Raw genomic sequence first — 144,179 nt, 5'->3', positions numbered from 1 at the left:
AATCGTAAGGAGAAGTAAAAGAAGAGTTCATTTCAGAAAGATAAATGTTTAGCATAAGATATGGATTCTAGCTGATTTGGTCAGCTAGATTTTCAGACCACACTTCACACTCAAAAAGAAAGTAAAAGAGATATGACAAATGTCACTTAGAATTCTAAAAAAATTCTTATCTTTTTCTTCTCCTTTCATTTCTTCCATCTTCCCTTCTCCCTCCCCCTTTTAAATGTTTATTTATTTATTTTGAGAGACAGCTTATGCACAGAGGGGAGGCACACAGAGGGAAGAGAGAGAGAATCCCAAGCAGGCTCCATGCTGTCAGTGTGGAGGCTGAGGTGGGGCTTGATCTTAAGAACTGTGAAATAATGACCTGAGCTGAAGTCAAGAATTGGATGTTTAACCAACTGACCCACTCAGGTGCCCCTTGTTTTTCCATTTTTTCTGGTCTGATTCCACTCTGAGAACACTTGCCCTAGTTGGGGTTAAGTTTTCTTTGGGTTACATTTGAGTGACTCACAGTTCTGGAAATTGATGAAAATTCACAAAATTTCTGAGCAGGCTTTTAAACTTCTCCTTCAACCTTTGAAAAGGATTACTCCTCTGGGAGAAAATGAGCAGATGGTGCCTAAAGCAGTTGGCCAAATTCTATAACAATGCTATTACTTGACTCTGTGTCATCCGCTGGAGCATCTGTCAGAAAAAAGAGTTATGCTTCTGTGCTTCTCTCCTTTGACAATTAATCACACCTCTCCTCCATTTCTCACTGTTCAGCATATTGTCTTTTTCAAAATCTGGTGCCAGAAGGTTTCAGTGACTCCCTGACATAATTCAAAAAAGATACTACAACAATAGCATTATTGGGAGTCCTGTGAGACAAAGAAGGACTTCACTAGGAAGGAGGCTGACACTTTTTCAGTTATTTGTGACAAGAAGACTATTTAGAGTCAGTCACTTAATCTCAAGGGAATTATGATCTATGATGACATCTTAGTAAAGAAAAAAAAAAACCCTAATATGCTATGCAAACTCCACAAGCTTCTGCTCCTCCATCATTCTGACTTATTTCTAGTCAACCTATGTTCAAATATGTACATGGTGAAGAAAATCTATCATTTATTCTTGCCATGTGTCATTATTACCACATGAGATGCCCATGTCAGAGATCATATGTCCAAATGCAACAGTTATTTGTAATATTGCCTGCATCAATTAAGACAGTGACTGTAAATGCCCATGACTATGCCTTGGCCAAAGTTAGAGAAGAAGGAGCAGGAGACATGTACTAAATTGGAGCAGTCATAGTCGTAACACCAAAACCATTGGTCATAAATATGCATATATTCTGTTCAATTAGAATATTATGAGTCTTTAAGGATAGAGTGAATAACTCTATTTCATAGGTAAAAAACCAGGTTATGTTTTATATCCTAGGCATCCAACAGTTACTATGGATTTCCAGATACAATCTTAATGGCTTTAAGCTCTTTAGCCAAAGTCATAAAATTTTTAATGTTTCTCTTCAGCACTGGTCCAGTCCAACTGAGGCTAAGCCAATGGACTCCCCCTCCTACATCAGAATTAGAAACTCATGTGCTGGCCCAGGGGATGGAACAAGGCAGAGGATGACTGAGTTTTCTTTTTCTTCTTCTCTTTGCCAAATACTGATTTTTGTTTTTGTTTTTGTCCTGTTTTTGTTCTTGTTGTTTTATTTGTTGTTTTGTTGTTGTTGTTGTTTTTGAGAGGGATTTGATGTTCTTGAGTTTATTTTTGAACAGAGAGGATATTTATAGGAAAAAGGAAACAAGAACGGGGACTGCCCATGGAAAACTAGTCTAGCATGGTCTGCTAGAAAGCCAATATACCTGTCTGTTATTTCTTTGTTCCTTGGAGACTTTATCATACTGATATGGAACTGTATCCTCTCCTGCACAAACAGTGGAGGCTTAAGATTTCTGTATAAAATGGCTGAAGGTCACAAACAGGTTGGACTTATCAGAAGTCAGAGACTAGAGAACTTTATTTGAAGCTGTGTTTGTTCACTGTGATTAACTTAGATTATTTATTACAGACAAATATAACAAACATTCTTAGAGCTTTTAAGATTCAAGATTAAGAACATATCAATTTTTATATCAGATTATATTATTAATGATATTATAACTATAATCATTGTTTTTATTTAAAATACTTTCAGGGATAAAGAATCTAGCACTGCTAAAGCTTCCTCAATTTACCTTTTGGTTCTGTGTTCATGAGATCTTCCATGTTGTTCATTCTTCTACCCCCACAGATGTCACCTGCTTCTCTGTCCTTCCACTGTACTTTCTGTAGTTTTCTGTTGTAGCTCTTATCATATGGTGTTGTAATTATTTGTTCCTGTTTTCCATTAGATCATTTGTTCTATGATATTGCTGTATTTATTTTTATTTCCATGGCACATAGCATTGATTAACATCAATGCTGATGAATCAGAGGTTCAATCTCTTGGATGACAGTGCACAAAGCTCTCCTTACCCGTTCTTTAGTGAAATTGATGACAAACAAAAACAAAAACAAAAACAAAACAAAACAAAAGAAAAAAGGAAAGAGAAAAGAAAACTCAATCACGTAAAGCTTTCAGAAATAGCCCTTAGGACAAATGTCAAGCAAAGAAACATCTCTTCAAGGAAATCTATAAAAGGTAGTAAGAAAGGTGAGACTTTGAGAAAGGTGATATTTGAACCAGGACTGCTTCCTCCTTTCCTTTTTCCCAGCTCAGCAAGATGGAAAAACTACTCCAGAACACTGCAGCCAAGAAGATAGGACCCCTTCTTACCTAGCCCCTTGTCAGAGGGCTTTTTTCTCTGGGGAAGGAGGTCTTTAGTGCTTCACATCTTGGCCCCAGCTACCTCTTGCTGAAGCTAAGTTCCAGGTGATTCCTGATGAGAGTTGGTACTCCCTTCTTCCATCTAGCCCTCACTTACAGAATAGAGGCTCTACTTTGGGTATGGAGTCCTGAGAATACTGTGGCACTGATTTACTTGCCCTCACCATTAGGTAGTGGTTCCACACCAGGAGAGATAAGCTAAGAGAGCCTCAGTGGTTGCCCCCCTACACTGAGTGTTCAGCTTCCAGAGGGAGTAGCCACACTGAGAGAGGCTTGCCATTTACCCCACCCTCAATTCTAGGGTCCTTCTTCACAGATTTTTGCCTAAAAGGAGAAGCAGACTGTAAAACAGGTAACTCTTTACCATTTCTCAAAGGAATTGACTTCATTTGCAATGGAGCATGGAGAAATTCAAATCTAAGGCTCTCTCAGGAACAGTGGAGGTTGTGGTGAAAGACAATTAAGAGACTAGTAGATTTTATGAAGATATAGCTTAGACTGTAAGCTACATTGTCACCACCTTCAGCTCTACAGCCCTGGCTAAAAGAGTTTTTCTGGAGGGAGAATCAGGCCATAAAACAGATAGCTCCAAATCTTTTCTCAAAGGAACTGACTTCATTTGCAGCAGTTTAATGAAGTTTAAGCCTAAGCGCACTCAAAAGAACTGTGGAAATTGGTAAAAGGCATTTGGAAAGAAATTCTTGAATGTAATGAAGACATAGCCTAGACGGTTGGCTGCCAAGTTTGTAGGAGATAACTAGAGAATAAGATAGCTGGGAGAAGCTTTCCTGCCATTTAAACAAATCCCAGACACTGATCACAGAATCTATTTCCTCTAAGGAGCCACCATTTGATTGGATTAGTTTGTATGTGTCTAGGGGCATTGCTGAAACAGTAGAGCATTGGGGCGCCTGGGTGGCTTAGCAGGTTAAGCGACTCTTGAATTTGGTTCAGGTCTTGATCTCAAGGTTTGTGAGTTCATGCCCTCAGTTGGGCTCTGTGCTGACAGTGCAGAACCTGCTTGAGATTCTCTGTCTTCTCACCTTCTGCCCCTCAACCACTTGTGTTCTCTCTCTTTCTCTCTCTCTCAAAAATAAATAAACTTAAAAAAACTCCACATATTGGGGTGCCTGGGTGGCTCAGTTGGTTAAGCATCCAATTTCGGATCAGGTCATGATCTCATGGTTTGTGAGTTCCAGCCCCGCGTTGGGCTCTGTGCTGACAGCTCAGAGCCTGGAGCCTGCTTCTGATACTGTGTCTCCCTGTCTCTCTTCCCCTCCCTCACTCACACTTGATCTCTCTCTCTTTCAAAAATAAATAAACATTAAACATTTTTTTAAACCAACCCCCCCCCCAAACTCTCTACATCTTTATTTATAAAAAAAGAAAAGTAGAGCAATCAGCTGGAAATTCATGGAGTTTAACAGCTGAATGTGTTCATTGTAAGAAAGGAAGAGAGCCTTATAAATACTACCCTTCTAGGGTTGCTGTGCCTTTCTGAAGAGCAACAAAAAACAGAGGCTTTGATTATGTGTGGAGGGGTGTGCATGGGGAATAGACTATGTTAAAATAATCCAGCCATTCACTAAACAAATTTTTTAAAATGGCAATAACATTCCCTTGAAGGGGAAAAACCAGTACCCAGAGTTTCTATAATATCATCTAACATTTTCAGTTTCCCCCAAATTATAAGATGTGCAAAGAAACCAGAAAAACAAACAAACAGTACAAAGTGTCTGTGACAGTGACCAGATATCAGATTTAACATAAACTTTTCAGCTCCAGAATTTCCATTTGGTTCTTTTTTTTCTTTTTCTTTCTTTCTTTTCTTTTCTTTTCTTTTTTTTTTTTTGGTCTCCTTATTGACAGTCTTTATTTGATGGAACATTGTCATTATACCTTCCTTAACTTCTTTAATCATGCTTTCCTATAGTTTTTTTTAACATATTTGAAATGGCTGCTTTGAAGCATTTTATGTGAAATCTGATCTCTCTGATGCATGCGTTAGGCATTCTTCTCAGAATACAGAGCCAAGAGGAGGAAGGTGACCAGAACTCATAGGCAAGCTGGTATTGTTGCAGGATTTTTTACCTCAATACCCAGGGTTCCTTGTTTCACTGCTTTGAGGAATGAACAGGTGAACACAGAATAAAATGAGCAGCAGGTAAAAGTTTACTAGATTATGAGATCAGAAAGTAAGAATAGTATGAAAGCTCTCTTTACAGAGAAGGGGCATTTGAAAGCGAATGTCCCCGACTATGGGTAAAGGACTTTGTTTTATAGGGTTTTGGTCCGCTCCCCCTTTTCTTCCCCCTTGTTCCTTCTCAGGTTCTACCCTTATTGGCTAGGTAACCCTAAATGCCTGGTCATTTCTTTTTGATTAGCTCGTTTCCATTGTATGAGGGCGTTGTCTATGGCCAGACTGTTGCTTGTGGGTCATGCGTTTTATGGTCTACTTATTTTTAGTCAGGTCTTTTGTTTGTCAAATTCCTGAAGAAACCTGAAGTGGCGTAGGTGGTGTTGGTCACATTCTCAAGAGGAACTTCATGCCTGAGGGAGTTTGCTTGAGGTCAGATGTTCCCAGAAGAAATGTTTTAACATTTGTGTTTTTCCCCATCCAGAGACCTCAGGTCCTAACCTTCCCCTTCTTCTTACTTGAATTCTATCTTTTCCTACTATAGTATTCTGTTACTTTTTAACTATGACCCTACTTTATGATCCAGTTTTTTTCCTCTAGGGAGCTAAAGACTACAATTCTATTACAATTCCTAAGGCCAAATTCACTGAAAACTATTTTTATATTGTCATATTGTTGAGGCTTTTCTGCCAACCTGTCTTCTTGGCCACCTCATAGGCTATGGAATTCTGAATTTTCTCACCACATGAACTAAATATGAGATTTCACTGAATATATTTTTAAAAGTGACAAAACATGATTTTTTTTCAGACATATTAGATGTCATCCCTCCAGGAAACCCAGGTCTAATTGCTCCAAATGAAATACAGGTGGAGATTTCTATAGAGTATCTTTAAAGATGAGATTTATTTTACTATGAGATATCGGGCGGTAATACTAAAGTTAGAACTAAATAGATTTATTAAGACACTTTTGAGTAGATGATGATATTTTTAGATTTAAGAGAAATATACAATTTACATATGTATGTTTATATATCAGAATGTTCTTCTGCCTAATAAAATACTTGATTTCTCACATTTAATAGTAAAATAATTTTTACATATATATGAAAGAGAGTATTCAGTTATGAAAAAAACAACATACTTTGTTACTTGATTTGAATAGATTACCAGGATCTTCTATTATTCTATTTCCCAGGTTATATTTGGACTATTCATTATTTAAAAAAAATCATCTCTATCAAATTAGTGTCTTTGAGCCTCTTAAATACATTTTTATTCAAAAGTATCAATGCACAGTTTTAAAATATGGTAGCACAGAGAAATCGAAGTTACAATTTGTCTGTTAACGGAGATTTTAACAAAACCTGCCAGAATTCTTCAGGGCTTTTTCATGGGCAATTTTTCTGAGTCAGGTTAATTGAATATTAAAATATTTAATATTAAGAAAATAAAACTTGACAAGCAGACAATGACATGAACAGCAAAAGTCAGCATTTCTAGGTGTCTATTCAATGACTTCTAACAAATGTCCCTAATCATATAACCACTACTAAAAACAAGATGTGTGGTACTTTAATCTCTCCAAAAGATTTACTAGTGCCCCTTTGCATTTAGTCCTTTTACCTCTCTCCCAGCTCCTGGCAACTACTGATCCAATTTCTGTTTCCATAGTTTTTCTTTTGAAAGAATATTATATGAATGGAAGCATACTGGATGTAGGCTTTTGTGTCTGGGTTCTCTCTCTAGCTTCTTTCACTTTTAAGTTTCATCTGTGTTGTTGCATGTAGGAGTGGTTCATCCACCAGTGGCCAGGTTGTTTTCAGTTTTGGTAAATGTAAACAAAGCTGCTGTGAAATGTATATACTGACCTTTGTGTGGACATATGTTTTCATTTATCTTGTTTAAATGGAAAGATACGAGGTTGCTGGATGGTGATATAAAGAACTATCACAACTAAACACCAAGAAAACAAACAACCTAATAAACATTGGGCAAAAAATTTGAATAGACACTTCAGCAAAAAAGATATAAATTAGTCAAATAAGCACATTAAAAAATGCTCAACATCATTAGTCATTAAAGAAAAGCACACTGAAATTACGGTGAGATATACCGTACAGCCACTAGAGTGACTGAAAAGAGTAGCCAGGTGCTAACAATACAGAACAACCGGAACTTTCATATATTGTTGGAGGGAATGCAAAATGGTATGGTTATTATGGAAAAACATTTTGGCAGTTTCATATAAAATTAAGCCTATACTTTCCTAATTTTCCTACGAACAGTTTAAGCAAATGGCTCCACCTAGTGCAAATATGGAAAGAAACACTTATAAAATCTACATTGGATTTGAAAGAATTGCAGCATGCCAATTTTTATCCTATTTTTTATTTAGACATTATTATTTTATTCTGAATCTTATTTCTGTGTGGTAGTTTATGAACTCAAGGTAAGAAAATTCTGAAAAATAATTAAATGTATAAAATGAAATATTTTGGCATACTATTTTCTTCTTTAAAATATATTACACAGATAAATTTTCTATTGTAAAAGACACATAACATGAAATTTACCATTTTAGCTATTTGTAAGTATACAGTTCAGCTGCATCAAGTACAGTCATCCTTTTGTGCAATTATCATCACTGTCCATCTCCAGAACTTTTCTTCATTCCTTAACTGATACCTGTACCCATTAAATATTAACTCCTCACCTCCTCCTCTCCCCAACCCCTGGTTACCTCTATTCCACTTTCTATTTCTATAAATTTGAAGAGTGATATTTTCTTCTTCTCCCAGATTTATTGAGATGTACCAATGTATAATATTGTGTAAGTTTAAGGTATGCAATGTGTTGATTTGATAGATTCATGTATTATGAAATGATGACTATATTAGCATTAGCCAACATCTCGATCATGTCTATAGTTCCTTTTTTGTGCCACATAGTATTAAAAGAAGAAAGAGGAGGGGAAAACGTGCTATATAATCATGGGTAAATTCCAGACACTACATAATAAAAAACCATTGTTTTCTCAAAGGTAAAGTGATAAGTTAGACTAGAATACTGAGAAAGCAAGAAACTCTTATGCTTCAAAATACAAACTTTTGTTTTCATTTTCAATGTTAGTAGTATTATAAATATATAAAATGAATATATGGGGAAATGGTTATGTAGGTCTCTGATTGCTTGTTTATTTATTTATCCTTTGAATTTTGATTCAGCAGTTAACACATGCCAGACACAATAAGAAGCCCAACAGTTGCAAAGATGAATATGAGGCATAGCTCCTATCTTCCAGGAGTTCACATATATTGTGGGAATGATGGTAACAGTATATAAAAATAAAAACAACAAATAAAAAGCATGAAAGAAGAAATGGCATTGTACAAATAATGGTTTATTTGTAGATATATTTGTTCTCCCAAATTAATAACCTGAAAATAATTTATTTACATAAAATTTGTATTTCATCTCAAATGTGTAATTGCAGGAGAGCCCTATGTAAATTTAGAAAAGGGACAAAGTTTTCCTTTGCACATTATAAGAAAGATTCTTAAAATACTTTGAAAACTCAGTATTTTCCATTAATTTAGTAGAACCAGTTTGAATATGAACATTTACCATAGCATGCAAGGCACTACATACTTTTAGTACTTACCAAAAGAAGCTGAATGTAATTTGAGGGTAAAAAGTATGTTTTTAAAAAATTGTAAAAAAAAAGGGGGCTTTAAGGTATTCTAAACTAGCAATGTTAAGAGCTAGAAATATAGTTTATATCAATGTACTTCTTTGACTCAATTAACAAAAGCTCTTTGATACAATGTACAGAGAATGTATATTTTTAATTTTTTTTAATGTTTATTGTTGAGGGAGTGGACACAGAGACAGGGAGACACAGAGTCTGAAGCAGGTTCCAGGCTCTGAGCTCTCAGCACAGAGTCTGATGTGGGGCTCAAACTCACAAACTCACGAGATCATGACCTGAGCCAAAGTTGGACGCTTAACCAACTGAGCCACCCAGGCACCCTGAGAATATTTTTTTAATGGACACATACACTCAATTACACATATAAGACAGAAATATTTAAGTGTAGAAAAGATCAAGGAATTTGTTCATTTGGAACCATGTCATAGTTTTTCTACCAGGAGCTATGAAAAATACATTTTAGAGAGTATCTTTGAAGAATGAAAGCATTTGTTATTCTCCACTCTATACCAGAAGCTCTTTTAACTATTTGATGGGTTTTATAAATTAGATTAAACACTTTCCAAGGGGAAGACACACAAAATTCTTTCGTATACTGAACTTGAGAGAGAAAACCGTTAACTTAATTAAGTCTTTGGAAAGCCATTCCTGGGTCTGGACATACTCTTATCAGTGGCCAGCTGTTGTTTTTCTAAGACTGGCTGCAACCAGGAACTGTTTTTATTCTTAATTGAGAATGGTCATCCCAAATGGTTGGCAAACTTTAGGTTTCTCCTGTCTCCTAGCAGCATGGGTCCCTAAAGAGCAGTAGGAGCCAAGATCATGATGTCATTCCCACTGTGGCCTTGAGTATTCAAGAGCTAAATTGTTTCTCATCTTGTTTAAAAATATCTTGTTTCAACTATTGAATATATTGCCTGTGCTTAATTGTATAGACTGATGTCAAACATATAGAGCATATTAAGAAATTTAATATTATGGGGTGCCTGGGTGGCTCACTTGGTTAAGCATCTGACTTTGGCTCAGGTCATGATCTCACCGTTCATGAGTTTGAACCCTTCATTGGGCTCTGTGCTGACACCTCAGAGCCTGGAGACTGCTTCAGATTCTGTGTCTCCCTCTCTCTCTCTGCCCCTCCCCTGCTTGTGCTCTGTCTCTCTCTCTTTCAAAAATAAATAAACATTTAAAAAAAATTAAAAAATAGAAACTTAATATTATTAATTTTTAGAATATTTCTTTCCTATACACTACATCAATTTACATAATAAATTACTTAGTACAGTTTTGATTCAACTCAAAATTGCTAAATATAAAGATGCAATTTTAAGCTTTTTCAGAGAATAATTACTATAGAACAAAATTTCCATTAAGCATATATTAAGCATAGTATCTACAAATTATAGGAGATTTTAGTCATAAACCTTTACCCTATTTATATAATAAACTCGTGTCTATTTTGTGGTAAAAATTCTGTATAAAAACAAGAAATGGCTACTAATAGGCTATAGATGTATGCTTTCTGTGTGACTACCTTGGTGGTCTCTGCTCTTAGAAACTGTGGCTTAGTCACAACTATATCCCGTTTCAGCTCTTCTGGTGGAAAGGGGTTGTAACCTAAAGAATTTATGTTTTACAAATTTCTTCACTGAAAGGAAGTCAATGTACATTTCATTGCAGCATCCTTACAACATTCTGATGATGTAAGAGGCAAAACTTGCTTTCCACAGCTTAAAAATTAGGAAACTGATGTATGTTGAAGTTAAGTGGTTTAACGAAAGTCATTCAGAGGTTCAGGTCTGACTCTCTTATCTCCACTTCCTTTAACTCACTCAAACCATGTTCTCCACACAGTATAGATCCATAGTGATCCCTATTTTGCTTCCTTAGCCCCAGAGTTTGTGGTTATTTAAATTCTACAAGTCAGTGTGCAATAAAGATGATGCCGCTGAAGGGATTTTTTCTGCACATATTTTATAGTGCAGTGTTTTAGATGTAATCAGCATGTTCTTAAAGCTTTATGTTTAAATTTATCTTGCTAAATATGACTTTTCCTTTTATTTGTACCTGCTTGGTCATCAGAATCATCATCTGCTTTTCCTGCCAGTGACAGAGGAGGGGCATCAGGCTCAATGGGTTGAGTAGGATAATTTTTATCTAAAGAAAAGTTCTTAATTCTACAGATTTGTGTAACAGTGACAGAAACAGATAAAGAAATTCGTGGACAATTGGTAAACTCTCTGTGGTTTGAGCAAATAACCTAAACTCTGACTGGTTGCTGACAGACTGGAATTTCTCCGTATTGATAGGAAGAAAATGACTCAGGAAATGGCATGATGTAGTTTTGATTCTCCAGAAGAGGGCACCATGTTTCAAAGACAGAACAAAAGATAAAAAGAACTTGGATGTATACCAAGAGCAGGGCAAAGTCAGTTCTCTAACCTTTCATAACTGAAGCCTTTTTTTTTTGAGGAAAGAAAGATTGGACATTAATACCAAGTTCTAAATTATACAGCTATAATTTACTTCAAATTTATTAAAATGATATGTTATAAAATTTAAGATATTAAGATTTCTTGGTATAAATATCGCTTTCTTGTTCTTTCCAAAAGTCACACATGGAAGTGCTGAAAAACATTAAGAAAGTGTAAACCAGGCAGACTAGGTAATAAGGGTATGCAGCACTTTCTCAAGCACTAGCTGGGTGTAAGCTCATCATGAATGGAACTGTTTCACCAGCAATTCCTATTAGACATGACACATATGTACTCATTTTATAGAGGCTCCTAGTCTAGTTACTGAAAATGCCCTTTCATAATTTGTCTCTCATTCTCAAAGTGATTAAGAATGAGATAATTAAGATAATTAAGTGCTTACTATTTTGAAACTATTTAAATATTATAAATATGGCACTACAATTAAGTTTGGTCTATTATATTATGCAACTTAAAATAATTTTGATGTTTTTTCTTCACTAATATTTGGAATTGATCTTGTTACTGTTTGATGAAACATGAAGTCTTTGTGCCAATATTCAATGAGCATTTACAGGGAACCAACCATTTTAGCCATTGTCCTAAGAGCATGGGTGAAGTGCTAAGATTATAAAACAGTTTGAACAACTTTATCCAGATACATGTTGTTCTGATTTGATTATTTTTAACTAAAATTGTCTGTCAGTTCAGCTGAACAAGCAATTAGTTCAACCTTACAATTGGGAAATCTTTCTTTTAAAAGTAAATTAACCAGGGGCTCCTGGGTGGCTCAGTCGGTTAAGCATCTGACTTTAACTCAGGTCATGATCTTGAGGTTTGTGGGTTCAAGTCCCGTGTTGGGCTCTGTGCTGACAGCTCAGAGCCTGGAGCCTGCTTCAGATTCTGTCTCTCTCTCTCTCTGCTCCCCCCCCCCACCCCTGCTTGCGCTCTGTCTCTCTCTCAAAATAATAAATAAACATTAAAAAATAAAATAAAAATAAATTAAACATTTGATTGAATTGGCCAGTTATTTTCAGGAAAGTAGCTAACTTGTGTCTTGTATGTAAGCACAACCTCAACTGTCAAAACTCTGCTTCTTATTCATTCAATTGAATCAGATATATAGAGCCAGACAGTTTTTTCTTTACCTTTATGTTATCTCTTTCTATCACCTATTGTTTTTCTTTTCTGCAGGGATTGTGCATTTAGTTTTCCAGTGGTCCAGCAACTATTATCTGTGCAAAGAATGTAGGTTCTAGGTGGTAAGTGCCATACTAATAAATACTTTGATAAATGGAAGATATGGAAGTTATATTATATTATAATTTCAGAAACATCTAGGTGAAATTCTCCATGTTGAATTTCAATTTAAGGGGTATTAAAAGTATATGAATTTCAATTTAAGGGGTATTAAATGTATACATTTGTTGTGGTTTTATTTTTACTTTCTTTTGTGGTATTCTAGGTAGTCTTCCCTGTTTTTTATTCTTAGTTCATGATCCATGATGCCTATTTCAGCTTTATCTCTTCTCTTTATTGCAGTTAGGCCAGATATGTCAATGAGTTCATAAGGTTTCATCTGTGTATCTCACTTAACCTCCTACAAGTATTTTTTAAAAATTTTTTTAAATGTTTATTTATTTTTGAGACAGAGAGAGACAGAGCATGAATGGGGGAGGATCAGAGAGAGCAGGAGACACAGAATCTGAAGAAGACTCCAGGCTCTGAGCTGTCAGCACAGAGCCCGACGTGAGGCTCGAACTCACGGACAGTGAGATCATGACCTGAGCCGAAGTCGGACGCTTGACCGACTGAGCCACCCAGGTGCCCCTCCTACAAGTGTTCTTAATTCCTGTTCTGCAGACTTGTGCTTTGAAAACATAAAACAGTAAAAACATAAGCAAAAACAGCCTCATCAAAGTTATTCCCTGGGCTCCTGGGTGGCTCAGTTGGTTAAGTGTCTGACTCTTGATTTTGGTTCAGGTCATGATCTCACAGTTTGCAAGACTGAGCCCTGAGTTGGGCTCTGCGCTGACAGCATGGAGCCTGCATGGAACCTGACTGGAATTATCTCTCTTTCTCTCTTTCTCTCTTTCTGCCCCTCCCCTGTTCTCTCTCTCTCTCTCTCTAAATAAATAAATAAACAAACCTAAAAAAAAAAAAAAAAAAAAAGAACAGGTTATTCCCCTGAGGCACAATTTGCAGTATAATGAAAATTCTGAAACATAAGAGGACTTGGTAAAATCTCGTATTATTCTTTTCTCAGTCCTAATGAGGAACATTAAGCATGCCATAAATTTACTTCGCTTGCACCGGCATTCCTGTGGCAGGCTAAATAAGAGCTATGTTAATCTTTAGGTTCCACAGTTTGCCCAAATAATTTGTTATAAGGTACAATATTATTTGGATTAGGGCATAGTATGTAGACTACTTAAAACAGTGCATACTGGACATTCCGTAAACATTCTTAATGATCTTGTTTTGAAAATAAGAGCTGGGCAGCCCCTGTTGGCCTGTTGTTTTCCTTGCCCAGGAGATACAACCTGGCAGACTCTGTGCATTTAATCAGGAGTTGTGCTTAGCCCTTTGTCCTTTCTTCTGGGAGATAATTCACACCCCATCTCTCCACAACACTTACTCATGCAGTAAGGCATACCAACTACAATCAGGTAGGGAGGTTTAACTGTGTCAGATCTGATTGTGAACATTTGTTCCCCCCAGAAAGCTCAGGAGGGGCAACCAGCCAGCAACTCTCTTTTCATCCTTCCTCAGATTGGGCTTTAGGGAGCTTAAATCCTCCACTGCCAATGACATAGACCCACTGCTTCCCACTTCCTCTTCCCTGCTTGGTGTGATGTAGTCCTGCCCAACCTGGTTTAAGGATTCCATGGAGATGAAAAGACCCAGATAAAAGACTGGAAGTTCTACTTGGAAGGAGATAAGTAGAAGAAGAAAGTTTTCAAGAATTTGGTATTTGTTCTACATCGTGAAGATCTGGGTAGGAAAACGTGGACAAAATCTAATGACAGAGAAGTTGTAACAGAAGATTCAGTACAACAAAAACAAATAGTAAGATAGCAACTGGTTACTCTAAACAGAACAACATAGTGCACACTAGGGACAAAATTAAGAACAATAGCAAACTAGTTAAACATTAAGGATAATATATATTTTTTCTTATAATTTACAGTAGTGTTGCAGCAGGATTCTCGCACAGAGAGTTGTGACGCCGAGGCTTTTTAATTTCCAGGACCACTCAGTTGGGTTTGTACCCAAAGAACTGAGCACCAAACATCACGTGGCATAGTTTTTTATACATTTTCTATTTCTTTGTCTCCCATATATGGTAACACACATAAACATGCAGTCTGATTAAGTAGTCTCGGTTTACAAGGTCATGAGGGATGCTGTCACGTAGGCACATAGCCAGGTTACCTTGAAGTTTTCTCTCCCTTTTTTTCTCTCTCCTTAGGGAGGGGACCCTACCACAGTATGGATATAAAACTTTTCCAGCTTAGTTACTCCACACTGTTAGTAGCACATGAATTCTAAAAATATTCAAATGTAAAAAAGTGGAATCTACAGACGGAACTCAAATATAATTAAGGACTTTGCTAGAGAATTTGGTATCTATACTGTGTTTAAGGATAGAAAGCTGTATTAGTCATGAATCACTAAGTTGTAAATGATAAAAGCACAAATCAAACTCCTTAAAGAAAGCAAAAACAAAAAGATTCATTGGCACACATTACTGGGGTTGGAGGGACATGCTTCAGATATAAGAGATTTCAATAATCGTATCAGAATTCTTTCTTTCTGTCTCCATTCCTGTTTCACCTGTGAGTTGGTTTTATTCCAGAAATAGGCTTTTCCATTATGGCAGGGAAGAAGATTGTTGCCAGCTCAAATTCACATCCAGCCAGGTAGAGTTTCAGTGGGAAAAGTCTTAATATCTCTAGATCCACTTCAGAGAAGACTTACTGCTCCTGCTTGAGTCCTGTGAAATGCCATGGGCAAGCTTTGATAATAGGGCCACCCTGAAGCAAGGAAGGAGTGCTGTGGAACGGTCCAAATCAGGACACATGGGAGAAAATTCCATGCTGTTATCACAAAAGGGAGCAGAAATACTAGGCAGGTAAACCAACAAAATTCCTTGCCATAGTGATATTTTTAATTGGGTGTGGTGGAAAAGATCATTTATGAATATTTTTTTTTAATTTAAAAAGTTTTAAAATTAAAACAAATTTTTTTACATTTATTTACTTTTGAGAGACAGAGAGACAGAGCACAAGTGGGGGACGGGCAGAGAGAGAAGGAGACACAGAATCCGAAACAGGTTCCAGGCTCTGAGCTGTCAGCACAGAGCTGGGGTGGGGCTTGAACCCACAGACCCACAAACAGCGATATCATGACCTGAGCCGAAGTCGGACGCTCAACTGACTGAGCCACCCAGGCGCCCCAATTAAAAAAAAAAATCAAATGCTATTTATTTTCAGAGAGAGAGGTAGTATGCAAGCTTGCTCTTGTGCAAGTGGGGGAGGGGCAAAGAGAGAGGGAGAGAATCCCAGGCAGGCTCCCCCCTTTTTTTTAAATGAAGTGAAGTCACTTTACTGGCAAAACACCATAGAAAATGTGTTTTATAATTACATGTAAAATGGAAAGAGGGTATAGCCTACATGTTAATGATCTTCATGTTCCATCTTCTTTAGGAATTTTAAGTAGTCAAAAAACAAGAACTACCTGAATGTGACTAATTACTTTTGCAAATTTTAGAGGCAAATGGTATTGAAGGAGAAGTATGCTAATTTCAATTAGCTGAGTTGAGTGGTAGAAACGTATAAATTGTCATAATAGAAGGTTAATGATTCTGGTTGTGGCTACAGTATACTCCTGTTCAACATACAAAACAATATGCTGCCATGAAACTGATGATAGCAGTCAGAGTGCTTGAAATGAAGGTAACGCCTCAGAAGAGCAATTCTCCTTTAAAATTTGCAGGGGCCCCTGGGGTGGCTCAGTTGGTTGAGTATTGGACTTAGGCTTAGGTTATGATCTTAGATTCCTTCCCTGACCCACATCCAGCTCTGTGCTCAGTGCAGACCCTGCTTAGTATTCTCACTATCTCCTCTCTCTCTGCCCCTCCCCAGCTAGCACTTTTTCCTCTCTCAAAATAAATAAACTTTAAAATTTGCATCTGGCTCACTTAATAATTATTAAAAACAGATTTTTAAAGCCTGTGCTTCTATATGTATATAGATAGATCTGAAATATCTTTGAAGCATAGATGGCCTTACCTTTAATTATGTAATATTTAAGAAAAAAAATGATTAAACCTTTTCAGAGAAGATTTTATACCTAGGTCATATACAACATATTGTGTTACCAGTTCATGTTCTTAAGATTCTCAGTAGCTGTTACCAATCCTCAACTATTCAAAAAAGTGATTTCTAGCAATGTTATCTAGACATTAATAATTATAATAAATTCAGGGCCATCTTTGCACAAAGTTTGCTAATATTAATTTAAAAGATATATACATTAGTGAACTGGAGGGATATAAATACTAAGATTCACCAGAAAATTTTTAAATTATAGTAAAAAATGTAACTTATTCTGAAAGTCTGGGAAGAACATTCTTCCTCCTTTGGATAACTAATTCTAATTTGAAAATTAATTTGTGAGTTAAGAGAAAAAGTGAAGTATAGTTACCACCTGTCACCTTATAAAATTATTACAGGCATTGCGTAGTATACAGAATTGTTGAATTGCTGTGTTGTACATCTGAAACTAATATAACTCTGTGTGTCAACTAAAGTTCAATTAAAAAAAAGAGAGAAAGTGACAGAAAGGAAAGCTTGCTTCCTTTTTACTCTCCTCAGCCCATGAAAAAAAAAATTAAAAAATGAAAAATTGACAGCTGTATAACTTCATATTTTGTTTCTCTTTTGATGTAGATTTTTAAAGCCATCTAGAATTTCCCATTTTTAATAAGTACTAGTTCTATTACAGTATATTTATTTCCTAATGAAGAAATTCTTAACTGTGCTTTTGTAGTCATATGAGCGTTGAAAATTATTTTATTTTGGTGATGTTTCTAGATCCAAATAACTTAATATTGTAAACATATCTCTTAAATATTCATGATTAATCTAATGAACTAGAAATTATTTTTTCCAAATAACTTCATGAGATCTTATCAAATTACTCTGGTTCCTTTGTAGCTACAAAAAAAGAAAAGGAAAAATTTTAAAAATGTATATCCCATATACTTTTCAATGTTAACATTGCTAATATAGCTGAGTTCTAAAAACTATTTTAAGATTGTATAAAATATATATAATTAGATTGTCAACTCATTACAGTAAGTCTTTCTAATCAGTAAGTTATTAAGTTACATGAATATTGTATTTGCTCAACAAATATTTATTGGGCACCTATGTGTGGTAGGTGCTGTTGATGTTCTAGGATTATAGTCATGAAAGTCTGTTGTGATCTTTTCCAGATGACAGATAAATGAATAAGAAACTTTCAAATGATGATAAATGCTATCTAGACAATAAAATTGAGTAATGGCATAATATGTGCTCATGTTTGAACCTCAAATCCTAGGTTTAGGAAATGGGATACTTTGGATAGGATAGTCAGGAAAGGCCTTTCTGAAGCATTAACACCATCAGGAATCACTTAATTTACATCTTCCATTAATATTTTGGAAAGTACAATATCTATATCCAAAGAGGAGATCAGAAGTGTAATTAAAGACTTACCATTGAAAAATCAGCAGGCTTAAACTTCATGGTTATAAGGCTCAATTCTGTTTACAGTGAAAAATTACCCTACTGATAGCTAGTTGGTGATAGTGGAACTGAGCATTGAAACAGAAACCACAACTTCTGAAAGGTTACTGCACAATGCCTTGCAAAACAGATAAGTTTTGCTTATGAGTGAAATCATACTGTCCATTATAGATATAGCACCAGTTTATTCAGACCCATATGTTACAAAGTAAGACCATAGACAAACTGAGCCAAGAGTAACTCCTCTGGGATTCTCGAAAGAGGAGACCATTGTCTGCTCTAGTAATTCCCTAGTTTTCAGCTTGATCAATCCTGCTTACTCCATCCTATTTCTGATGCCAGTCTCCCAAACCCTATAAAATTCTTTCCTAGCTCCCTACTTTTGATATACCCATTTCCCCATGGTGTGCAGTCTTCCTTGCTTTTAGTGACAAATCTACCTGTGCTGAGTATAGGTGTTTTCTAGGTGATCTTTGACGATAAGAATTGACAAAATGTACTTCTACCATTATTTGAACTATACCAGATCATATACAATCTTTCTTTTGAAATTAGAAATTAAATAGGTTGATACAGGAAACCATCAAAATCCTAGAGGACAACACCGGCAGCAACCTTTTGACCTTAGCTGTAGCAACTTCTTACTAGACACGTTGCTGGAGGCAAGGGAAACAAAAGCAAACCTGAACTGTTAGGACTTCATCAAGATAAAAAGCCTCTGCACAGCAAAGTAAACAAGGAACAAAACTAAAAGGCAGCCAATGGAATGGAGAAGATATTTGCAAACTACATATTTGATAAAGGGTTAGTATCCAAAATCTATAAAGAACTTCTCAAACTCAATACCCAAAAAACAAATAATCCAGTAACAAAATGGGCAGAAGGCATGAGTAGACATATTTACAAAGAAGACATCCAGATGGCTAATAAACAAATAAAAAGATGCTCAACATCCCTCATCATCAGGGAAACACAAATCAGAACCACATTGAGATACCACCTCACACCTGTCAGAATGGCTAAAATTAACAACACAAGAAACAAGTATTGGCAGGGATGTGGAGAAAGGGGAACCCTCTTGCACCATCATGGGAATGCAAACTGGTGCAGCCACTCTAGAAAACAGCATGGAGTTTGCTCAAAAAGTTAAAAATAGAACTACCCTATAATCCAGCAGTTGCATTACTAGGTATCTACCCAAAGGATACAAAAATACAGATTTGATGTGGTACATGTATCCTGATGTTTACAGCAGCATTATCAACAATAACCAAATTATGAAAACAGCCCAATATCCATCGACTGATTAATGGATAAAAAAGATGTGGTATATACATACAATGGAATATTAGCCATCAAAAGGAATGAAATATTGTCATTTTCAGTGATGTGGATGGAGCTGGAGCATATTATGTTAAGTGAAATAAGTCAGGAAGAGAAAGAGAAATACCATATGATTTCTCTCATATGTGGAATTTAAGAAACAAAACAGAATAACATATGGGAGGGAGAAAAAAAGAGAAAGGGAAACAAACCATAAGAGAATATTTATGGTAGAGAACAAAGTGAGGGATGATGGAGGGAGGGTGTGGGGGACAGGCTAAATGGGGGGTAGGTATTAAAGAGAGTACTTGTGTTGAGCACTGGGTGTTATATGTAAGTGATGAGTCACTGCATTTACTCCTGAAAGCAATATTACACTATATATTAACTAACTAGAATTTAAATAAAATTTTGAAGAAAAAAGAAATGCCTTAATAAGAATAATAAATAAATTAGTTTGAAATCAGTTAGAGTATCCAAAAGAACTTCCATTTATTAACTAGCTCCCTGAAGGAATTAGAAAGAATATACTTTTTCATTTCAGTTTTCTGAAACAATAAACAAATACATATGTTAACAGAAATACTGACTTACCATCATGTATTTGAAATGTTCCAAGATTCTGCAGAAATGACATTTAAACTTGAGTAATTATACCATGAATATCTTCTACCACAGGGCTACTATTTTTCAAATTAACAACTCTTGGAATCAATTAACATGCTTTAGATAATTATAGAGACGTAAAAATTTCACTTTTTAGAACATATCCCTTTGCTTTGTGAAATCCAGGTATTTGAAACTAAGTATCTCCTCTTTATCATGACCTTTGTATTTAGGAGACTTATTGCTAGTATCCAATTTATTCTGAGGAATACCAGTTGACTTTCTTGTGGCGTTTTAAATTGGTACAATGCTTGTTTGGTGAGCAAAGAAAACTTGGAAGCAATTCTAGCTCATGAGTTAAGCGGAGAACATCTCTGTGAAGCCCCTCTGGGGCCAATGCCAAGATACTAGCAAGTATATTGCACAGAACGGCAAAGAGGGCAGGGACGCTGCAGAGTGTATAGCTCCTGAAATCTACTCTGAGAGTAAGGCTGAGTCATTCAAGAATGTTACTTTTCATAGGGAAGCAAAGCCATACAAAGGTATGTGAAATGTATATTTCTTATAACATGCTTTAGGAGGATGGTTCTCAACCTTGAATGCACAGTAGCCATATCTGGGGGCTTTAAAAATTCCTGAAGCCCAGGTCACACCCCATGCCAATTGAATCACAATCTCCAAGGACGGGACCCAGGCGTTTATTAAAGTTCCCTACAGAATTACAGTATGTGGTCATAGTCGAGAACTACTGCTTTAGGAATAAACTAAATTGCGTGCAGTAGTATGCCATTTAGAAAAACAGTAGAATATTCCAGAATGGGCAGACCTACAAATACAACATTCCCTACCAACAGTGATCCAGTATCTTACAGCTTTTTACTAAAAAAGGGTATTTCTGTGTAGCGGTGTTAACAGTTACATGAACACATTTGAAACCATCCTATTAGTTAAGATTATGTTTAATGCCCCACCAGTTCCACATTTGCCCCGATTTCTCTGCCACAAACACTTGGTTTATTCTGAGCTTGAAATTTTGTGAAATTTCTAACATATGAAACATCTACATTGATTAAGCATGTTGAATAGTCAGTATTTATTTTTAATTTTTTAATTTGAGTATAACTGACATACTATGTTACATCAATTTCAGGTGTACAACTTAGTGATTTGACAATTTGTACATTAAGCCCTGTTCATCACAATATAGCTACCATCTGTCCTGTTACATTGCTATTTTAATATCCTTGACTACATTGCTTATGCTGTGCTTTTTATTCCTGTGACTTATTCAGTCCATAATTGGAAGCCTTTTCCCCCTCTACCCATATTCCTTTCTCCCATTTGGCCAAACCTCCAACAGCCCTGTCCTCTGGAAACCATGTTTATTCTCTGTATTTATAGGTCCAATTCTGCTCTTTCTTTCTTTCTTTCTTTCTTTCTTTCTTTCTTTCTTTCTTCTTTCTTTTTTAGATTCCACCTCTGAGTGAAATTATATGGTATTTTTCTTTCTCAGTCTGACTTGTTTCACTTAGTATAATAACTTCTAGGTGCATGCATGTTGTCTCAAATGGCATGATCCCATTCGTTTTTATGGCTGCATAATATTCCATTGTGCGTATGTATGTGTGTATGTGTGTGTGTGTATCACATTTTGCTACCCATTCATCTATAGACAGACACTTAGATTGCCCATATCTTGGCTGTTGTAAATAATGTTGCAATAAATGTATTGTGCAAAACACTTTTTGAATTAGTGTTTTCTTTTTCTTTGGGTAAATACCCACTAGTGGACTTATTGGATCATCTGATATTACTGTTTTTAATTTTTGAAGAACCTCAGTACTATTTTTTAGAGTGGCTATAGCAGTTTATATTTCTACCAAAAGGAACTCTCATGTGTTCCTTTTTCTCCACATAATAATATGTATTTATTAAAGAACAGAATTTCTGATTAATTTGACAGGATTTTCAGCTTATATCATTAGAATGCTCTTCTTGTGGTTATCACTGCGTTATATTTCATTAGAACTTGTATTAAGTTTTTAACCAGCTAGTAATTTAGTGATATTTAGAAGTATCCATTTGGTTAATAGCCTGGGTTTTGTGTTAGACCTGTTTGAATTCTAGCTAGCTAAACTGTGTGTTCTTAGTAAATTAGGTACTTTTTGCCTCCTTTTCTTTATATCTCTAAAGTTGGGATTTGTGTGCCTAATTCACACAGTATAGGATCAAATGACAAAGGACATGAAAAGTGCCTGACATATAATTAGTACAGGTAATAGCTATTATTATTTAATGTTAGTAATATGCACAGTGCTATAATCAGGAGTAACTAAAGCCTCTCATTTCTAGACAACAAAGAAAGGACTGAATATTTATTATATATTTTGAGTAACTAGAATATACCACACTTTGTGCTAGGAGGCTTATATAGATTTCTGATTTAATCCTCTTTGTGTGAAGTAGATCTTATCATCCCAGCTTTATAAATGGAACACTGATGGCAAGGGAGATTAATAATGCATAGTAATTTTATTCCAGTGAGCACTTTTTAATTTATTTTATTTTATTATATTTATTTATTTATTTATTTATTTATTTATTTATTTATTTTTGAGGGAGAGAGAGAGCACAAGTGGTGGGGTAGGGGTTGGGGAAAGAGAGAGAGAGAATCTTAAGCAAGCTCCATGGACAGTATGGAGCCCAACACAGGACTTAATCTCACAACTATGACGTCATGACCTGAGCTGAAATCAAGAGTCAGAAACTCAAGCAGCTGGGCCACCCAGGAGCCCCTTCCAGTGAGCACTTTTGTTGATAGTAGCAACCACCTTAATAATGAATCTCCAGAAACCCTAGCCTTCACAATAATTTAAACAGTAGAAAATATTCAATATTGCATCGTGTGGAAGATTTCTTCCCCCTTCAGAAGACAGAGGAGAAAGTGATGTGGAGATGTTCAGAATTCAGAAAGGGGGTCCCAAACATGCAATAGACCTGAAGTAAGTAATGCTGTGTTGGCCAGAATCACCTAATCAGAGAAATAGTAACTAGAAAGAAATAGATTTCTAACTGTAGTTACTAAGTTTAGTAAACTTTTTCCCTAAGAAAAGTAATTCAAATAGATCAACTGTGTCTTAAATGAGTAAAGAGAAACAACAGTCCCTTTGTCCCTGACTCCATTTCCCTCTTTCTACTCTGTCTGCCTTAGTGGAGATGCATCTCAAGCAGACTTATTTTAATTAACAGGATCTGGGAAACTGAATACATACAGAGGAAGCACAAGAGTCTAGACTGTGAGTCTAGAGGTGGTGGAGCAGGTACAGATAACATTTGCTTGATCTAATTATGCTTTGAGGCCCTACTTGTATGCCAGTAGAGTATTTCCTGTAAAAACAAAATAAAGCAGTAATGTGGAAGTGTGGTGGAGACTGGATTTTGCCTAAGAGGCCCATAAACATGGTATTCATCTCTATCCCATCTATCCTGAGTAAGAATATCCAAATGGTGAAATTCATTCTCCTGTGACTAGAACTGTGAGTACTTTCTGCCAATTATGTCTTTTTGTTTTGTCTACAACACCTAAAATAATAAGGCCCTTTTTTTTTTTTAAAATTAGTGCCTGATATTAAGAGTTCTTAATTTAGTTGAAACTTGATCTCCGATAATTCTTCAGTTAATCCACCTTTTAATCTGAGATCTTCTAAAAGCATAGTCTTAATAAAAGATCTGTGGGCCAGTGGTTATTTGGGAAGCAGACAGGATAGCAGTGAGGGGGAAGATCAAACAGGGAGGCAGGAGAAACCAAGACCAAAAGAAGTTACTGAGATGGTCACTGCTGTAGGTGACAAGAGCTCCATCCTTCAGGGGAAGGTGTAGAATATCTCAAAACTGTCTACCTGAGGGTGCACACGACAGAGCATTTGCCTTTCACTCTCATTCTGCACTGATTAAAGGTTATCTGGTGTCATTACTCCTGATCTGCACTTGTGTGCGTGCTGAATGGAATCCTGCAGGACTCTCAGGGCACCAATTTGGAAGGCCCTGGGGCAGTTGCTTGAGGCAAGATGTTGTCAACACTGAATAAGTTAAAGCAAACCCTTCACAGATATGATTCCAGAGCCAAGGCTGGAATCAATGGGACGCCTGAGGAAAGTGAGCATGGGCATCTGGGTTAAGTAAACATTTTTAGGACAGTTCAACCTGTATTTGAATCTGGACTCCATAACTTGCTTTGTGAGTCATTTTGGACCCAATATTTATCATTATTATGTCTCAATTGACACATCGTAAAATGGAAATAATATGTGCTTCATAGTAAGGATCCAATTGTTAGTACCACTATAGGAAGTGCCTGATGAATATTGCCCGGAAGATCCTAAGTCATATAGAAGAGGTAGTTTGCAATCACATCACGTATCTTTAAAAAGGCTGATCAACATTATTTCTGTTGAACCACACAGCAATCTTTGCTTTGAGTAGGGCAAACATTATGTTTATTTCATGAGGACCTTGAGACACAGATAGATTATATGATTTTAACTAAAGTCTCTTATAAGGGATAATGCTGGTTTTCTGCCTGTTCTTCTAAGTGTTTAATTTTTTTTAATTTTTAGTAAATATTAAAACTGTTAAGCTGGTCTGCAATTTGTAGGTTATAATTTACTCACAAATACAAGTTATGGATCAAGACTTAATTGCAATGAACTAATATCTGTTTACTTACTAAACTTGGTGAATAGCTCATTCCCTGCCATTGATTTTACTGTTGAGAACTGGGCAGGGCTGGGCTAAGTCACCTTCCCATGTCAGAGTTCGCTGTGGTAGAACCGGTGTAATTACCTCCACTGACTTCTACCTCTTAATTGAATTAGCGATTCCTGTAGTCTGCCTTAAATTAAGTTCTTAGGAAGCAATTTAGTTGTCAAGTGATTCAGATTAAGTGTGCACATTTGGATGTTAATTTTTTGAATACCTCAGTAACTGAAAAAAGTATACAAAATAGCTTATAATTACAAGAGTCAGACACAGATTTATATAGACTTCATTAATCTAAAATTCACCATTTAACGAAAATGTTAGTGACCACATTAATTCTATGAAGATTATTCTTTGCATTTATTTATTTAATAAAATGTATATTGCAGTTCTATACCACGGCTTAAAAAGTAGCATCATATTCTTTTTAAACATTTGTGTGATATTTATTATATGTCCAGCCCTGCTCTGAGCCTCTTACATATACCAACCTATTTAATCTTTGTAATAGCCTTATGAGATAGGAACAATTATTATACCATTTTATAAAAGAGGAAACTGAGGCACAAAGAGGTTAAGTGACTTAGTGAAGGTCACATAGCTAGTAAGTGGCAAAGCATTCTGGTAGGGCTTTAAAGTCTCTGCCCTTAATCACCTTGCCTATCTCCTCATGTGATTCCTGAAAGAAAAAACAAAAAACAAAAAACAAAACAGAGTTTTTAGTGAGTTCATGAAACATAGGTGATTCTATTTAGGGATGGGGATTTTTGACAGTTGGAATCTCTCAAGACCCTTTTAAGTAAAAATATATAAGAACTTTTTATTGAAATGTTTACCAAGATACATGAAATGGATATAATATGCAGAGATGCCTGTGCTTACTTTATTTTGTCTATTTGGTTATCCTGATCAAAATTTGCATACTCTAGATTATCTCTGTTGTCTTTGGGTTGCTAGGATCAGAAGTTCAATTAAATTGATTTAACAAGAAAATGAAATGTATTGGCAAGTATAACTGATAATCCAGATGGTTATTGCTAGTTTAGGACTTGATTCTATGCAGCATACCTTTTCCTTTTTCTTTTTCTTTCTCTATCTCTTGGCTCTTCTCTTCTGTATTTTCCCTTCAGGCAGGCTTTCTACATGTGGTGTCAATGTTGTCCCTGGAGAGACAAGAGTTATATAAACAGAAGGAGAGCTCCCATCATCTAGAGTTCATATTAATTGCCAGAGAAGAGTTGATCGGCTCTGTTTAGGTCAAGTGTCTGCTTCTGGAATAATAATTAATTTTGGAGGCATGTGATGCTCGACTGGCCAATCTGGGTGGATGGACACATTGTTAGAATCATATCAAATAGGTGAATGTGCAATTCCCTGAAGAAAAAGAGTATTGAACTATCAGAGAAAGAAAGGTAATCTGTGTCACCGATTAGTCACAGTTTCTTGAGATTCCAAAATCTTCAGGTCCTTTCAAGATATTTTGTGACAATGGCAATGGTAATAGACAATGCTGGACCCTGTTTTCCTATTTCCCCAGAAAGGAAGGTGGTGCTTATTATTTCTCGTTTTCATTAAAGGAACAGAATGAAAACCTTTTTTTTTTTATTATTTATGATGGGTCTTAAATTGCTTCAGGTGATCAATAAAAGTAAGCTATTTAATTTAAAGTTAAAATACTATAAATTTTTGCCACATATATAACACCATATATAAAACATGCCTAAAGATATGTGAGCTCACCCCTTCTTCTCCATGCTCACTTTTTCACCATTTCTTTAGACTCACTTTCATTCTAGCCTTGAAAAAGTATTGGAATTTCCCCAAAGGTGCTCTCATTTTATGCATTGGCATGCATTTATGTGCTGCTCTCTCTTACTGCAACGTCAGTTCTTGCCTGCCAAACATACTCTTAATTCCAAGGAAATCTACTTGGTCCACAGCCCTTACAGCCTTGCATTGACCTAACTCTTATTCTTATTCCCTTCCCCACTGCTCCAGCAATAGCTTCTTAGACTGGTGTGAATGCATGTCTCAAATCAGCAACCTCTCTAGGAGAGAGGTAGTACCGTTATCCTTATTTGAGGAAACCAAGGCCCTGAAACAATACATAGAGCTGGTAAATGACAGAGTCAAGATACAAATTCAGGTAGATTAATGTCCAAACCCATGTTTTTAATCACTATATTCTCTCTCGTTCAAGAATGCTTATTGAATGAATGGATTAATGCTTATTGAAAACCAGCCCTAATACTATGCCATGACTGACTAGAAAAAATAAGAGTTAAAATTTTTAAAAAAGGAAGAAAAATAAAACTGCTATTAGGGTTACTTAAAAAGGAGACAGAGAAACCAACCCTTCCACATTTTGTGAATGCAATGTTGACTGATCAGACAGAGCTTTTAGAGTAATGTGAGGTATTTTTGTAGAGTAAGATATGTTTCTTTTAGAACCAAAGCATTTGATTTAACACACACACACACACACACACACAACCACCTTTCTAGTATGACCTATAAATTCAATATATACATTTAATATTTAATTTTTTCTTTGAGGCAAGAGTTGGGCTTGTGGTAACATACATGCATTTATTTTTTTTCTTTCACAGAATGTCACTTAATGGTTGTCTTTTGACATTTCAAGAGCAAGGCCCTCTGATAGTGCTGCTGAATCAGTGACTGCTTTGGTTGGAAATTCAGCTGTGTTTAGTGAGGTGTGGTACATAGCTAACTGCTGAAAATTGGCAGTATGTGGGTACTTTTGCCTGAACAACACTGACTTCCAAAGCAAACACTTTAAATGGATTGGATAATAATAAGACAGGGAATGGAAGTAAAGAAGAGCTGATGGATTCATGCAAAATAAAACAAAATCTACAAAATTAAACAATTCTTAAAAACAACCATACGGTCTCTGCAGGAGCAGAATTTATTGCCAAAAAGTTATTGTTCTTGACACCAAATAGCAGACTGGTCACCATATTCCATTACCAGGAGAACTTTCTCAGGAGCCTTAATCTCCTTATTTATTTTAAAAAAATTGTTTTAATGTTCATTTATTTTTGAGAGGGACAGAAACAGAGCATGAGTGGGGGAGGGGCAGAGAGAGAGGGAGACACAGAATCCAAAGCAGGCTCCAGGTTCTGAGCCATCAGCACAGAGCCCGACACGGGGCTCAAACCCACGAGCTGTGAGATCATGACCTGAGCTGAAGTTGGACACTTAACCAACTGAGCCACCCAGGCGCCCCTCTCCTTATTTAAAAGATCATTATTCATTCTAATTTATTGGTCTTTTCCCTAGAAAATACTAAATGTTCCTATTTTTATCTGAATTCTGCCGATTACCTGATGAATCTTTGTCAATTTGATTCTATTATTCACTACCAAGAACCTAATTCCTTTCCTTTATTCTTCAAATAAATTTGGGGATAAATTGCAAATAAGTAGTCACAGAAAACTAATCTAACTTCATCTTAAAATTAGGTACTTTTTTGGGGCTCCTGGGTAGCTCAGTTGGTTAAGCATCTGACTCTTGATTTCGGCTCAAGTCATGATCTCTTGGTTCGTGGGATGGAGCTCTGCATTGAGCTCCATGCTGACAGTGTGGAGCCTGCTTGGGATTCTTTATCTCCCTCTCTCTCTTGCCCCTAACCCCAACCATGCTCTCTCTCTCTCTGTCTCTCTCAAAATAAATAAATAAACTTTAATTTTTTTTAAATGAGGTATGTTTTTCCATCATCTTCATGGATGGACTTAACATCAGGTCTTTAGAATTATGCTTCTAAATCCTTAACATGTTAAAACTTCTCCACATTTCACATCAGATACGCAGTAATGAGAAAGACCCATGGATCTTTGTCTCCCAACCCTTGGGGCTCTTTTCTTCAATGAACCCCCTATTATCTTGGCTAATTCACCCCACTGAAAAGATAAACCAGTACTGGCTGTCTCCTGTGTACTCATACACATATTTCTACTTCAGTGGACTTTTGCTCCTTTCTCTGTAACAACATACATTTGTCTGGGAGACCTAGCAACAGGTGATAATTACAAGGATCCTGTTAAGGGTTCAATTTTATGTCCTCAAAATTTATATGTTGAAATGTTAATTCTTGGTGCCTCAGAAACTTAGAGGTAACAGAGTCATGTGGACGTAATTAGTTCAGATGAGGTCATATTGAAGTAGGGTGCCCTTAATCTAATATGACTGGAGCCCTTATAAAAACGGGAAATTTAGATACAGACATGGACAAAAGAACAATGCCATGTGAAAATGAAGGCAGAGATTGGGTTGAGGCATCTACAAGCCACAAAAGGCCAAAGATTACCAGCAAACCATCAGAAGTTAGCAGGGAGTGATGGGATAGATTCTTTGCCACAATCTTTAGAAGCAACCAAGTCTGCTGGTATGTTGATCTTGGATTTGTAGTCTCCAGAACTGTGAGACAATAAATCTCTGTTGCTTAAGACACCCAGTTTGTGGTCCTTTGTTACACCAGTCCTAAAAAACTGACTAAAATCCACACAGACTTTTGGATGACCTGATCCTAACGAGCACTGACACATGGTGGGAATCTTAAAGTCCTTCTCCAACCTGAGCTCATTTCAATCCTCTCTGAGTCACAGTTGTAACTCAGGGTGAATTCCCCAAATTCAGCAGAGCCTGTACCTAGAACCCAATAGCCAGATTGGAAAATCACTATTTCAAATGGAACTTTTAATGCTAGGATTTTAGGGCTTAAGCAGTTCTTCAGACCTGAACTCTTAATATCAGTGATAGGCCTCTCCTGAACTCCCAACAAATTTTCCTTTGCTCTCAGCTCTTATAAAACTCAGTTTGTCACAATTCTGCCCATCACCTTCCTTTCCTGGCTTTTATTTCCTGGACTAACTAAACCTTGCCTTAATCATACCATCATTTCTATCTTTGTAGTGAGAGATGTAGCCTGGTTCTGGTGATCTGCACATGAACAAGAATACACATCGTAGAGAATTGACAAGGAGGGAGAGTGGAACTACTTTTTTTCCTGTCATAAAAGAACAATGATGACCTACACATGGGTTCATGTGTGATGTAGGCTACACGTCCAATTTAAATAACTTGAACAAGAACTAATCTGCCTCTGGAATAATGGCACCTTATGTATACTGAGTTCCAACTTTTTGTGTTATATATTGCATGAGGTGCTTTCCCTATGAATTTCACATTGATCCTAATAATGACGATCATTTTCATCATTTGCCGAGTACCTACAGTATGTTTGCACTGTAGTAGGTTTTAATACACTTAATTTTAATTCATACCCAGTACAGAATTAGGCATTGTTCTCCACATTTTACAGATAGGGAAATTGAGATTCAGACATGTTAAATATTTACATTGGCAGGGCAGGAATTTTGACTGACAAGATTAATGCTGTAACAATCTAGGACAAAACAAAAGAAATTCAATAAATAGAAGTTTCTATTTACATTGTCTGTAGTCAAAGAAATTTATTGCCCTATTAGACACGTTAGAGCCTAACAGCATCTCAAATCTGAAATATGGAGTGTGATTCTTTCTATATGTAACGCACTAAACTTTTAACAACATTTCCCCACTTCAGGCTCAGAATGTTTCTCTTTTCCACCTTCCCTCTCTCCCTCCCTCTATCCAAGCATGGGCATGGCCTGAAACACCATGACAAGAACAGGCAGAATGTACAAGAAATACCTCCTGCTTTGCGGATCACACTATTGCTGTACATTTTCCCCCCATTATTTCAAACAAGTGGGTCTTTACTGGAACTCTAACCGAGAACTGATTACTAACAAAATTTTGCAATAGCATGTTGAATTACTATTGAAATACAGTTGACTGTGGCTAAATCTACTATCCTCTAGACTATAGACAATGGAGTTTCCTGAAGCTCAAGGTTAATATTACTTGCAGTAAGATTTCCCCAGAGGTGCTGTTTTGCTATGGAAATACTCTAGATTTATGGCATGGTATCAGGCAAGATTCTGGTTTCTTTCTATCAACACCCTCTTAAAAATTCATGAATCAAAACACAGATTCAGAAATTAATGGAAGCTTGAAGCTAAAGACCACAATTCCAAAAGCCAGCTTGTCTTTTACTGTCATGCAGAAAAAAAATACTCTCAATGGGAACTTAGTTTAATTAACTACTCAAATATTCTAGTCTAGGGATTATTGACACTTTAAATGGATTCTTTCTGGAGTAGCTGATAAAAAAATTTTGTTGGGAGGTTGTTAAGAAAAAGTAATAAATTAGAGCTGATGAAATGTAAGTAAAATGGTTATTCCTTACTTGAGGGAAATAAATGGCAAAGAGCTGTGTGAAAAAGAGAAAAAAAAAAAAAACTTCCAAGATCTGCAATAACATTGATTCAGAGATTCATATCTCCCAAAGACACTAATTGCAACTTTTTAAAATTTCTGCTCTTGAGATAGTAGGACAAATGAGATTTTAGAGCAAGACCTGGAAAAGAGAAATGCTGATTTATGTTTGTGTTTTCCTTCCTGACTGCTTCTTCCTGCCAGGAAGATTTTAGCAAGCAGATAAACTGTAGGATCTAAAAATTATTACCAAGTGGTAATGCTAGATAAACAGAAAATTAAAACAAATCACATAATTCTTCTATTGGTTATAAGTTTCTAGGAATTAAATAAATAAAGTACATGGTAGTAGACATTTAGATCAAATAATCTTTGAGATCATAAGTAATTTCCTTTTTTCTCATTTAACATGTATTTTTCCTTCCTTATTGTTTTTTCTGCTGTGGGACTTCAGAACAAAATGGTGTGTGTATGTTTTTTATTTGAATTTACAGTATGTATGAGAGATATACAGGATAGTGCCTAAGAATGTGGGCTTTAGAGACAACTTGGATATGAATTCTGGTTGTGCCGGTCGGTAAGTTTGTAACATTGGACAAGTAATATTACATTACATGTCTTTGTCCAAATATTCACCTGTACAAGATGGGTTAATAAGAGCAGCTACTTCATGGTGTTGTGCTAAGGATAAAATGAGTTAGTATGGTGGCCTCCACCTGGTACATGAACACTTTAAAGAGTTGGGACAACTTTAAGGGAATCCCTTTCTAGATCCTGAACTCTACATGCATTCTACCTGAGAACTTGTGGCTGGAGGAGGGATTATTCCAGAGACGTCACGCCTCTTTGCCTCTCTCTCTTCACACCTGCTCTTTCCCACCTCTTACCCATGAATACCCTTAACTCTGCTGCTTACACTTAATGTAGAAATTCTCCAGGGCCAAGTAAAGTGACTATCTGAAATAGGGTTGTTGGTGTTGAGATGGTGAATAACACCAATGAGTAAAATTATGTGTTTTTTTTTTTTTTTTGCAGGTTTGGTGATTTCTAATTCTCTACTTTCAACAAAATTCAAGGAGGACTTGCTTGAATTCTTAGCTGATAGATCATGAGAATAATTAAGGATGATAAGAACAGAGGATTCTACCATTCCTTTCTACCTCTGTGTGTGAACAGGCTTCTTAGCATGTTATGTGTCCCTGGTCACCATTTAAAAATTATTTTGAATATGGGGCACCTGGGTGGCTCGGTTGGTCAAGCATCAGACTTCAACTCAGGTCACAATCTCATGGTTCATGAATATGAACCCCATGTCAGGCTCTGTGCTGACAGTGCAGAGCCTGCTTGGGATTCTCCATCTACCTCTCTATCTGCCCTTCCTCCTCCCCCATTCTTTCTCAAAATAAATAAATAAGCTTAAAAATTATTTTGTATATATATATATATATATATATATATGGTATATATGTATATTTGTTGTTTGATTTTGTTTTTGTGTTGGGGATGATACATGTCAAACTACTTTATGACCTAGCCTCAGAAGGCAGAAGGCATTACTCTGGCTGTACTCATAGGCCCACTCATAATCAAGGGGAAGACATCGATCCCACTTCCTGGTGGAGAGCTGCCAATTTCACACTGATAGAGTTTGTTGAATGGGATATATTATTGCAATAATTGTTGAAAAATATAAAATACTACATATTATGAGAAGGGAAAATCCTACAATTTTAAATTTGCAAGCAGTTTTGCTTCTATAAATGGGGAAGCTTGAATTTACCTTTGAAATCAGCTATTTCTTTAGTTTTAGGGAAAAAACCTAATGAGTTTAGTGGGAATTTTCCTATGGTAAGCCAATATTCCATTCTGAAATGAAGGGATATAGTATAGTGAGGAGTGAAATTACTCTGCATTATAAATAAAAACTTTTCCTACTAAGAAATGGATCCATACCTCTGAAGTTTGTTTCCTTTCAGAATGAAAACCTCTCCACTTTCACATTTTCTGGAGTCCTTGAGGGAGTCCTGGTCCTGAATTCTGAGCAGGACCGTCATGCTGAAGAACACTAGCACGTGTAGGAGCTCCATATAACATGGTGGGATACTGGGAACTAAGGGGCAGAGATGTTCACAAGCAGTTATGTTGGAATGGTTTGGCCAGGGGATTCTTGGGGTGGTTTTATGTAATGTCCAGTTTTGAGGGTTTGTCTTTCTTTCTTTCTTTCTTTCTTTCTTTCTTTCTTTCTTTCTTTCTTTCTTCTTTTGCTAGGATGACCAATTTGTCCTGGTTTGCCCAGAATTTTCTGGTTCTAGTTCTAAAGGTCCCACGTCCCTGGAAATCTTTTAGACTCAGATGAAACTGGATGGTTGGTCACTGAGCGAAACTGGATGCTTGGTCACTGACTCAACAATGGAGGTTAACTTGCTGGGAGAGAAGAATAGCAGCTTGGGGAAAGGTGACTTCAGGTCAGTTAGTGGCAACCTTCAGAAGAGATGAGCCATGTCCTGTTGAATCAGGAAGTAGTTCAGCTTTCAAGCAAATGTTAAGAAAAGCTATCGAAATCTTAGAAATAGGCAAAGAGATTACTGGGCCTCCTTTCAGTGTTATGCTAAGTATTGAAGTTCACAGAAATATTATCCAGTTCCCTAAAGGTGAGTTCTTTTGCTTGACTTGCTATTTTAGTAATGATTATGATATCTTATATCTCTGTAATGGTTGTCATTCACTTGTAGAAGCAGATGCACATGATTATTTTCTGATAGCAATACAAGTGAATTTTGTTCAAGAGATGAAACGATTTATGTCCTATAAAAAGAGATGAACCCCAGAGGTCACAGTTTGAGCATCCTGCAGAATATTAACTAGTTTTGTATTTTAATTAGTATTCTTATTCTACTCTCCTTTCTTTAAGCCACTATAAATACTTTGATTTTTGCAACTATTTTTTGAACCAGACTCACCATCTTGCCAGTTCCCTCATTAATGAGGTAAATAAATATTTGATACTGCTGACTTTTTTTGGGTGAGTAATATTTTCATCTTGTTGAAAATCATGTTTTGATGTTAGAGATTTGCTGGAATGTGCTAATAGTCCTCAGAAACATCCTAGAAATTCATGGAGGGAGCGAACCTGGTACAAGTCTGGGTGTCTTACATCGCTCTCTCCCAGGGCTGGGGAGATAATGAACATGAGGCTATAAATAAGAGATTAGGTATTCCTATCTCTCCTTCATCCCCACTGCCAGTCCCTGCAGGCCTTTATCCTTCTCCTCACCTGCAAGTTTCCACTCTTAGAGGATTCCATCAGTGATGTTATGGTGGGGTCCAGGGTGGGGCAGGTTCTTCAGAACCTCTTCTTAAAGGTGGATATGGACCTCTTCTTAAAGCTTAATTGTGCTACATAATGATCCTAAAAAAGTCTGTGTTGCTTTCCTCAGTCTTGCCAAAGATGCTTTTCTAAGAAAGAGTTGGAGATGGAATCAGAATCAGAATAAAACTAGATGTACACATATAAGTATATGTGTGTATTGCATATATTGTCAGGGTCCTAAGAGTAAAGCAGAAGCCAGAGACAACTCCATATGTTGTTTTTGTTTTTGTTTTTGTTTTTTAAAGAAGGTATTACCTGGAATTGGTTAAATAGGTAACAGAAAAACGGAAAAATCATGTAGGGGACGGTGAGGCATTCCAGAAATTAGCAAGAGCAGGAAGCTGCTCCATTCCTCCTGCTGGAGGGATAGAGAAACAGAAAGCAGTATCCGTGAAGCTCACTGGCTGGTGCTGAATAGCAGAAATAGGATCCATGGGGAAGATTCAGCTGTTGGCAGAGAAACTGCTACGGGCAGAAAGAGGGGAGAGAAGCACCCTGGTTTCTTCCTTCTTTCTAGCTTCCCACTGCCAAATCTAACAGGGAGCAGTTGATTACAAAGCCTGGGAACTGCAGCCTGCATGGCCAGCCCCTTTGAGAGGAGAAAAGAACAGCAGAAATGGGGAGAAGGGGATTAAGAGGTGTGCTGAGCATACCTGCATTATTTACTGGGACGCATGATAGATCAATAAAAGGTAAATTCCCCTTTCTTCCACTGTTCAATTTCATTGGCCATTTAAATTTTTTCTTTGATTACTAGGGATGTAAAGAAAAGTGCTTTTATCATATCCCTCAGGACCTTGAATCAGGTCAAAACTTGCTAAGAATACAAAGGGCTGTCCTCCTCTGAATGTCTTGAAACTACCCCTCTTTGAAGATAGTCAACTTGGTCGCGCTAAACAGTCACTCTCTCAGCTCCAGCATTAACTTCAATACTTTTTTAGTATCTCTCTCTTTTGCTTGGCCTCCCAAAGGTCTTCTTTCTCTGTTTATGATGCATCCCTAAATCCCACAAAAAAAGAGACCTTTCACTGTTTATTTTACTTCCTCTAATTCACTTGCTGTCCTGTTTCACACATACACATGCAAAATACTGGGTTTCGTGGTGATACTAATTATACTCTCTTTTTGCCTTTGAGTTCTGAATACATTAAAAAAGTAGATACAGAAGTGAGGTGAGAGCGAAGTATCAGCTGTACTCCTGCAAAAGCTAGATGAAAGAGCACAGCTGGGACTTGCAGAAACGTTCTTTTCCTCCCACGAATCCAACGTACCCAGTACCACGTTGCCACAGGTAAAGAGGACAGATAGCTTGCAGGCCCAGCTCCTGCATGCTCAGTCCTGACCCACTCTCACCAGTTGGACAAATCAATCCTTCTTTCTGGATTATGCAAATAATGAGGTAGAGGGGGTGACCGGAAATTATCCCCACCGCTCCTTTCTGGGTAGTTTAGGAGAAGGCCTCTCTCCCTGCAGAGATGAGAGAAGGATAATAGCTGTTCCCCTGAGTCAAACTACAGCCTACATAAAATGTCAATCAATCTGTTAAAACCTAACTATGGCCCAGTTTACCCCCACAGGTTATCAATTTGTATGTAATCAACCCCTGCCTCAAGAATTTGCAAATCAGGCATTCCTGATTCCTAATTAAGAGAATTTTAAAACCCGATTCAAAGCTTAAAATTTTTATTTAAAACTTCTGTGTTGAAACTTGTTTTGTAAGTATTGTAAGCTCTGTTATAAAAGCACAGTATAAGTAAAAATAAACTATCACACACCCAGTGTAGTCAGTAACTACGACTCTCAGAGTACTGGAAGTATGATTAAGAAAATGAAGTACTTCTGTAGGTGAGAATAACTAAAAATATTTTCCTGAAAGAAAATGTAAGTTACAAATGTAGCAGCACGTGAACTCTATTTTAAATGTCTCAATCCATTTCTTTTAGATTTAATATAAAAATGAAAGTATATGACCACTAGATGGCAGCAAATTAAATCTTTTAAAACCATGTATCTGATTAACTAGACATGAAGGAAACAGGGGCCCGTCATTAAGTTGTGGCAGAGGGGAATTAGGAATTCAGACAGAAACCATAACAAGCAAAATACACTGGCAAATTAAACTATCATCCAAATTGTGATTACAGACTTTCTATATTGGCCTCCTAAAGTCAAAATCTTTCAACAGCAATTCCTTTGGACCCATATGTTCTAAGACAAAACTGATTCAACAGCAACTCCCCACAGTCTGATGAGTTCTGAAAATATAATCATTGACTGTACAGAGACCGGTCTAACTTGCAAATTCTGACCAATCTTTGCCAAGACCTACCTGTGACTAAGTCTAGCACCAAACCCTCTCGGTACCCTTCCCTGACTCCCTCCTTTGGTTGTGACCTTTAATACATCAATGAAACATGCTATTTTCAAGCTTATTGAGGGATTATCTTCAAAATGGCCTATAATATTAAAGTAGATTTATTTTAGGTAATGTAAGTCGAACGTCAGCCACAGTGCAGAAGCAAAGCATCAAATATCCTGACAGACCTTCTCCTTGACCAAATTTTAGATACACTCCCCTAGGCCTTCTTTTCAAAATCAGTTTTAGCAAAGAATCCTGCTAAGACATCATCCCCCTACCCTTGATATCTGATCACGCTTGTTATCTGATCAAGTTCCTTGTCCCCGTCTTTGATATAGGAGTCTTTGGCCTGCTCTTAGCAAGAGTCCTGTTAGCAAGAATCCTCTTGTGCTTGATGTCTCCTCTTAGTAGTTTTCTATCTACTGAGCCCCTCAGCCTACTCTTTAGCTATAAATCCCCACTTGCTTTGCTGTATTGGGAGTCGAGCACAATTTCTCACCCTTATTGCAGAGTCTTGAATAGAGTCATCCTTTTCAGGTTAACAAGCGTCAGAATAATTTCTCTTCATTTTTTAGTGTCTTACTTGTTTTCAAAATTTTAACATGTAATCTAGCAATCATTTTGAATGGCTTTACATCTGAAATTATTTATTAAAATGTATAATCGATAACAGGAGAGAATTTCCAACGCTCTTCTTTTTTATGTGTCTTATTCAGCTGCGTATTACTTCACCTATTGACCTCCTGGGTAATCTTTTACTGTCTCCAACTTCAATCTACTCAACCATTTTGCAACTGAATTCCTAGGCTTCGCTAGCTAATGAGTAAAAATTACTTTATGTTTATTTCAACATCACAAATTCTTAACTGCAGAACCCCAGCTCTCCCAGATACTTCTGAATGTCCCCTATTTCCACAGAGATGTCAGTCAGGGAGTCATACCTGGGAATCTACGCATTATCCTTCTTCTTCTTCTTCTTCTTCTTCTTCTCCTTCTCGTTCTTCTTCTTCTTCTTCCTTTTCTTTCCAGCTTATTCCCTTTCAGAGTCATTTGTTGTCCGTAAAGCTGCTTCAGGAAGCCTTAAAACTCTTTGTTATAGCTTTTAACTTTATTTCTACGTGTCTGAAGTCTTATCTCTAATGTACCTCACAGTAAACATTGATTTTGGCTATTATGTTTCTTGCAAACCATTACTTTTTCACATTCTATCAGTTAATTAAGGATGAAAAGCCCGTCAGTAAAGTCAACTTCTATCCATTGACTGAGGGTCTCACTTAGTAGGTAGTAGAGGGCTACACATAATAGGTACTTTTTAATATAAAAGTTTATGCTTGAAATAATTTTATAAATAATTATCTTTGTTTAAGTATCTACTGTATGCCAGGAACTGTGTGAGACACTCTGAGCATATTGCTTCAGGCCCTCACAATAATTTTTAAATGAGTTGCCATTATTTTAATTTTATAAATGAAGAATTAAAGGTAAGAATATTTAAAAGAATTCCCCCAAATCACATAATAACCAAGAAGAGTTGGACCCAAAGTCTAGGTTGAATTCTCCATACATGATTCTTCCTTCATGGTTGCCACGTTTGTTTTCCTATGAGTTTAAAAATTACTTAGCATTTCATTTATCCAGCAGTTAGACTTTTATTCTCAATAAACATAAGCAACTCATGGGAAGCCAATACAAAATAAATAAAGCAAAATACCTGTAATGGCTGAGAGCACCAATTTACTTAATGTTTTTAACAATACTTTGCAGTCACTTTCAGCCTACAACCTGTAGGTCTTATAGTTGATATAGAATATGTAGCAAATTTGACTACATAGTTATGGGAGGCAACATCGTAGAAACTGTTGCAAAAAATAACTACACTCTTATCAGTGAAGAATCAAGAACCATACACCTCGGCAGCTAAGCAATCCAGGGCCATTTACTAACCGCACAGATAGTTCTATACCTCTTCTTTTTTTTTTTTTTAACGTTTTTTATTTATTTTTGGGACAGAGAGAGACAGAGCATGAACGGGGGAGGGGCAGAGAGAGAGGGAGACACAGAATCGGAAATAGGCTCCAGGCTCCGAGCCATCAGCCCAGAGCCTGATGCGGGGCTCGAACTCATGGACCGCGAGATCGTGACCTGGCTGAAGTCGGACGCTTAACCGACTGTGCCACCCAGGTGCCCCAGTTCTATACCTCTTCTTAATAGTGAAGTCATTCCTTGTTAAATAAACTACATTACAGTAATTTGTAACATCATGTCATTTTTCTGTTTTATTGACTCATTTGCCGAAAAGAGCTATATAAAATAGCCTCCCTAGGTTACTTTAGTGAGTTTTTCTTCCTACATACATGTTTAGAGGTTTTAGCTGAAATAGATACTATATGGAGGATATTTAACAGCACCTCATAAACACACATTGTTTAATTCAAACTGGTCTCTTGAAATATCTTAAGCTCTTGAATTGCTTAATTTCTCAGAGACTGATTTAGTTGGTAGCTATATTTCAAAGCCTATATTGAAATTTAATGCAACAGTCATTTGTTAACTTGTAGAAAATATGCAAAATTATTTTAATATCCATGTTTACAGATTCAAAGACAGTTTTTTGCTTTTTCTACATTTAATATTTCCAAAATTGGGGTATGTTTTACAACTTTATTTACATTTTCTATGAAAAGTTGTTTTGAAAAAACTTTTAATGCTTATTTTATTTTTTGACAGAGAGACAGGGCACAAGTTGGGGAGGAGCGGAGAGAGAGGGAAACACAGAATCCGAATCAGGCTCTAGGCTCTGAGCTGTGATCACAGAGCCCCATGCGGTGCTAGAACTCACAAGCCGTGAGATTATGACCTGAGCTGAAGTCCAACACTTAAACGACTGAGCCACCCAGGAGCCTCTGAAAAGTAGTTTTAAATTCATGATAAAATCTTTCAGGAAAATACATATGAAGATGTCCATTTTAGTATTATGGAAACAAAAATTGTAAACAAGCCATACCATCAATATGGGAGTGGTTACATTATAGTAAATTCATACAATAGGATTCTATACAAAAACTGTGCCATCATATAAAGATAGCCAACATGGATTGTTAAATGTGATGTCTAGTAAGGTTAAAATGTGCAAGGCAAATAGAGGTCTGTTATTTCTTATTAAATACTTAGGCTACAATCCTTGCAGCTGGATGGCACTGCCGTCTATTATGTAACAAAAGCCTGTGATTAGACATTTTTTCCCTTGAATAAATGCTACTATTAAAAAAGACACAACTAAATCATTTAGCTGGCGAAAAAACCAATTATACAAATGGAAAAACATCAACTTATTATAAAATATGATAAAGGAATTGCTATTAATTCTGTGATTTAAATAAATCTTGGCCCCCCAAAAACTTATAAACTTAACTTTTTAGAATAGAAAAGGAACCTCTATAATCACACTCCCCATCAGGGTAACCACCAGCTCTATATGGCTCTTGAGCATTTGAAATGTGGCCAGTCCAAACTGAGGTGTCCTGTAGGTATAAAATACAAACTGAAGACTTAGTGGAAATAAAAAATATATATATAAAATATTTCATTAATAATTAATGATTTCAAAAATATTAATTATATGTTGAAATAATATTTAGAACATATTAGGTTAAATAAAATATATTACTCAAATTAATTTTGCCTGTTTATTTTTACTTTTTTGCAGTGGGACTAGAAAATTTTAAATTACATATATGCTGACATTTTATTTCTATTTTACAGTATGGCTCTATAACCTAGGTTTCTTAGAGACTCAAAAACTTCAAAAGTCTCTTTTCTGGTAAAACTGAGAAGAAATGGGGCGCCTGGGTGGCTCAATTGGTTAAGCGTCCGACTTCGGCTCAGGTCACGATCTCATGGTCCGTGAGTTTGAGTCCCGTGTCGGAGTCTGTGCTGACAGCTCAGAGCCTGGAGCCTGCTTCAGATTCTGTGTCTCCCTCTCTCTCTCTGCTCCTCCCCCGTTCATGCTCTGTCTCTCTCTGTCTCAAAAATAAATAAACATTTAAAAAAAAAACTGAGAAGAAATTAGTGAGGCACCACTTATTATTTCTTTTTCACACTCCTTTGGACTTAAAAAAAAATTGTGATCAGAACAACAGCCACAAAAAATCCAAATTTACATGAGCAAATCTTCCTCTGGGAGCTCATCTTTCTATCATCATGCAGTTATGTTAGTAAACAGCAATACAGGTGTGGTTTCCCTGACTTTCTAGCTCATACTCCCTGTTACAGTGAAAAGGACCTATCTTTTTATGACTGTCACCTGCTGCTTCCAGTGGTGAATTCCTGACTTAACTTTCCTAAAGGGCCACATCATTTTTTTCTCCATGGGTATTTTAAACAACATTGGGTATTGAAAATATGACTACACTTTCACACAGTTGTTTCTTGCATAAAGGTTTACTCAGATAACCCTGGAAGCAAGTCAAAGGGCAGTAGGTATGATACCATTTATTAGTTTGGGGCACTTCCCTTCTATTCTTAATTTCTTGTGTGTTTTTATCACAAAAGGGTGATGAATATTTTCAAATGCTTATTCTGCATCTATTAAAATGATCAGGTAGACTTTGTCTTTTGTGAATCTGGTGTATTATATTAAAAGATCTTCAAATGTTAAAACAACCTTGCATTCCTATAATAAATTCCATTTGATCATGGAATATAATTCTTTTTATATGTTGTTGGATTTGACTTGCTAACATTTTGAGAATTTTTTTTTTTTTTTTACAATTCCTGACATCTTTTTGAAAGATACTTTTATGGATAAAGAATTCCTAGTTGGAAATTTTTCTTTCATATTTTAAAGATATAGTTTTATTATATTCTGGCTTGCATAGTTTCTGATAGTATAATTTTCTTTTCTTTATTTATTTACTTTTTAAAATGTCCATTTATTCATTTATGTATTTATTGTATAATATACTTTTGTTTCTCTATAAATTATGTTTGTCTTTGCTTCTTTCAAACTTCTCTAATTAGGCTTGATTTTTAGCCTATGCCTATGATATGTCTAAATGTGTTTTTTTTTTTTTTTTTGTATTTATCTTGCCTGGCATTTTCTGAGATTATTGCTTATGTGGTTCTACATCTCTTATTAATTTTGTAAAATCTATGACCATTATATCTGCAAATAATCTTCCAGCTCATTGTCTCTCCCAGGTACCTCAGTTATACATATGCTAGACCATTTAATACTAATTTTCAGACACTGTATATGAATGTATATTGCAGACCAATCTATTTACACCTGGAAGTGATGATACTTCTGATTGTTAGTCTAGTTTTGTCAATGTTGACAGGGGTAGAGTTGGATTTGGGTTTTGTTTTTGCTCCATTTATCTTTTGTGAACCATGTGCTTAAAATTCTAATGGGAATTAAAGGCTCGTGTGCTTTGTCTGAAACCTGGGGTGCTTGAGAGTCTTTTGACAGTATTACTACTCTACTCTCAGCTTTCATGGGGTCCAGTATGCCTGTACCACAGATGGGGCTTCCTTCTACTCTCCTGACCCACCTATATTGGTGCAGTGTCATTGCTTTTTTTATTCATGCAAAGCTCATACTGGAAGCAGGTTCCTCTGGACCAGTCCCAGTCCTAGGCCCTGAGTGCCTGAGCCTCAAAGGTTGGACTTTGCCTTGTTTTGGTGGCAGGTCTTGGGAAGGGATGATGTTCCTGCCACTCTGTCTTTGTCAGATGGCTTGTATTTCTACCCTTCCCTCTGGTTGCTGCCAACCTTTGGGTTGATCATAGAACAGGATGTTTTCCTGCCTCTCTTTCAATGGCAAATGGTTTTTGCTCTGCTCCTCTTGCTTTGCAAGTGATTAGGGGGCAAGAGAGTTTCCTGCCTCAATTCCAGAGGCTGAGTTGCTTCTGCTTTGCTTGTTAAAAGGCTCAGGAGCACAGCACTTTGGAGTAGGAAGATCAGGAAGAGTCCTTGTTTCTTCCTCATTGTCAGCCTATCACTACCAAATGCATTCTTCATTAAGGAGGTTAAGCATCCAACTTTGGCTCAGGTCATAATCTTGCGGTTCATTAGTTCAAGCCCTGCATCAGGCTCTGTACTGAGAGCTCAGAGCCTGGAGCCTGCTTTGGATTCTGTGTCTCCCTGTCTCTACCCCTCGCCCACTCACACTCTGTCTCTTTCTCTCTCTCAAAAATAAATAATCATTAAAAACTTAAAAAAAAAAAAAAAGGAGGACTCTCCTGCTCTCTCAGATGGCAAATATCTAATAAGAGGGTGTGGATTCCTCTTGACTCTGAGGTTCCTAGGGTTTCTAAACCATTATCTAGTCCTTATAGTCCTCACTTGTCCTTTAAAAGTTAATTTAAATTTTCAATATGCTTTTAAGTTTTCTTTTATGGTTGCTACCTCCTCCTTCTGTGTTCTGCCAAAGCTGAAAGAGTCTGTGTGTCCCATTCTTCTTCCTAGGGGTTTGTTACCCTTTGGAAGCAATTCACCCCATTGCTTTGCAAATGTAGCCCTCCAGTGGGTTTAAAAAAGTGATAATTTTTTATATAATCCAGATTTTTTTTCTTGGTTGTTATGTTGTTATTGTCTTGGTTATTATGTTGTTGTTTTTCTTGGTTATTATTGTTATTAGAGTCAGGTAACATTCTGTTTGGCTCTGTATATTCTGGGTAGAAGCAAAAGTCTTAGAATCATTTCTTTTGATCAAAGCCATCTTTTTCCCTCTGCTCTCAGGCAGTGCCCAGTCAGGTACTAAAGCACGAGAATAAGAGTCCCCTGGCTTTCCACCCTCCAAGGCATGTTGTTTCCTTTATGTTATTAATGTTATGAAGCAATGTGAGGGTGAACCCTAGTTGAATATGATGAATATGGAAAGACTAAGGTATTTTTTTCTACTTATGTAGTGACCACATGTTTGACAAAGTAGGTCTCCTCATAAGGGCAAAATAACATTTCCACTTACTGATGGGCATATAGTGAGGCAAGATGAGGACTCAGGTTGGAGGCGGGGTCTGTGGTACCCTCCTCCCCAGCACTTCTCAGTGTTTTTTCTCCTGGTCTACCAGCCCAAGCACTTACTAGCAGCACAAAATTTTTTTGAAGATCTGTATTGTTTTTGGTGACACAATGTCTAATCCATTGGAGGGAAGCTAGTTTCATTTTTCCTATAAAGTCATCCCACCCATATATATGGCCTGAATAATTAATATTTGTGCCTGAGAAAAGGAAGACAACAAGAAGATGAATTTTCACCATAAAAACATACAAGTTTCACATTCTGCTACTATTCTCCTCTATTCTTTCTTTTCAGTAAAATTGTTGTACCTAAGAAGGTGAATGACACGGGGTCCCATCCCACTATTTAGGGAGGAAAATAATAATCCTTTCTGTTCTTGGCTAAGGATAGTTTCTAGGACAATAATTTCTCTACGTAAAACACTTAGGCACATTCACTGGAATATTGTTTTATGATCTTTGCTGGTTTCTCCAAATATGATAGAAGTGTCTTTTTTCATGTCTCTGATTTCTCCTGGTCCTTCAACACTTTGCAAGCTGTTTCTAGTGAGACCATCCAGTTCAAAAAACATTACAGTAAGGTAAGTCTGGGGGAATGTGGGGGACAGTTCTGATATCGCATCACTGCACATTTCTCTTTCCTTGCTTCCTAATAAAAAGTACTAAATCCACTAGAGTTACTCTGGCGCCCCCTGTTTGTGCTGGCAATGATCGGAATCTAGTCATAGTAGCTTCCTCCCCACCCCCTACCCCTTCCCCACGTGGAAGCAGAGAAGGAAACAGCCTTGGAAGTTCTCTCTGGGCAACTGTCACCCTTACAGGGACGTTTGCCTTCTGCTCAAGGAGAAACGTTCCCTCTGGAGGCCTGGGCTGCAGGTGCCTCCGGTGACCCCCAGTTCGCTCACGTCGGGCCCGCCGGCGTTTTGGTGGAGCAGGTGGAGCAGGCCGTGCCTGGAAACCGCAGGGCACACCTCCTCTAGCCCGGCGCCGCCCTCTGTGAACCAAGACCCCGGCCTCCGCAGGCCACAGTCCGGCCATGCAGGACGCCCTAGTAGACATGGGGCCCAAGGCTTCCCCGGCCCAGATTTCTGAGGACAACTTGGCCGAGGAGGCCGGGAACGCCACGAAAAGAACCCTGCAATTGGGGACGGTTTCCTCTAGCCTGATCAAGTTCCACGCTTTCCCACAACAGGGGAACGATCAGGCTGTGGCCAGGCCCGCCCTTAGGAAGAAAACACGAGAAGGGAAAGAAAGTTTGGAAAGGCCTTGTGGCTTGGGCTGTATAGTTATTTCCAGCTGTCAGCGTTTCAACAACATCCAGTGCTTCCTGGTTTTCTTCTGCATCCTGGTCGCCTCTCAAGGTGAGCCTGAGCGAGGGTGGCGGTCGTTGTGGTGAGGGCTGTGGCGGGGTGCCTCAGGGTTGCTGAGGTGGGGGAGGTGGGGGACAAGCTGTGAGTGGGGGAGAGGACTCTGTGTGGTGACCAGCTTGAGGCAGCTGTACTCTCACGTTTTCAAGGTACGTCTGAAATAAAAACAGGTGAAAGGGCCCATTACTTGGGGTTTGTACGCCTGTCATTGCTTCACCTCTGCAGGCACCTGATGACGCAGTCTGCCTAACACAGTGTGTGTGACAGGGTCACGGCCTCCAGCTAGCCGCTGGAGGGAGGGTAGTGCTGAGCCATTTGATGTTTGGTCACCAACTCTGAGAAGTTCAAGGCTGAATTACTTGAGGGATTAAAGTAAAACTGAAAACTGTGGCCACTGGTGGGTTCCTGCTTGTGCTCACAATTTTGAGACACGCACTGGCCGAGCAGCTCCCCGCCTGGAGTTTGTTTCCTCATGTGTGAATTGAGGAGGTGAAGTGGGACCTCAAATAATCTATATCAGAGAACCCAAACTGGAAGGTGTTTATCTTGGAGGGAACAGTTTAACAAAGAATGTGAATTTGAATGCCTTTTGCGGGGGGGGGGGGGGGGGGGTATGCATTCTTACTTGGCCACAGCTATCACCCCGCCCATTATTTAGATTCATAGCCTGTTTCCACTGACGGCATTGAACTTTGCCAAAAATGATCCCCTTTTGCTCTAAAATGTTATGTCTAAGTAAGTGCAATAAAAAGGCTGTATATGATAAGAATCACAAGAAGCACACATAAATAGTGATCAGTTTGTCTTGATTTTATTAAAGTAGTTTCTTGGGAAGAGGCATTTGAATTGTGCCTTGATAAAAGAGTACAGTTCTGATAGCTGGGATGTAGTTAAGGAGTATTTATTGTAAAAGGAAATCAATGAATGAATTTTTTGAAAAATAAACACTCAGATATAGAAAAGCCTTGTTCTAGAATGTTGAGTGACAAGTTTGGTTTGGATGATGGTTTCACCTAAGCACCAAAAGGAGTAATTATATTTATTTTATTCATTGTGTCTCCCCAGGACTTAATTATAGTGACTAAGTTAGAAAATACACTCAATAAATATGTATTGAATGCATAAATCAATAAAAAAAAAAAGATGGAAAAGACAGATTGTCACCACATTAAGGTCTTTAAATACCAGACCGAGAATTTTGAAAGGATACTAAAAGGTGTTTGTTTATTATTTATTTATTTATTTATTTATTTAAATGTTTATTTTGAGAGAGAGAGAGAGACAGACCACAAAGGGGGGGGGAGGGGAGTGGCAGAGAGAGAGGAAGACACAGAATCCGAAGCAGATTCCAGGCTGTCAGCACAGAGCCCGACGTGGGGCTTGAACTCACGAACTGTGAGATCATGACCTGAGCTGAAGTCAGACGCTTAACCGACTGAGCCACCCAGGCACCCCAAAAGGTGTTTATTTTTTATTAATGTGCTAGGTGATGAGTAAGAAGCTTTACAGGTATTAACTCACTAAACAGAATCTTCTTATTAGGCTAGTAATGAAGAGCCATTGGAGGTTTTTGAGCACCTGGTTTACAGTGAATGTTTTTAGCTCCACTACTTATTAATGACTTCATACAGGTTATTAGCTCAGTTGGGTATAACGTTGAGTTTTCCATTCATAAAAATGATATATCTCTGCATGTATATTTATCAGTTGATCTATTTCTTATTTATTGTTACATTTTAAACAATTTTGAAATAATTTGAAACATGCAGAAAAGGTGCAAAGTGATACAAAGAATTCCTATGGCTCATACACCCAGATTTTCTAGTTGTTTACGTTTTACCACATTTGTTGCTTCACTTTTTCTCTGTACCTACAGACTTTTTTCAGACATGGTACCCCATTACTGCTAAATACTTCAGTGTAAATTTTCCCGAAGTGAGGACACTTTTCTATATAAACAGTATACACCCTTTTCAGTCAGGAATATCAGTGCAACACTATCATCAAATTAGGAATTGGTGGTGCCACTCAGATAACGCCAACTGCCTCAATATGCCTCAACTGCCACGAACATTTTTAGACATTAATCTGCAGCAATTACTCATTTTTTCCCTGTTTCTTATGTCCACACAAGTCTTAAAGTATATGGATCTTTCATTCTGTATGTTGAACTTCAACCTGGTTATGTTTGATGTCTCCTTATAACCAGACTCAGGCCATGCCTGCTGATTGGATCCAGGCTGTTATGAAATTGGTATCAGGTGTAGTCCCAGAAGATTTACCCATAAAGATGGGATTTTTAGGACTGGTTTTATTATTCCTTTCGTCTTGAGGGAAGTTCTGAGCTGTTTGACAGTGGAAGATAGGTAGTCATTTTTGGTATGTGATGGCATCATAATGAATCAAGCTATCACTTGTGTTTGATTGGGATGAAGTACGAGTTGAAGTATGTTATCTTAAAAGCCCAAGTGTCTCTACACTTTACTTTGTGGAAGTGATAATGACCATAAGGATTCTGGTGTAGGATGGACTCTTGAGTGCCCTTAAAAAGTGCTCTTATGAAGGGAAAATGACAAACTCATTTCTGATAACTCTCAGCTCAAGTCCTGGTCTGAGAATTCTAGAGCTCCCATCACATCCCTAAAATAAGTCCTCATTTCTTTGAACTGCAGAGCTTGTATTTTTGGAAATCAAATACAGAATTTAAGTGTATGGGCCTATGAGTTATAATGCCAGTGTAATGCACAATCTTGTCAAGTTTGTCCTGCATCTTCTCCTCTGTTACATTTCCAAGAAGAGTTGTTAATTTTTTAGTCTGTTCAGTTTATTGCCTGTTAGGACAGAGTGGTGACTTCCAAGCTCCTTACATGTAGAACTGTTGCAGTATGAATTGTAATTGAACCAGGACTTATAAGTTTTTGTGTGGACATAGATTTTCATTTCTGTGGCTTTTATGCCTGGAAGTGAAATTGATGTATCCTATGATAACTCTTTGATTCACTTTTTAAGTATGCTATAGGTTTTTCACATATGTGCTTTATTGGTTTGACGAAGTTGCTTTCTATTCCTAGTTCATTGAGTATTTTTATTATGAAAGTGTTTTGGATTTTGCTATATGCTTTTTTTTTGATGTTTGTGTGGGTTTTCTCCTTTATTATATTAATCTAGTGAATCACATTGATTCATTTTCATATATTGGAATGAAATTAAGAAACTATGATTTTGCACATTTAAATTGGGTGAAACATTCAAAATAATTGTACACAGAGACAATTTACTTGAGGAGTTTTGTCTTGTAAAGTATTAGTAAATAATTATCTGAATGGAGTATTTTGACTAAAATGTTTCAGTACAAAAAAAAAAGAACTTCGAACATTATTTAGTAGTGTTTTCTTTAGATAGTTATGCACCTGTAGAGAGTGTTTTCTCAAAATATGATCTACAGTGAACAGTCTTTTGGAGCTTTATATTAAGTAACAATTATTTTTGAGGTCTCTAAGACCTCATTCAGGCTGAATGATTCACTAGAAAGATGTGGACTCAGAGAAAGATGTTATCCTCATGGTTATGACTTATCCTCATGGTTACAATAAAAGGATACAGATTAAAATCAGTAGAGAAAAGACACATGGGACAAAATCCATAAGAGACCAGGCCCAAGCTTCCATGTGTCCTTTCCCAGTGGAATTGCATGGCCATGCTTAATTTTTCCAGCAACGATGTATGATGACACATGCAAAGAGTTGTCAAAAAAGGAAGCTTATGTGAGCCTTAGTGTCCAAGTTTTTGGGAAGTATTACTCATGTAAGCATACAGCATCAGTGTGACTGACCTGAACTACTCAGACTCCATTACCCCACTCCTACACACACAACAAAACATGCGTTCGCCAGAAATTATATTGTTAGCATAAATTATCTGATCAAACTGATACAGCATGGCCCAAGGCCTCAGGCATACAACAACAGATGTTCACCTTAAATTACCTTATTAATATAAACTTTTTTACTGGTTCTGTGTGGCCCCAGGCCTTGGGTGTAATAAAGCACTCTTAACAGGCAGCATATTACAAGCGTTCAGGAGCCAATCAAAGGCCAGTTTTGAAGACAGGCATTTTTTTGAGCAACCACGGCCTGCTGAGTTAACCCTGTACTACAAAACTGTACAAAGCAACTTGAATGAATGGCTGCTAATTTCATGAGAACAGTTAAACAAAAGATCATATTAAAAATATATTCTCCAAAAAATATGAATAACATTTTATTAGAGACAAGTATGGCTAAGAAGTTAAAGTATGTGAGTGCATATCAAGAGTCATATTCTTTTATTTCGTAAAAGTTATGATATATAATATAAAGTTTTGAAAAGTTTTAAAATAAACTTTTAGCTTTACCAATGTAATAAAACTAATTTGTCCATAAATTACAATGTGAATTGTAATTGAACCAGGAAAAAAAAAAAAAAAAAACTATGAGAGCAGGAGGGTGGTGCAGTGAGAGAGGGGGGAGAGAGAATCTCAAGCAGGCTCCATGCTGTCAGTGCAGAGCCTGATGGGGCTGGGGGTGGGGGAGAGGGGGAGCTTCATCTTAGGAACTGTGAGATCATGACCTGAGCTGAAATCAAGAGTTGGACACTTAACCAACAGAGCCATCCAGGCACCTCTAGAACTTTTGACTACAAAGATTCTAGGGTTGACTGATCGCTTCTGATTGTTCTAGAAAGTTTACAGAAAGAAAAGGAGAAGTTTAGGGCATGATTAGGGAAATGTATCAGCTTCTCTGATGGTTCTATGAGAATCTCATCACTTATAGTGACACACTGCATATTTTGATCATTTCCAACCCCGAATTACAACGTAAGTTCAATTCACAGATTTATCAGATCACTTTTGTCAGAGTTAAGACATTGATTGTGGAAAAACAGAACCCTAAGATTTGGGATCAAGGCATTTGGGGAATTGAATGAGTCTGAGGACCATAAATCCCCAAATCCTGAACTTCCTTTCCCAGTAGGAACAAATATTTCTCCTATGTCTGAACAAAATCAATTATTTGCTTGAAAATATTAACCTTACCTCACCCAAGTGAAGGGAGTGCTGGTTGCCCTTATGATCTACCCCACCACCCCTTACTGTTGCCTGAACCATAACTAGAATTAGATCCCAGCCTTCATAGAATGACTAACATAAAATCAAACCTGGGAGATAATATACACCAAAAATTTCCCTGCCAGTTCAGTGACGTGTCTAGGGAATGATTGGTTTGGAGTGTGAGGGCTACCTCTTCTAAAGTGAAGCAAAGTTTCTTCACTTGTTCTACTCACCATTAAGAAACATAATCTTTAGTGAACCTATGGTTTTTTGAAGGTGGAAATATGTTATGGTAGATAGTCACACTGTAGCTCCACTCAGGGGCGGCCCTAAAAAAAGTAGAGGAAAAAGGAAATATTCCCAGTGGGCAGAACATTAAGAAGCATATCTGGTTATCTATATTGCCTAGAATGGCATGCTGCCATTGCCTAATTGTTTCACCATTTGGTAACTAGAGGAGAACTGGGAAAGTGTTATGTCTATTTAAATGGGCATAGTTCTCCTTTGTGGATGTTCACCAAAGAAATCATTACAGAGAAAGCGTTCAACAATGAGATAGATAACCATACTGTGAAATTAGCCAGCCGCTTTCCCCAGTCACTGCATGTCTTGTTCAGTGGGCTCATATTTATAGTGGCAACTGCATCAAGAATGGAGGTTATGAAAGAACTGGATGCATAATTCATCTTGACCAGCATTGATATGGCTATTGCACTTATTGAATGCCTTATATACTGTCATGATCACTTATTATCACGTTGCTTTAAATGAAGGAACTCATTTTATAGGAGAAGAAATGTATCAGGATGTTCATGTTCATGGAATTCACTGATCTTACTACATATCTCCATAACCCAAAATTCTTGGCCTTATAGATGATCATAATGTCCTATAGAGGACTCAGGTAAGGTCCAGCTAGGAGATAACAATAAAAAAATGGGGATGCTGTCCTGTAGGGTGAGGCATATGCTTTGAGATAGCAGCCTACACATGTCATACATGATCAAGAAGTACAAGAGGGGGTGAATAGTGGAAGAAGGGGGTTATAAATATCAACTGTGTTTGCATAACTATTTAGAGAAATAAAAACAACAATGATGCATTTTTCTCTCATTTGTTTTATGTGTACACAAACACAAACATATATACATTTGTGTGTGTGTGTGTGTGTGTATTCCAATATTTTTCTTTTTTCCTTTTTATTTGATCAAAGAGTATTATGGGAGATAATGTTGCAAATTTATCTCTAGGTTACAGAATATCCCTGAGAAGGAAAATTAATATCCCAACACCAGAGCTGGACATAGTTACTGACAGGACATTTCTTGCTTTGGCCATTATTCCCCTTGGCCACATCTAAAATGAGAGTTGAGGAAAATTCTTCTCTTTGATGCAGCAACATTTTTATACCTTGTTTCCTCCTGGTCTTGCTCTGTTAAACTGTTGTTGCTCTAAGTTTGACTTATGGTTTCTTTTTCAATGTAATTCCCTTGCAAATTTAGTTAAGTCTATGATGTCTTTGATTAGTTATTTGTACCTTTTATACCATTTATACCTTTGCAATTTACTTTTTGTATTGAGAAAATCCATTCAGGTTTGTGATTGAACTAGAAGATGGATTCACATTACCTTGAGATATATATGATGACTGGTTGGACTGTGTGTCTCTGCTTTTGAGAGAAAGAGTGAGAACATGTTTGTAAGAATGATAATTGCAAAATGTTAGGCAGAAACATGATGGTGTCCCTGTTAATTTGGTATGTTAGTTTAAATAGAAGAAGGGTGAAAATATGTCCTGAGTAGTCTAAAGGGTGAGCTCTCAAGTTACTTGTCTGTTGGCCATAAACTTCATCATTCACAGTCTGGACTCATTCCTCTATTTACAAAGGGGACTGGGAGCTTGTAAACTACAATTCCCAGCCTTTCTTTCTCTCTGGCTTCCACTTAGGTGGTGCCAGTGAGAGGCTATGGCAGTAGATTTGCAAAACGGGCAAAGGAAGGCCTCTTTTTTGTTTTTTCCTCTCTGTCTGTGGTGTTGTTTTTGGCAAGAGCAGCAATGCTTGGTGAGGAAAAGCCCTTGGATTTATGCTCAGGAATCACTTCAGCTTCATCAGCAGCAACAGTGCTTATGGTTGTAAGTCTGCAACTGCAAGAGCAGCAGAAGCAGTGGGTGGCTGTGAGTTGGCTCTCAAAGCATCATGTGGGTCCTGGCTTCCTGCAAAAGAGGTGGTGACGGCAATTCCAGCTGGAGCAGCAGCAGTGGCCCATGCTCCCGCAACCTCCCTTGTCGTAGGGATCCTGAGTTTTGATAAGTAACTCTTTTCCCTTTTCATTCCAAAAAATGTATTATTTTGGTAACCAATGTCTATATTAATTTATTTTTCTTTCAAATATTTAGCATATTTTTTCCTAGTTGGATACTGAGGGATAGAAAAGCACCCGTAGGATACCATTTATTTAATGTTCAGGAACATGACAAACAATTCCTGTATTATTCAAGGATATACACATTGTCAAAAAAAAAGTGTTTAAAAGGGTCAGAAATGATAAACTTCAAATCTAGGATGTGCATTATGGAGAGAGAGAGAGGAATGTGTTTGGGGAGTACATATTGGGCTTCAAATATTTTGATAATGTTTTATTTCTTGTTCTGGGTAGTAGATAAACATAATTATTAGATTGTTATTTATTCATATTCTATGATTGAAATGAATACATTAAAATAAATATCAGTTGGCACAAAAACAGACACTCAGATCAATGGAACAGAATAGAGAACCCAGAAATGGACCCACAAATGTATGGCCAACTCATCTTTGACAGAGCAGGAAAGAATATCCAGTGGAATAAAGACAGTCTCTTCAGCAAGTGGAAAACTGGACAGCGACATGCAGAAGAATGAACCTGGACCACTTTCTTACACCATACACAAAAATAAACTCAAAATGGCTGAAAGACCTAAATGTAAGGCAGGAAGCCATCAAAATCCTCAAGAAGAAAGCAGGCAAAAACCTCTTTGATCTTGGCCACAGCAACTTCTTACTCAACACATCTTCAGAGGCAAGGGAAACAAAAGCAAAAATGAACTACTGGGACCTCATCAATATAAAAGTTTCGCACAGCGAAAGAAACAATCAGCAAAACTAAAAGGCAGTCGGCAGAATGGGAGAAGATATTTGCAAATGACATACCAGATAAAGGATTAGTATCCAAAATCTGTAAAGAACTGATCAAACTCAACACCCAAAAAACAAATAATCAAGTGAAGAAATGGGCAAAAGACATGAATAGACACTTCTCCAAAGAAGACATCCAGATGGCCAACCAACACATGAAAAAATGCTCAACATCACTCATCATCAGGGAAATACAAATCAAAACCACAATGAGATACCACCTTACACGTGTCAGAATGGCTAACACTAACAACTCAGGCAACAACAGATGTTGGCGAAGGTACAGAGAAAGAGGATCTCTTTTGCATTGTTGGTGGGAAAGCAAGTTGGTGCAGCCACTCTGGAAAACAGTATGAAAGTTCCTCAAAAAATTAAAAATAGGGGTGCCAGAATGGCTCAGTCGGTTAAGCGTCCGACTTCAGCTCAGGTCATGATCTCACAGCTTGTGAGTTTGAGCCCCACGTCGGGCTCTGGGCTGACAGCTCAGGCCCTGGAGCCTGCTTCAGATTCTGTGTCTCCCTCTGTCTGCCCCTCCGCTGCTTGCACTCTGTCTCTAGCATTGTCTGAAAAATAAATAAACATTAAAAAAATTAAAAAAAAATTAAATATAGAACTACCCTACGACCCAGCAATTGCACTACTACGTATTTATCCAAGGGATACAGGTGCGCTGTTTCGAAGGGACAGATGCACCGTAATGTTTATAGCAGCACTATCAACAATAGCCAATGTATGGAAAGAGCACAAATGTCTATAGATGGATGAATGGATAAAGAAGATGTGGTATATATATACAATGGAGTATTACTCGGCAATCCAAAAGAATGAAATCTTGCCATTTGCAACTATGTGGATGGAACTGGAGGGTATTATGCTAAGTGAAATGAGTCAGAGAAAGAGAAATGTCATGTGACTTCACTCATATGAGGACTTTAAGAGACAAAACAGATGAGCATAAGGGAAGGGAAACAAAAATAATATAAAAACAGGGAGGGGGACAAAACATAAGAGACTCTTAAATATGGAGAACAAACAGACGGTTATGGAGGGGTTGTGGGGGGGGATGGGCTAAATGGGTAAGGGGCATTAAGGGCAATGTTGAAATCATTGTTGTGCTATATGGTAACTAATTTGGGTGTAAATTAAAAAAATTAAAACCACTCTAAAAAAAAGGAAAAAAATTCAAAAATAAATACAATAAATATCAGTAAAAAATCACTATTCTTCAGTAAATAGGTACAAAAATTCAGTTATTGAGTATTTCTTAGAGGTTAAGGTCTGTTAGCATTTTAGAAAATGGATCGTGTGCTTATAGGGTTAAACAATCAGAATAATGTAAAATAAATTTAATGTAAATTGTTTTGCTTTGTAATGATTATAATGGTGTTCTTTTTTGTCTCTTAAATGCATACTATGGCTTTCTTTTTTTTTCTTTTTACATTTTAGGTATTGTGTTTGGTCTTGTAGATCTAAGCATTGACACTTTTCAGAAGGAGAATCATCTGGGGATCAGTGAAAATTTAGTGTTATCTTTGACTTATGATATTTCATCTTGCCTGATAGTACTATTTATATCATACTATGGAGGGAGAGGAAACATACCAAGATGGATTGCATTTTCTTCCTTTTTAGTAGGAGTTGGCTCACTTTTCTTTGCTTTTCCATACATTAGTGATGGACGTTATCAATTGAGTGCAGACCCTGAAGGTAAGATTATAAAAGATACAACAAATTACTATTCATTTAAACCATTTCCTCTAGAAATTTAAAATAGACTGTGATATTTGTGTGTACATCCATCCATCTGTATCTATTTATATTACCAAGTTTATTAAGCTAATTAATTATAGCTCCATACTAACATTTATGGGCCTGTCTCTCACCTTCTCATGATCAGATACCCTTTCATTTAAGAGATAGGGATAGGAAGAAGAAAGAATATTTTGGGATAATTGTCTATCTTTTGTCAGTTTTCATATATATTACAAATCTCTTGAGAACTTTGGTAATTCCTTATGTCTTCCACAGTATGCTTTAATTAATCCCTTTATTTTGACCTCAACACACATACACACAAGCAGAAATAAGTACATAAATAAACAGAAAAAGAAAGCTTACACCCTTTTGAAGGTACTCCTACCATTTCAAAATGGGAGCTGCCCTTCTGCATAGTACTTGGAATCTGAAGAGATTAGTGACTTCTTTGCTTTGTTCATTTTTTAATAAGTTTATTCCACAATCTTTTTGCTGTTCCCAGTAGAAGAAGTCTATTTTGAGGTTTCATAGTGCTATTTCTGGCACTGTTGTGTTGGGTACTTTATTGTTGTGTATAGTTCTATAAAAATGTTAAAATGAATTTACCCATTTTGACAACTTTAAACTGGACTTTAGTGGAAAAAGCCATGAGGATGTGTCCATGTGTGTATGTATGTGTATATACATGCTTATGATATTTAAAGGTATGCTTATGATGTGTGCTTATACTTTAAATAAATAATATTAAATATAGTTTAATATATACTATATAATTTGTATATTAAATATGTTGATATATCATCAGTATGTGAACTATATAACATTCACATATATTTATTATGTATTTATTACATTTGTACAATGTGAATATGTAGGCTAAATGTATTAATTTGTAGAATATATTTGTAGTATAATTAAGATATATATTTTTTTCCTGGGGACAAAAGTCAGGGGTACCTACCAGATGCCATGTTTAAGAGGAACATGTGTGTATGTGTGTTTTGTATGTGTGTGTGTGTGTGTGTATGTGTGTATGTATATATTTACACATAAATGTGTATATACATGTAATTGTGCCTACGCATTTATATGTGGTTTATAATATTTGTATCTTTCCCAATATTCCCACAAATATCCTTTTATAATTGTGTTTTTCAGAGAATATGCTGATTGACTGTAGAATGGCTACATTCAGTGTAAATTAAATGTTAACTAAAAAAAGCATACTGGTGGAAATAGCTTTGTAAAAGGTGAAATATTTCATGAGAGATACTGCATATTTGTTGTTTGTGTAACTTTTGACTGATTTAATAAAAAAAATTATCTTTTCAAAAGATACTTGCCAAGAAATGAAGATCATCAAGACTTGCAGGAAAGCCTCACCATCATTCCAAGCAAAATACATAGCTTCCTTCATCCTGGGGCAGATTGTGCAGGGAATAGCAGGCATGCCTCTTTATATCCTTGGAACAATCTTTATTGACAACAGTGTTGCCACACACTCAGCTGGCATTTATCTAGGCAAGTTGTTTTCCCTCTCTAATATGATTGACCCGTTTTGAATTTTTATTGAGCTTTTATATCTTGGTGTACATGTTGAAGCTGATATGGAAGCGCTAATTATTGGCTCTTATAATAATATTATAATAAATAATAACAGGTATGTTTGACCTCAAAATCACATTGAGTTGCCTAATTCTGAGGAGTTGCCTGAGATTTGGAATTGTAGACAAGTCATCTGAAAGTCATCAAACAGATAAAGAAAAATTGGAAAAATACACACTGTCTTAAGTAATAAAATCTATACTCTATGTGTGTGTCTAATATATATATAATACATATAACATTTATATGTTTTATATATATATGTGTGTATATATATATATATATATATATATATATATATATATATAGTTTGTAATATCAAACTTTATAGGCTGCGTTTCATTTCTCCAGGGAAAAAAAAACTCAAATTATTATATTGAATTGCTTGCATAGTTGTATATTTAAGCTTTGGGGACATAGGTGGGAAGCTGCTGCCATCACGTTCGTAAGGAGATAGAAATATTGTTTCATACCTCCTCAGCGCTAGATTCAGTGTTGAAATCGTCATCACCATTGTGCTAAGCCTTTTGCATATGTTAACTTACTTCATCTGTTTTGGGGAGCTCAGATATTTTGAAGTTAATGAAAATATAATCTTGTTCATCCCATCAAGAAGAGAAGTGATGTGCTATTTAATTGACTACAATGTAGTACTCTGTTTCCAGTGTTTTATGTCATGGTATCCTGACAATAAATAACCCAGGGGTATATCTCAGAATAATCTGTATTTCCTTATGTTTTAATAGCTCCTGGCCCTGGTAGATCATCTGTCTGGACAGGGTTGTCTACCTATCATATTTTTTTTTAGAAATTAGAAATTTAACAAAATATATATTGTGAAGGTGACTTAAGAGAAAATAGCATTTTGCACCAAAATAGTGCTTTTTCCACTAGAAGTAAGGAAAATTATGTCAATAGATTAAAATAGTTGACTTTCATATGTATATTTGCTTTTAGAAAAAAATTTGCAGTGATTTATTAGTGTTGGCTGAGGGTGGCAACAAATCTGTTTGTTTTACTTTTGGTTCTAATTGAGATGTACACATACACACTGTATCTCCACCTCCTGCCACCATAGCTGCCAGGGTGAAGGATACAAGCTATCACAAATTAAAGTGAAATCAGGTATATCAAATTTATATTTATATTAAATATAAATATATTTATATCACACTAAATATATAGACTAAATAAGATACAGTGAACTATATAATTAACTTGCCTAAGTTTCTTTATTTATGCATTGGATGAAATACAGGATGGCTAATTTTATGTGTCTATTTCACTAGATTACGGCAACCATTTATTTGTTTCAACACCAGTAGAGATATTTATGCTATATTTTTTAAATAGACTAACACAGTCAGTAGACTCTGAGTAAAGCAGATTACCCTCCATTATGTTGGTTAGCCTTATCCAATCGGTTGAAGGCTTTCAGAGGAAAGACTTGGGTTTCCCAAAAAAGAAGCAATTCTTTCACCAGACTGCTAGATAGAAACTCTGCTTGAGTTTTTCCAGCCTTCTGGTCTATCTTATGGATTTCAGGCTTAATTATGGACTCACTACTGTAACTTTAACTCTTACCTGGATTTCCAGCCTGCCAGCCTACTCTACAAATTTGGACTTGCTAGGCCTTACAGTTGCATGAGCCAATTATTTATAATCTCTCTCTCAATATCCTATTGGTTCTGCTTCTCAGTTCTGCTTCTCATAACTAATAAAGTTAGTTATGAAACTTTCAGAAGTAATCTATTTCAACCATGTAATTTTTATCATGACAGAACTGGCTTATGTAGTTGTTTGATGTTCAGTATTCATTTCATAGGCTTAATGGACGCTTCATTAATACTTGGATATTCTTTGGCTTATGTGATAGGAGCACCCCTTATGAAGGGGACTGAAAACAGTACTTTTCTTATTAGGTAAGTCATTTTGTTTCACTTTTTGTTGTTGTTTATGTGATGTGAAATATTTATTGGATATATATAGCCTATAAACATATATTTTTAATTTGTTATACCATATTTTTAAGAAAAACGTGAATGTGACTGATACGTGTATTTATGTACATATAAATACACTTTTATCTTTATTGTTTGAAATGCAGTATATTGTTTGAAAACATTATAAAGACAACCTTATTACTAATTCTGCACATGGTTTTTTTGAAAAATTGTGGAGAAAACAAATGACATAAAATTTATCATTGTAGCCTTTTTTTAAAAAATTTTTTAACGTTTATTTATTTTTGAGACAGAGAGAGACAGAGCATGAATGGGGGAGGGTCAGAGAGAGAGGGAGACACAGAATCTGAAATAGGCTCCAGGCTCTGAGTTGTCAGCATAGAGCCCGACACGGGGCTCGAACTCATGGACTGAGAGATCATGACCTGAGCCGAAGTTGGACACCCAACTGACTGAGCCACCCAGGCGCCCCTGTAGTCTTTTTTAAGTGTATAGTTAGTACAGTAGTGTTAACCATGTGCACACTGTTATGCACCAGTTCACCAGAAATTTTGCATCTTGCAAAACTAAAATTCTATATCCATTGCACAGTAACTTCCATTTATCCCCTTCTCTCCAGCCCCTGAAAATCACCATTTTACTTTCTAAGATTTTGGCTACTTCATATGCCTTATATAAGTGGAATCATGCAGTGTTTGTCTCTTTGTGACTGGCTTATTTCACTTAGCACAATGACCTCAAGGTTATTGAACATATGCCATAGCACATGCCAGTAAAAATACTTTCTTTTTAAAGCTAAAAAAATAGTCAATTGCATGTATATACCACAATATTGCATCTGACAAGGGAGCATATGATAAGACAAAAAATCTGTAGTATGACAACTACAGATTTCACTGGTCTTACTCTGTGCCCTTATCCAGAAATAACTGACTTGATAGAATGGAGTCATGTCTTGGCATTGTCCACACTTTTTGGTGGAGTATTTAGGTTTTCTCTATTACTATCATGTCATCTTCAGAGATAGTTTTACTCATTCCTTTCTGATTTGAATGCCTTTATTTCTTTTTCTTCCCTAATTGATCTGGCTAGTACTTCCAGTGCAATGTTGATTAAAGTGAGGAGATTGGGTATCCTTATGTTACTCCTGATCTTATGGGTTCGTCATGATGACCTTTATCATGTTGATGCATTTTCCCTTTTACTCAATTTCTTGAGAGTTTTTATTATGAATGAATGCTGAATTTTGTCAAATGATTTTTCCACCTCAATTGACCTGATCATATGATTTGTGTCTTTCATTTTGTTCCTGTGGTGTATCACATTGATTAATTTGCAGATATTGAACCATTCTTGCATCCCTGGAATAAATCCCACTGATTGTGGTGTATGATCCTTTTAATGACTTGTTAAATTTGGTTTCCTAATATTTTGTTGAGAATTTTTGAATCTGTGCTCATCAGGGATATTGGCTTGTAATTTCCTTTTCTTGTAGTGTACTTGTGTGGTTTTAGTTCCACATTAAATGTAATATCCAATTTCAGTTTGTTTTTTTTTATATAATATGGGAAATGGGTAAAGCTTCTATTTTTCCCCTCAAAGGGATATCCCATTGTATTGATGACATTTATGGATCATTCTGTGTTTTTTTTAAATCAATTTATTTTTTACTGATATTATACACCATCTATATCATAAATTAAATTTCTTGCATACATAGGTTTCCTTCTTATCTGTTGTCTCTCTAATCCGTTGTCTGATCTCTCTCTCTATTTTCATGCCAGTACTACAATGTTTTAATAACTACAACTTTATATGTGATTTGCTATTTGGTTGGGTAAGTCCTTCCTCAATATTATTCACCAAAAAGCAGGGGCTATTTCTGCAAAATTACTCTTTTAGATAAACTTAATAGTCTCAGGTTACAGTGAAAACATTTTGATTTGAGATACTTGAATTTACTTATCAAATTGGGAATAAATGTCATTTTTCTATGCAAGAATATGGTATATATTTCTCTATTTTCTCTGCCCTTCCTTTGTGCCATTCAATAAAGTCTTAGGAATTTTGTTATTGAAAATATTCCATTAAGCTTATTCCTAGTAATTTATTTTGTTAGTAATGCGCTTGGAATCTTTATGTTATTACTTCTTAATCAATTATTTCTAGTAAGAGGAAAATCTGTTAATATATATGGCACCTATTAAATTCTTTGCTTACATTTTCTGACTATTTTCCTCAGTCTTCTTGGTTATCAATTATTTACAGATAGGTAATAATCATATATAGCATAATGCATATGGTTACAGTACATAGCTAGATTCAAAAGTAAAAAGAGAAAAAAAATTCTAAATATTTTAATCAGTGAGGAAACACATAATCTTAGTGAAAATGTAGAGTTGAAACTTTCTATGTATACCGTGTCCAGATATATATACCTCTCTGATAATGGAACTCAAGATTGCAACCTAATAGTATTGCAAGTCGGAACTTGTATCCCTTAATAATATAACAATGGATAAGGAGTTAGCCCATTAATAAATAAAACTGGGAATATTCTCCACTTTCTGTGAAAGGCAGGGCCTATATGCAAGCTCCTCACCAGGTCACTGTTGACAAATAGAATTACCTGCGAGAAACCAGCACCTTCACAACTGTGGTTCTTAACTATGTGGGTTTTGTCCCACAATGGATGGTCAGACAAGGTCTTATGCGTCTGTGGAATTGAAGACAGTGGTAGCTGTATGGTAATGAACGTCTCCAAATCTTCTCCCTAAATGATACAAAATAACTTTATAACTATGAAAATTTTCTGCAAGATCATGGCCTTAGCATGACTGAAGACAAATAGTGCTGAAATTGCAAAATGAACAGTGAGTAAAAGAGAAAATCAACACAGGATCCTTCACATTCCCATCCTGCCCTGCTTACTGCAAAGTCTGCCAAGGCAGACCAAGAAAAAGCTGCAGGGAAAATGGAAGATAAAGGCTAACAAAGAGTACTATGGGTGATTAGGTATGATCACCAGGAGAGTGATAAACACTCAATCTGAGTTGATTCAGAGAAGGGATTGTAAGAAAGGCATTTCCAAGTGTATGTAATGTAAAGGGTTAGATATCAGATAAAAGGTTAGTTGCTCACCTTAAAGGCCAGGCTTGCCCTAAAGGTTGTGCATGATTTAAATGGGCAGGAATGATATTTAAGGATAGGTAAGAGTTAAAGGGGTAATCTTCCAAAAGCATAGCTTCTGTTGACGAAAAAAGTTAAAAAGGAACAAAGAATTACTTGTGCCACCTGAGTGGATATGGGAAAAGAAAGAAAAGAGAAAAAAATTAGAATCTTGTAGGATAAAAGAAACCTGCATAACTGGAGAGTCACAATCAGCAAAACAAACAATAGGGACAAATTAACAGAAGATGTTCCTCCCTTCCTCCTTCCCTGTCCCTCTCTCTTTCTCTCTGTTTGATTATGGCTTTGTAATGAAATACACAAAGTTGAAATTTTTAATTTTTCTCTGTTAAAGTGTTGAAGACATTGATGATCATCACAAGTGGCTGAGGAGTTGGTGGATTTATTTTGGTTTTGTCTCACTTACTGCATGGATAACATTAATACCATTGTCATGCTTCCCACACAGTGTACGAGGTGACTGTAAAAATGTAATTCATTAAGTTAAAATACAGTAGGTTCCTTGTCCCACCCCCATTTCCCGTTCTCAGAATATGGCTGAACTACTTTTCTTTTTGTCATGGAGATATGACATATGCTAGTGTTATTTGAACACATGAAACTTCATGTTGCCAAATACTATTTTATTTATGTGCCAAACTTTCATTAGTATATATTTTTGTTTCTTGTCATTTTTTAAAAAAGGTAGAGTTCATAAGTTTTCTTTAAAAAGAAATATATTTAAATGTATTTACCTAGCATTATTTAATACATGTACCACCTGAAAGAACTATTGTAAGATAAAGTAATAACTATTAAAATTCTTTTGGAAACACTAAAAAATACATGTAACATTAGAGAAATCAAATACTCTCCTAATGGTAGTACATTTTATTGGCACAAAATATTTTTAGTAATGTCAAAGATGACTCTTTTATATTTTAGGGCTGTGTTGTCAAAAACTATAGTCACTTTCCATGTGTGGCTATTTAAATTTCAAAGTAAATTAAGATTACTCAGTCATAGGAGCTATATTTCAAGTATTTAATAGCTACATAGAGCTCGTGGCTACAGTATTGGACAGTACGGCTACGACAAGTTTTCATTATCATAGAATGTTCTTTATGACAGCACTGTTTTAGAAGAATGTGCTTTTTACTTAGATTGACTTTAGCTTGTTCAAAAATAGCTCACTTGCCATTTCAAGAAAAACTATTAAGATGTGTGCGTATGTTTGTATGTATGTTTTAATTATTTGAATGTGTCATAAGATTCTTTTACTTGTTAACCTATAGGTACAGCAAAGATAAAAGCTGAGAAACGTAAACAGCTTCATCCGTTTGACAACAAGTTTAAAGATAAGGAACTTGGAACTAGTATCAAGGATTTATTTGCTAATACTTGGGTAAAGTAAAATATTTTATATGAACAAGCCAATTAAGTTGACCTGTATATTTTCTAACAGTGGATTTAAAAGAATAACCATAAAGTGTTCAACTTAAATCTGAGGGGGACTTAAGCCCTTAATTAACTTACTCATTTTACAGATAATGGCAAATAGGACCCGCCTTACCTAAGTGACGTTTCCGGGAACATGGCTAGTGTCAGAGGATGGTACTAGTTTTTTTCCTTCTACCTTTTCCTTTAATTTTACTTTTGTATTATTTTGTGTTTGTTCTTTTCCTGAAGAAATACGTAAGACTTATAGGTATTAACATCTTTTTATTATGTTTAAATGACTTAGAAGAGAATTCTAGAAGTTAACAAATATTCATGAAAACATCGTATTTTATGGAAATTATTTCATCTCAGTTTCAAATGGAGAAAAATTCTTTGCTTCTCTAGGTGAGAAACAAGGCCTACAATACAGACATAGTGGGTTTAATAAAAACAAACAAACAAACTTCTAAGTAGTGATTCTACATTCAATTTGCTTTCTCTTCTCCTTTTCATAAGTATCCTTTATTTTGTGGGTAGAATTATATTGAGGATATATGGAAACTAACACCTATGCCTTTATGGAGCTTATATTCTTGTGTAGGTTTCAGACTTTAAAAAATACAGAGATTAGAGGTAGCTCAGTGTGTTAAGCGTCCAACTCTGGATTTTGGCTCAGGTCATGATCTCATGGTTCATGAGTTCTAGCCCCATGTTGGGCTTTGTGCTGACAGTGCGAAGCCTGCTTGGGATTCTCTCTCTCTCCCTCTCTCTGCCCCTCCCCTGCTTGCACTCTCTTTCTCTTTCATAATAAATAAACATTAAAAAATACGGAGATTAAAAACAACTGATTAACAATTGTGTAGGGAAAATTCTACATAAAATGTACTTTAGTTATGGGGTAATAATGTAGGTCTCACTGAATGGGGAGCATTTAAATGGAATACCCTAAAACAAGAGAAGAAGTTATCCATGTGAAGAATGGTCATTAATAAAATTCCAGGCATAAAAGACACATGTGGAAACATCTTGGAGCAGCAAAGTTTTAAGAATGTTCAGTTCAGAGAAGCCTTGAGTATTTGGAGCATAGTTGCTTGGTGGGGAGAATGAACGAATAACAGGTTAGAGAGTAAGCAGAGGCTAGGTCACAAAGGTCCTTGTGGGGCATGGTAAGAACTTTAGATTTTGGTTTTAATGCAAAACTCATATAGGTAAGGAAATAGTGTTTTAAGAACTTTAAAACATGACTTTGGGTAAAAAAATGGATTACAGTGGGGTAAGAGTTGAAAAGGCAGTATGACTCGGGTGTTATAGGTTTTCTCTGAGTATTATAAATAGTAATTTTTTTATTCATATGAGACCCAACTGTAAGAACCAATTGAAGAATTGTTTGGCATTTATAAAATACAGGACTACTGACAATGAATTGTGTATGAAGAAGAAAAAACCTTCCACATGTCAACATGATTTGAGCTTCTGGGGCCTTAAAGAAAAGAAATTAAAGAGTGGCTCAGCTGATTAAGCATCTGACTTTGTTGGCTCAGGTCATGATCTCACAGTTTGTGGTTTTGAGTCCTGTGTTGGGCTCTGTGCTGACAGCTCGGAGCCTGGAGCCTGCTTCCAATTCTTTGTCTCCCCCTCTCTCTGCCCCTCCCCTGCTTGCAGTCTGCCTTCCTCTCTCTTAAAAATAAATATGCATTAATTTGTTTTTTTATAAAGAAAAAAAATTAAAGCCTAAAATATGGGGAAACAGATGTTCTAACAGATGTTCTAAAGCCTACATATGGACATGTAATATTAGGATCCAACAGAAAGCTTATGTATCTTATGCTCTTTCCTTTAACAATGTACCAGGCTGAGTTTCAGAAAGAAAACAGGGATAATGCGCCATACTTTAGGAAGCCTAGTAGATTAGAAAAAATCCCGCTGTTTGCCTTATTTCATGGGGTAGCACCTGCCAAAGCTCCGTTTCTTAGTAAAATGTAGCTACGGAGCAAGCCATGTTGGTGAAATTAAAGTAGGGCATGTCTTCCCTGATAATAATGGAGTCAGGCAGTGTTTTCTGCTAGGTTGGTGGTTAATTATGAGTCATTTAAGTAAGCAATGCAGCTTATTAAAGAATTCATGCAAGGAAGAGTGGAGTTGAGCAGTGAGTAATGGCTATAACCCCTTATCAGGCAGGGGCTAGAGATGCTATGACTTTCTGGAAATGAGTAGAAAGTGGAACTAAAGGTGAGTTTATGCTTGCCTGTTGTAGATCTTTTAGGCCGAGAGATTTTCTTCAGTAGGGTCTGTTACTTTTCATCTAAGCCCAAAAGTCAGATGAGATGCTAGAGATGCTGACCACTGAGGAGTAGCATCCTATTCTCCTTTGGTAAAAAGTTTTAGAGAGAGCAAGCTCTATCCTTCTCTTTGTGCTCTATTGGTTATCCAAGAGGTAAAAGGCTAATGATACATCAGATCTCTCCTCATCCATAGGTTCTTATCTGTTAGTAGGCCTGACCACTAGTAGGACTACCCAGCAGGGATATTATATAGCACGCACTAATAGTGAGACCTAATGTAAGTGTCCATATTTCTTTGATTCTAAGACACACTTTTTTCCTTTACATTTTAGCATATTTAAAATTGGGTTGGTATTAAATTGATGGAGTCTTGAAATAACTGTAAAGCAGCATGTGATTGTGACATAGTAGGTATTGGCTAAGTATGGGTAAAATGGTCATGGCCATTCATATTATCATTACCTTAAGTTATATACTTTAGTGGGACTGTCCATAGTAGGCAAAACTGCTGGGTTAACTCTTCAAAAAGATGATGCAGTATTTAAGCATTGAGTTATGAAGTCATTATATATCTAGAAAGAAACAACAACAGAATATAATTTTGATATTAGTAAAGCAAACATTTGATGTTGAACGAATGACTGCTAGTTCACATTTTCTTGCAAATAACATCCAAGTGTTTTATGAAACTTAAGTAAAGGAGTCCCATAAGTAGAGATAGCATTATTGTTCTCTTATTAAGAAAGCTGCTAAAGGAGATAGCATTATTGTTCTTTTATTAAGATACCTGATAAAGGACTGCCTACCACGTGCCGAACTGTGCAACTGAGTCAGGAAAAATTGGCAAGTCCTTCTTAGTAGATCTAATATATTTCAAAAGCTGGTGAAACTAATATCTGCATAGTATAGGACTTTCCTTAAAGCATTGTATTGTTATGTCATTGGCAGTAATTTTTTTTTCTTGGTGGTACATAAAATAATGGTGTTTCTTACTGTTGATAGCATCTGAGAGTCCATGAAATGTGGTATTTTAACCTTTCCGAGCCTCTAAAAAACTGGTGCAATAATGGTACCTTCTTCATAGGAATGTAAGATGTATAGATTACTGCATAGCCCATAATAAAAACTCAATAAATATGAATGCCTTCTTGAGATATTTCTGATTTTAGTTTAGGGAAGGAAAGTACACCAAAAATACAGGGGAAAACTTCATAAGATTTTCTTTTTATCTTGATAAGAGTGGGTTATCAACTAGAAAATAAATTTAAAAGACTAATTGAAAAATTTGATGGAATAAATATCTATTGTCTTCCTGCATTACTAATCCTATAGTTCAATACTTTCTGGTTCATGAGACTCAATTGGTACTATTTGCTTGAAGTTCAATGTCTGTTTACAAGCTCCTAATATAAGAAATGACATAAAATAATTCCAGCAAGCAAATTATTCCAATCAGTGAAATGTATCACCATCATCATAAGACTACTAACAGCTAGTTAAAAAACACATCTCCTGATTTTCTAGACATAGAATTTTTAAACAAGTCTTTTTATCATAAATTTTAATTAAAAGCCAGAGAAGTGGCTATTTTTAGAATGAATTCTCTTTACTGTTACCATATTTCTTGCTGTTCCTTATTTATATATTTTAGAAAAGTCATTAGTTAAGGAAACACAATAGTTTTATTCAAATGTTAGTAAAGATAATTTTAATTTAAAAATAGAAAAAATGGGCCTGAATAAAAGATAACAAGCTAAAACAGAGACAAAAAACTTAACATTTTTATAAAATTATAATATCCATGAGATGAAAAGTTATAAATAAAAAGTCAATGGCATTTACTTGAAGAACAGAAAGAAAAATGACTAACAGCAATAATAGTCTATAGCTCTCAGAATATAATAGATTAGAAGTATATTTTAAAAGAATAAAAAGAGAAAGCTTGGAAATTAGGAAATAAGTCAGGGAAAAGAAAAAAATGAAATTAAGACTGGCTGGAAGCAGGTAAGGAATAAAATTAAAAAAGATTAATCTTTATTTTTGAGAGAGAGGGAGAGAGAGAGGGAGGGAGGGAGGGAGGAGTAGACAGAGAGGGAGACACAGAATCCAAAACAGGTTACAGGCTCTGAGCTGTCAGCACAGAGCTTGACTCAGGGCTCAAACTCATGAACTGTGATATCATGACCTGAGCCAAAGTTGGAGGCTTAACTGACTGAGCCACCCAGGCACCCCAAGGAATAAGATTTTATAGGAGAAAACTTTTTAAATGTATGGAGTAGAGAGATCAGCACTTTTACCTTCTTTTTCTTCATCTCCTACCTAAAGTTTCACACCTTATTAACAGGGAAGACATTTACATACTAAAACTCCAGTGAACAAAGAAGTGTCAACGAATATCATGATAATAAAGAACTTTTTGAACGATAAAGACCAAACAAATATAAAGTGTTATTCATTGTTTGTATTTGACTATAAGTGGATGACAGAATCTATCAAAGGAAGCTAGGATCCAAAGTATTTAGATATTATTCTATTGGTAGTCAAAATACTGAATTTCCTTGGAAAGCAAGTAAATTACTATTATAGATACTAAAATCAATTTACATTTGACATAAGTAACATAATTTTTAAAAATATATTTATTGCTTGTGTTTATGTTGGGACATAATATACTAGTTTCAGTCTCTGAGTTGTCTACTAGGTTTGACCAAATAAATTGGTGTGGAAGGAGAGTGAGTGAAATTTCAGGATAGAGGGCTGAAACATTTTTAAACTTGAAAAAAAACGGCATTCTCTACATGAGATATTGTACTCTTATTGGCAGATTTAATAAAGAGAAGCATTACTTTCTATGGCTAACTATAGATATTTCATCGTAAGGAATGAAGACCAGAGCAAGGGAGAAGTTAAGTGATCAGTAAAACACTTGAGAAGTTCAAGGAAGTTTATTGGTGTCCTCTTCAGCTTATGTTTTCCTCCTATTTGCTCGTAGACACGAAGGCCTTTTATTGGCAAGATCATTGTTTCTTGTCATGCTACCTTGATTAGGCTAGGAAGTAGATTAATGCTTTTATCACATAAAAGAAAAAGTTCCCCAATTAATTGGGACATTATACACCCCATCTCCAATGAACCTTGGTTGAGTCTTTAGGAACTCTTTCCTCTCTTGCCTCATTGCTCTGCATTAGTTTCCTTGTTAACATTTCTTTCCCACTGTTACTCGAGACCTGTCCTGAACCTTAGTCTACTTGTCTGTGGCCACTCTTCCATATACTTTATATTTTGCTGATCCTGTCCTTATTTCAGACTCTAAGTACATTAAGGAGTACCTAGTCTAGTTTGAAATCATACCTCCCAGACCAACATGAACCTCCTCTGGTATGGTAAAGACCTTGGTTTTAGACCAACTCTGTAATGGACTAGGGCTGAGAGCCACAGTACTACAAGATATGGCTGTTGCATAAAATTATCTGCTACTGTAAAGAACTAATTTTATTTCTCCTTTTGTATATCAACATCTACCATAATTAAGCCTGAGTTTACTAATGAAATTCCTTGAATACTGATTTGTATGTCTGGCCTTTTTCTTTGCCTCCCATATTTATATTTAAGAAAAGAATATTTATTTATTTATTTATTTATTTATTTACTTACTTACTTATTTACTTATTTACTTACTTATTTATTTAAAAAGGAAAGCCTGGACATTTTATTGGAAAGGTCCTTTGCATTCTGAGTGTTTGCTTGCTATGCTCACATATTCTTTCTGAATAAAGCGCCCACAGCCCTTTCTGAAGAAACCCAGAAGTGTTGTGTTGTGCATTAATTGCCATGTTCTATATGATGTAGTTTAAATGTCCTAGTTAAAACTAGGTCTGAGATCAGCACTTGAGCCCAAGACAGCCATATTTAGATTTCCCAAAAACTTATCAAATATCTTGAGAAAAATATCCAATCAGGACACCTGCTATAAACTGACTAATTTCTCTTTCTTAAGAGAGTATAAATAGTCAGAAGGGAGCTTTAATAAATTGACATCAAGAAAATGAATGAGAAAAGGCCATTGAGACAGAGAAGCAAATGGAGAGAGAGAATATACTAAGTAGCTGTAATAGAAGTAGATATAGACACAATAAGCTGACAGAAAAAAATTGAATATCTGGGCCTTTGAAGCAATTAAGACAAAGCAATGGAGACAAGATAAGCTGCTGTTTGAGTCTGAATGATGTTGTTTCTTTATGAGTGCTGAATTATTCAGCTACTTAGAAAGTATTTTTGGCTTTCTCTCTTTACAGTGTAACATTATAATAAGTTTCATCAATTGGATTAAACTATGAGTCTGTTCATTTTAATTCTAAAGAGTCCAAACACAAAAATGATCTAGTACAGTGGTTCTTAGTGTGGGGCCTAGACCACCACCACCACCACCACCATCATCATCATCATCATCACCTGAGAATTTGTTAAAAATGCAAATTCTTAGGTTACTCCAGACCTACTGAAAGTAGGATCTGGCAATCTGTGTTTTATACCCTCCAAATGACTTAAAGCCCACCATAGTTTGCAACAACAAATCTAATAATCTAGTGTGACCTTCTTATTTTATAACTTATGAAAATGATTTGTATTCTTTCCTGGGTACCTTCTATATGGCAGAAATTAAATTATTACATATATTCAATTCTCTGGATCACTTGAAGTTATAGATATTATCATTTCTATCTTATAGATGATGACCCAGTAATTTAAAGAGAATGAGTAATTTCTCCAAAGACATGTATATCTTTGGATACACATACACACAGACAAAAGACACATAGGGTTGGCTGAATTGAAGTTAAAAATATAAAAACCTCTCAAAAAAAGAATATAAAAACCTCTCACATGCCTGACTCTAATGCCATTACTCTTGTGTACTCTTGTGTATTATAAAATACCACCTAAAAATAAGATACGTAGAGACTGCTATTTGCTGATTATTGTTCCAAAAATCAATTGCAGAGCCAAGGTAAAAGCTAGGTTTTCTGTTCCTTATTCTGCCTGTTTTATCTAATACATACTGCCATTTCATATAAAACCATGGTATAGTCCAGTGGAATGGAAGATAGAACTCAATAACAGACTAATATATATAAGAACTTGCCACGTGATAGAATAGGCACTGCAGGGATAGTTGCTCAGTAGATGTGATGACAAGTTTGGTTCTCTGTATGGTGAAATGAAGTTGGATTTCTATTTCATATCATACACAAAGGTGATTTCTAGGTTAATAAAATGTGATTAGAAAAAATCAACACAGTTAATGCTAAACCGTGAAAGACATATCTTGTGACATAGAGGTAGGAAAGGTTAAACAAGTTTGCAGTATTGTAAAATATGAAGTAAAAATTTATGGATCAAAGATTTCTGTTCTATGAAGGAGACCGTAGACAATGTTAAAAGATGAGTGACAGTTCTTTCAACCCAACAAGAGATTGGTATTTAGAATAAACAAGAAATTATTGGAAAATCTGTGTAGGAATTTCAGAAAGCCTAATAAAAATATGAATAGACAGTTTGCACACAGTAACAAATCCTAAATAGCTATGAATTACATGAAGAAATTCTCAATTGGATTTAAATTTAAGGAAGTACAAAATTACATGAAGAAATGCTCAATTGGATTTGAATTTAAGGAAGTACAAAATTACATGAAGAAATGCTCAATTGGATTTGAATTTAAGGAAGCATATCGTGGCACTGCTTCACATCCATCAGCATGGCTAAATTTTAAAAGCCAGCTAATAATATCAAGTGTTTGTGATTATGTGGGGTGTACCAGTTATCTACCGCTACATGACAAACCACCCCAAAACTTACTGGCTTAAAATAATAAAACATGATTTTGTTCATTAATCAGCAGTTTTGTCAGGGCTTGCTCCTTTCAAATATACTTTTTTTAATGTTTATTTTTGAGAGAGAGAGAGAGTGTGAGCAGGGGAGGAGCAGAGAGAGAGGGAGACACAAAATAGGAAACAGCATCCAGGGTCTGAGCTGCCATCACAGATCCTGATGCAGGGCTGGAACTCAACAACCTATGAGATCATGACCTGAGCCTAAGTCAGCCACTTAACCCACTGAGCCACTAAGGTACTCTGTGGCTTATCCCTTTCAGATCGACTTGTCAGCTAAAGTAAAGTCTGGTAAATAAAATCGTCTGGAGGCTTATTTACTCAAATATTAGCTTTTGATACTGGTTGTTTGCTGAAATACCCACAGATGGCCTCTCCATCTGATCTGGGCTTTCTTATAACATGGTGAAAGAGTTCCAAAGCCAGAGTCCTAAGAGAGTGGGAGTACATAGCAGAAGTCAGATTGTCATTTTTTGACCCAACCTCAGAAGTCATGCTGCATCACATGCTTTGTTGAGACAGTCATAAAGGACTTTTCCAAGGTCATTGCCTCCTGATGAGAGAATGGCAAAATTCTGGAAGGGAATGTGGAACTGAAAATATTGCTATAATGGATTTTATAAAAAGTTTAAGTTGCTACATGAAGAAAATAGAACTCTCTTACATTATGGTGGGATTGTTTCGGGAAAAAAATTCTAGAGAAATGATGGAATGAAGTGTACTAAATGTCAATGCCCTAGCAATCCCGTTCTAGAATATGTATTTCCAAAGGCGTTCTACCCTAGTCGTTGATGGCGCATGCATAGGGATGTTTAATGTAGCCTTGTTTGTGACAGTGGGAGTGGAACTGAGCCTAAGCATTTAATGCTGTGGGAGTGGACGAGTATGGTGGAATCACACTTTGTAAAGTTAGATAGCACTCAGAAGATGAGTTAAATTAATATACAGAATATGTTTAGATTAAAAAACTGGTGTTTAGGACTAGGAAAAAAATTTAAGTTATTTTAAGAATATACAAATAAAACACCACTGAAAATTTCAAAGATATGTACATATATAGGAAATACAGAAATCTGTTTGAAAATTAATATTTTAATGTTAATTATTGTCATGTTAATTACTAGGTATAGTGTAGTAGTATAATAGGTAATAGTAAACCATGACTATACGTCTTTGTCAGGTTTCTCAGTAAGTTCCAAAAATTTGACTAAAATGCAGAATTTAAATGACTTTACTCCGTATGGAATTCCCGGGAGTAAAATATTATAGAATCTTAACTGTATGTAATACTAGTGATTTTCCTTGAGTGTTGCTTAAATTATCTTTGTTTCATTTTTTAGTTAAGTAAAAAAATTTGTTAAGGAAAAAGTAAATAAAAGTAAAGGGGCATTTTAGACACCTGGTTAATGGCATCTAGTTTCCCTTAAGTTTCCTAGCAAATGGCCAGACTTACAAATAAAAATTATAGAGATAGAATTACAAATAAAAATGGTTTAAACACTACATGTCTTTAACAGTATTTGTATACTGGTGAATTGCAAATTTATATATATATATATATATATATGCACATTTTATATATATATGCAATATATATATATAATACATATACATGTATATTATATACGTATATATATTATACATATAATAATGCATTTCCAGTTTAGATTGTGAAAGGTAAAATTTTGTTGATTGGTCATTAACATATGAGTGAATAAATCTTTTTTCTTTACCTAACAACATAAAATAATTTGAATATGACTTATTTCTATTTCAGGTTCTGATGAAGGATCCAGTATTTATATGCCTAGCTCTGACCAAAGCTTCAGAATCTTTAGTTCTTATTGGAGCTTCTGAATTTTTGCCTATATATATAGAAAATCAGTTTGTATTAACACACACCACAGCAACTAAAATCGCAGGTAGACCTTTTCAGCTCATTGTATTCATTTTGAAGTTTTTATATAAAGTTTTCTTATATGCATTTAGGAAATATTTCAAATAAACATAAAGCAGGAGTAATAGCATTTACTCAAGTTTTATTTTATTTTATCTTATTTTTCTTTTCAGTGATTTTATGTATTACTCAGTGCTCATCACAATAGTATACTCTTTTTTTTTTAATTTTTTTAACGTTTATTTATTTTTGAGACAGAGAGAGAGACAGAGTATGAACGGGGGAGGGTCAGAGAGAGAGGGAGACACAGAATCTGAAACAGGCACCAGGCTCTGAGCTGTCAGCACAGAGCCCGATGAGGGGCTTGAACTCACTGGCCGTGAGATCATGACCTGAGCTGAAGTTGGACGCTCAACCAACTGAGCCACTCAGGCGCCCCCACAATAGTATACTCTTAATCCCCCTTTATTTCACTATGTTCCTCTCCCAACCTCTGGCAACCCCCAGCTTGGTATCTGTATTTAAAGTCTGGGGTTTTTTTTGTCCCTTTTGTACTTTGTTCATTTGTTTTGTTTCTTAAATTCCACATATGAGTGAGATCTTATGATATCTGTTTTCTCTGACTGACTTGCTTCACTTAGCATTATACCCTCAAGTTCCATCCATACTGTTGTGAGCAGCAAGATTTCATTCTTTTTTATGGCTGAGTAATATTCCATCATATTTCACATTCTATCACATCTTCTTTACCCATAGGGGCTGCTTCTATAATTTGGTTTTGTAAATAATTCTGGAATAAACATAGGGAGGCATATATCCTTTTGAATCAGTGTTTCTGTATTCTTTGGATAAATAGCCAGTAGTGGAATTACCTGATCATAAACTAATGCTAATTTTAATTTTTTGAAGACCTCAAAAAATACTGTCTTCCACATTTGCTGCACCAGTTTCATTCCCATCAACAGCATACACAGGTTCATTTTTCTTCCACATCTTTGCCAACACTTGTTATTTCTTGTGTTTTTGATTCTAGCCATTATGACAGGTGTGGATTGATATCTGATTATGGTTTTGATTTGCATTTCCCTGATGATGAGTGATGTTGAACATCTTTTCATGTGTCTGAAATGTGTCTCTTGTAGGCAACATATAAGTGGTTTCTTGATAGATTCAGTCACACTGTGTCTTTTGATGGGAACATTTAGACTATTTACATTTAAAGTAATTATTGATAGGTGGGGCATCCGGGTGGCTCAGTTGATTAAGCATCCAACTTTAGCTCAGGCCATGACCTCACAACTTGTGGGTTGGAGCCCCATGTCAGGCTGTGTGCTGACAGCTCAGAGCCTGGAGCCTGCTTTAGGTTCTGTGTCTCCCTCTCTATCTGCCCCTCTCCTGCTCACGCTCTGTCTCTCTGTCCCTCAAAAATAAATAAATATTAAAAAAATATTTTAAAAATTAAAAAAAAATTATTGATAGGTAATTACCTATAAAAATTATTACCATTTTGTTTATTGTTTTCTGTTTATTTTTATAGTTCTTCTCTGTTCCTTTCTTCCTGTAATTGATGACTTTTTTACTGTTATGATTGGATTACTTTCACTTTATTTTTTTATATGTCATTATAGTTTTTTGGTTTGTGGTTACCATTAGGTTTATATATAACATCCTAAGTATACGACAGTCTGTATTAGGTTGATGGTTGCTTTAATTTGAGCACATTCTAAAAACACAATATTTTTACTCTCTACCTTCCATGTTCTATATATATGCTTTTGCATTTTTAAATTTTATGAATCCCTTATCTAATTTTTTAGATGTAATTAATTTTACTATTTTTGTCTTTACCCTTCATACTAGATTTATAGGTGATTGATCTGTGGTTTTATTATACATTTGCTTGTGGGCACCTGGTTGGCTCAGTCAGTTGAGCATCTGACTTTGGCTCAGGTCATGATCTCACAGTTTGTGGGTTCAAGCCCTGTGTCAGGCTCTGTGCCAACAGCTCAGAGCCTAGAACCTGCTTTGGATTCTGTGTCTTCCTCTCTCTCTGCCCCTCCGCCACTCATGTTCTGTCTCTCTTGCTCTCAAAAATAAGTAATAAAACATTAAGAAAATTAAAAAAAAAAGATTTGTTTTTACCAGTGAATTTTTTTTCCTTTTATAATTCCTTCCAGTTCTGCCTTTTTATTTTCCACTTAAAGAAATCCTTTTAACATTTCTTACAAGGCTAGTTTAGTGGTGATGAATTCTTAACTTTCGTTTGGGAAATTCTTTTTCTTTCCACTATATCTGGATGATACATTTTCTGGGTAAAGTATTCTTGGCTGAAGTTTTTTTTGTTTTTGTTTTTTTTTCTTTCAGCACTTTGCATATTTATGCTACTCTCTTCTGGTCTGTAATTTTCTGCTGAAAAATCAGCAGGTAGCCTTGTAGGGTTTCCCTTACGCTTTATATGTAACTAGTTGCTTTTTCTTGCTGCTTTTAGGATTCTTTTTGTTTTTAATTTTTGACATTTTAATTATTATATGTCTTGGTACGTACCTTCTTGGCTTCATCTTGTTTTCTACTTCTACACTGTTCCCTCTCTCACTTCTCTTCCTTACTCCTTATAGATAGCCACTATTCTAAAGTTAGAGTGCAATGTTCCCAAACAAGTTTGTATATTTTTACTGCTTATAAGCCTATCTGTGGACAATCTATTTCTAAAATTCATACATTTTCTTGCATATATTCTTCTCCCACTTTCATTTCCAATTGCATCTACCCCATTCATGTTGTTGTCTATTTAATGCTGTGGAATTCTATTTTATGAATACACCACTGTTTATTTATCCATTATCATATTAATGGACATGGAGTTACCTCTAACTTTTCACTCTTCCAAACAATGCCATAGTGAATAGGCTGTATGTGTCTACTTGTGCAGATCTGTAAAAGTTGATCTAGGTTTAGACATTAAAAGGGAATTGCTATTGTGTACATCTTCAGTTACTAGGTATTAAGAATTGGCTCTCCAAAAGAGGTTGCAATTGGTATTAAATGTTTTAAGATTCTGGCATTAATGGGAAAGTCATGAATATTGTCATATATTTTATGCTGTAAAAAGCCAAGGATACATGCAAATACTTTTAGGGCAACCAGTAACAGTAAAAAAAAAAAAAAAAAAAAAAAAAAAAAAGTAAAAAAAATATTAATTTGGAAATTTTGATTAAAATTAAAAAAAAAAACAAGAAAGGAAGGAAATGAGGAACATAAAACATGTGGGCCAAATAAAAACAAATGTTAAAATATGCACAAATTTTGACTATAAGCCTATTATGGAGTAGATTTTATGAAACAGGAAACACCATTGTCAGACTGCACATAGGCCAAAATCCCAAAACATAGCTGTTTTAAGGGCCATAATGACAATATTTTTCCATGAATCTGCCATATTGTTTGCTGTTCTGATAAATCTAATCAAGAGATTGGGACTAAATTTATTCAGTTTCCTACAGTGTTTACATAAGGATAATATCAACAAAAGTTCAAACAAAGGATAAGGCCACATGCAATACTGGCCTCAACCATGCTGGCAAGATCTTGGCTCCAACCAGCTAAATAAATCCCTTGGCCCTCATGGTCTACCTTAGAAAACAAGATGGATTTCTCCTTAAGTTTCTGTATTTACCTTTTTAATTAGCCTGAATTAGTAATCCAGTAAAACAGAAAGTATTAACAATAGTGTATGTTCTACCTTGGGCTAAAAAGATGAAGTTTTGGGCAATTCTGTCATCCAAATTAGTATTGATCAGTGGCTGATGCTGATCAGAATGTTTTCCAAGGCTGTGGTGTCACTGATTATTTCAACTAAAGTCAGGAACAAATTTTGTACCACCTTTTCTGATTGGATTACTCTTATACTGATAACTGCCCTCAGGTGCATATAAATAATGTGTCAGTAATCCCTCCTGGAGGCTCCTGTCAGAGAGATTTCCACAGTCTTCTGAGGGCTATTTGATCTACTGGTGGTATTTCTTTAAGCACTTCAAGATTTCTTATGAATATCCCTATGGCTTGAATATACCATTTTCACTTGACACAGAAGGTCTCTCAAATAGTTGTGAATCTGATTGGTGAATCCCAGAATGAAATATAAGTCCACAGAATCACAATGACTGCATGGGTCAGGGTTTCAGTTTTGACAAGAAGCCAGTAGTAAGCTAAGAGTTGTTTTTCCTACCTACCTATTTCAGGGAGTCAGTGAATCCAAACCCCAAGGGATTTTCCTGAATGGAGGCTGACTCCCTCTTCCAGAGGCTCCAGTACACAAAATCTCTATAGATTTCCAGCTCCAATGGGTCATTTGGTTTGTGGTACCTCAAAGCAGGAAGAAGTATGCCATAGCTTCTTGATTAGCTTAAAAAGTAGGTCGGGATTACACTCACTGTAGGTTAGCTGATAGAAAAGACCACTAAAGTAGAATATCCACATGAGTCACCTACTGTCTCTAATACTCAGAGTCCAAAGCTATGCTATAATTCCTTTTGGTCAGGGGGAAGGAGAACAACAACTTGTCTTTAATTGTCAGAGAGATTGAGCATTGTGAATCTGTCTACATAGTTCCCCCGAAACTTGATGAGCATTCTTCTGGATTTTGTTGGTCTTTATCAGTCATCTTTGCTGATGAAGGTGTGATAACACCAAAGTCAGAGCTTTTGAGTCTGAGACTTCTGACTCTCCATCCTACTGAACATTTATCTATCATTGAAAGCTTTTGGCATCAGATGATAATGGTACTCACAATAAATCCTTATCTACCCCATTGTAGTAAATATCAGGGGGGTTTAGGGTGTACTGAAAATGTATAGTTATGGCCTTACAGCATGAATGAGAATTGGTTTTTGTCTTTTGTTCCTAATGGGATAAAAAAGAAGGTTTTGGCAATGTCCAAGATAGCATCTCAAGTACCATTTGTGTGTGCCATAAATTTAGTTACCTCAGATGTTTGGAACTTCAAGAGGTATAGGAGCAACAAATGAGTTTAATTGGTGGTTAATCTGCTATAAATCTCAATTCCCTAATAAGGGACTATGTTTTCACTGGACATAAGGTCTGGTGAATTGAGTTATTGCTCAAATCCTATTCTCTTACTACCCCTGCTTCCTTTAAATCCATAATCAAAGCTGAGATTTCCCTTTCTCCTCCTGGGATTCTATGTTGTTTCCATTAGACCATACAAGAGGAGACAGACACACAGGTTTGGGTAAAAATTTACGTGTTTCACTTTTACTTTTGGAGTTTAGAAGCATAAATAATACAAGCTTGTAAAATATAATTACCCATTATACATTTTGGAATTGAAGCCATAGCATTAGTATATTGAAGTTACACCCAAAGTACATTAAAGTTGTCCAAAGCCTCACTCACAAGATCATTTTACCTCCTTTTCTGAGGCATTTTAAGAGTCCAAATTCCATTCAATGTCTTATTTATGGTTTTACATAGGAAAATGTCTTTCTTAGGGAAATCTTCCAGAGATGGTCACAACCCTAAAGCAAAACAACTGTTAGATGTTTTACTTTTGTCTTAGACTGGGTCCAAGGTTGACAGAAGAGACTGCAGGAGGAACTGGGCCCTCAGACAGCCCAGCTCTGGCCAATTCACATTAACAAGCAATTATGAACTCTACTGTCTCATCAACAAAGCAAATCAGATCAGCTTCTAATGATTCACTGGTTTTCGTCTATAGTGGTTGCATATTTCCCTCCTTTCCCTCTAAACCTACTTTGTTGAAAGTTTTTATCATGAATGAATTTTGTACTTTGTCAGATGCTTTCCTGCATTTGTTGAAATTGTCATTATAATTGTACACCTTTATAACTGTTGTCTGAAATCAGGAGAAATCCTCTAACCAGGATGAATCTTAGTAGTAGTTGTTACAAAGGGATAGGTCTAGGATTTTTATAGTTTCAGGTCTCATATTTAGGTCCTTAATCCATTTTGAGTTTATTTTTATATAGTGTAAGAGAGTGGTCCATATTTTCATTTTTTTACCTGTCATGTCCAGTTTTTCCATCACCATTTATTGAAGAGACTGTGTTTAACTCATTGTGTATTTTTTTAATGTTTTATTTATTTTTGAGAGAAGGAGCGAACAGGGTAGGGGTGGAGAGAGAGGGAGACAGAGGATCCAAGTGGGCTCTGTGCTGACAGCAGCGAGCCTGATGTGGGGCTCAAATTCATGAACTGTGAGATCATGACCTGAGCCAAAGTCCGACGCTCAACCAATGGAGCCACCCAAGCACCCCCTTCCCATTGCATATTGTTTCCTGCTTTGTTGAAGATTAATTGACCATATAGTTTTGGGTTTATTTCTGGGTTTTATATTATTTTCTATTGATCTATTTTGTACTAGTAACATAGTATTTTGATCACTAGAACTTTGTAATATAACTTGAAGTCAGGAATTGTGATGCCTCCAGCTTTGCTTTTCTTTTTCAGCATTGCTTTGGCTATTTGGGATCTTTTGTGGTTTCATACAAATTTTGGGATTGTTCTACCTCTGTGAAAAATGATGTTGGTGTTTTGACAGGGATTACATTAAATGCATAGGTTGCTTTGGGTAGTATAGACATTTAAAAAAATTTTTTTTCTTCTGATCAATGAGCATGGTATGTCTTTCCATTTTTGTGTGTCATCTTCAATTTCCTACATCAGTGTTTTATAGTTTTCACGTTACAGATCTTTCACCTCTTTGGTTAAGTTTATTCTTAGGTATTTTATTATTTTTGGTGCAGTTGTAAATGACATTGTTTTCTATTTTTTTCTCTCTACTGCTACATTCTTAGTGTATAGAAATGCAACAGATTTCTGTATATTAATTTTGTCTCCTGTGACTTTCCTGAATTCATTTATCATTCTAGTAGCTTTTTTGGTGGTCTTTAAAGTTTTCTATAGGTAGCATCATGTAATCTGCATATAGTGAAAATTTTACTTCTTCTTTACTAATTTGAATGCCTTTTGTTTCTGTTTGTTGTCTGATTGCTGTGGTTAGGACTTCTAGTACTATGTTGAATAAAGTGGTGAGAGTAGACATCCTTATCTTTTTCCTGACTTTGGGGGAAAAGCTCTGTTTTTCCCCACTGCGGATGATGTTAGCTGTGAGTTTTCTCATATAAGGCCTTTATTATGTTGAGATATATTCCCTCTAAACCTACTTTGTTGAGAGTTTTTATCATGGATAAATGTTATACTTTGTAAGATGCTTTCCTGTATTTGTTGAAATGATCATATGGTTTTTATCCTCTTATTGATGTGATGCATCACATTGATTAAATTGTGAATATTGAACCACCTTTGCATTCTGACAATAATTACCACTTGACTGTGGTTAGTTATTTTTCAATGTATTGTTGAATTGTTTGGCAATATTGTGTTCAGGATTTTTTGCATCTATGTTCATCAGAGATATTGACCTATTATTCTTTTCTTTAGTGGTGTCTTTATCTGGTTTTGGTATCAGGGTAATTCTGGCCTCATAGAATGAATTTGGGTTTTCCTTCCTCTTCTATTGTTTGGAAAAGTTTGAGAAGAATAGGTATTCACTCTTCTTTTAATGTTTGGTAGAATTCACCTGTGGAGCCCTCTGGTTTTGGGTTTCTTTCTGGGTTTGCAAAGTTTTGTTTGTGGGAGTTTTTTAATTACTTATTGTATTTAATTGTTGGTAATTAGTCTTTCAAGCTTTATATATCTTCTTGTTTCAGTTTTGGTAGGTTATATGTTTCTAGGAATTTATCCATTTCTTTTAAGTCATCAGATTTGCTGGCATGTAATTTTTCATAATATTCTCTTATAATCCTTCGTATTTCTGTGGTGTCTGTCATTTGTTATTTTCCTCTTTTATTTATGATTTTATTTGATTCTTTTTTTTTTATGAGTCTGGCTAGAGGTTTATTAATTTTGTTATCTTTTCAAAGAACCAGTTCCTGGTCTTATTGATCTTCTCTCTCTCTCTCTCTCTTTCTGTATCACTTATTTCTGTTCTGATCTTTATTATTCCCTTCCTTCTGCTGGTTTGGGGTTTTGTTTGTTTGTTGTTTTTTTCTAGCTCCTTTAGGTGTAAGATTAGGTGGTTAATTTGAGATTTTTCTTGCTTCTTGAAGTAGATCTGTATTGCTAAAAACTTTCCTCTTAGAACCACTTTTGCTGCATCCCAAAGATTTTGGACTGTTGCGTTTTCCTTTTTGTTTTTTGCCATGTAATTTTTGGTTTCCTCTTTGATTTTTTTGGTTGACCCATTCATTGTTTAGTAGTAGTATGTTATTTAACCTCCATGTATTTGTGGTCTTTCCAGACTTTTTCTTATGATCTACTTCTTGTTTTATAGTATTGTGGTCAGAAAGATACATATTATGACATATCTTTTTTAATTTGTTGAGACTTGTTTTGTGGCCTACTATGTGATTTATTCATGTGCACTTGAATGTTCCATGTGCGCCTGAAAAGAATGTGTATGATGCTGTTTTAGGATGGAATGTTCTGAATGTATCTGGTTTTTTTTTTTTTTCAATATATGAAGTTTATTGTCAAATTGGTTTCCAAACAACACCCAGTGCTCATCCCAACAGGTGCCCTCCTCAATACCCATCACCCACCCTCCTCTCCCTCCCATCCCCTATCAACCCTCAGTTTGTTCTCAGTTTTTAAGAGTCTCTTATGCTTTGGCTCTCTCCCACTGTAACCTCTTTTTTTTTCCCCTTCCCCTCCCCCATGGGTTTCTGTTAAGTTTCTCAGGATCCACATAAGAGTGAAACCATATGGTATCTGTCTTACTCTGTATGGCTTATTTCACTTAGCATCACACTCTCTAGTTCCATCCATGTTGCTACAAAGGGCCATATTTCATTCTTTCTCATTGCCACGTAGTACTCCATTGTGTATATAAACCACAATTTCTTTATCCATTCATCAGTTGATGGACATTTAGGCTCTTTCCATAATTTGGCTATTGTTGAGAGTGCTGCTATAAACATTGGGGTACAAGTGCCCCTATACATCAGTACTCCTGTATCCCTTGGGTAAATTCCTAGCAGTGCTATTTCTGGGTCATAGGGTAGGTCTATTTTTAATTTTTTGAGGAACCTCCACACTTTTGCAGAGTGGCTGTACCAATTTGCATTCCCACCAAGAGTGCAAGAGGGTTCCCGTTTCTCCACATCCTCTCCAGCATCTATAGTCTCCTGATTTGTTCATTTTGGCCACTCTGACTGGCGTGAGATGATATCTGAGTGTGGTTTTGATTTGTATTTCCCTGATGAGGAGCGACGTTGAGCATCTTTTCATGTGCCTGTTGGCCATCTGGATGTCTTCTTTAGAGAAGTGTCTATTCATGTTTTCTGCTCATTTCTTCACTGGGTTATTTGTTTTTCGGGTGTGGAGTTTGGTGAGCTCTTTATAGATTTTGGATACTAGCCCTTTATCCGATATGTCATTTGCAAATATCTTTTTCCATTCCGTTGGTTGCCTTTTAGTTTTGTTGGTTGTTTCCTTTGCTGTGCAGAAGCTTTTTATCTTAAGGTCCCAGTAGTTCATTTTTGCTTTTAATTCCCTTGCCTTTGGGGATGTGTCAATTTAGAAATTGCTACAACTGAGGTCAGAGAGGTCTTTTCCTGCTTTCTCCTCTCGGGTTTTGATGGTTTCCTGTCTCACATTCAGGTCCTTTATGCATTTTGAGTTAATTTTTGTGAATGGTGTGAGAAAGTGGTCTAGTTTCAATCTTCTGCATGTTGCTGTCCAGTTCTCCCAGCACCATTTGTTAAAGGGACTGTCTTTTTTCCATTGGATATTCTTTCCTGCTTTGTCAAAGACTAGTTGGCCATACGTTTGTGGGTCTAGTTCTGGGGTTTCTATTCTATTCCATTGGTCTATGTGTCTGTTTTTGTGCCAATACCATGCTGTCTTGATGATGACAGCTTTGTAGTAGAGGCTAAAGTCTGGGATTGTGATGCCTCCTGCTTTGGTCTTCTTCTTCAAAATTACTTTGGCTATTCGGGGCCTTTTGTGGTTCCATATGAATTTTAGGATTGCTTGTTCTAGTTTCGAGAAGAATGCTGGTGCAATTTTGATTGGGATTGCATTGAATGTGTAGATAGCTTAGGGTAGTATTGACATTTTGGCAATATTTATTCTTCCAATCCATGAGCACGGAATGTTTTTCCATTTCTTTGTATCTTCTTCAATTTCCTTCATAAGCTTTCTATAGTTTTCAGCATACAGATCTTTTACATCTTTGGTTAGATTTATCCCTAGGTATTTTATGCTTCTTGGTGCAATTGTGAATGGGATCAGTTTCTTTATTTGCCTTTCTTTGCTTCATTATTAGTGTATAAGAATGCAACTGATTTCTGTACATTGATTTTGTATCCTGCAACTTTGCTAAATTCATGTATCAGTTCTAGCAGACTTCTGGTGGAGTCTATCGGATTTTCCATGTATAATATCATGTCATCTGCAAAAAGTGAAAGCTTAACTTCATCTTTGCCAATTTTGATGCCTTTGATTTCCTTTTGTTGTCTGATTGCTGATGCTAGAACTTCCAACACTATGTTAAACAACAGCGGTGAGAGTGGACATCCCTGTCGTGTTCCTGATCTCAGGGAAAAAGCTCTCAGTTTTTCCCCATTGAGGATGATGTTAGCCCTGGGCTTTTCATAAATGGCTTTTATGATGTTTAAGTATGTTCCTTCTATCCCGAATTTCAAGGGGTTTTATTAAGAAAGGGTGCTGGATTTTGTCAAATGCCTTTTCTGCATCGATTGACAGGATCATATGGTTCTTATCTTTTCTTTTATTAATGTGATGTATCACGTTGATTGATTTGCGAATGTTGAGCGAGCCCTGCATCCCAGGAATGAATCCCTCTTGATCATGGTGAATAATTCTTTTTGTATGCTGTTGAATTCGATTTGCTAGTACCTTATTGAGAATGTTTGCATCCATATTCATCAGGGATATTGGCCTGTAGTTCTCTTTTTTTACTAGATCTCTGTCTGGTTTAGGAATTAAAGTAATACTGGCTTCATAGAATGAGTCTGGAAGTTTTCCTTCCCTTTCTATTTCTTGGAACAACTTGAGAAGGATAGGTATTATCTCTGCTTTAAACGTCTGGTAGAACTCCCCTGGGAAGCCATCTGGTCCTGGACTCTTATTTGTTGGGAGATTTTTGATGACTGATTCAATTTCTTCGCTGGTTAAGGGTCTGTTCAAGCTTTCTATTTCCTCCTAATTGAGTTTTGGAAGTGTGTGGGTGTTTAGGAATTTGTCCATTTCTTCCAGGTTGTCCAGTTTGTTGGCATATGATTTTTCATAGTATTCCCTGATAATTGCTTGTATTTCTGAGGGATTGGTTGTAATAATTCCATTTTCACTCTTGATTTTATGTATTTGGGTCATCTCCCTTTTCTTTTGGAGAAGCCTGGCTAGAGGTTTATCAATTTTGTTTATTTTTTCAAAAAACCAACTCTTGGTTTCGTTGATCTGCTCTACAGTTTTTTTAGATTCTATATTGTTTATTTCTGCTCTGATCTGTATTATTTCTCTTCTTCTGCTGGATTTCGGCTGCCTTTGCTGTTCTGCTTTTAGTTCCTTTAGGTGTGCTGTTAGATTTTGTATTTGGGATTTTTCTTGTTTCTTGAGATAGGCCTGGATTGCAATGTATTTTCCTCTCAGGACTGCCTTCGCTGCATCCCAAAGCATTTGGATTGTTGTATTTTCATTTTCATTTGTTTCCATATATTTTTTAATTTCTTCTCTAATTGCCTAGTTGACCCATTCATTCTTTAGTAGGGTGTTCTTTAACCTCCATGCTTTTGGAGGTTTTCCAGACTTTTTCCTGTGGTTGATTTCAAGCTTCATAGCATTGTGGTCTGAAAGTATGCATGGTATGATCTCAATTCTTGTATACTTATAAAGGGCTGTTTTGTGACCCAGTATGTGATCTATCTTGGAGAATGTTCCTTGTGCACTCAAGAAGAAAGTATATTCTGTTGCTTTGGGATGCAGAGTTCTAAATATATCTGTCAAGTCCATCTGATCCAATGTATCTGAATGTATCTGTTAAATCCATGGCCCAGTGTGTTATTCAAAACCATTGCTACCTTGTTGAATTTATGTTTGTATGTCTGTTCATTGATGTAAGTGGGGTGTTAAAGTCCCCTACTATTACTGTATTACTATTGCTTATTTCCTGTATGTTTGTTATTGACCATTTTATGTATTTATTTGGGTGCTCCCATGTTGGATGCACAAATATTTACAATTGTTATATCTTCTTATTGGACTGATCTCTTTATTATTACATGGTTTCCTTCTTTTTCTCTTGTTATAGTTTTTGTTCTAAAGTCTACTTTGTCCAAAAAAAGGATTGCTACCCTGGTTTTCTTTTCATATCCATTTTCATAGTAAATAGTTCCCATCCCCTCACATTCAATCTGCAGGTGTCTTTACATCTGGAATGAGTCTCTTGTAGGCAGCATATAGATGGGTCTCGTTTTTTATCCACTCTGTCACCCTATGTCTTTTGATTGGGGCATTTAGTCCATTTACATTCAAAGTAATTATTGATAGGTATGTATTTATTGCCATTTTATTACTTGTTTTGTGGTTGTTTTTGAAGTTCTTATCTGATCATTTCTTTTCTTCCTCTCTTCTCTCATATTTTCCTGGCTTTCTTTAATAATATACTTGGATTCTCTTTATTTTTTACATATTTATCAGTAGTTTTTGATTATTAATTACCTTAGGTTTGTATATAACATCTGCATATAACAGTCTATATTAGGTTGATGGTCACTTATGTTTGAATCTATTCTCTACTCCTCCCGGCCCCACAGTTTTGGTATATGGTGTTATAGTTTACATCCTTTTATTTTGTGAGTTCCTTGACTGATTTTTAGAGATACACGTATTTTCCACTGCTTTGTGCCTATTTTCACTTGTGATTTTTGTTTTCCCTCACAGAGTCCCCGTTAACAATTTTTTTTTTAGGGCTGGTTTAGTGGTTTGGTTCATATCTCTCCTTCTATTCTGAATGTTAGTGTTTCTGGATAGAGTGTTCTTGGCTGTAGATTTTTTTCCTTTCATGTCATTCTTTCTGGCCTGCAAAGTTTCTGCTGAAAAATCTACTGACAATCTTATGGTGTTTTCCTTGTAACTGTCTTCATTTCTCTTGCTGCTTTTAAAATTCTCTCTTTATCACTGTTTCTTGCTATTTTAATTACTGTGTGTCTTGATATGGACCTCCTTGGGTTAATTTTGTTGGGGGATCTCTGTGCCTCCTGGTTCTGGATGTCTGATTCCTCCCCCAGATTAGGGGATATTCAACTATTGTTTCTTCTGATAACCATATAATGTGAATGTTGTTACCCTTGATGGCGTCCCTGAGTTCCCTAAGTGTATTCTCATTTTGCATACTTTTTCCCCCCTTATTTGCTCAGTTTGATTGCTTTCCATTACCCTGTCCTCCAAGTCTCTAATTTGTTCCTCCACTTCCTGTAGCCTGCTATTTATTCCATCTAGTATATTTTTAATTTCATTTGTTGTGTTCTTCATCTCTGGTTGGTTCTTTTTTATATTCTCTTATCTCTTTTTTAAGGGTCTTACTGATACTCTCCACTCTTTTCTCAAGTTCGCTGAGTATCTCTATGATCATTACTTTAAATTCTCTATGAGGCATATTACTTACATTCATTTCACTCTTGATATGTTTTTTTTTTTTGTCCTGTTCTTTCATTTGGGACATATTACTCTGTCTCCTCATTTTGTCTAACTTTCTATGTTTCTGTGTGATCGGGAGATAGATCAGCTATGTCTCCTGATCTTGAGAGTAATGGCCTTATAAAGAAGTGATCCTCTAGTACTCTGCAGTGTAGTACTCTCTGTTCACCAAAACCTAACACTTCAAGGTGTCTCAGTGTGTGTTGCATGTGTCCAGCTGTTGTGTCCTGGCTACTTTTTCCTTTATTGTAGTCATCTGCAGTTTCTCTCTCTACCTGTCGTGGGCAGTCTTCAGTCCCCGGCCATGAGGCACACAGTTTTAACAAGGTGCATCTCAGTCTTCCCTAGGGCCCACTGCCACCACCAGAACTGAAGCCCTTAAAACATATGAGCCAGAATACCTGGTGTTGACAAGGTTTGCATCAGAGTTCTAGGGGAGCGACCTGCAGGACTGAGACTGAGGCAAATGTAACTGGGAAGGGCAGATCCATCAAAGTCTGGGTGGCCAGGGCACAGTGTAAGCTAGTTAGGTAGTGAATGTGGACACCACTCTAGGGGAACATAAATCTTAGAATAGACAGTAACCATGCTTACCTTTTAATCCAGAAGGAGACATTGTCTTTATTATACTTGACAATAAATGTGTTTTCTCCCAATTCCAGGAGGGACACTATCTCTGTTTTCCAAAACTGTAAGGAAACTTGCCTTCTGCTTTCAAGAAGAACACTATCTCTATTATCCAAGGCTGTTTGTTCACTGTATAAATATCCTTGAAAAGATAGAAAAAAGATCAGTCAGTGGTTCTGCTTGCTGGGTATACAGAAACATGAGATACATGGAGAATTGCTTCTCAATAAATATGGTAGTAATTATAATACATATAAATAAAGATTTTCAGATTGGAGGGACAATCCAGTATATCACTTGGAAGAGATACTCCTTAAGTATGAGGACATGAAAAGATTGAAAGGATAGAAAAAGTGCTGTGGGAAGAAAAGGTGGTGTAACTATAGTGATTTTAAGTATAGTATTCTTTAAAGCAAGAGGTATTACTTGTTATGAAGAGGTTATTTATACTGGCAGGAGGGTTAGCCGGTGAGGTAGATGAAACAATTATACATAGGTGTGCTCTCAACAATGTAGCTTTATAATAAATAAAACAGAGAGCTGGGTTAATTAGGCATTGGTGATATTGGGTCAATTAGATATCGTTATGAAAAAAGGTAAATCTTGACCGCTACCTCACTATATACACAACTACCAAATTCTAGGTGTATTATAGATCTAAATGTGAATGGTAAGACAATAAAGCTTTTTAGAATAAAACATAGGAAAATATCTCATGGCCTTGGAGAAAACAAAGATTTTTTTATATAGGATAGAAATCACATAGCTGTAAAGAAAAAAATTAAGTGATATTACATTAAAATTAAGAACTTCTGTTTATCAAATGTCAGGATAAAGAGTAAAAATGAAAGCAGACAATCTTTTCAATAGAAATACTCTACAAAGATTTTACTCTACAAAGAATATGTAAAAATTTCCGTCAACAGTAAGGCAGATAATCCAATAAAAATGGACAAAAGACTTGAGAAGCTGTTCTATAGAAGATGATATCTATTGGCCAATATTCGTATGAAAGTGGGTTCACCTTCATTGGTTTTTGGGAAATGCATATTAAAACCACAATGCAATACTATTACTCTTTCACCAGAATGGCTAAAATGAAAAAGGGAAATACATGTTGTCAAAGACTTACAGCATTTGGCATTTCATCCACTACTGGTGAAAATGTAAATTGGTTTAAGCATTTTATAAATCTGTTTGGCAATATCATGAAAATCTGAACATATACATATTCCCTCATTCAGAAATTCCACTCCTGGTTACATACCAAACATAAGTTCTTCTCTTAAGAATATACCTAGAAGAAATGCAAATGTTTACAAAGGGACATATACATGAATTTCTAAAGTACATTACAATTCACAGTATCTCAGTGAACCAGTTGTGTATGTGTATTCTAGAATGCTATTCAGCAATGAGAAGGCATCATCGATTGTTGTATATAAAACCATGGGTGAATTTTCTAAACATCATACCAAAAAACAAAAGAAGCCTTAATGCATACATACTTTATGATCCATATTTTAGAAAATCCTATGAGTACATGAAAGAGCCTCTAATCTTCTGGCAATTTTTAATTTTTGATTTGAGTGGTATTTTCATAGGAATGTTCACTTTGAAAAGTCATCAGTATGTATTGTGATTTGTGTACTTTTCTGTACACCAATGAAATATGTACATAAAAAGATGGTTGGAAGTTCTGTGCGTTGTTTGAATTTTCAACTGTTTTGTTTCCTCTTGGGGTACCCTTCAAAGACCTAGCCCTTTAATTGTTGAACTCCCTGTGCCCAGGATTTTCCTATTGCCTAGGGCAATAAGCCTGACAGCCAATATTTTCCTGGCTGAGTTAAGGACTCAGTTTTCTGCTCACAAATATGCTTCATTTTCTAAAATCTACAGTTCTTGGGTTCCAGCTGAATAAACCAAGTCTTTTGCCGGTCAGTTATATGGCATGGGGATGGGGATGGGGAGAGGACTTGGGAATCAAACATTTTATATAGACTGCAATCCATTCCCCTTGTTTTTACCTTTATCTCACTCCTGCTTTTAGTGGTACCTACTGCCCTTAATTTCTAAGATTCTGGGGTAAAATGTGGTTTACTTCTTACTGACTTCCTTACCCGCAGGAGTACTTCTCATCCTCTGAAGTCTCCTGATTCAGTTCCAGTTTCCACACTTTTCTTGATAAATACTGCCTCCATTCTATTCGTACCTTTTGCTTTCTAATAAATGAATTTGTTTGTAAATCTCTACCTTTTATCAAACACTCATATGTTTACTTTGTTCGAAGTAATTACTGACTTATTTAATTTTCCTAACAACCTTAACATGGTAGTATAATTATTTATAGGTATTCATTAGTAGCATCTCATACATTTAGGTATGATTTTCATTGTTTTTTCTGTTCTATGTATTTTTAAATGATGATTCTTGCATTTTTACTTAAGCCAGAAAAGACTTTTCATTTCTAATTGTATGATTTTGTTTCTCTTTAAATAACCGTTTACATCGATTAATATTTTCCATATCTTTAATAGTGTTGTAAGCTACGTCTTTATGAGAAAGCTGAATCAAAATACTTTATGGAATTTTAATTTTCTTCAAATCTGGGCATTTTTCCATAATTTATTTTATACGATGTTATTAGATATATACATGTTTAGGAGCTACATTTCATGGTATACTTTTTTTTACTACTTTATTTTCAGACTTTCCTTTAAAAATATCCAATCTGTCTTTTTAATAGTTAAGTTTTATCCATTTACTATTATCGTGGATTCTGATATTTTAGGTAACTTCTATTTATATTTTTTAGTTTATTATTCTTCTGTTTTGCTTCTTTCTCCCCCTACTATCCTATCCTGTCTTAATGGACTCATTTTTTTAAATTTTATTTTATCTGCCTTTGGTTTGTTTAGGAGATTTTAACCAACCACTGACAGTTTGCTGCCCCCACTTTTCAGTGGTGAGTGTGTGTGTACATATCCAGTCTAGATTATTAATTTTATAATTTTATAAATTAGCTATAGTTATCATTCTTTTGCAAGTAACATGCTTTTTGGCAGCTTTTACAATTTTTGCTTTATTCTTAATGTTATGAATTTTCCTTACCTTCTGTATGTGTAAGGATAGATTTAAGTATTTATTTTTAATCCTTCTCAGTAGTTGGAGTATACTTTTATTCCTAGGAATAATATTTTTTAAGGATGGAAATTTCTCATTCTCAGTTTCAACTTTTCATGTATTATTTCTCTGGCATTCATTCCATTATATTTCTCACAACTGTTGTAAAACATTTTTAAGAGCCTTTTATTCTGTTCCCACTGTGCTTTTTTTTTTTTAAGTTGCTTTCTGATCAGTTTTAAATTAAAAAAAAATGGAAATAGTACCGAGGGCTAACTCCCATACACTGCACACCTGTTTCCCCCTTTTATTAACATCTTACATTAGTATGGTAGATTTGCTATAATTAATAAACCAATATCAATGCTAACTAAAGTCAACATTTTATTTGGATTTCATTAGCTTTTACATAAAGTTTTTGTTTTTGTTTTTGTTTTCTATTCCAGGATCTCTTTCAGGATACATGATATTTAGTTGTCATGTGTTTCTTTAGGTTTCTGTTGAGTTTGACAGCTGCTCAGTCTTCCATTGTCTTTTTTTATGACTTTGACAGTTTTGAGGAGTGCTGGTCAGGTATTTTTTAGAATGTTCCTTAACAGGGAATTGCCCAATTTGTTTCCTTGTCATTAGACAGGGTTTATAGGTTTTAGAAGGAAGCTCACAGAAGTAAAGTGCCATTTTCATCAAATCATATCAAGGGTACTACACTATCAACATAACTTACTACTTTTGAATTTGACCTTGTTCAACTGGGTAATCATATTTGATCATACTTCTCCATTGTACTCATTGCCTTTTAGCTAGTTATCTTGGTTATTTTTCTTTTACTCTTTTTTTTATTATATGGTAGATGAATAACACAGTCCTCTCTTCCAATTTATTCACTTATCAAATGTCTCTGGTCTGAGATTTGAGTTTTTATTTTAATAATTATATTTATAAATGCCTGGGCTTCTTATTTTTATATTCATCTGCTCTTATTTCATTCCTTTATTCTTTTATTTCTTCTTCATTTTTATGGAAGTTACACTATCATTTATCTTTTTGAGTATCCTAAAATTATTTATTTCCAAGTCTCTCACAGACCCTTCAGTGATATAAATTTAATCTGATGTTAAATGGACTTGTGTTTTGCTTTATATTTCTCTTGCTATATTCCTATTTAAATCTAGCACCTCTATGTTTGGAGCAGTGAAGATTACATCAATGTAAGCATTTATTGTGCTACCTTCATACGATTATTTTCTAACTATATTTCTTCTTCTCCTTCCTCCTCCTTTTCTTCTTCATGCTTGCCTCTATCTAATCTTTATCCTTGATTGAAAAGAAAACAATTTTCATAATGGCTACTCTGAAATCCCACTTTGTTGTGAGATTGTTAATATTGCACATCCATCTACAGAACCAGCGGATGGCTTAATTTAATTCTTGGCAACACATCTCAGATTCTCTTGTCATTATGAGCATCCCTCTTGCTATAAACTATAAATCCATGAAGCTATACAATAATAGCTCTAAATAAGACAATTTTCTTCTGTTTGCATGGATTAGATGCCATTACTATATAGGAACAAAACTTCTCCATCATTCCATTATGCCTATAGCTTCAGCCCTACTCCTAAATTTATTCTTCTCTTAAAGTTCAGGTTTGTTAAGATGTTTACCATGCCTTTAAGTTTTTGTTGTCTTTTTATTTAAATCCATGTTTGCTATATGTTTAGAGCATGGGGATTACATCAATGTATGAATTTTCTGTACTATCTTTAGCTGATTATTTTTTAACTGTTTTCTCCTCCTCCTCCTCCTTTCTTTTAGGCTTTGTTTTGCTTCCAGGAGGTGCACTTGGCCAGCTTCTGGGAGGTATCATTGTTTCCAAGTTACACATGTCTTGTAAAGCCCTTATGAGATTTACAATCGTTACATCTGTTGTATCACTTGTATTCTTTGGGTTTGTAATTTTTGTACGCTGTGATACAATACCATTTGCTGGGATCAATGAAGATTATGACGGGTAAATATTATTTTGTATATCAGGATTTTACATTTGAACTAACAATGTATTTTTCAGTTAATAATTATTTATCTAGTAACCCTGTATGTTTGTTCCATTCTTGGAATTATTCAACATGTAAAAGAAATATAAAGCTTCACCTTTATATAGGAAATATAAAGTTTCACCTTTTATATTAAGGGCAGAAATAATGATGATAGCTTGTGACATGACTATTTATGCATTCATAAAGTAATAAATAAAAAATACCATTGACGTGAGTCAGGATGTAGAAGTAATATTCTGTATTAAAGTGACTAATAGTAGGAGACAATGCTGTCTATACAAAGCCTTATCTTGTGTTCCTGAATTAGTATGTCTGCCTTTTTATAGACATCATAGAAGGGAACTGAAGTACATCTGATAGTACATGTAAGTAACGCATTCTTTAAGCTAAACTTGTGAAAACTTAAAGAACTTGGCAGAGATTGATATTAAACACAGGGGAACAGAATTCAAATAGAAAACCTAAGGACTGAGCAAGTAAAATCAGTAAAGAAAATAAGACTTTCACTTCGGAGTAGCTTGTGGCCGACCAATGCTCCCACTGAGAACAACCCCAGAAAACTGAATAGAGTTTAAAAGGTTTGTTTAAAGGGCATCAGAGGATTGTTTGGCAAATAGGAATTTAAAGGCCAAAATTCTAGAATAAGGCAGACCCTTAAGAAAAGAAGGAATTTTCTGCAGTTGGATACTTCTAGAGATATTTTCTAATTCTTGATGTTGGCAAGAAGCCAAGAATTTGGGCAAAGGTCTGGTCAGAAAGCATCTAGTTAAATGATGAGAAATCACACCTTTTGACAGATGTATCAACCTAAAGAGACAAAAATAGGGCTGGGCGGGATATCAGAGATAGGAGGGAGATAAACAAATAAGACAACATTCTGTTGGGTTTTCATTCAATATATATGCTGCATTATGAAGTAAGAAGCTGACAACAAGCAAAAATCTTGTAGAAAGTAGAGGAAAATTCTAGCAGTATTGTGATACTCTGTAGATCAGAGTGACTTCAGAATATTGTGGGGGTGGAGTGGAGAGGAACTGTGGTGAACACTACGTGTTCTCAATTGGTATCTCTCTCAGGCTCAGACCTAACAGTGAGGGCCTTCCTGAAGTACCATAGCTTAGCCAGGAGTTAATCTGGTCTCTGATTGGATTGATTTGGTCAGCCAGCACTCTAACTATTGGCAGAAAGATACAACACTCTAAAAAAGAAAAAAAAAGATAATATCAAACACAGCTAGTTGTAAAGTATCATAGGCAAAGGTCTTGCATTACAAAAAATTACCGAGCAGATCAAGGATGTGACCAAAAGTTATGAGACAGAACAGATGATAGAATAGACCCACAGGGGATCCAGATGTCATCATTATCAAATAAGAATGTTAACATAATATTGATATGAGCAGTAATACAAATGACTGAATTTCTCTTCAGAAACCATGGGTTCAGAAAAGAGTAGAACAATATGTTTAGAATTCTGAAAGAAAAAAAAATAACAAACTCTTGACTCTTTAATCATTAATCCAGTGATAATATCTTTCAAGAATGAAAATCAAGTAAAGCTATTCTCAGGTGAAGGATAATAAAATTAGTTGTTGGCTCTAAAAGAAATTATTAAGTTTTTTTTTTCAGTTTAAAGCAAAATAATCCTAGAGGAAAACTTGAAACTTGAAAGATAAAGGAAGAGTAAAAGAAGTGATAAATACACTAGTAAATAGACTAACTTTTTCATCTTAAGTTTAAGATATATGTAACTATTGAAAACCAAAAGTACAACATTGGTGTAGATTATCGAAGGTTGTAGATATAATATGTGTGATAACTGTAACCTAAGGGACAGAAAAAATGGACATCTGTGGTTATGAGACTTACACATTTTAAACAGAGTGGTAAAATATCAACTTGAAGTAGAAAAGTAAGTATAGATACACATATAGTTTAGGTATCTATGTAGCTCAGGTATACATCGATATTTCCTGTTTTTGTATGGTCTGCACACTAGGATTGTTTTTATATAAGTAAGTGTAGTGAGAAATAATAAAGAACAATAGGACTTATAGTTTCTATTCCAATATTAAAGTGCTTGTAAGTCATCACTCCCATCCTCACAATTAGAAAAGGTTTGGACAAATAAAAAATCAACAACAGAGGGCAAACTGGGCAAAGTACTGTCCCCTAAACTGGAGAGATAGGCAAATAGAGAGAATTGCAGTTTACTGGAAGCAGAAGCCATTGGAACTGAATATTAAACAGTACTTGACTAATTGCTAGATGTGGAACATGGAATAATTTGAGAGTTAAAGACTCCTGGGGACTCAGTCATAGGAAGACCCCGCACACTTTCATGACTCTTACATCCAGGTGCTCCACCAGGTTCTAACAGTGGAAACTGGGAGAAAAATCCTCTTGTGTTTTAGGCAGGAGGAGAGGGAAAGTAACCATTTGAAATATGCCCACAAGAAGTCTGCTCTTTGTAACAAGAGTCTACCCTGCAGGGAAACTACTTTCTCAGAGTTTCCCATGCCAAACTTTAAAAAGGAGGGCAATTAGACCAGTCAACCATTTTATAACATTCCTATTTTATATAAGGAAAGGGAGAAAAAAAGCTAAGAAAAACTTCTGAAGTTCACAGCCTAGAGACTCAGGCCCACTGGGGCAGGGAGAGACATAAAATCTAAGATTTAATAATAATATTATAGAATGCTTTCCCTCAAGAATATCTTACCACCACCACAACAGATACCTAGTAATAATAGAAAATTACAACTGAGAGAGCTTCAATGTATGCGCTGTTTGATAAAAAGATTCTAGGGCAACCCAGGACAACCTGGAAGACAGAATGAGGATGCCATGGAAAACAGAGGCCTTTGACACCTGTAACTACAACAAACTTTAAACACAGCCTAATTCCTACACAGATAAACATAAAAACCTCACACTAAAAGGCCTATTTACCTCTGTTCTTGGTAACCTAATAATGTCTGCCTTTAAACAAACACATTACAGGGCATTCTAAAAGGGAAGAAAATACACAGACTGAAAAACACAGTAAACATCAGAACCAGACTCAGATATGGCACAGGTTTAGAAATGACCAGACTAGGAACATAAAATAGCTATGATTAATATGCTAAGGGTTGTATGCAAAAAAGTGGGCAACATGAAAGAAAAGATAGGTAATTTAGGTAGAGAAATAGAAGTTGTAAGAAAAAATCAAAAGTAAATACCAGAAGGCAAAAACACTATAAGAGAAATGAAGAATCCCTTTCATGGGGCCATCAGACTGCAGAGGACTGAGGAAAGTATCCATGACTGTGAAGATATGTCAATAGAAACTTCTCAAACTGAAAAACACAGAGAAAAAAAAAGATGAAAAAAAAAAAAAAACTGGGACAGATATCCAAGAACTGTGCAGCAATTACACAGATATAACAAATGATAAGGCAAACACCAGAAGGAGGAGATTGGGACTGAAGAGGTGGGTCACATAATGGCTGAGAATTTTTCGTAATTAATAACAAACACCAAAATATAGATATGGAAAGCTCAGAGAACTTCAAGAAGGATAAATACCAAACAACTGACACCTAGGCATATCATATTCAAACCCCAGAATGAGAAAATAATGACAAAAATCCTGAAAGAAGCCAGGAGAAACAAACCTCACTGATATATGATTGAGGATTATTTAATACAGACTTATTGAGAAACCATACAAGCAAGAAGAGAGTGGAATGAAATATTAAAAAGATTGAAAAAAAATCATTAACCTAGAATTCTGTGTGCAATGAAACTATCCTTCAAAAATAAAGCAGAAAGATGCCTGGATAACTCATTAGGTTAAGCTTCTGACTCGATTTCTGCTGGAGTCATGATCTCACAGTGGTGCAATCCAGCCCTGCATCAGCGTGGAGGCTGCTTAAGAGTGTCTCCCTCCCTCTGCTTTTGCCCCTTCCCTGCTTGTGTGTGCTCCTTCTCTTTCATTCTCTCTTTCTCTCAAAAAAAAAAAGTGGAAATAAAGATATTCGCAGGTTAAAATAATAATGGAATTGTAAACCTGCTTTGCAAGAAACATTTAATGAAGTTCTTCAGAAAAAAGATAAATGGTATGAATTAGAAATTTGAGTTCACCTACAGAAACAAAGAAACATGCTTTGCAAGTAAACCTGCCTCGTAAGAAATGTGTTTTTTGTTTTTAAGTTTATTTCTTTTGAGAGAGACAGAGACAGTGCCAGTGAGGGAGGGGTAGAGAGAGGAGAGAGAGAGAGAGAGAGAGAGAGCATCCCAAGCAGGCTCCATGCTGCCAGCTCAGAGCCACACACAGGGCTCAAACCCATGAAGCCATGAGGTCATGACCTGAGCCAAAACCAAGAGTCGGATGCTTGACTGAATGAGCCACTCAGGCCCTCCAGTAAGAAATGTATAAAGAAGTTTTCAGAAAAAAGAAAAATGATATGAGTGAGAAATTTGAGTTTATATAAAGAAATGAAGAACATCAGAGAATGAATAAATGAAGGTATAATAATTTTTTTAGTTTTTAATTGGTGTAATAGATAACATGTTCAAAATAATGGTGATAAGAGGTTAAGTGTTTATAGTTTATGGATAGTGAAATGGATAATAGAAATCTTATACAAGAGGAGGGAGGAGTTGAGAGTAGTCTTTTATAAGGTATGTGCACTACCCACAAAGTAGTATGGTGTTATTTGAAAGCAGACTTGCTTATATCCTGGAAATTCTAGGGAAATCACCACAACATTTTTAGAAGTATAATTGCTATGCTAACAGATGAGAGAAAATAGAATCTCATAAAATACTCAAAACCAGAGGAAGCAAAAAAAAAAAAAAAAGAAAGAAAAAAGAAGGAAAGGTGAAAGCAAGAGAGCAAGAAAGCAAGAAAGAACAATTGTTTGGCATGTAATTTTTCACAGTCCCCTCATGATCTTTTGTATTTGTGTTGTCTCATTTGTGATGTCTCCTTCATTCACAATTTCACTTGTTTGAGTTCTCTTTTTTTTTCTTGGCAAATCCGAAGGTTTGTCTATTACATTTTTCTTTAAAAAAATACCAGCTTTTAGTTTCATAGACCTTTTCTATTGTGTTATTAGTCTTTATCTCATTTATTTCTGTTCTGATCTTTGTTATTTCCTTCCTTCAACTAACTTTGAGCTTGATTTGTTGTTTTTCTAGTTCCTTGAGATGTAGAATTAGGTTGTTCATTTGAGAGCTTTCTTTTTTCTTAATGTAGGCATTTATCACTGTGAACTTCTCTCAGAATTTCTTTAGCTGCCTCCCATACCCCATAGTCTTTGGAATGTTACCTTTCCATTTTCATTTATCTCAAGGTATTTTTTTTTAATTTCTCTTTTGATTTCTTCTTTGGTCCATTAGTTGTTCAGTAGCATGTGTTTAAATCTTCACATAGTTGTGATTTTTCTAGTTTTCTTCTTTAAATTGATTTCTAGTTTCGTACTATTGTACTTTTCTTAAATTTAATGATTTGTTTTATAGCCTACTATATGATCTATTTTGGAGAATGTTCCATATGCATCAAGAAGAATAGGTATTCTCCTGCTGTAGATGGAATGTTCGTCTGTAGGTCTAACTGAGCCAATGTGTAGTTTAAATCCAATGTTGTTTGTTTGTTTGTTTGTTTGTTTTCACTGATTTTCTCTCTGGATGATTTATCCCTTGTTGAAAGTAGGGTGCTGAAGTTCCCTACTATTATTATATTTCTGTCTATTTTTCCCTTTAGGTCTGCTAAACTTTGTTTTATGTATTAGATATTCCTCTGTTGGATAAATAAATATTTGCAACTGAATTGTTATTGGATTGATTCTTTTTCATTATAACATGATATTTGTCTCTTGTAACAGTTTTTGGTCTACTCTGTCTCATATAAATATAGCTACCACAGTTTTCTTTTGGCTTCTATTTGCATGGAATCTCTTTTTTCATCTCTTTACTTTCAGTCTTTGTGTGTCCATACATCTGACGTGAGTCTCTTGTAGGAGGCATACAGTTTTTTTTTTTTAATCCATTCAATCATTCTGTGTCTTTTGATTGGAGAATTTAGTCCATTACATTGAAAGTAATTATTGATAGGTATGTATGTATATATCGCCATTTTGTTAATTGTTTCTGGCTGGTTTTTAGTCCTATTTCTTTTTGTCTTGCTTTCCTTCTTATAGTTTGATGATTTTCTGTAGTGGTATGCTCAGATTGCTTTGTCTTTATCTTTTGTGTGTCTACTATAGGCTTTTGCTTTCTGGTTAGCATGTTACATAAAATATCTTATATTTTTAACAGTTTTAAGCTGATAAGAGCTTAACCTTGAACACGAAGCTCTAAATTTTTATGCTCACTCTACATTCTATTTGTTGTTGATGTCACAATTTATGTCTTTTTACCTTGTGTATGCATTAACAAATTCTTGTAGTTATAATTATTTTAATAACTATATTAACCAGGTTAACCTTATCTACAACTATTGTCTTACCTATGATTATAAATAGATGGTATTTATCATTGAGCCAGGCTTGAGCTCTTGCTTATCTCTCAAACTTTTGTGATTGTTTAAACTACCTTCTTTGTTTTTAATGGGTCCTGTTAGTCGAGGATGTGCCTAGACCTGTCAGTGTCCCACAGGGACACTAGTCAACACCTAGATTTGGGCTGATTGGACCTCAATCTGGACCTCAGGCAGTAATAAAATATAGTTTGGACCCTTCCAGGGAGAAATTGGAGTTTAGTTATTTTGTCTGCTCCACCTTTGTTAGGGTTGAGTGTATAGCAGCAGGGGGTACTCCTGTGCACATTAATAATTGCTTTTTTGTCTTTGTCTACTATGGTCCCGTGGAACTCATCACTGCAAGCCCTTTTGGATGTGAGAACCAGACTACCCAGAAACCCATCCCTTGGGTGGCAGCCACAAAAGCTGGGATGCCAGCATATGTATAAGTTACTTCTAGGGAAACACTGGCAGTTTGTAGTGAGCTGACATGAGAAGGCAAAGGTAATGTCTGATGGCTTCTCTCATCTCTGGGGAGGATTGCAGTCAGCCCCTACATGCCTTCTAAATTAGAAGCCTGATCTTCAGGCAGCTGCTTTTAAAGTATTCAAATAGGCCTCTTTCAGGAGAAATCTAAAAAATGGGTGTATTTTGTCTCCCCACCTCTGCATGAACCCTGTAGGGATAGCTGGTTAAGAACTGTTTCTTTGTTTGCTGCAGTACTGTGGAACTCTGCAAGCTCTGTTGGTTATTAGAGTCCTGCCATCAAGGGGCTCTTTCCTTGGGGGGATTGTGGTGAGCCCCTGGATAGATGTTAAATTAGAAGCCTAATCCTCTGGTAGCAGGTTTTAAAGTATGCAGATAGGATCTTTCAGGCAGACAGAGATGGGCATTTTTTGCCTATGGGGAGATAGCCATGGTGAGTCTGCAGAGCCCGTTAAGAAATGTTTCTTTATTTCTTTCAATCTTTTTCACCTATGGATGCAAGCCCCAATAGTTTTTGGAACTAAGTGTTTTGGGTGTGTTTAAGACTCAGGTGTAACTCAGGTGTGAGTCTTAAAAGTTGGCACACTATAAGTGGGGTCCATATTTTTCACTGCTTAGGGAGAAGTTGCTAGTTGGGAGGTCCTTCCTGATTATCAGGCACTGGCCAGGGGTGAGGTTTATGCTGAAAGTGTGTCTCAGGTTTTCCTATCTGTTTCAGTGTGGGTGATGGTATTTTCTCATTTTCCCTATTTGTACGAGTTACTCAGGGCAATTCTCTGTATAGCTGTAGATTTGGTGCGTCCCCAGTAGGAGGTGAGTTCCAGAGACTCTGTCACCATCTTGGATTGCAACCAAGATAGTATTTTCAACAAATGGTGCTAGAAAAACTGAAAATGTACATGCAAAAAAAAAAAAAAAACAAACAAGAAAAAAAATCTAGAGAGAGAACTTATACTCTTCACAAAAATTAAAACTAACTCAAAATGGACTCTAGACCTAAATATAAAACACAAAATTATAACTTCTGTAATATATCATAGGATAAAATCTAGGTAACCTTGGGTTTTATGATGACATTTCATATACAACACCAAAAAAAAAGCATGAAAGGGAAAAATGATATGTTAAGTGTCATTAAAATTAAAAACTTTCTCTCTGAAAGGCACTTAATGGAATTAAAAGACAATGCACAAATTGGAGGAAAAATACATATTTGATACAGGACATATCCAAAATATTTAAAGAACTCTTAAAATTCATCAGTTTACAGAGAAACAACCCAATTAAAAATGGCCAAAAGATCTGAACAGACACTTCACTAAGAAGAATATACAGATGCTAATAAGCATATGAAAATATGTTCAGTGTTATATGCATCAGGGAGTTAAAGATAAAAACAACAATTAGATACCCCAACACATTGACTGAAATCCAGAAAACTGACAAAACCAAATGCTAGCAAGGATATAGAGTAACAAAGATTCACATTTGCTTCTATTGGTAATATAAAATGGTAACTCTGTATATGCTCAATTATGTAAACCTAAAATTGTTCAAATATATAGTTTAAAATTCAGAATATAACAATCTAAAAGTATTTTGAAGTATAGGCAGTTTTTAATAATATAAAGTAAGACCTTTTGGCTTTATCCTAAATTTATATTTGGAAATAATTCTGAGCTTTCATTTCCAGCCAAGATGGGATAACAGATTTCCTCTTCTTCCAAAAACAACCAAGAATTTGATAAAATTGAAACAGTGTTTTTCAAGACATTGGAATTAGTCATTGAAAGACAGTGATACATGAGAAAGGAGAAACATTTAAGGTGAACCAGGTAATTCCTCCAGCTCACTGTCTTAATAGAGGTTTAAGGTCATGGCACAGGGAGTAGGAATGAGACAGGTTCTGCCTGATTCCTTTAATTGAGGAAATTGAGCTGAGGGTTCAGAAACCAATATGGCTATAGTTCACAGGATTGTGTATTAGAGGATATATCTGCAGAAGACCCTCTGAAGTATTAAGTGCAATAGTAACTATGATATGTGTGAAGAAAGTTCTTGAGTCTAAGTCCACCAAAAGAATTAGAATTACAGTGCATACCTCTCACACAGGATTGGGAATAATATCTGTTTTCATCAGTCAACTAGGAAACCTTAAAAATCACAGTGCATAAAGTATACACAGGGATCTTGTCTCAGAAGTGGATAATAATTGTAAACTGAGTGCTATTCTGGCTGTTCCTATCAAATCTGCCTATCAAACTAAAAAAGATAAAAGTGTTTCCAAGTAAATTACCTGCATTTCAGAGCAAAGCTTAAGGATGTTCACAAAAAGACAAAAATATTCAGCATCAAAGATCAAAATTTAGAAGGTCCAATATTCAGTAAAATGTTGCAAGGAATTCAAAAAAGCGGAAAACTACAACCCATAATGAGAAGCTAAACCAGTTGATCAAAAATGACCCATAACTGACATGGATGTTAATATTATCAGAGTTAACACAGTTATTATATCAGTATTCCATATGTTCAAAAAGTAAAAGACATTTTTAAAAACCTAATTGAGCAAAGAGAAATGAAAACCAGGATGTTTGAGAAAAATGCTATGTATGAGATTAATGACAGAATAGACGTTGCAGGAGTTTAAACTTGAAATTATTAATAATAAACATCCAACAGAAAAACACAGAGAAAAGAGAATTAACAAAAATAAACAAAGCATGAATGATTTGGACAACTTCAGGTGACCAGCCAAACGCAGAGTTGGAGTCTCCAAAGGAAGGCCTTGGAGAAAGAAAAATATTTGAAGAAATTATGTTTAAATTTTAAAAATTTCATGTAGACCATAAATCTACAGACCTAGAAACTTAGCAAACCCTCAGAGCAAGAAACATGAAGAAAATTACACCATGCTACATAATAATCAAATTGTGCTCACAGCACAGAGCCTGCTTCAGATCCTCTGTCTCCCTCTCTCTGCCCCTTCCCCACTTGTACCTGTGCTCTCTCTAAGATAAATACATGTGAAGATTTTTTTAAGTGAAGGAGAAATAACTTTACACATAAAAAATGTAAATAATATTTGAACAACAGACTTATCCTACATGAAATGTTTAAAAAGTCTGGCTGAAGTAAAATACCAGATAAGAATATAAACTACACAAAGCAAAGAAAAGCAAAGGAAATGGTAACTATTCAGGTAAGTATTTTTTCTTATTTAACTCGCTTTAAAAATAATTGTTTAAGACAGATAAACATATATTATGGGCTTACATGAAGTGATATAATATCACATGTTGGTAAACTGTGTTAAGTTAAAGATGTATAATATCACCTCTGAAGCACCACTAAAATAACAGTCACAGCTAATAAATCAAGCTGACACATGAATTATTAAAATAGAATTTTACAAAAACATTTGTTTAATCTCAAATTAGGCAAAAAAGAGAACAAAGAAGAGATAAAAAGAAAACAAATATAAAGTATAGATTCAAACCTAACTACAGTAGTAATCACATTAAATGTAAATGTTGCAATATCTCAATTAAAAGGCAGAAAATTTTAAATTTGATATTTTAAAGCAAGACCCAATGTATATGTTGCATAAAAGAAATGTGCTTCAAATATAGACAAAAGTAGATTATAAGTAAAGGGATGGGGAAAGGTGTATCATATTAACAGTAATCTAAAGAAAGCTGGAGTATGATATCAGACCAAGTAGATTTGAGAGCAAATAATATTAGCAGGAATAAATAAGGTCATTATGTAATGATAGAATGATCAGTTCATCAAGAATTCAAACAGTTCTTGATTTTTATGAACCTAATGAAAGAGCTTTAATATATGTGAAGCAAAAACTTAGACACTGTAAGTAGACATGTAGAAATCCACAAATATAATCAGATATTTCAATACTCTTCTCTTAATAATAGAAGTAGGCAAAAAAACCTCAGTGATGATGCATAAGATTTGAACAACACTAACAACCAGTTTGACCTGATTGACATTTGTAGAACACTTCACCTGTCAAAGAAGAATATACATTCTTTTTAAACTCGAAACCCTAAGTAAACCATATTCTGTAAAGCAAGTCTCAGTAAATTTAAAAGATTAAATCATATAATGAAATTAAATCTTCAAACCATGATGAAATTAAATTAGAAACAGATTAATAAAATAACAAAGTTCTAAACAACTTGTGTTAAAATAATTTTTTCAGAAGGGAAATTGTAAAGTGTTTTGATGTGAATGAAAATGAATACACATGTAACAAAATTTATAAAATGCCACTGAAACAGTACTTAGAGAAAAATGTACAGCCAGTATTAGAAAAAAGTCTCAAGCCAATGACATTTGTTTCTACCTTAAAAAACTAGAAACATCAAAGCAGATTGATCCCAAAGTAAGTAAAATAATGGAAACAATTGAGATTTAAACATAAATTAGTGAGGTAGAAATGATAAAAAACAATGGAGGAAATATAATCAGATGAAATTTTGAGAAGATGGATAAAATTGCTAAACTGTTAGAGAAAACTACCAATATCAAGAGTCAGAGAGCTGATGTGATATTTTTATAGATTCTACCAATATTAAAAGGATAGTAGGGTAATATTATAAAAAACTTTATGCCCATAAACTTCTGACAACTTCCATGAAATGGGCAAATCCTTCAAAAGACACCGATTTATTTAAGAAAAAATAAATGTATGTATCTAGTAAATAAATCAAATTTGTACTTAAGCACCTTCTGACAAAGAAAATTCCAGGCCCAAATTGTTTTATTGGAGAATTAAACCAAACATTTAACAATATCTGATTTTACATAAATTCTTCCAGAAAATTGAAAAGGAGTGTATGCTCCCCAACTTATTCTATAAAACTTGCATTATCTTGATATCAAAACTAGACAAAAAGTTTGTAAGAAAAGAAAAGTATATGGACTTATTTCTGTCATGAACATAGATGCAATAACTTTTAACAAAATTCTAGCAAGTTGAACCTAAGAGTATATTAAAAGGAAAATAAATTATGTTCAAGTAAGATTTTTCAGAGGAATGCAAGATTGCTTTTATATTTGAAAATCGATTGATATAATCCACCATATTAACAAAATCAAAAAAACTATAATCACAATAGATGCCAAAAAGGCCCATGATAAAGTGCCACATCTATTCCTAATAAACTAGGAAACTAGAAATTGGAGGTAACTATGAAAACATACAGCTAACACTATACTTAGTGATTATTATGGAATGAATGTGTCCCCCCCCCCCCCACTAAATTCATATGTTGAAGCCGATGTGATAGTGTTAGGAGGTGGAGCCTTAAGGAAATAATTAGGTTTAGGTGATGTCATGAGGGTAGGATCCCCCACCCCCATAATTGGATTAGTGTTCTTTTAAGAAGGGGAATAGACCAAAGACTTTCCTCAATTTTCTGTGTGAGGATACACTGAGAATGTGATGATCTACAATCTGGGAAGAAGCCCACACCAAACATCAAAGCTACCTGCACCTTGATCTTGGACTTAGCTTCCAGAACTGTGGGAAATAAGTGTTTATTGTTTAAGCCACCCAGTCTATGATATTTTGCTATAGAAGCCTGAGCTGCTATAAAATGATGAAAACATGAATGACATGTTGAAACATTCAAGGACAATGATGAAACATTGAATGACCAGGAGCATAACAAGGATATCTGCTTTCAGTACTATTACATTAACATTATAATGGATGTTCTAGCCATTACAATACTGTAAGAAAAAGAAATAAAAGGCATCCTGATAAGAAAAGTAGAAATAAAATAGTTTATTTGAAGATGAGACAATTGTCTATATAGAAACTATATAACTAAAAATATAACAAAAAACTATAAAAAATGATAACTGAACTATAACTAAAAAGATAAGTTTAGTAATTTGTAGGATACAAGATCAAAATGTAAGAGATTACAGTATTTCTACATACCACCTACAAATAAGTGGAAATTAATGTCAAAAACAACACTACTGACAGTAGTATTAAGAAAAAAAATGTTGTAGAAGAATATATCATCATACAAGAATCAATGGTGTTTTTATATATTACCTACAAACAGCTGGAAATTGATATTACACAAAAATGCCATTAGCAATAGTATCAAGAAGAAGAAATACTTAAGGATAAATATAAGAAGTGAAAGCCCTATTCATAATTACTACAAAATATTCCTAGCTAAAATAAAGACCTAAATTTTTTTTTTTAATTTTTTTTTCAACGTTTTTTATTTATTTTTGGGACAGAGAGAGACAGATTATGAACGGGGGAGGGGCAGAGAGAGAGGGAGACACAGAATCGGAAACAGGATCCAGGCTCTGAGCCATCAGCCCAGAGCCTGACGCGGGGCTCGAACTCAGGGACCAGGAGATCGTGACCTGGCTGAAGTCGAACGCTTAACCGACTGCGCCACCCAGGTGCCCCAAGACCTAAATTTTTAAAAAGAGATCCCGTGTTCATGTTTTGGAAGACTCAATATATTAAGTTAATCCTTCCAAATTGATGTAGTTTTCAATGTAATCACAACCAAAGTCCCCACAGGGTTTCTTTTTTAGATATTCTACAAATAAATTCATGCAATATACACAGGACCTAGAAAAACCAAAAACAATTCTGATGAAGAGTAGAAGTAGAATACCAACACTATTTTATTTCAAGAGTTATTAGCTAATGTAATAAATTGTGTTGGTAGAAACATAGATGAATATATCAGTGTGATAGAGTAGAGAGTCCCGAAATAAGCCCACGTATAAATGGATAATTGAGTTTTGATAGGATGTATGTGCAATTTAGCGAAGAACATATAAGCATTTTAACAAATGATGATGGAACAATTAGATATCTATATATAAAAAAATTAACTTTGATTCATATCTTGTACCACATAAAATACTTAAAATGGATTGTAAGTGTGAATACAAGATACAGAATTCTAAGAATATAGGAAAAATTTTTATAAATTTGGATTCAGCAAAGTTTTCTTAGATATGACACTAAATACATGATCCATGAAGAAATATATTGATAAATTGTTCTATGTCAAAATAAAATATTTCTGCCCTTTGAAAGACCTGTTAAATGAATAAAAGAACAAACCACAGATTGTGAGAAGATGTTTAAAAATCATGTATCTGGTGAAGGACATGTTTCCAGAATATATAAAGAAATTTCAATGCTCAATAAGAAAACTAATCAATAAAAATGGGCAAAAGATTTGAGCAGACATTTAACCAAATATATACAGATGGGAAATAAGCCCCTGGAAGGATGGCTCACATCATTAGCCATCAGGGAAGGGAACATTAAAAACCACAATATGAAGCTGCTATATTCTTAGACTGTCTAAAATTAAAAAGATTGATTATATCAAGTGTTGGTGAGGAATGTAGAAAGCAACTGAAACTCTTATACACTGCTGGTGGGAATATAAAATAGCACAACCAAATTGGAAAAGTGACAGTTTCTCAAAAAGTTACATGAGCACCTACCATATGATCCAAACATCCTACTCTTTAGTATTTACCCAAGAGATATGGAGACATATCACCATACAAAGACCATATAAAGAACCCAGACAAAGAAAGTGTGTATATTATATGATTCAATTTCATGAAATTTAAATTAATGAATAATGACAGAACATAGATCTGTGGATGCCAGAGGCCAGAGGTATTACAAAGGGTCACAGTGAAATTTTGGGGGTGATGATTATGTTTGTTAACATGATTGTGGTGGTGATAGTGATGATTTCACAAGTGTATACATATATCAAAAAATTTCAAATTGTTCACTTTATGTATAGTTCATTGTACATATTGGGTTATACCCCAATAAACCTGTCAAAAGGAATTTATTTCAATAAGCATATTTTTATGTATCTCATATCCTAATATACACATTAATAAGTATAATACTTCAATCTCTTTTTTTACAGAACCGGACAGTTGGGAAACCTGACAGCTCCTTGCAATTCTCATTGTAGATGCTCATCTTCACTATATTCTGCTATATGTGGAAGAGATCATATTGGATATTTTTCTCCTTGCTTTGCAGGCTGTATACAATCTAAAATAATACAAGATGACAAGGTAAATATTTTTTATTATGCTTCTTCCTCTCAATAAGATGTTCAACTTGTAGATGGTGTTTACATTTTACTCCTAGCTCTCTATAAAAGCATTTTTCCCCCATAAATGTTAAAAAAAAACCAGGAAAAGAATATTTACTTTATGTGGCCATAATACAAAGGGCTTAAGGGAATTGGCAGTGGGAAAGATACTTCTACATTAAAACATGCCTCAAAAAGTAAGAAAATTATGAAAGGAAAAAAATTCACAGGTAAATACAAACATAAAAAAAGTAGTAGATGAATCACTTATAAAACCAGGATGGAGATTAAAACACAAAAGCAGTAAAATTAGTTTTATCTATAAAAATCAGTCAGGGAATTCACAGAATATAAGGTTGTAAAATATGCTATTTTAAACATAAAATGTGGACAGAGGAGAAATTTAATGCTTTTAGAATGGGTTCAAACTTAAGCAACTATGAACTTAATGTTGATGGCTATATGCATAGGATGTTATATATGACCCTAATGGTAAACTTGAATCAAAGGCGTAAAATAGATTTGCAAAAAATAAAGAGAAAATAATTCAAGGATGTCACTAAAGAAAGCCATCAAGCCACAAAAGAATGTGAACAGGAAAAGAAAGGAACAGAGAACTACCAAAACAACCATTTAAAAAAGTTAAAAAATGGCAGTAAGTTCATACCTATCAATAATTACTTTCCCTATAACTAGACTAAATGCCAATCAAAAGACATAGGGTAGCTGGAAGGTATACATTAAAAAAAGCAAGACCCCTGTATATACACCCTACAAGAGACTCCCTTCAAACTTAAAGACACATGCAGATTGAAAGTGAAGTGATGGGTAAACATTTATCATGCAAATGGGCTGTTGCTAGAATAGCAAGACTTACATTAGACAAAATAGACTTTAAAACAAAGACTGTAGCAAGGTACAAAGAATAACACTATATAATATAAAGAGAGGGGCACCTGGGTGGCTCAGTCAGTTGAGCATCCGACTTCAGCTCAGGTCATGATCTTGTGGTCTGTGAGTCTGAGCCCTGCATTGGGCTCTGTGCTGACAGCTGACAGCTGGTAGCCTGGAGCCTGCTTCGCTTCTGTGTGTCCCTCTCTCTCTCTGCCCATCCCCCACTCACACTCTTATCTCTGTCTCTCTCTCTCAAAAACAAATAAACATTTAAAAAAATAAAGAGAACAATCCAACAAGAACATAAAACAGTTGTAAATACTTATGTATCCAACATGGGAGAACCCAAAATGTAAAGCAACTATTAACAGACATAAAAGAAGAAATCAATACTAATATGTTAACAGTAGGGAACTTTAACACCCACTTACATCAATGGATACATCAGACAGAAAAGCAACAAAGGAAACAGTGGCTTTGAATGACACATTGGAACACATGGACCTAACAGATATATTCAAAACATTCCATCCTAACACAGAAGAATACACATTCTTTTCACGTGCACATGGAACTCTCCCCAGAATAGATCACATGTTAGGCCACAAAACAAGTCTCAACAAGTTCAAAAAGACTGAAATCATATCATATATCTTTTCTGACCGCAATGGTATGAAATTGGAAATCAATCACAAAAAAATCATGCTACTGAACAATAAATGAGTTAACTAAGAAATCAAAGAGGAAATTAAAAATTATATGGAGACAATGACAATGACAATGACAATGAAAACACAGTGGGCCCAAAACTTTGAGATGCAGCAAAAACTGTTCTAAGAGGGAAAATCATAGCAATACAGGACTACATCAAGAAGCAAGAAAAATCTCAAACAACCTAACTTTACACCTAAAGGAGCTAGAAAAAGAAGAACAAAGCCCAAAGCCAGTAGATGAAAGAAAATAATAAATATTAGAAACAAATAAAATAGAGACTAAAAAACTATAGAACAGATAAATGAATCCAGGAGCTGGTTTTTTGAAAAGATCAACAAAACTGATAAACCTTTATCCAGAGTCATCAAAAAAAGGGAAAGAGAGAGAGAGAGAGAGAGGACTCAAATGAAATCAGAAATGAAAAAAAGAAATAACAACTGACACCATAGAAATTATAAAATATTACGCACCACAAAGGATTATAAGAGAATATTATAAAAATATATATGCCAACAAATTGGATATCCTAGAAGAAATGGACAAATTCCTAGAAACATATAACCTCTGAAGACTGAATCAGGAAGACATAGAAAATTTGAACAAACCAATTACTAACAATACAATTGAATCAGTAATTTTATAGAGAACAAACTATGGTTACCAGAGGGGAGGTGGGTGAGGGTATAGTTTGGGTGGGTAATGGGAATTAAGAAAAGCACTTGTGATGAGCACTGGGTGTTACATGTAAGTGCTGAATAACTAAATTCTACACCTGAAACTAATATTACACTGTTATATTAACTGACTGGAATTTAAATAAACACTAAGGAAAAAAAACTTCCAACAAACAAGAGTCCAGTATCAGATAACTCCATAGGTAAATTGTACCAAACATTTAAAGATTAGTGAATACCTATTCTCAAACTTTTCCAAAACAGAAAAGGAAGGTAAACTTCCAAATTCATTCTATGAGGCCAGTATTTCTCTGATACCAAAACCAGATAATAATACTAGAAAAAAAAGAGAACTATAGGCCAATATTTCTGATGAACATAGATGCAGAAATCCTGAACAAAATATTGGCAAATTGAAAAAACAATAAAAAAATTTCATTCACCATGATCAAGTGGGATTTATTGCTGGGATGCAAAGGTGGTTCAGTATTCACAATTCAATCAGTGTGACACATCACGTCAATAAGAGAAAATATAAACACCATATGATCATCTCAAAAGATGCATAAAAGCATTTGACAAAGTACAACATCCATTCATGGGAAAAACCCTCAACAATATAGGTTTAGAAGGAACATACCTCAACATAATAAAGGCTATACATGAAAAACCCACAGCTAACATATTCAGTGGTGAAAAACTAAGATATTTTTGCCTAAGGAACAAGACAAGATGTCCACTCTCACCACTTTTATTCAACATAGTACTGGAAGTCCTTGCCACAGTTATCAGAAAATAAAAAGAAATAAAAGGCATTCAAATTGGTAAGGAAGAGGTAAATTTTTCACTATGCGCAGAAGACATGACATTACATATAGAAAACCCTAAAGACCACCAAAAAACTACTAGAACTAATAAATGAATTCAGTAAGATCACAGGAGACAAAGTTAACATGCAGAAATCTGTTGCATTTCTATACACTAATAATGAAGTAGCAGAAAGGGAAATTAAGAAAATAATCCATTTACAACTGCACTAAAAAGAACAAAATACCTACTAATAAACTTAACGAAAAAGGTGAAAGACCTGTTGTCTGAAAACTATAAAAAATTGATGACAAAAATTGAAGACAACACAAACAAATGGAAAAATATTTTATGCTCATGTTTTGGGATACCAGTATTTTTTAAATGTCCATACTATCCAAAGAAATCTGCAGATTTAGTGCAATCCTTACAAAATGCCAATAGCACTGTCCATAGAACTGGGACAAATAATCCTGATATTTGTATGGAATTACAAAAGACCTCAAATAGCCAAACCAATTTTGAAAAAGAACAAAACAGGAAATATCACAATCTCAGATTTCAAGTTATACTACAAAGCTATAGTCATCAAAACAGTATGCCACGTGCACAAAAATAGACAAATAGATCAATGGCAGAGAGTGGAGTCCAGAAATATACCCACATCTGTATGGTCAATTAATCTATGACAATGGAGGCAATAATATGCAATGGGAAAAAGATAGTCTCGTCAATAAATGGTGCTGGGAAAACTGGATAACTACATGCAAAAGAATGAAACTGGACCACTTTCTAACACCATATACAAAAGTAAACTAAAATAGATTAAAGACACAAATGTGAGACCTGATACCATAACATTCCTAGAAGAAAACATATGCAATAATCTATTTGACATCAAAAAAGTAACCATTTTTGTAAATATATTTCCTCTGGCAAGAGAAGAAAAAGCAAAATTAAATTATTGGGACTACACCAAACTAAAATGCTTTTGCTCAGCAAAGGAAACCATAAACAAAACAAAAAGACAACCTACTGAATGGGAAAAGATATTTTCAAATGATATATTTGATAAGGGGTCAATACCCAAAATATATCAAGAACTTACACAACACTAAAAAACAAACAAAAACACACACAAAAAAACACCAGTCTGATTAAATTTGGGCAGAGAAGAATATGAATAGACATTTTTTTTTAAAGACGTACAAATGACATGAAAAGATAATCAGCATCACTCATGATCAGGGAGTTGCAAATCACCACCACAGTATGAGGTATATCACCTCATACCTATCAGAATGGCTAAAACAAGAAACACAAAAAATAACAAATATTGGCAAGTATGTGGAATAAAAGGATCCTTCATATACTTTTGGTGGGAATGTAAATTGGTGCAGCGATTGTGGAAAATTGAATGAAGATATCTCAAAAAATTAAACATAGAACGCAAAGAAACTGAAAACACTAATTGGAAAAAGTATATGTACTACTGTGTTTATTGCAGCATTATTTACAGTAGCTAAGATATGGAAGCAACACAAATATCCATCCATAGATAAATGGATTAAAAAGATGTGGTGTGTGTGTGTGTGTGTGTGTGTGTGTGTGTGTGTGCAGGTGTGTGTGTGTGTGTGTGTGTGTATAGATGTATATACACAAAATGGAGTGATATATATACCCCCCCCCACACACACACCCGTATACAATGTAATATTAGCCATAAAAAAGAATGAAATCTTGCTATTTACAACAATATGGAGGGATCTAGAGGGTATAATGCTAAGTGAAACATCAGAGAAAGACAAATACCATATGATTTCATTCATATGTAGAATTTAAGAAACAAAGCAGGCAAGAAAAAAGGACAAAAAATAAACTCTTAACTATCGAGGACAAACTGGTGGTTATTAAAAGGGAAATAATTAAAAGGGTGGGGGACAGGTGAAATAGGTGAAGGAGATTGAGTATACTTATTGTGATAAGTAATGTATAGAATTGTTGAATCATATTGTACACCTGAAACTAATAGCACTGTATGTTAATTACACTTGAATAAAAAAATGTCTCCATGTATTACATCATCCCAATTTTATAGTTTTAAAGAAGTAGGTGACTGTCATTGCCTCTTGTAGTAGTAAAGTTGAAAGCAACGGTTTAAGAGAATATTTTGTCTTCTACTTATGTCATTTATTGTAGTTCTGTCCCATCTGTCAGCAATACCCATTCACAGCAAAATCTTGACCCAGTCTTTCTTACAGCTTTGGGTTGACCAATGCTATCTTTCTGGTCACCTTTCACTTGTTTTTTTCTTCTTCTGAAGAATTAAAAATGTCTACACTACACCTTCTTGCTGTTTCTATATCTGTTCCACATTGACTCAGACATGAAAATCAGTCCATTTAATTGATGATTAGCATACATACAAGACCTTTATAAACATATCATACTTTCTAGAAAGGTAAAAGAGAATACTTACATGGCAGCAATACAAATGACTTACAACTGAATATATGTATTCTTGTTTGTCTTCTGCTGTTTACATGTATCAGGACTCATTTTAAAATTTCCCTGTTTGCTCATATTTGGTCCATAACGCTCAGAATTCCTTATTTCCCTAGACCTTCTACCAACCAGACAGAGTTGGCTACTCTGCTACTTGTTTGACTCCACGTTAATTTTCTTTTGTCCAAAGTTGCATAAATCTGCTTTTAGCTGAATAATGCACTATAACTTAAGTTTCTCCCTTTTAAGTTGCACCAAAGTAGGGATGTGGGATTTAAAAACTTTTTTCTCATGTTTCTGGCTGGTCTTTCTGAGGGGGAGAAGACAACAGAGAGGTATATATATCCTGACCCATGGGCATTATACCACCTCATTTAGTAGGCAGTAAGATCCTTTACTATTTATGCACTTACATAATAATAATGCCTTTTCCTGTTATACACAGATTACTTTATCATAAGATATTAGCATACCTGGCCAACTTCAGTTTTTTGTAGTCAGGTTTTCACTAGTGTATGATTTAGTAATATATCTTCAGTTTCTTATTGAATATTAATATAAAAAATATTGTACACCCTTTAAAAATGTTTATTCTTAAATGTTACCTTATATTCCAGAGTCTTTCAGCCCTTCCGGAGCCTAATATCTTGTGATTCTACCATTTGCTCACTTAACCTTCTTCATGTTTTCAATTTTCCCTTGGTCAGCCTAGCTTCTATTGTCTGCAACCACTTACTGTGCTGGACATCTTTTGTCTGACCTCCAGGTCCATTTGTCACTGTTCTCTACTTTCCTCATTATTCAAGAAGGCTGAACTATAAGACAAGACCTTCCTTGCCTTCTGAGTGGATTAAGATAATTAAAAAGTCCAAGTAGAAAAGCAGAAAAATGGGGGAAAAAGTGAAGGCATGGTGCTTACTTTCTTGGTTCACTTTCTGAACCATGGACTGACTGCATCCCTTGACTGAAGGTCTTAATTTCTCTCTTCCGTCTCTATATGACTCTCCTTCTGGTCACCATTCTTTCCCTAAGACCCTTAAGCAAATCCTTTCAAATCTACTTTCAAAATAAATGCTGGATCGGACTAGCTTCATCATTTTCTCTGTTACCATTGTCTTGCATCAAATTTCAATAGCTTTTTAACTGTTTTCTCTGCTTTCATCTTTCCCTTCATAGTCTGGTATAGCTGTCAGAGTGATCTTTTTAAAATATATCATTTATACATATATCCCTCCACTGTTTTTACATTACTAAGAATAAAAACCAAAGTTCTTACATTATTCTTGTAGTTTTTTACCGGTTTCTGTATAATGTGCTTTTTCCCCTGCTACTTTGATTTTATTTTCTTAGTTTCTTTCATGCTTATTCTGCTCCAGCCACATTTGTCTCCTTACTTTTCTGTGAATGTGAATATTTTTGCTGAATTTTTTAGATTAATAGAATTTATCCTAAATAACTCTAGTTAAACACACACACACACACACTTTTGTTACATAAAATACCTAGAATGTATCATTAATATTTCATTTCTAAATAATGAATGGCAGATTTAATGTAAGAATATTGACTAATAAAACTAGCTAGTGTACCTGCAGTTATTGATTTTATTTTATAATGATAGAAGTTGTTGCTATATGACTATATTTCTAGAAGATGATTTCTTGTTTTAATTTTCATAGACATACTACAATTGTTCTTGCATTCAAGAAGGATTAACAACTGCAGATGACCAAGGTGATTTTATTGACGCTAGACCTGGGACATGTGATGCAAAGTGCTATAAATTACCTTTGTTCATTGCTTTTATCTTTTCTACGATTTTATTTTCTGTTTTTTCTGGTATACCAAACACCCTGACCATCCTTCGGTATGTATATAATTCAAAATCATTGTTCATTTAATTTATGAGAAATGCAATTTTAAGAATATTTTAGAATATTGTTATAAATGAGTCACTTTTTGTTTCAAAGTGGCAACTATGAGAGGGGAAATTGATTATATTGTCAAAATTTATATATTTATTTCTCTGTTTTAACTAATTATTTGCTTAAAGTTTGTGGTTATCACATTTAGCTTTAATTAATTAAATTTAACTTACAATATGGTAAATTCATATATAGGAAAATTGTTATGTTGTCAAAATTCATGTGTATATTAATTTTCTCTTTTATCTTTTTTTTACTTAAAGCATATAGAAATCACATCTAGCTTAAGTTTAATATAAAACTAAATTTTTTACTTAATTTAGGACACCTGGAAATTTCATGAATAGAGGATAAATCTTAATTTTAACACAAATGTGATTATAATGTTGATTCATTAGTTAAGGTATTTATTGAGTGTTAGCTTCTATATTAGCCAATTTGACTATGAGAAAACATCAGTGTCATTAGCAAAGGAGTGTAATAACTTAAAAAATTGGAGAATTTCAGTACACAAATATATCCTAAATTAAAGCAACATTTGAAATGTATTTTTTCTGAATATGTGAAATACATGTAATATTTCTTTTTATCATGTAGCAAAATAATTGGTCACTATTTTCAATTTTTTTTTCAAAAGGCTAACATAAACTCTACATCATGAGGAGCGATCTGTTGTTCCCTAGGAAAGCAGGCTAGAAAACATGAATAAATATATGCAAAAAAAATCTGAGAACTTGGGGACATGTGGTTTCTGTTTTTAATTAACTTGCAATTTAGATGAGAGTCAAAAGTTGGACTTATAAATCCAGTGAAGCAGCTTTTATAACCATTCATCTGTGTCTGGAGTAAAATTACTCCAGTAATTTTATAAAGGTATAAGATATATACCTTGTAATTTTATAAAGGTATAAGATATATACCTTGCCTTCAAGTTTCTTAGAGTATTGTAGGGAGAGAGCCGAAAAGAAGATGTACAGTGGATATTTAGAGGTGTCTTGATTAAAACTTAGACAGACTGACCCAGGAAAAGGTGGAAGAAATGGTAATTTTTATCTATGATGATTTGGAAATGCTTAGAGAAGATACAGTACTTGAACTGAGCTATGAATAAGCGATTTGTCATAATGCCTGCCAATTATGGAAAAGTTCTTAACAGGAAAACTGAGCAGTGAAAGTAGAGGCAAAAATGTGTGAAGTATCTTGACAAGGAATTTGTTATGACAGAAGTAGCATGATGGTAAAGGGACAGGGAGATTTGGGCTCCATAAAGGTGAGATCATGGAAGGCTTTCTTTGCCATATTAACATGAATGATGTTATCCATTTTGCAGCTGGAGGCCATTGAAAAAAATAAACCTCATAAGTAAAAGGGATCAACTATGTATTTTAGATAGAATACTTTGAAGATGGTATAAAAGATAAAGCTGAGGGGGGAAACAAGAAAAAGGAAAGTAGTTGGGATACAGTTTTCAAATTTAGTAGTGGTATTTAAAGTTAGAAGTGATAGAATATATTTGAGAAATATTTAGTTTGGATAAAAGTGCAAGATTATTACTTTGATGTTCCTCATATAAAATATTTAAAAAATTAGGATTATGTGCAGATTTCCAGTCTAGGGAACTAAATGAATGACAATCCATTAACTGAGATGAGAAATTCAAGCAGAGAATGCTTAGATTGAATATAATCTGTACAGTGTTAAACTTGCCATATGTAAAGATCATGTGAAACATCCAGGTAAAAATTTCCAGCACTGAGATGAGACAGATGATAGTAATAGTCCAAAAATTCAGTTCTCAGTCTTATCACTTATTCTAATAAGTAATTATATAGAGCTATAGGGAAAATAAAACACACATGTATGTGTGCACATGTGTGCACACACTATAGTTTCTGTAAATAATGAAATTGGTAAAAAAAAAATCACAAAGTTGAAATTGCGTGTGAGTATTGCCAAAATTGAAGCAGAACTAGAAGCCAACTTGTAGATTCAAAAGGATGTGAAATGTGGGGAGGATCTCAATATTGACAGATCTGATCTCTGGCATTTATTTCTGCTCAGAAGGAGAAGGCCCCACCTTAGAATGGAAATTTTGGGAGCACAACCTAGGTAGATAAATTAAGGTAGACGCTCTCTGGCAATAATGAGAGAAAAGGCTTGGAAAATGCCCAGGTGGTCTAGACATAGCAGATCTCAAAAAAATGCCAGCAAAATATTACTTCTATAAATGAATACATCACCTTGGAAAGCAAGAAAAGTGAAGAGATCTCAGAAGTGCATAGATTGTAGTAGAAGTTCTTTGGAAGCAGGCCGTATTTGGAGAGGTAGAAGAGGTGGAACGATACATAGGAATCATTCTTAAGTCCTCCCCTATGTCACAGAGGAGATAACTTCAGTTTTGAAGCTTGGAAACCCTGGCTTAAGTTCCATTCTCACAACCTGCCTCTAATTTAAGACAACTCACCTCATTAAAATATGAATAAATGGAAAAGAAAAAACTTCTGCCTACGTACAAAATAACTATAGTAAAAGAAATGAAACTTATTAAGCATTACTGCACACAATGAAACTCAGTAGAAATTGTTCATGAATCAGATAAAAATATAAATGTAGCTATATGTAAATTTAGGCTAAAAAAATGAACAATTATGGCCACAAAATGAGAAAAATTGCTAGAAGAAGGAAGCTATGGAATGCAAGCTGACAGAACTCAGGAACAAAATTAAAAGGAAAAAACTTAGAAATGAAAACTAAATTAGAAGCAAACAGGGAAGAAAAGACAGCATAGAAACCAATGTGGAGCATAGAAATAAGGAGGGGGGATGAAGAACACAGAATAAAAATAAGAGAAAAGCATTAGATAAAAGGGACAAAAATAAGAGGAAAGGAAGATCTGACATAGGGATAATTGAAGTTCCTAAAGAAGAAAACCAAAACAATCCAACAATAAATATTTAAATTTTTAGTTAAACTTCACTGAAATACGATATTTAGTAAATGCTGGAATAATAAGCAATAATAATAATGAATAAAGACTGAAATAAAAAAAGATTTGTGTTTACATTTTGAAATGGCACATCAAGTAAAACTAGGGAAATTTACCCAAACCAATAAACATTTAGATACAGTGTATTAAAACTGTTACATTTAAAGGTGAAGAAATAATCCTTCTGTCATAAAAAAAAAAAAAAAAAAAAAAAAAAAAAAAAGAGGAAAGCAAACAAGTTTGGCACCAGATTTGTCCCCAGCAGCATTCAGCTCTAGAAAACTAGAAACACTTAAAAGATCACTGAGGAAAGACAATGTGAACTAATTATTTTGTCATCAACAAACTGCCCTACAATTATAAACAGCTTTGATATGGCAGAACTGGGAAATGTTGTTAAGAGATACTTCTTAAGAACTGAAAGCAAGACAAGTTATAATTAGCCAAGATACATGATTAGGAAAACTTTGATAATAGGTCCATTGGTGAGCGTTGGATAAGTTAAAACAAACAGATTTAACTACTTATATTTAGCTAATATATTTTTTAAATTTAATTAATTTATGCTAGAACTAAGACATATACTAACCCGAGCATAAAGGTAACAAAATAGAATGCAATATATTATGCTTTGATAAAGTAGAAATTATACCACTAACAAAAATTGGGGAAAGAAAATGGGTCAAAAGAAGGACAAGCATCTTGGATACCTAATAGATAATAAATGGGGAGTCAAGGGAAATCATCTTAATAGACATTATAATGAAGCATAATATATTCAAAAGAGTGCACAGATCACAGGTATACAGTCTGATGGAAATTTTACAAAGTAACCACCACCAATGTAACCACAGTCCAGTTCAAGAAATCAATAATTATAAGTATTCCAAAAGTCCTTCCGCTAACTCCTTTCTTGTCACCAACCCCTTCATCACTTAAGGTTACCACTATCCTGACTTCTATCCTGAATAGGTTAGTTTGTTCTGTTGGAACTTTATGCATATAGGAGATGATAGCACGTAGTCATTTGTGTCTGTATTGTGTTACTCAACAATATGTTAGTAAGAGTCATTGTTGCATATAAAATAAATTCATTTTCATTGCCTTATAGCAGTGCTGTCCAATCGTATTTTCTAAAATAATGAAATGGTTTGTATATCTGTTGTCCAAAATAGTAGTTTCTAGCCACATGTGCATATTGAGCATTTGAAATGCAGTTAAGTGTGAATGAGGCACTGAATTTTAAATTTTATTTGGTTTTAATTGACTTAAATTTAAGTAGGCACATATGGCTAATGGTTACCATATTGTATAACATAGTTTTATAGTAGTCCATTGTATGAATATACTAAAATTTGTCCATTTGTTCTTTAGTTAATGTTTCCAGTTCAGGGCTGTTATGATTGCTATTTTTCTTTTTCTTTTTCTTTTTCTTTTTTTTTTTTAACATTTATTGATTATTGTGAGACAGAGAGACACAGAGCGTGAGCAGGGAGGGGTAGAGAGAGGGGAGACACACAATCCGAAGTAGGCTCCAGGCTCTGAGCTGTCAGCACAGACTCAGAGCCCGACACGGGGCTCGAACTCATAAACTGTTAGATCATGACCTGAGCAGAAGTTGGTCGCCTAACTAACTGAGCCACCCAGGCACCCCTATGATTGCTGTTTCTATGACCATTTTTCTATTTGTCTTTTGGGAAACATATGAACAGATTTCTATTGAGTTCATATATAAACAATAGAAATGCTAAGTCATAGTGTTTACATATATTGGGCTTTTTAACAAATTTTAAAAGTTTTGCACAAATCCATTCTTCTAGCAGTCTATGATTGTTTTCAAGTTGAGCAATTTTGATGGGTGTGTGTGTTAATATTGTGATTTTAATTTCCTTATTCAGAGGACTGATACTATTGAATATATTTTCCTTTACTTATTAGCCATATGAATATGTAAATTTGTTAAATGTCAGTTTGATTTTTTTGTCTATTTTTAAATTGAGTTGTCTGTTCATTACTGATTTACAGGGTTTCTTCCTATACAGTATCTATACCCCAAGTTGGGGGTCGCTTGTCATATATATTCATAACAAATATCTTTTCCAACTCAGTGCCTTGCCTTCTCAACAATGGTGTCATCTTTTGAGTGAAATTTTTTTTATTTAATTTATTTATTTTTATTTTTTAAAAGTTTATTTATTATTTATTTTGAGAAAGAGGGGGGGCAGGGGCAGAGAAGAGAAGAGAGAGAATCCCAGGCAGGCACTGTCAGTCCACACTGTCAGCGCAGAGCCTGATATGGGGCTTGAACCTATGAACCATGATATCATGACCTGAGCCAACATCCATGCTTAACCAACAGAGTCATCCAGGCGCCCCACAAATTTTTGATTTTAATGTCCCGTTTAGGAAATATTTCCCTAACCAAATTATGAGGACATTTCCTATGTTATTTTAATAAAAATTATAAAATCAGTAATTCAGCTGGAAATAATTTTTTACTTAAAGGCTGTCCTTTCCTGGGGCACCTGGGTGGCTCAGTCATGATCTCATGGTTCATTCAAGCCCTGCATCAGGCTCTCTGCTGTCATCACAGGTTTCAGATCCTCTTCTTGCTCTGCCTCTCTCCCACTCGTGCTCTCCCGCTCTCTCTCAAAAATAAACATTTTTTTTTAAAGGCTATCTTTTCCCTGCAGCAGTGTACCAACAGACTATATATGTGGATCTATTTCTGTACTCTGTTCTGTTCCACTGGTTTATTTACATATCCTTATACCACTATTACACTTATTCATTCATTCATTCATTCATTCATTCATGCATTCATTCATTTATTCATGTATTCATTTATTTGAGAGAGAGAGAGAGTGCACTCATGGGGGAGGGGCAGAGAGAGGGAGAGAGAGAATCCCAAGCAGGCTCAGTGCTGTCAGCATTCAATTTCACCAAACCTGAGATTATGACCTGAGCCGAAATCAAGAGTCAGTCACTTAACCAACCCAGCCACCCAGACGTCCCCAGTATTAAATTTGCTAATATTTTGTTTAGTGTTTTTGCATCTGTATTCATGACTAAGGTTGCCTTATAATTTTTCCCTTTTTATTAATGTGCTCGTTAGGTTTGGCCTTAATGTTCTGGTCTCATGAAATGAGTTGGGAGATATTTCCTTTTTTCTTTGTATCTGGACTATTTTATGAGGGTGTAGATATGTGTACGTATATATATATATATATGTATATATATGTATATATATGTATATGTACATATATACATACATTTATATATTTAATTAATAATATATATTTAATTAAATATTTGGAAGAAATCACTTGTGTTGTCACTGGGGTTGGGAATTTCTTCATGAGGTTTTAAATGGAATGCTTGTGTGTGTGTGTATGTGTGTGTGTGTGTGTGTGTGTGTGTGTGAGAGAGAGAGAGAGAGAGAGAGAGAGAGAGGGAGAGAGAGAGGGAGAAAGAAACTAACCTTTTTGCATTTGTCTTTATAATTCCTATCATTTTACTTTTATGTTTATTATGTTTTTATTTTATTCACATATATGTTCCTTTTCTATCCAAATATGAATATAGCTGCATTCCAAAAGTCTTAACATGTATTTTTCTCATCCTTTCAATTCAAATATGCCTTTCAATGTATTTTTTACAATTTTAACCACATGTTATTTAGAGGTGTATAGTTTAGGGGCACCTGGGTGGCTCAGTTGGTTAAGCATCTGACTTCACCTCAGGTCATGATGTCACAGCCCATGAGTTTGAGTCCTGTGTCAGCCTCTGTGCTGACAGCTCAGAGCCTGGAGCCTATTTCAGATTCTGTGTCTCCTTCTCTGTCTCTACCCTTCCCCCAATCATGCTCTGTCTCCCTCTCAAAAATAAATAAAAATTAGAAGTGTATAGTTTAATTTCTAAATATTTGGAAATTTTCTTGTTATATTTTGTTACATGTATTTACATAGACATAAATATAATTAGTATTCTATTTATTTTTAGTTTGAATCCACTGTGTTCAGAGAACATATTTTTATGTTTTTTTCCTTGAAATTTCTTTGGACTTACTATTATGGTGCATTTGTCCATTATTTCTGTCATTTTTGCTATATACATTTTGAGGCTTTTAATAGTTGAAAACAAACTTAGAATTGCTACAACTTCTTGCTTTATTGACCACTTTATCCCTTGAGATATTCCTTTTTATCTCTAATAACTTTTTGTCTTAAAATTACTTTTTATGACATTAATATTGCTTTATCAACTATATTCTTATTAGCATAATATATACTGTTCCATTCTATTACTTTTGATCTTTCTCTGACCATGTATATTTAAGGTATATCTAGTAAGTAGTATACAGTTGACTTAAAAAAAATCCAGTCTAACCACTTAGTTTTCAAACTAGAGTATATAGAGTATTAAATTAAAAATAACTGCTGGTACATTTGGATTTTTCTCTCATTTTAGTGTATGTTTCAAATATTTTCTACTCATTCTTTTACTTCTTTTGAATTAAGTTATTTTAGTTTTCATTGTTTTCCCTTTATTATTTTGCTAATTTTGCATTATTTTATTCTTCTTGTGGTAGTCAAGACATTATTAAAGTATATATAGTTCATTAGAGTCAAATTAAATTAGTGCTTTTGCCACTTCCTGGATAATTCAAGGATCTAAGAATATTTTAACTCCATTAACTCTCTTCCAACCTTTTGTTATTGTTGTCATGTATTTTGATGCTACATAAATTTTATAACCTAAGAGTGAAACTGTATGTATGTTTAATATCATATTAACAGAATCAGAATCTTTATTTTTTTCCTACATTTTTGTGCTTTCTTCAGAGATCATTTATTTCTTCCAGAAAAAATTCTTTTACTGTGGGTCTGGTGGAAATGAATTTTGTTCATTTTTTTATTTGTTTAAAAATGTCTCAGGGTTCCTGGCTGACTCAGTCAGTTAAGCATCAGACTTCATTTCCACTCAGGTCATGATCTCGGGGTTTGTAAGATCGAGCCTCAGTTCTGGCTGTGTGCTGACAGCACAGAGCCTGCTTGGGATTCTCTCTCTCCCTCTGTTTCTGCCCCTCCTCCTGTCGCATGCATGCTTTCTCTCTCTCTGTCTCAAAATAAATAAACTTCTTTAGAAAGTCTTTAAATCACCTTTATTGTAAAATTATATTTTGATTGTTTTTGGAATTTCAAGTTGGTGGTAATTTTAGTACTTTAAAGAGAAATATTTAACTTTCTTTCTGACTTCTATGAGAACATTTTGTTACTATTCCTTTGAATGTAATATGCCTTTTCTCTAGGTGCTCTTAACTTTTTTTCCTTGTCCTTGGTTGTCAGCAATTTTAATATGATATTCCTTAGTATGATTTTGTTTATGTTTATGCTGCATGGAGATTTAAAATTTTCTTATGGCTTTGAAAGACAGGCTTGTTGTCTTTTCCACTTATCTATTATGATGGTAAGTGTATTTATTTGCTAGGTGGCCATAGAAAGGTATCACAGAATGGGTGACTTAAACAGCAGCTGTTTATTTTCTCACAGCTCTGGAGGCTAGAAATCTGCAATCAGTGTGTGGGCAGCTCTCCTGAGGGCTGTGAGAGAAGGATCTGTTCCAGATCTCCTTGGCTTGTAGATGGCCATTTTTAGTCCAGTCTTTACATGTTACAGTCCATATTTCATGTCGGTGTACATGTCAGTGTCCATATTTTCTCTTCTAATAAAGACACTCTCATATGGAATTAGGCCCACCCAACTGATCTCATTTTAGTTTGATTACCTCTCTACAACCCCGTCTCCAATATGATGGCATTCTGAGGTACTTGAGGTTAGGATTTCAGCATATAAATTTTGGAGGGACACAATTCAACCCATAGCAGCAAGAAACCATCCCCAATTTATCACTTACCAGCACCACATTATCTTCATGACTCTGTGAGTTGACTGGACTCAATAAGGTAGTTCTTGATTGGGGTTTCTCATGGCTTGTGGTCAGATGCCACATGACACTTACTCATCTGACAGCGTGACTGGACTGGATTTCCAAGACAGCTGACAATTCAGGCTAACTTTTGGTGGGAGCCTAACTGGGGCTGATTGACCACAAGTAGCTTCCTTATGTGATTTGTACTTCTGCTAACAAAGTATTATAGTTCCAAAAGGGGGTGTCCCCAGCTTTAGTGTTCCAAGGGACCCAAGCATAAGCTGTAAGGCATAAGCAACAAGGCTTTATTTGACCTAGGCTAGAAGTCCAAGAATATTACTTTTATGCATTCTTTTTGCTAAAAAAATCATTATGTTTCAGGAAGAAGATCATTAGATTCCGCTTTTTGATGTCACATACAACTAGCATGTATACAGAAAAAACAACAACAAAAAAAAGGAATTGATGACCACCATTTTGGGTGATTATCTACCACACCCACTTTCACTGATTTAGGAGAATTCTTACATATTGTTTCTTCAAATATTCCTTTTGCTCCATTCTTTCTCTATTCACCTTTGGAATATTAATTATACATATCACAAACCTTTTACTGTGTCCATGTGTCTCTTACTATCTTTTGCATTCTATTTTTATTTGTTTTTATGTTTTGTGCTTCAGACTAAGTTTTTTCACTTTTCTAATTTCCGATGTATTAATCCTATCTCTACCTGCTTTTCCAGTTACCTACACTCTAGTTTACTAATTATATTTACATCTGTGTTTAATGAGCTATGAAAGTCACCTATTGAATTCTTAATTCTAATCAGTGTATTTTTCAGTTATAGAATTTCATTTCCTTTCAAGATTCTAATTCTCTGAAAAAATTCTCTGTCTTATCATTTATTTTCTTGGGTATATTAATTCCCCAATTTTAAAATCTCTGTTAGGTATCTAGTATCTGAATATTCTGTAAAACTATTATATTGTATTTTTTTCTCTTGGCCCTGTCTTTTATAATTCTGTAATTATTTTTAATAATGTATGGAATTTTGTGTACTAAGAACAATAGCGGCTAGAGACATTAATAACTCCACTTTTTTTTTACAATAGCTTTATTTAAACACACAGAATTGGAACAGTTCCCTGTAATCCAAACAGGAATTTAGTTGGTTTGAGGTTGGGTTTAAGTCTCTAAAAGTCCTTATCAATATCCAGATTGCTTTTATCCTAGGGTATAGTCTATTAAGAAATCCTGAGTGAAAGAAACGTTTGTTAAACATAGGATCCTTCATTCTTGGTGAGAGTTGAATGCTAGTGTTTGTCTTCCAGTTACAATAAAACTTCCAAGAACAATATTACCAGTTCTTTTTATATTGTATTAGAAATAATAGCCAATATATTTAGGTAAAAATTCAGTAAGCTCCAGTATATAAAAAAATAACACACACTTAGAGCTACATGCACTCATGCACACACACAGACACAAACACACACACACACACACACACACAAATTCAGTTAAAATTAATTTTTTAACCTACATTAACTGGAAAATGAAAACAGACTAAGGTCTGTAGTCTGATTAACATAAATAAGTGCATGTCGTTTTCCTGGTTTTAATATTATATAATAGTTACATAAGCTTTCATCACTGGGGGATGCTGGGTAAAGGAACACATGGTACTTTGTACTACTTTTATAACTACCTGTCAGCTTCAGCAATAAATAATTTCAAAATAAAAAGTAAAAAAAAATGAAACACACACATATACGTACACACACATATGAATATTACAAAAATAGACTGACTTAACAGTTGGGGAAGATGTATTCAATATACGGATAGAAGACCTAACATCACCAATATATTAGTTCTTTTTGAGTTAATTGATAATTTTAATGTAATAATTAATAGAATTATTGGACTTTAAAATCTGATTTTAGATCTCTTAGGGAAAAATAACAAGCAAGAATAGCTTGGGAATCTTAAACAAAGGAACACAATAATGGAGCTTTAGTCTCATAAGCTAAAATGTACCATAAAATTTTAATTATTAAAACAATATAGTATTGATTTATGAATAGAATGACAGTCAGTCTAGAAATAGATCTCAAATTATATGGGGATTTAATGTAAAATGAAAGTGAGATCTTAAAGAAGTGAATCAAAGATTCATCTTTTAGAAAGTGGTTTGAGTGGGGCACCTGGGTGGCTTAGTTGGTTTAGCATCTGACTCTTGAGTTTGGCTCACATCATGGTCCCAGGGTCATGGTACTGAGCCCCACATGCCCATGTTGGGCTCTGCGCCGGGTGTGGAACGGGCTTAAGATTCTCTCTCTCTGTGTCTCCCCCAACTCCCAGCTTATGCTCGTTCTCTCTTTCTCTCTCTTGTAAAAAAAAAAAAAAAGAAAGAGGGGCGCCTGGGTGGCTCAGTCAGTTAAGTGTCTGACTTCAGCTCAGGTCATGATCTCACAGTTGGTGGGTTTGAGCCCCGCGTCGGGCTCTGTGCTGACGGCTCAGAGCCTGGAGCCTGCTTTGGATTCTGTGTTTCACTCTTTGCCCCTCTCCTGCTCGCACTCTGTGTCTCTCTCTCTCTCAAAAATAAATAAGCATTAAAAAAAAACAATAAAAAAAAAAAAGAAAAGAAAGAAAGAGAAAGAAAGAAAGTAAAAAAGAAAGAAGGGGGAAAGAAAAAGAGATTTGTTTGAGTATAATGAGATTGTCTTCAGGGGGAAAAAAAATATCCAGAGTATAAACACACCAGAGAAAACTAAAATGGAACACAGATTAAAAAAAAAAAAGTGTTAAGCAATACAAGTGCTAGAAAAAAAATTGACTCTGGGTGCCTGGGTGGCTCATTTGGTTGAGCGTCTGACTTCAGCTCAGGTCATGATCTCAAGGTTTGTGAGTTCAAGCCCCACGATGGGCTGTGCACTGACAGCTCAGAGCCTGGAGCCTGCTTCAGATTCTGTGTCCCCCTCTCTTTCTGCCTCACCCCTGCTTGTGCTCTGTCTCTGTCTTTCAAAAATGAATAAACATAAAAAAATTTAGAGCTTATCTCTTTTAAAAAAAAAAAAGAAAAAAATTGACTTATTTCACTATTATCTTTAAAAGAGCAAGGTATTGGGGTGCGTGGGTGGCTCAGTTGGTTAAGTGACCGACTTCTGCTCAGGTGATGATCTTGCAGTTTGTGAGTTCAAGTCCCGCGTCGGGCTCTGTGCTGACAGCTCAGAGCCTGGAGCCTACTTCAGATTCTATGTCTCCACCTCTCTCTACCCCTCCCCTGCTCACGCTCTGTGTCTCTCTGTCTCTCAATAATAAATAAACGTTAAAAAAGAAAAGAAAAGAAAAGAAACGAGCAAAGTATTTCCAACTATGACTCAAAATCTAAAAATGGGAAAGAAGGTACTCCATAAAATTAAAGGTACCTGAAAAAAGGTACTCCATAAAATTAAAAATAATAACCAAAGTCAAAATTCAAGCAACAATAAGTATAAGCAACTCTTATCACATAAAAAGATTAATCCCTCTAATAAGTAAAGCTCTCTTATGATTAACAACTCTGTAGAAAAGTGGAAAAGCATCAAAGAGAAAGCAAAAATGCAAACGTGAAGGAATGTTCAGCCATACCCATAATAAGTGACATAGAAATTAAAATTTTAATGTGATAGTATTTCTTATTTATCTAGGTGACAGGAATAAAACTTTGATTATAGAATCTGTTTATGTGGCCATGTAGAAACAAGTACCTTCATAATATTGCTTGAAAGAGCACAACATAGTACATCTCCTGTGAAAGGGGATCTTTAATACCTAAAAAATTTGCAGATGTGCTTATCCTTTATGCCAGCACTTATACTTCTTGAAATCCTTATTGTGGACATCCTGTAAACAGACACATTTACATCTGTAAGTTTATCTATATCATATATGTATATGTTTCTATTTCATATATATATGATATGATATATAATATACATGGGTGTATGTGTATGTGTGTGTATATATATATGAAACAAAACAGTGGGAAAAATCTAAGTGTAAAGGAGCAACAGACTGGTTGAATAAATGATTGCATTTTTGCACATGAAATGTAATGCAACTAAAAAAATTAATAGGGTGGAGCTCTATATTCATGTAGGAAAGGATCTTAATATATTGTTACATGAAAAAAGAACAGTGAATATAGTATGCTACTTCCTGTGAAGAAAGAAATAAATATAGAGATATGCATTTGCAGTTATTTGTATTTGCATAAAAGAACACTAGGTATAAAAAAGAATGTAATTAAAATGGTAACCTAAAGGTAACCAAAGGGAGGGGGTAGAAATAGAGGTAGATGACAGCAAGGGTGGAAGCAAGCAGGTTTCTTCAGCATATTCTCTTTATATTGTTTTGCTTTCCAAAGCATGTAATTATACTACAAATTCAACAAATAAAGTTTAATTTTAGAAATACAATAAGATTCAAAGTCAAAGACATAAATTGTGAAATCATTGTCAAATGAGTGATAATTAGAGTCAAGGAAGAGGGATAGGATGGAGTTTGTAGTAAGCCAATGGTCCTACAGAGGGCAACAAGAAAAGATGGGTTACATGATAAAAATAATACATTTAAAGGCAGAGGACTAGAGGGATTAAAATTCCAGAGAGAGCAGAGGTTTTTAGAGGTGAATTGGAGATCTAAAGCTGTCCCTGAGATTCTTGGCCAATTCTTGATGAAGGCTAGATCCTGACAGTCTGGACTAGGTCCAGGTAGAGGGTCACCCCTGGGGCAAGCAAACTGGCAGAGTTACTGGTGATTACATGGGACTAAGAATGACAAAATTGTTTTTCCTCTGGAGAAATTTGTTGCAATCTGATGCTGTGTGAAGTAAAGTCTAAACAGAAAAGTATCCTAACTTGTCTGTATCTCTCTATCAGGGGCTCATTAAGAAAAACTAGTTTTTCAATTCTTTCCTTTCCAACAGAGCCCGACTTGGGGCTTGAACCCACAAACCGCAAGATCATGACCTGAGCCGAAGTCGGCGGCTTAACTGACTGAGCCAGCCACCCAGGCGCCCTCCACCAAAAAAATGTCTTGACTAATAAGTATTCAATTATAATTTTAAAACACACTGCAAAGAAAATGCAGTAAAATTCGATGAGAAAATTATAGGACGGTCTCACTGTGCGAGAGGATTCAGAGAGGGTGTTCCTGAAGAACTGATATTTAAGCTGAGCCCTCAGGGTTAGGGGATGGGTATTCACACAGTGGGAAGGACAAATGTGAAGATTCTGAGTGGGAGAAGTAGCTTTGTAAGATTGTTGTGTTATAGAATGTCGTGAACAAGGAGGGTAATGAAGGCAAAAGTGAGGTGTGAAGTGGCATCCAGTAAGACTGATGTGATAAGGCTGACTCTTGTAAATGTTTTTTTGCAATTCTAGGTTTTATCATAAGAACAAGGGGAAGCTGTTAAAGGATCCTACGGGAGACAGTGAAGTAATCAGAGTTTCACAGTACAGAAAAATCACTTTGGCTCTTAGGTGGAGAGTGGGCTGAAAGTATAAGGATGGTTGTTGGGAGATAAATTAGGAAGTCATTTCATTTTTTTTTTTTTTTTTGGTTTGTTTTCAGGAGAAAGATATAGACTTGGAATAGGCTGGTGGAATTAGAGATTAAATATATATTTTTTTAAATCAGAGAAAGGACCAAAAAATGTATTTTTAAAAATCACAGTATTTGGTTATTGGTTCTGGTCCATGAGGAAAAGGATGGGATCACAGGTGCCTCTTTTCACATTTTGGACTTGAACACTGCATGATGGTGGATGATAGCTCCACTTGTGATGGGGGAGCACTGGGGAAGGAGCAGCTTTTGTGCAAAACAGGAATTTAAATCTAGAGCTGATGTCTTATAAGAATGATGTGGAGTGGAAATATAAGTTTAGAAGTCATGAGAGATAGTGGAAGCTGCCTTTTTACGTTTTGGAAGAGTACTAACAAATTTTTGTTTATTCCATGATATTCTTAAACACCCTATTATAGCCTTACTTATTAGACAATATACAAAAAACCATTCGCTTCATTCATTTTCCATTAAATATCTTTAATACAAAGCTATTATTTATTTTGTGTTATTCATTTAACTGATGGAAAATCCTGGGAACCATTAATCTTTTTATCTTGTATATCAGAAGTGAAGATACAAAAATGCTTCTTTTTTAAAAGTTTATTTATTTAATTATTTTGAAAGAGAGAGAGGGAGAGAGAGAGAGAAAGAGAGACACAGAGAGAGAGAGAGAGAGAGAGAGAATCCCAAGCAGGCTCCATGATCAATGCAGAGCTGACATGGGGCTTGATCTCATGATTGCGAAATCATGACCTGAACTGAAATCGAGTCGGAAGCTCAACCGAATGAGCTACCGAGGCGCTCCCAATATATAAATGCTTCTTAATAATGCTACTTATGAATTATGGTCAGTTCTATATATGCTTCGGAAAGCAATGATAATCCATGTAAGAAAACTACATGTGCTAAATGAAGCAGAACACTCAATTATAGTTAGGGATATTATTAATATCTCCACTTTATACCAAGACCTATACTAAAGTGTAGCTCTAAAATGTGACACTTTCTTTTTCCTCCCTTAAGAATCTGCTTACTATGGAAGTATTAATTATTTTTTTATTTAAAAATACCATTATCTTTTGAGGATTGGTTAATTTGTTTTCATTTTCCTAGTAGTAAACATTTGAGGAAAGAATATTTCTACCAGGTTGATACGGGTGGAATTATCTTACTTTTTGTGAGATAGTCACAAAATATTGTATGAATGCTACATTTTAGTATATTGAGTTGTTTGGATGAAAATATTGGTCATATTAGTTCATTGTGCAAGTCCTAGAACAAGGAAAAAATGGTAAGCAAAGAGTTTTTTTTTAAATAAAATGTAGTTTTTATTTTTTTTAGTTCCTAAAATGTTCAATGGTTTATTATTTTTTATTGTATTTTCAATTGAGTCTCCAAACTGATATGTGGTTTTATGCATTTATTTTATTTTATTTTTTAAATTTTTTTAACGTTTATTTATTTTTGAGACAGAGAGAGACAGAGCATGAATGGGGGAGGGTCAGAGAGAGGGAGACACAGAATCTGAAACAGGCTCCAGGCTCTGAGCTGTCAGCACAGAGCCCGATGCGGGGCTCAAACTCACGGACCGCGAGATCATGACCTGAGCCGAAGTTGGCCGCTTAACCGACTGAGCCACCCAGGAGCCCCTTATGCATTTTTTAAAAACAAATACTTGCTTTGACCTACAGGAAATACAGAGAGCTTCATTTTTTATATTTGGAAAATTATTTTGGTTTATTTTAGCTTTTGAATAGTGAGGGTAACAGAGGTCCAGCAGGAAAGAGAAGGGTCTCTCAAATTAGGATAATTTAAGCAAGGTTGAAGAAAGTGGCTATTTAAAATGTGGGTGGAGTATAAGAATCATAAGGCATACAGTGCAGTACCCCTGGTCTGTTACCACTTACCCAAAAGAAAACAAGGGTAGGAAAGAGAGAGAGAGACCTGTAGAGAGGACTGCTTTGCCTAGTGACCTAGTCAGCAGGATTTCACTCTGGGGAGAGAAGCTGGGAAGAAACACCTTGACCTCACTCTCCTTCCTCACTCTCGAGTGCCCAATTGGCAAACTGTAATTAGAAGCCAGAAGGCAAGAGAGCCTATTGATGTAGCACATTTAGATCAGTCTCTCAAGACAGAGATAAAGGTAAAGAAATGTAGAGTGGATTTCACAGGGGAAAAAGGAGAAATGTAAAGTAGTGGATGTGCACCTCAAAATGGAGAAAAGGTAAGTGTGATAGTTAGTGCCAAATTTTTTTTCAGCAAAGGAAAAAAGAGGCTGGGGCAGAGGGTCTGGCCCATAAATGCTTCCTCCTTGTGAAGAGCAAGAAGCTTTGGAATCAGTTGGCAAGGGGAAGGATATGAAGAATTGAAGGAATTGTACTTCTTTAATTCACCTAGATTGAACTCTGTTAACTGGCTAAAGATTTTTAGTTTAATTGATGAAGAGTAAAAAAAAATAACAAAAAAATTATAATAGTAATAAAATAATAATAATAACCTAGCAAATTTTCTAAAGCTATTAATAGCAATGTTTTGATAATATCATTACTCTTTGCTCGCAGGATTGTATCTGACAATCAACGTTCTTTGGCCTTGGGTTTGGCCTTTGTGTTTTTGAGAATATTTGGTATGGACTTTCGGCAATCTTTTATTACACTGAATTGTTGATTTTTTTGATATGTGTGTCTACGTGTATATTTAGAATTTCAAATAAATAAAAATGGTAAACTGACACAACACAAGTGAATCGGGGAGCTGCTTTGCAGAATTTAGGAGACAATATTTATGTAAAAAGACAATACATAATGCAAAGCCGATCCTGTCATATAAAATATGCATTAATACTATATTTGATCAGACAGGACAGTCTATTTGATTAGATGTATATTCATCAATCTTGTCCAAGTGGTTTGGTAAGCTGAAACAAAACACATAACCACAACACTGCTTGCATGTTTGGGGAGTCACTAACAACACTTTCGTTACCAAAGACTCTGATGTTTTTAAGGACTTATAGCCAAAGAAAAAAAATTGTTTTTCTCAGATGGTAATGCACTCTGTACTTCAGGCTTTCTTAAAATAGCAAAAACTAGCTTTCAAATCTAAATTATCTACATTATGACTGTATTAGCACCCCTGATTCAAAAGTTGATTAAAAATATTGATGGGGCAAGGAAACGAGATTAAACTGGATTGAAGACTGAAAGACATATGATAAATGGAGTCAAGAACATAGAAAAATTTAAGTGTGGCTTGGATAGGGATCAGAGAAATAATTCTATACCTAGATCAATATGTGGGGTTAAAATTGGCTTTTTTAATTAGGAAAAATGAGAGCATATTTTTATGTGAATCATGGCCTGATCGATAAGGACAGATTTGTTTTGGAAGACAGAACCTAAGAAACAGCTAATGCATAAACAGTTTCTAACATGAGAAAGGAAGCTAGTGAGACTGATACATTTTTGTTGGAAGAGGGTGGAACAAGATGATACTTTAGATACAGACTGCCTCTATATCTAACAGTATTTTGCCAACAGATAATTTGAAGCAGAGGATAGATATTATCTGTTTTCTGTTTAAAAGATAACTCTGCTTCTGGAGGGAAAAATACTTATAGAAGATAAATGTAAAGGAAAAAAAGGCTTTTGCTGCAGTCTAAACCAGAATTATGTTAAATTGGATTCTGGAGGTTGTGAAAGAGACACAGAAATCAACATATCCAAGATATGTTTAGAGTTAGTGTCCTAAAGATTTATCATGGATTGGAAAAATATGAAGGAAAATAGAAAAAAATGAATAGTAGGCTTAGGTTTTTCACCTTGAACGATTATAAACAGAGTGCCAGCACTCAGTAAGATTGGGAGAATTGGCAATCTTTGATAGTGATCTTGGATAGTGGTCTTTGGCAGGAGTCATAAGTCATGAAGCATGAGGGCCCTGACATAATGAAGTTATAGTAAACTAGATGTCAGTAAAGATACCTTAGTTCTGAGATTTCAGTTCTAATGTCTTTGGGGTGACTTTTTAAAAAATGACTTCTAATTCACTTTTAGCTGAAATTGTTGCTGAGGAGATGTTGTCTCTGAGAGTATACAGAAATTTACCTAAGGCAGTATACAACTCTTCTTCTGGATATAAGGTCCTCTGAATTTAGGGTTGCTACAAACATACCAAAGCATTTACATTCCTAGTTATTTCTCTCAATATCTTGATCAATAACAGATGTACATTGCATTAAAAAACTAACTTTTCATTGATTGAAAACATAGAGAACATAAAAACATAAACTGATTACATGTATGTCATTCTAAAAATATGAAAGCAACTAATTTTTTATACCTACAGGAATACGGATTTTTAAAAAATACAGTTTTTTCCAGTTCTTAATAATCCTACTTATAAGTAAATTCTTAGATAATTTTAAATGATATATTTAAATGTGATGATGGCTAAATACATCAGTTTAATTTTAGAATAAAAATCATACTTATCCTAACCTGTAGTGTTTTCATGGAGCATTTATAATTATTGCATTTTTCATAGGGACTATACCTGGACCAATAGTTTTTAAAATGACAGCAGATATTTCTTGTATCTTTCGGGAGACTGAATACTGTGGGAAAAAAGGAAATTGTTGGATCTATAACAAGATGAAAATGGCCTACCTATTGGTAGGAATATGTAAGTGATACCTATTAAAGAATTACAGAAAAGTAAAACTGTTTTAAACATGTATGGTTGTTTATAGTAATGTACAATAATAATAAACTACGAACAAATGGATATTTTGATGTTTAAAGAACCCTTATTATATAGAAAATATTTTAGAAACTGAAGTATTAAAGTATTTATATGAATATTTGAGTCACTGCATTAAATACACAATTGTTTTATGTTGTTCCTGAATAAAGGGTGGTAATTAGCAAAATTTCAATTTGGGAAGTAATTTTGTCCATATACATATACAACCAAGTTGCTTGACCTTGTAACCCTTGCTATTTACATAGTAAAAGATTGGACAATTAAAAAAAATTTTTCACATCCCCAGAGAATATCAGGATACTCTCACCCTACTTACATGTGAGTTTCACAGTCTCTTTTGCTTAATGATGTAACAGCCTACCTAGCTAGTATTCAGTATTTATTGAATAAATAAAGATATGAGGAATTGAGATACTATGGTGGTATGAGCTGTGTTATGGTCAGTTTTGAGAAAATCTAGGTATGCTTGTATTACTCTAGAAAATATATATCTTCCTTGATTTCAGTTTGTTCATCTGTAAAATGAGGATGTTGGACTATATAATTTCTGAAGTCTTAATCTCTACTAACATTCAATAATTTTATTGTATAGATGTTGGTATGATAAATATTTAAAAGTGTTTATATGTTTTGTGATTTTAATGAGTTCATTAATTTGAAGAAACATAATGATAGACTCTAATATTTAACAGTAACAAATACTTCTGTGATGAACAGTATATAGTGGTGCCTTGTAATTCAAAAGTCAATTATCCAGCAAACTTAGTCTACACTGAACATTGAGTAAAGTAAAATTTTAAAAAACAATTAAAAAGTAAAAAGTGACCTTTAAGAAGTCAAAATTAATTTCTCAGAAATAATTCAACAAAACTAGGTTTTGTTCTTAAGGAAGTCCTCTTAAGACACTACTGAGCCTTTTAATTTTTATTTTAGATATATATGTAACATGCTTATCTATTTTCAAACTCAGCACAAAATTGACAAAGCTGGTGAACTGCTTAGAGATCCTGCTAAGGAGCTACTAAAAGGAGATAACAATAATAAAGGACATAGAGAAATACAGTTGGAAAGGGCAAACAGAAGAAACTGAAATAAGAATATGCTTTTGTGGCAGTTTAGTGTAAACTTTTTAAAGTTCTGATCATTAAAAGAAATAATTAATAGACAACCATAGTTTAGAAGGTAAAGTGTAAAAAGGAACCAATGTCCAAAATATATAAAGAACTCCCATATATCAAAATAAGCAAAGGATAAATAATGGAAAAAATGGACAAAAGGCTTGAAAGAATTCACAAAATTTAATAATCAGTCAATAAACAATGGAATGGATATATAAATTGTGGTAAAATCAACAATGGAATGGTATATGGCAATGAAAACAGAAGGTACACAACTATATAAAATATGAATTAATCATACAAACATAATTTTGAAAGAAAGAAATCAAACAACTGAGTATGCACTCTGTGATTCCACTTACATAATTTTGACCTGCTATAACTATATTTCAAAAATAAAAGTAACCCATTCTGGTTAGTGACTTTGAGGAAACATGAAGGAAAGCTTCTGGGGTGTTGACAGCTGTTTTGTTCTTGATCCAGATGCTGGTCACACTGTGTTTAGTTTGTGAAAAATGTATCTTTAAAAAAAAATTGAGATGTAATGAAGATGCAATTAACATATATCTTAGGTTTTTAGTTTGATGGCTTTTGATAAATGAGTGCATCTGTGGAACCAGCACCTCAAAACAAGCTGTAGAAATTTATCTCCTGTCCCTTTTCAGTCAATTTCCTTCCTCTAGAGATAAACCTGTTTCAGATTTCTATTACAATATGTTGGCTCTTTCTGTTCTAAAAATTTATGCAAATGGAATGCAGTATATACTCTTTTTTTTTTCTGTGTTGCTTAATATTATGCTTTTGGGAGATTCATCCATGTTATTCTATAGCAGTAGTTTGTCCTTTAAAAAAAATTTCCAAATACTGTTTCATTTTGTGAATATACTATAATCTATCCATTCTCTTGTTAAAATTCATTTGGTTGTTTGCAGTGTTGGGCTATTATAAATGTATGAAAATTATTGTGTCATTATAAATGACAGACTCATTAATGTTTCTTTATCTTTTGTAACCACTATAATTGATATTGTCAGATAATTGATGTTGTTGCTCTAGAATATTTTTTACTTTAATTTTCAGGGTCTTTTGCATTCTAAGCGCAAGTACTTTTATATAATGCTTGTAATATTTCTGTTTATATTTGGAAAATGGTGATTTTTTTCAAAAAGAATAAAGCTGCATGAAGTGGCTTAAATAGGTTCCAGTTCCTATTGATATTTAAGTTAGCAGCAATGTATTTTTAAGCTTTAGAGTTAATACATTCTGTGAAAAAAAGACACACTTTTTTAAGAAATTTTAAAGCTTTTGTAAACATTAAAAAATCTCCTTTAGTAACGATATGTTTATAACATTAATTACATTCTATAATTAGAAAATTGATATTTTAAAGAGATTACATATACTTACCATTTCTTTGGTAAATAGCATTCTTTCCACAAATATTTTTGCTCTAGATAGATTGACACATCTGATGGTTGTTTTTTTTTTTTTTTTTTAATTCAGGTTGTATTTGCAAAGTAGTCACTATCTTCTTCACTGCTATTGCACTTTGCCTATGTAAATATTTACCAAAGGATAACAGTGAAATCCTGCATATGCCCGTGAAGAATCCAACAGTAAAAAAAAAAAGAAAAAACTAATTTATAACTGGATCATTAATGTGGAAGAATTATACACTGTCAGTCCATCAATGGAATGTTATACTAATAAAATTTGAAATAATTATAATATAGTTACATGTTTAATAAATGAATATGACTCATATGATCCCGTAAGTTTATTATAGTTTGAGTACAAATATAATAATATAGTCCCTGTGTTTTGGATTTTTGAAATATATTGTAAAATACACATTTAATAACTAATAAAAAGAATACTTTTAATGAAAAATGAAGCAGAAGTGGGAAAATATACATAAGTTAATTCTGTTAGTGACATGTATTAATTATTAGCTTTTGGTTATGTAGGACTACTTAGGATTCATATAGTTTGTTCTTCTTATTTAATTCGGGCTGTGGATGTTTATTTCTCAATAATTTTTCAAAATAAAATTAGATTTTTCATTCCAGTTCATATAATAAAAATTTAAATTAATGTCATACGTATTCTCCAAAAGAAGGCAGTTTCAAGCTTCTTAAAAATTAACATTTTATTTATCTTTTATTTCACCATGGAGAGGTTTCTTTTGAAACTATCTCTGGTCAGTTGGCTAATTTGCAATACATAGTTTCATGCTCCTTTAATTTTAGTAGACACAAAAGTCAAAATGATCATATACATCTTTATTTTTACTTTGACTTGAGTTTTATTGATAAAGACTACCTGATGCCTGAGCTGATTTCCATTTTTGTGTTTTTATATTTAATTGTATGACAATTATAATTATTTCATGTGAAAAATATTCAAATTTAAATGTAGAAAATGTGTCAACCATTTGTGGAATTTTTTTAAGCTTAAATGTGTTTCTCTAGAGAGTTTTTGTTGTAAGTATTTCATACATCATTGTACATCCATCCAAATTTATAGCAATTTTCTAAATGTTAGTATAACATGAGTGCCTTCCTTAATCCCTATCACCTATTTAAACCATTCCCCACCCCACCCCCCAAATGGTACAGTAACCCTCGGTTTGTTCCTCTGTAGTTAAGAGTCTGTTTCTTGGTTTCCCTCTCTTTTTACCCCCTATATAAATTTGTTTTGCTTCTTATGTTCCACATATGAGTGAAATCATTTGGTATATGCCTATCTCTGGCTGAGTTATTTCGCTTAGCATAATTCTCTCTAGCTCCATCCCTGTCCTTGCAAATGGACTATTCACAGGATTGGCTGGCAGAAGGAATTGTGAAGCAGTGAGTATTTATATTCTACTATCTCTCTTTTTTACTTAACTCCAACATGCATTTATGAAAACCTACACACTAGTCTTTATATGAAATTCCAGTGGGATTGCAGAACATTTGAGGATCAGAGTGTGAAGACAGGAGTTTCTTCTTTAAAGATTCTGTAAGATCTATTTCTCTGCCCTACATTCAGAAAAGAATAATTACACTTAATGTTTACCTAAGTAGTAGAAATATATCTGTGGTTATCTGTGTTTTCACAACTAAATACCTTCCTATGAAACATTTACTGTATGTTTTTACAGTGTATAGGATTTTAAATATCAGAATATAACAGGTTTTTCTAGGAGAATTAGTTTAATAATCTTAGGTTACTCATATCCTTTATTAATATTCTTATCTAAAAGATACCTGAAAATATATACAACTAGGAAATAAGGTAAAACAATGACAGATCCATTTTGAAGTTGCTTGTAGTTTATGTGTGTGTGTATATATATTATCTGTATATTTATCCTTTTTTCAGAAAATAAAAGTATAATAAAAATTATAATAATTTGGATAGTAGTGTTAATACTTTAAATTTGAAGATAGACTTCTGATACAACAGAACATTGTTTCTGTCACAAACTAGTTTATAATTATGTGGATTGGTAAATAGAGAAATGATGTAAGTATAACCCAGAAGTTTCACTGGTTAACACTAAGTACCTTTTGAAACAGTCAAGAAAATCTTTCTTACTATTGAAGAGATGACCTTGGCAATAAATGGAAGTCTTAAAAAAACAGCTAAAAAACTTACAGTAATACCTTCCTTTGGAATCAGTTTTGAATAATTTAATGCTATTGAGAATCATTATGCTTTTCACAATGTTAACATATCTAGTGATGTTGCAAGTGTAGATGAAGAAGCTGCAAAGTTATTTCTAAATATTTTTATTTTTGATGAAATTGATCTCTATTGGAAATTCATGTTCCCAAGGAACTTTATCTCAACAGAAGGAGGTGAGTCCCAGTGTTTAAACCTACAAAAGATTAACAGTGGTACTGGGTGAAAACCCAGTGTGGATTTAGCTGTGCTAAAATGTATTAAGATTGTGGTGTTTTTTTGTTAGAACTCTGGTTACAAAGTTGCAGTGGTTTACCTCTACAATGTTTTCTCCATAATCCTTGTTATTTCTGGTGTTTGATTTTTGCCTAAGGGAATGTTTTAAAGGAATGCACACATAATATTATAGCAGAAATGCTCATGTTTTAGAATCGATGAGAGTTTCTGAGCTTCAAATTGCATGTTCTCCAAAATCTTAGAATAATTAATTACCATGAAAATCCTAGTCCCTCAATCTTTAAAAAAATGAATTCTTACTAATATTGGATTGAAGACTTCTTGTTTTAACATGTAGCGTTCAGTGTTCTGTATGTAGTCTAGAAAAGTATCAAGTTTTGATTTATTAATGGCAAATTTCCCTTCTCAACACTGTTTACTCTCATTTTCCCCAAGTTAGTTAAGACATCATTGACATATAGCTCTGTATAGGTTTAAGGTGTACAGCACAACGGCTTGACTTACATATATTGTGAAATTATTACCACAGTAAATTTAATTAGTATCCACCATCTCAAATAAATACAAAAAAAGAAAGAAAACCAATGTTTTTGTTGTTTGTTTGTTTCATGATGAGAACTCAATATATCTCTTCTCAACTTTCAAATATACGATAAGCAGTGGTAACTGTAGTCATCATATTGTACGTTATATCTCCAGTATTTATTTATCTTATAACTGGAAGTTTGTATTTTTGACCACCTTTGTCAAATTCTTCCCTGCCCCTCAACCCCCACCTCTATCTTTTAGATTCACATTTAAGTGAGATCATCCAGTATATTTTCTTTCTCTTTCTTACTTATTTCACTTGTCAAAATGCTTTCCAGGTCCATCCATGTTATCACAAATGAAAGGATTTCTTTCCTTTTTTTATGGCTGAATATTATTCTTTGTATATACATATACTACAACTTCCTTATCATTGATGAACACTTAGGTTGTTTCCACGTTTTGACTATTGTAAATAATAATGCTATGAACATAAGAGTGCAGATATCTCTTTGATACAGTATATTTATTTATTTTGGATCTATTTCCAGGAGTGGAACTGTAGATCATATGGTAGTTTGATCTATTTTAATTTTTGAGCAACCTTCATACTGTTTTCCATAGTAGGTGTACCAATTTATAATTCTGCCACCAGTGAAGAAGGGTTTCTTTTCTCCACATCCTCACTAGCATTTGTTACCTATTGTCATTTGATGATAGCCATTCTAACAAGCGTGAAGTTATATCTCACTGTGGTTTTGATTTGCATTTTGCTGATGGTTAATGATGTTAGCATGCTTTCATGTACCTGTTGGCTATCTGTATGTCTTCTTGAAAAAGTGTCTATTCAGATACTCTGCCCATTTTTTATTTTTTTATTTATTTTTATTTATTTATTTTTTCAATATATGAAATTTATTGTCAAATTGGTTTCCATACAACACCCAGTGCTCATCCCAAAAGGTGCCCTCCTCAATACCCATCACCCACCCTCCCCTCCCTCCCACCCCCCATCAACCCTCAGTTTGTTCTCAGTTTTTAACAGTCTCTTATGCTTTGGCTCTCTCCCACTCTAACCTCTTTTTTTTTTTTTTCCTTCCCCTCCCCCATGGGTTTCTGTTAAGTTTCCCAGGATCCACATAAGAGTGAAACCATATGGTATCTGTCTTTCTCTGTATGGCTTATTTCACTTAGCATCACACTCTCCAGTTCCATCCACGTTGCTACAAAGGGCCATATTTCATTCTTTCTCATTGCCACGTAGTATTCCATTGTGTATATAAACCACAATTTCTTTATCCATTCATCAGTTGATGGACATTTAGGCTCTTTCCATAATTTACTCTGCCCATTTTTTAATTGAATTGTTTGGTTATTGAACAAGGGTATGGAGAGTATATTTATATTTTGAATATAAACCCCTTATCAATTATATAATTTGCAAATATTGTTCCATATACTATATGGTAAGTTATCCTTTTCTTCTGTTGATCATTTCTTTTGCTGTGAAGAAGGTTTTTAGTCTGATGTAGTCCCACTTATTTATTTTTGATCTTGTTCCTTATGCTCTAGGTTACATATCCAATAAAATCATTGCCAAGATCCATCTCAAAGAGCTTTTTTCCTATGTTTTCTTCTCAGAGTTTTATGGTTTCTGGATTTACATTTAAGTCTTTAGCCCATTCTGTGTTAATTTTTGCAAGTGGAATGAAAGAAGTAAGTGCCTAGTTTCACTCTTTTACATGGTGTGAATATTCTCAGCACCATTTATTGAAGATTCTTTTCTCCATTGAGTATTCTTGAAACCTTTGGAAAAATATTGACCATATATACATAGGTTTATTTCTGAGAGCTTGATTATATTCCATTTGTCTATGTGTTTGTATTTATAGCAGGACCATACTGTATGGATTGTTTTCCTGACTTTGGTGTTCATCTTCATGACCATTGTTTTGACTTTTTATGAAGTAAATCACCCATCTCCATTTCAGATTCATTTCTAGTATTTTCTTTACTTTTACATTCAGTAAATTTTTAATTTCAGTAACTTTTAATTTCAGTTAATATACAGTGTTATATTAGTTTTAAGTATACAGTAGTAATTCAACAGTTCCATATATTACTCAGTACTCATCAAGGTAAGTGTACTCTTAACCCTATTCACCAATCTCACCCATCCCCCAACCCTCTGGTAATGGTTACCTCTCCTCTGGTAAACATCTGTTGCTTTTTTATAGTTAAAAGTCTGGGTTTTTTTTTTTTTTTTTGGTTTCTCTCTCTTTTTTCCCCTTTATTCATCTATTTTGTTTCTTAAATTCCACATATGAGTGAAATCATATGGTATTGTCTTTCTTTGACTGACTTATTTTGCTTAGCATTATACCCTCTAGGTCCATCCATGCTGTCATGAATGACAAGATTTCATTCCTTTTTATAAATGAGTAATATTCCATTGTGTGTGTATATATATATATATATATATATATATATATATATATTTATATATACCTCATTTTATTTATCCATTCACCAGTTGAAGGATATTAGGGCTCTTTCCATAATTTGGCTATTGTTGATAATGTTCGTATAAACATCGGGGTGCATGTGTCCCTTTGAATCAGTATTTTTGTACTCTTTGGGTAAATACCCATCATACAATTACTGGATCATAGGGTAGTTCTTTTTCTAATTTTTTGAGAAAGTCTTTAGTGTTTTCCACAGTGGTTGCACCAGTTTGCATTCTCACCAACAGTGCAAGAAGGTTTCTTTTTCTCCATATCCTTGCCAATACCTGTTGTTTCTTGAGCTTTTGTTTTAGCAAATCTGACAGGTGTGGGGTGATATCTCATTGTTGTTTTGATTTGTATTTTCCTAATGATGAATGATGTTGAGCATCTTTTCATGTGTCTGTTAGCCATTTGGATGTCTTCTTTGGAGAAATGTCTGTTCATGTCTTCCATTCATTTTAAAATAATATTATTTGTGTGATTTTTTGTTTATTTTGTTTTGTTTTTGGTGTTGAGTTCTTTATATATTTTGGATACTAACCCATTATTGGGTATGCCATTTGAAAATTTCTTCTCCCATTCAGTAGGTTGTCTTTTAGTTTTGTTGATTGTTTCCTTTGCTATGTAGAAGCTTTTTATTTTCATGTAGTCCCAGTAGTTTATTTTGCTTTTGCTTCCCTTGCCTCAGGAGACATATCTAGAAAAATGTTACTACAGTTGATATCAGAGACATTACTGCCTGTACTCTCTTCTTGGATTTTTATGGCTTCAGGTCTCATATTTAGTTTCTTAATCCATTTTCAGGTGTGTGTGTGTGTGTGTGTGTGTGTGTGTGTGTATGGTGTAAGAAGGTGGTCCCGTTTCCTTCTTTTGCATGTAGCTGTCCTGTTTCCCAATATGATTTGTTGGAGACACTACATTTTTCCCATTGCATATTCTTGCCTCCTTGATTGAAGATTCATTAACCATGTAATTGTGAATTTATTTCTGCACTTTTTTTTTGTTTTTTTTGAGCAATGTGTCTATTTTTGTGATAGTACCACACATTTTGATCACTACAGTTTTGTAATATAACTTGAAGTCTGGAATTTTGACACTTCCAGTTTTGTTTTTCTTTTTCAAGATTCCTTTGGCTATTTGGGGTCTTTTGTGGTTTCATACCAATTTTAGGATTGTTTGTTCTAGCTCTCTGAAAAATGTCATTGGA

General features: G+C 34.9%; 1 protein-coding gene across 3 annotated transcripts; it reads left to right on the top strand.

Moving 5' to 3' along the window:
- Positions 1-44,557: 44,557 nt before the first annotated feature.
- Positions 44,558-137,793, top strand: SLCO6A1 (solute carrier organic anion transporter family member 6A1). Of its 3 annotated transcripts, XM_015080453.3 has the most exons (13): positions 44,558-45,124; positions 54,842-55,102; positions 56,486-56,671; positions 58,581-58,677; positions 62,243-62,364; positions 63,183-63,292; positions 73,278-73,422; positions 92,721-92,916; positions 107,926-108,079; positions 115,373-115,560; positions 132,711-132,775; positions 134,695-134,832; positions 137,535-137,793. In XM_015080453.3, the coding sequence occupies exons 1-13, from the start codon at positions 44,800-44,802 to the stop codon at positions 137,669-137,671; spliced, it is 2,124 nt and encodes a 707-aa protein (XP_014935939.1). In that variant the 5' UTR covers positions 44,558-44,799; the 3' UTR covers positions 137,672-137,793. The 3 variants fall into 3 exon arrangements, 2 of the variants coding, with proteins under 2 accessions (XP_014935939.1, XP_053081184.1); XR_008299876.1 differs by lacking the exon at positions 132,711-132,775 and having other exon boundaries at positions 137,535-137,675; XM_053225209.1 differs by lacking the exon at positions 137,535-137,793 and having other exon boundaries at positions 115,373-115,427.
- The last annotated feature ends 6,386 nt before the right edge of the window (positions 137,794-144,179 follow it).

This window comes from Acinonyx jubatus, chromosome A1 (genome assembly GCF_027475565.1).
Source record: "Acinonyx jubatus isolate Ajub_Pintada_27869175 chromosome A1, VMU_Ajub_asm_v1.0, whole genome shotgun sequence".
NCBI lineage: Eukaryota > Metazoa > Chordata > Mammalia > Carnivora > Felidae > Acinonyx > Acinonyx jubatus.
The sequence above is the reverse complement of the archived record's forward strand: the minus strand, read 5'-3'. Positions and strand labels throughout refer to the sequence as shown.

Coding starts and splice junctions, on each gene's coding strand:
- SLCO6A1 (XM_015080453.3), top strand. CDS start 44,800: ATGCAGGACGCCCTAGTAGACATGGGGCCCAAGGCTTCCCCGGCCCAG. Junction 92,917..107,925: donor ATCAATGAAGATTATGACGG/GTAAATATTATT, acceptor CTTTTTTTACAG/AACCGGACAGTTGGGAAACC. Junction 132,776..134,694: donor TGTGTTTTTGAGAATATTTG/GTATGGACTTTC, acceptor CATTTTTCATAG/GGACTATACCTGGACCAATA.